The sequence below is a fragment of the Rhinopithecus roxellana genome, chromosome 4 (assembly GCF_007565055.1).
Source record: "Rhinopithecus roxellana isolate Shanxi Qingling chromosome 4, ASM756505v1, whole genome shotgun sequence".
Classification (NCBI taxonomy): domain Eukaryota; kingdom Metazoa; phylum Chordata; class Mammalia; order Primates; family Cercopithecidae; genus Rhinopithecus; species Rhinopithecus roxellana.
In genome coordinates, this window is record NC_044552.1 from 39,540,997 (window position 1) to 39,685,175 (window position 144,179).

General features: G+C 43.9%; 1 protein-coding gene and 4 pseudogenes across 3 annotated transcripts; all 5 read right to left on the reverse strand.

The window, feature by feature from the left end:
• Window positions 1–10,043: 10,043 nt before the first annotated feature.
• LOC104677653 lies at window positions 10,044–13,367 on the reverse strand (annotated as a pseudogene). The gene is made up of 8 exons (XR_004056710.1): window positions 13,237–13,367; window positions 12,838–13,107; window positions 12,317–12,592; window positions 11,467–11,742; window positions 11,246–11,362; window positions 10,779–10,811; window positions 10,625–10,672; window positions 10,044–10,461 (listed from the first exon to the last, which is right to left on the reverse strand). The product of XR_004056710.1 is annotated as a class I histocompatibility antigen, Gogo-B*0101 alpha chain-like (transcript).
• Window positions 10,044–86,570, reverse strand: LOC104663249 (annotated as a pseudogene). Its single transcript, XR_004056712.1, has 8 exons — window positions 86,443–86,570; window positions 86,044–86,313; window positions 85,525–85,797; window positions 84,674–84,949; window positions 84,453–84,569; window positions 83,979–84,011; window positions 83,825–83,872; window positions 10,044–10,461 (listed from the first exon to the last, which is right to left on the reverse strand). The product of XR_004056712.1 is annotated as an HLA class I histocompatibility antigen, B-67 alpha chain-like (transcript).
• Window positions 28,619–29,182, reverse strand: LOC104669243 (annotated as a pseudogene).
• Window positions 86,571–91,852: 5,282 nt separating the features above from the next.
• On the reverse strand, window positions 91,853–92,415 carry LOC104672272 (annotated as a pseudogene).
• Window positions 92,416–102,471: 10,056 nt separating this feature from the next.
• On the reverse strand, window positions 102,472–105,873 carry LOC104673193 (HLA class I histocompatibility antigen, B-14 alpha chain). Its single transcript, XM_030928260.1, is given in 12 exon segments — window positions 102,472–102,839; window positions 102,842–102,891; window positions 103,052–103,071; window positions 103,074–103,099; window positions 103,206–103,238; window positions 103,680–103,796; window positions 103,901–104,176; window positions 104,752–105,057; window positions 105,060–105,179; window positions 105,182–105,257; window positions 105,259–105,542; window positions 105,672–105,873. Coding segments are annotated over 12 exon segments (1,548 nt in total). The 5' UTR covers window positions 105,835–105,873; the 3' UTR covers window positions 102,472–102,762.
• Between the last annotated feature and the right edge of the window lie 38,306 nt (window positions 105,874–144,179).

Below are 144,179 nucleotides of genomic sequence, written 5' to 3' on the forward strand. Positions count from 1 at the left end.
CATCAGTCAGCTGACCCACAAACCGCTGGTTGGTTGTGTAGTGCATTTGCAAGATGAACGGACAACATCCTGTTTGGAAGTGCACCTCTTTTATCACAGAAGGTAAAACAGAAGAGCTCTTGTGGACTTCATTGCATGGTGTTTTCTTAGCAGTGGTGGAAGAATTGAACAATAATAAAGCTCCTACGTTTTAGTTTTTACTGACTTACAGGGAGTGACTAATGGCCTGGCTGTATAATTAATCAAGAGAGCAATGAGAAAGTTACCTATGAAAAGAATGCCCATATGAGGCAAGTCCTGTGGAAATCACTATGGTAATTTCAGGGGTTCATTAATGTAAGATCTGTTGATTCCTGATAAAGATTGGATGTTGTTCTTTTGCAGATCTCATGTCGAGATGTGATCCCCAGCATTATAGGTGGGGCCTGGAGGGAGGGAGGTGGTTGGAACATGAGGTCAGTTTCTCATGAATCATTTAACACCGTCCCCTCAGTGCTGTTCAGGGCCCCTCAGAACAAATCCCTTCCAGGTTTGGAAGGTGATTGAAATCAACAAGAATTTATCTCCAAGTGGTTGCCAGGTACACCTGAAATTCCAGCTATGAGAGCGGCTGAGGCAGAAGGATATCTTGAGTCCAGGAGTTAGATTTTAGCCTGAGCAACATTTAAGACCAATCGGGGAAACATATCAAGATTACATCTCAAAAACAACAACAACAAAAAATCCACGTTTGCTTGTGGTGATCGCCTGAGTCCATGAAATAAGTAGACATTAGGGCCTTAGCAATGCAGAGATAGGTGGAATCAAGACATATTCCTCTTGCATTCCACACATCACAGGCACAAAATACACATAAGAAGTGCTTTCTTTAACAAAAAAGAGAGAGAGCATATGGCTATGTAGCAGATTCTTTTATGGGAAGGCCTTGAAAATACATAGCTGGTAACTTAGACTGATACCATTATCCCCAGGAAGCAGCAAATGGGTGTTGACAGGAATAGATCCTCACCCTGGAGTGGGCTTTGTTCAGCTGGTGGTAGGTGTGTTACCAAACTAAACTGGGGTCCACTCACCTGGGGCAGTAAAAACAAACATCCACACTGAGATTGTAGTGGGAGAAAGGAGGGCATTTATGTGTAGGGAGCCAAACAAGGAGAATCGGGCAGCTCACGCTTAAGACCCAACCTTTTTGATGGCTCACAAGCAAGGATTTTTAAAGGCAGGGGCAAATTTCGGGAAAGCAGAGTTTCAGGCAACATCATAAATCAATGCATAGAAGTGACACACTGCTTCGGCCTTAAAAGGTGGAATATCCTCATGAGGGAGCTTACAGGTCTCAGATAGATTTAAAGATTCTCTGATTTGTGATAGATAAGGAAGCAAAGCTTCCTTACACAGCTTCCTTACACAGCTGAGGGGAGTAGAGAGGAATGTTCAGGCCTGGCCTGTGGCCTTGACTCTCTCCAGTCCCCTCAGAAAGAAATTTAGAACAAAGAACGGCGGTCAGAGTTCAGTCCTCAGTTTCCCCTTTATAAGGTCTCCCTGTCAGTGGATCTATTAGGTGGGAATCTATATTTCTGAAAAACAACTCAGGGACATATGTTAAGATGTTATTTTTAGTTTCTGTAGAGAATCAAAGATGTTGTGACTCTAACTTCCTTGGCTATTGTTTTAAGCTATCATTACCTTCTTGTTTATAAGGTCACTCACTTGCTTTCTAGGGCTGGCTAGGTGCCTGGAATTTCTCTTGAAGGAACTGAAGGCTTTTCTTTGTTTCCAGGTTGGGAGGCCCTGGCAGTCTTCTAAGAGTGGTCCCTGCTGTATCTCAGATGCAAATGCTCGGAATGCTACAAAGAACTTGAATGGGAGGTACTGCAACCATGTAGACCACTGAGTCACATTTCTTTGCACCGGAAAATGCACCTGCTCAAAATGTCCAGCAATGGTCAGAGAGACATCCTCCTCAAGGAAGAGTTCCATAGAGAATTAAAATAGCCAATTGAAACATTGGGTGTATAAAGCAAGAGTGGGGAAACAAGCACGAAGGGTGGGCTTATACACCTTCATGAGCATGCTCACACTTGACATGAGAGTATCCTCTCTTTTCCTGGTGGATCAGGGGAAGGTTCTGGTGTGATCTACATATATTCCTTCCCATGGTGGGAGGACACTGGAATAATGACTGTAATTCACCTCAACTTACTTTTCTCATACCTGATGCAGTGGTCCCAGGACTGGGGATGCAAATAGAGTCTAGAAACAGGAATTATTCCTAAGCAAGAAACTGTAAATATAGTTTATGTCCTTTATGTAATAATTCCTAAGGGCCTGGAGAAGTAGGTTGTGCCTTCACTGCATCTGGCAAAGTTGGGGCTAACACTGAATGCAGCTGTATTGCCTGGGGTCAGATAGTCACCCAGTTCTCTACCTGCATAACCCTACCCTCTATGAACTGGAATGGATGATGGGAAACACTTGCTAGAACAGTGTTGGTTCCTTCAGTCTAAGCCAGCACAGCAGCAGAGCCTAGTGTTCCTTCCGAAATGATAAATGTTTAGTATAAATGAAGAGAAGGAGAAATAGTAGCTGAGGGTAAATGAATGAATAAATGGGTTATGTAGTGAGGAAAATCCAATGTTACATGAACTACTCGAAAGAGGTATAAACAAGAGATGGTATTGTCTCTTAGCTCGATTTCACCACATGGCTGAAAGGGTGCAGCCATATGTTGCTGAGACTATTCCTGTTTTTGGGACTGCACTGCGATAATTGTTAATGACCAAAGAGGATTCTGGTAATGTGCCAGGGTCTTTTCACTGTTATGATTCTTCTGGTGTAGGAAATCTGTGATTGGCCAGGCACAGTGGCTCATGCTTTTAATTTCATCAGATTGGGAAGCAATGGTAGAAACATTGTTTAAGGCCAGGAGTTTGAGACCAGCCTGGGCAAAATAGTGAGACCCATTCCTACAAAATATTTAAAAATTAGTTGGACATGGTGGTGTGCACCTGTAATGCCAAGGCAGAAGGGTCACTTGAGTCCAGGAATTTGAGGTTACAGTGAGCTATGATTGTGCCACTGCATTCTACCCTGGGCAACAGAGCAAGAGATTATCTCTAAAATAAAATAATAAATATTATAAAAAGAGATAATGTGGTCAAACCAGGGGTGATCTGTGTCCAACAAAAATATTTGATCTTTGTCCCTGTTTCCTGACAACTGGGTTCTAGAGCATTTGCAATCTCCTCAGTGATAAACATGACTTCAGTATGGCAATGAGATGACTGTGGGGTGAGGGGCTCCTAGATAGCTTCAGCATGGGGGCTGATTGCCAAAAACACGAAGCTGTGATTAGAGAATTGAAACTTTTAGCCCCATCCCTAAAGTCTGGGAAGGAAAGAGAGGCTCAAGGTTGAGTTCAGTCACACAATGGCCAGTGATTTAATTAATCTTGCCAAACAATGAAATTTACATAGAAACCTCTAGAGATTGGGTTTCAGAGAGCTTCCCAGTTGGTAAGCACATCCGTGTGTCCACATGCTGGGAGGGTGGTGAACTCCATCTCCATGGGGACAGAGGCTCCTGTGCTCAGAGCCCTTCCAGAACTTACCCTGTGCACCTCTTCATCTGGCTGCTTATTTGTATCCTTAACTGCTGTGGTTTGAATGTTTCCCCAAAAAAGCATCTGTTGGATATTTCATCCCGAATGCAACATTTTTAAGAAATGGGACCTTTGAGAGGTCATTGGACTATCAGAGCTCTGCCTTCATTAATGGATTAAGTCTCATCATAAAAGGACCTGAGGCTGTGAGTTTGACCTCCTTTTCCCCCTACCTCTCATCCTCTCTTGCCCTTGTTTTCTACCAGATACAGTCCCTTGATCTGGGAATTCCCATCCTTGACACCATGAATGAAACAAATTTCTGTTTGTTATAAGTGATCCAGTCTCAGGTGTTCTGCTATAGTGGCATAATTTAAACCAGGGGTCCCTTAACCCCGGGCTGCGGACTGGTGAAAGTTCCTGGCCTGGTAGGAACCAGACCCCACAGCAGGAGTTGATCGGTGGGCGAGAGAACGTGAGCATGACCACGACCACTGGAGTTCCGCCTCCTGTCAGATCAGTGGCCGAATTAGATTCTCATAGAAGCACGAACCCTATTGTGAGCTCTACATGCGAGAGATCTAGGTCGCATGCTCCTTATGAAACACTAATGCCTGATCATCTGAGGTGCAACAGTTTCATCCAAAAACATTTCCCTCTGCCCTCCGCCACCTCCACTGGTCCATGGAAAAACTGTCTTCCGTGAAACCGGTCCCGGGTGCCAAAAAGGTGGGGATTTAAGCTATAAAATAAAAAAAAACTGCAATACTGAGTGTGAAAGGAAAGTAATATTTCAGGACTCCAAATTCACTATACCAAAGGAAAAGTTAAGTTTGGAGACTGAGTGATGGAAAAACTGCCTTTCTTTTGTTCCTAAACAATAACTGCGAAGATAGAAGACCCCATATCTCCCTCCCAGGTGGCCTCCCTCACAAACTACTCACAAGATAATTCCTTGTGGGCCCCAACATCTTTACTCTAAAATGCAGTTTTGTTGACTTTCCCCCAACAATGTAAATTAGCAGCTTATCTTCACAGGCACAAGACAAAGACAAGACTAGACATCATCCCTTCACCCACACGGTGACTTTTCTACCCAACGTTTACTTTATGCTATGTAAAATGCAGATTTACTGAGCACGAGATGAATGCATAGTTGACTGTTTTTTTCCTCTCCTTGCTGCTCTTTCCCCTATAAATATTGCAGTCCTCAAAACCCTGTTAGGAAAAAGCACGGGCCACAGATGCGACAATGATTTGTGTCTCTGTTTCCAAGGTGCATCTTCAGCTCGGCAAAATAAACTTCTAAACTGACTGAGACCTGTCTCAGATGTTTTTTGGTTTACATGACTATAGCAACGTCCTGAGTCCTTTGAGTTAGTTTAAGAATTATCAGTCCTTGGGAGGTGAGAGACCCCTGACTTTGCAGCCATGATAGACAGAAGTGCAGGTAACCTGGGACCTGATACTTGTGACTTGCATCTGAAGTGAGGACAGTCTTGTGGGACTGAGCCCTTGAATCTGTGGAGCCTGAGGTGAACTCCAGGTAGTTAGTGTCAGAATTGAGTCAAATTGTAGGACTCCCAGCTGCTGTTGGAGAATCAGAAAGTTATTTGGTTGGAGAAAAACCCCATCACCATCCCACAGAGAGAAACTTAGAGTAAGAGTAAGCAAGCACACCTCTATCTTTTTGGTCCCAGATGAAAAGATAAACAAAATGTAAGCATTTATTTCATGTCCCTAATCTATTAAACACAGGTTACTACCAGCTGTTCGTTGTCCAGACGTGGAGTGGCCCTACCTCTAACCTAGAAGTTAGGATTTTTTAGGCCTTTGAGGGTGTCACATAAAAACTAATAAACGTTAGAGATTCTCTCCCCAGAAATATTTCCACACACAAGAAAATATAAATATTAATATAAAACATCGGTGTGGACCCAGATCCTCGGAGATCTTACAATCCTGGGTGTTTTAATCCTAGTAAGAGACAAAGCCGAGGGATGATGTTTGAATAATCATTTCACTATCACACAATGCCACTCCAATAATCTAGAGTATGAACTGGATAGACCAAAACTTGATGTAATAACCTATCCTCAACGGAATGGGTGGAAACATGTTATTTATTAGTCACTGGTTCATTCAGACACTCTGCGTGCCTGCCAGGTACCAGATAAAGTTCTCGTCCTGGATCACTGCTCCAAGAATTAAAATTTGTCACTTTCCCACCCCTCACACTCCAGCACTTGAACCCTCTTATTACATCAGAATTCCACACTGTCGATGAAAAGAGTCAAACTCGGTAACATATTGAAGAGATTAATTCTGAGCCAAAAATGAGTGACCACCGCCCATGACGTAGCCCTCAGGAGAACATGTGCTCAAGGTGATTGTGGCAAAGGTTGGTTTTATACATTTTAGGAAGATAGGTGACATCAGTGAAATACATTTAAGCTATACATTGGCTCAGTTCAGAAAGTTGGAACAATTTGAAGCAGGCAAGGGTTGCGGGGTAGTGCTTCTGGGTTATAAGTAGATTTTTAATTTTTCTGATTGGCAATTGGTTGAGTTACTATCAATAGAAAGGAACGTCTGGGTTATGATAAGAGGTTGTGGAGTCCAAAATTTCTCATGCAGATGACACCTCCAGGTGCCAGGCTTCAGAGAGAATAGATTGTAAATGTTTCTGATCAGATTTAAGGTCTGTGTTGATGGTAAATGCCGGTCAGCTTTTCCTGAACTCCAAAGGGAAGACGGCATAATCATGGTGGCTTAAGCCAGTCTTTCAGGTTAACTTTTGAGCACACTGGCTGAAGGTGTCCATTAAGATGGTTAGGAGTGGGTGGCTTTGATGTTTATTTTTGGTTTACAACATGTAAAATGTTGAGAGGAGACAGAAACCACCTCCCTCCCTGGAAGAGGACAACACTCCAGTCACCCTGCAGTTGATCATGGACATGAGTCTTAAGCTCCACCAGTCTGATGACCACCTGCTGAAGAGGTTCATTGTCTCAGGTAAATACTAAGGGTTTGTCATCTCATGCCAAGAAGATGAAGGACACTGATATATGAGGAGTGAGTTTAGGAGCAAAGGGTTGAATAGGCAAAAGAAAGACAAAGGGGAACAGCTCTCTTCTTGTGAGAGAGAGGGGCACCCAAAAGGGAATTCTGGCCTGGAATGGGAGTGCATCGGATTTTACAGGCAGGCTTGAGGAGATGGTGTCTGATTTATGTAGGGCCCACAGGTTGGTTGGACCAGGTGTGATATTTACACAGTGCATGTGTAAGGCTGTTTGCCCCACCCTAATCCTATTATGCAAATGGGCTTTCCACTTGGCCAGTGCCATGTTGTCTGCTCCTTACTGTAAACGTGCCTGGCAAAGAGAAGGGAAGATGGAGTTGCCATTGTGAACATGCCCAGTCCCAGGTGTCCTATTCCTATTGGCACAGCTGCCAGCATTCACCCGTGCTAGCTTCCAGCTTACTTCTCTATGTCTGAAGCTTGATGTTACAGGCTGCTCCTTGTTGAAAAGAAAATAATTTGGAGCATGCTTTTCATTAAAAGCCTTCCGTGCCCTCACTACCTGTCTAAATAATTTCTTCTTAACTGCAATATCACTGCCAGACTCTGAGCCAGAATGAGGTGACAGAGAGGCTGGGACTGTGCAGAACACATTTTAGTAAAGATGGCTGAGTGACAGTAGTGATGTCCAGTTTCCAGGTGCAGCAGTGACATCTGTCCTGGCCTCAGGGTCCAGTGTCCAGCACCAGGGTGTCAGAAGTGTGAGCAGTGGCGTCTGTGCTCAGCAGCAGGGGCGGTTGTTCCTAGGAGGGACCTGATCCAGGGTGGGCTGTGGATTCTGTTCCTGGATGTGTAGTTTCCAGCCTGCTTCTGTGGCCTTCCCCACAATAAAACTAGCCCCCAATACCAGATATACGACTTTATGTGTATATTACAGAAATTTGTTTTCCATAGTTTGCTCCAAGAAGTGAGTGGGAAATGAGTCTGTGGGCGGGTGTCAGAGAGCGGCATTCACAGGTGTTCCTTGTGTGAGAGCCACATCCTGAATTGTCTACCTGGCGTCTACCCTACTGTGGAGAGAACGGCAGGGAATATCATATCTCATAACTGATGATACACATCCTCCCTTTTCTTTCTGTGAGAAAAATCCTCTTTTAAACAGGGTTTGAAAACCCACCCCACCCACCCACCCTGGGCACTCTTTGATCTCTGATCTCAGTGGTTCCCGATCTGGATGAGCAATAGGATTGCTGGCGGGGGCTTAGAAAATACTCAGGCCACTCCCCAGAACCCCTGTCTCAGAGTATTACGCACAAGACCAAGGATTCGTTTATATAACAAGCCCTAGAGGTGAGGCTGATGCTCAGACATGTAGGATTCTCGTGTTCTTGCTACTCCAAGTGTGATCTGGAGAACAGCAACATGAGCTCCAGCCTTGTCATAAATACAGAATCTGTGGCTCGACTCCAGACTTCCTGGATCTCAGCACCACGTCTGGGTGATCCCTGTGCACACGGGAGTTCCTTGTCTAAGTGTCCTCTAGACTTGAGATCAGAACTGTGCAGTCTGCTCTGGGTGTGGTCTGATCACATCCATTAGAACTGGAGGTTCAGGGTTCAGTCCTTGCCCTCATTCTTTTCCACAGTCAATCACTCCCTTGGTGCCCTCATCCATGCTTGACGTTTTAAGTATCATTTATATGGTATGACCTCCTAAATCTATTTCTGCTGCCCAGTCTATTTCTCCTTTCCTTTAAAGTCTGGAGTTGTCTGTCCAAATTCCACCCGAGCTCCCCAACCTGCATTCCTAGTAGACATCTCCACTGAGTGCCTGTGATGCCCCCTCCTCAGTATGCTCCTGCCAGAGTCTCCCCGTCTCCACTGACAGCAGCTCCATCCTTCTACTCACTCATTTTACAACTATGGGTGTCTTTGACTCATCTTTCTCACACCACAGATACAATCCATTGACAAATGCTGTGAGTCCATCTTCAAATGCATCCAGAATCCCCTCACGTCCCACTATTTCCCCGGCTCACAGCCCAGTCAAGGTAACCGACATCTCCAGCCTGGAATACTGTACTCGCTTCCTACTGTTTTCCCTTCTGCCTCCCTGGTCCCTCACCTCTCAATTCTGTTCTCAGCACAGCAGTCAGAGAGATCCTTTTAAAAGAGAAGCTATATCATGGCCCTCTTCTGCTCAAAACTGTCCTCAAACTCTTCATCCCACTCAGAGCAAAGGTCAGATCCAACCCCATTCCCCTCAAGCCCACCTGCTCTGGCCGCACCTCTGACCTCACCTCAGTTTCTCTCTGTCCAGCCCTCCTGGCCTCCTTGTTCTTCTGGGAACACAGACACCTTCCTGCCATAGTGCATTTGGACTGGAGGTTCCTCTGCCTGGAAAGAACTTCCCCAGACATCCTCACGTCCCTCAAATCCTTCCTCAGAGGTCACCTTTGCAACAAGGCACACACTGACTACCCAGCACAACAGCCACCTTCCCTGTCCCCACTGCCCACATCCTGGATCACCTGCCTCACAGCACTTACCACCTTCTAGCACTTTCCTTCCTTACTCTGGTTATAGTGTATCTAATGTCTGCCTCTTTCCACTGGAACATACGCTACAAAAGGCCAGAGATTTTTCTGATTTTACTTCAATGATGTTCCCCAGATGCAGAACAATTCTGTCCCATGTCTGGCCAATGACAAAGGTCAGTTGAATGAATGATCACTGTAGAGCACCTCCCTATTCTAAAGGCAGTATCTTTATTAACATAGCCTCAGGACAAATGCCGTTTTGTGGCAGCTACAGCACAAGGTCCCTTCACAATGAGATAGAGGCCGCCTATGTTTTTCTCAGCAGTGCTGCTTGTGTGCCCTCCCTCCCCCATCCCTCTTTCTACAGCAACGCCCCCCGCACCCCCACCCCAGCACACTGCAGCACACAACCAGGTTCTCTCTTCAGGGAAGAACAGTCCTTGAAGATGGGTCCAATTTCACAGACAAATGTAAGTCTAAATTAGACTCTGCTTTATAGATTCATGAGTTGGGATTGGATTCAGCACCAAGATCACTAGAACCAGGGCAGGGAGTGAGGGCAGGACAGCAGAGCAGAACAGAAGCTCTAGAAGCAGGGCAGGAGGTGAATGGCTCTGAAAATTTGTCTCAGAATGCAGAGACCCCATGTGCAGGGACTGCCCTCAGCAATGTCTGAGCCTCTGTGGTCACAGCTCCCGCTGGACAAGTTTCCACTGAAGGGACAAGGACGATGGAGCAGTGAAGGTGACCCAGCTGAGGACTGACCACATAAAGCCCATGAAGAACTGAACAGCAACTAGGCACAGGCCCAGTCCACACTGGGCTCCTCACAGCCTTCTCCACCCCCACCAGCAACAGACTCAGCACAGTGATCATGTGGATTCTGGAAGGTTCTCAGGTCTTTATTTGCTCTCTGAAATTCTAGGAATTGACTTATTTAATTAATCCATCAACCTCTCATAGCAGATATTTGAGAAAACAAATTTATATTCAGATTCTTATTTTCAGTAGGGAAGTAAGAAGTTGCAGCTTAGTGCACATAAAGTTGAGACTGAGATGGAGACATCCAGCCCCACCTTTCTGGAACAGGAAAGATGACTGGGGAGGAAACACTGGTCAGCGCGGGAACAGGGATCACGGTGGACACGGAGGTGGGCTGTCTCTCCACCTCCTCACATTATGCTAACAGGGACACAGACACATTCAGATGCCTTTGCAGAAAGAGATGCCCGAGTGTCTTCAAAAGGGAGACGTGAAGAAATCCTGCTTCTCAGTTCTACACAAGACAGCTGTCTCAGGCTACAGAAAACAAGTCATGAACAAAATATTCAAGTCAGTCATGGTAAGTGATGGCACTCTGAACAGGCCACTACACACTCGAAATGTTACAATCAAAGAATCTCCATTACCCAGGCCTTTCCCTCTGTCCCCGCTCCCCCACTCTAGACCCCAATAATCTCACCTTTTCAAGCCGTGAGAGACACATTAGAGCCCTGGGCACTGTCATTGACTGGGATAGAATAAAAACAGGACCTGGTTAGAGCCCGCAGGAGACGTGGGACAGGAGGAATTATGGGATGGGTGAGCTCCTCCACACCCCCACCCCCACCACTTACACGCAGCCTGAGAGTAGCTCCCTCCTTTTCCACCTGTGGGAAGAAAATGTCCTGTGAGGGGACTGGGAGGAAGCAGGGCCATAAGATCTTAGAGGAACCTCCTAGTCTTGGACCCAAGAGAAATTTCCAGAACTATGACTACAGACCCAGGGCAGGATCAGGGATCAGGAGGAAAGCAGTTGTGTGTCCTGGACAAACTGCCCTCCCAAGGTCTATCCTTAGCAGGGACTTTCCCCTGACTCGTGAATGCTGGAATCAGGACCCAATACCATAATCATCAAGGTGATACATCCATCCTTCATTGTCACATTGCTACACAAAAGAGTAAGTGCTGGCACACAGGGTCCCAGGCTGGGTTAGCCCCTGTGTGGATGCTGCAAGGATGAGGCAGGGAACACTTCTACCCGGGGTTTGAAACCCCCAGTGGGACAAGAAAACCCAGACCCCACCCCTCACCCCTTCCCTACCTGAGCTCTTCCTCCTCCACATCACAGCAGCGACCACAGCTCCAGTGAACACAGCTGCTAGGATAGCCAGGCCAGCAACAATGCCCACGATGGGGATGGTGGACTGGGAAGATGGCTCTGGGAAAGGAGGGAAGGATGAGGGGCCCTGACTCTGCTGAAGGGCTCCAGAAGGGCTCCTGCTTTCCCTGAGAAGAGACATGACCCCTCATCCCCCTCCTTACCCCATCTCAGGGTGAGGGGCTCCGGCAGCCCCTCATGCTGCACATGGCACATGTATCTCTGCTCTTCTCCAGAAGGCACCACCACAGCTGCCCACTTCTGGAAGGTTCCATCTCCTCCTGGTCTGGTCTCCACAAGCTCTGTGTCCTGAGTTTGGTCCTCCCCATCCCGCTGCCAGGTCAGTGTGATCTCCGCAGGGTAGAAGCCCAGGGCCCAGCACCTCAGGGTGGCCTCATGGTCAGAGATGGGGTGGTGGGTCACGTGTGTCTTTGGGGGATCTGATGGGAAGAGTCAGAAAATTCACGTGCTTTGCATCTCTCATGGGACACTACAGCAGCACCCATGTGACCATCCTGAGAATGAACAGGACACCTGGAGTGGGGAAGGAAGCACAGAAGCCAGACACCAGCCTAGACACAAGCATCTGGGATAATCTCGTATTCCTTGGAGAGTTCTAGTCTCTGAGGGAGGAACAGCGACTTCTGGTCCTGACCTGAGTGGAGGCCGAGGGACTCAGAAAAGCTGGAATCAGACCTTCAAACGCATTTAGTGTGAGGCAGAGAACAAGGCCTGAGAGAAAAATACACGGTGCCCAAGGCTGCTGCAGGGGTCAAAGGGGACCCCTGATCAGTATTCTAGGGACTGTCTTCTCCTCCATGTCCTCAGAGACGTCATCCCTTAATTGTCCTAGAGAGCAGAGGGGGCCCTCAGAGGAAATCAGGGAAACTCATGCCATTCTCCATTCAAGGGAGAGGACATTCTAGCACTGATTCCATTTTCCACTCCTCCTCATGGGAGGCCATCCCGGGCGATCTAGAGGTGATGGGGAAGTCTCCCCACTGCCCCTGGTACCCGCGCGCTGCAGCGTCTCCTTCCCGTTCTCCAGGTATCTGCGGAGCCACTCCACACACGTCCCCTCCAGGTAGGCTCTCAGTTGCTCCGCCGCACGGGCCGCCTCCCACTTGCGCTGGGTGTTCTGAGCCGCCATGTCCGCGGCGGTCCAGGAGCGCAGGTCCTCGTTCAGGGCGATGTAATCCTTGCCGTCGTAGGCGTCCTGCCGGTACCCGCGGAGGAGGCGCCCGTCGGGTCCCAGGTCGCAGCCGTACATCTTCTGGATGGTGTGAGACCCTGGCCCCGCCCCCGCGGTCAGTACAGTCCCCCGAGCCCCGCCCCGCCCCGACCAACCCGCGAGGATTTTGGCCTCAACTGAAAATGAAACCGAGTAAAGGCGCCTGGGGCTCTCTCCGGTCGAGGGTCTGGGCGGGTCCCGCGGCCTCGGGGCAGATCTCGGACCCAGAGACTCGGGGAGAAACGGGCCGTCCGTGGGGGATGGGGAGGGGTCGTGACCTGCGCCCCGGGCCGGGGTCACTCACCGGCCTCGCTCTGGTTGTAGTAGCGGAGCAGGGTCCGCAGGTTCCCTCGGTCAGTCTGTGCGTTGTCCTTGGCTCTCCGTGTCTGCTCTTCCCAATACTCCGGGCCCTCCTGCTCCACCCACGGCGCCCGCGGCTCCATCCTCGGACTCTCGGCGTCGCTGTCGAACCGCACGAACTGCGTGTCGTCCACGTAGCCGACTTCGAGATACCAGGGCTCCCCGCGGCCGGGCCGGGACACGGCGGTGCTGAAATACCTCATGGAGTGCGAGCCTGCGGGGGAAGAGAGGCTGACACCCGCCCGACCCTCCTCCCCGCGCGGCTCCCCGGGCCCTGTGCCCCCGCCTGCGGTCCCCTCGCTCCTCTCCGCAGAGGCCATTTCCCTCCGGACCCCGCACTCACCGGCCCAGGTCTCGGTCAGGGCCAGGGCCCCCGAGAGCAGCAGAAAGAGGGTTCGGGGCGCCATGATCGGCATCTCGGCGTCTGAGGAGACTCTGAGCCCGGATGGGTCCGTGGGGACTTTGGAACTGAGACCGCGGCGACGCTGATTGGCTTCTCTAGACATCCAACACCCAATGAGAGTGGGAACTGGGACGCGTCACGAGTATCCTGGAGGAAGGACCCGACACAGGTTGGGAGAAGAAGTGAAACTTGGGGAGTGGGGAATCCCCAACTCTGCGCCTCCCCAATGCAGACAAGGCTCTCGGAGCCTGTGACCCTAAGAGCCACGCCCGGGACCTGGGACTTCGTCTTGATCCCTCTTCTCCTACACCAAGCCTCTTTGTCACACTGTCTGCCTGAGTCCTGGACAAGGATTTGTCTGTGGAAACCAGGCAGAGACCCCCACCCCAGGCTACGCGCAGCCCCTTCCCCTTCCCTACTCGTCCTGGAATCCCCGACCCTGAACTGGACTCCCTGCCTCCCACTCCTTACCTCTCCCTTTGGACCTTTGTACAGGGAAACTGACCACGGGGAACTTCATGCCAGAGAGTGAGCTCGCCCTGGGAATGGAGGTGTAGAGACAGGGGTTTTCTTTCTAAACCTGGTGAAGTTTTGTCTGAATCCACCACATAGAGATTCTCATAGAGACGAAGTTTCCTTTTTGTTTATTAATACAGTAGGTAGCACAATATTGGTAATCCCTGAATGATTAGAATTCCAATCTGTAAAAGACTTGTGCCAAAACAGCATTACAAAGCTCTTAAGTTTTACTTTCCCGGACTATGGATCTGTGGCTCTGGGTTGTTGCATTTAAAATTACCTGCATTCCCTAGTCCGAGTTTCCCTGTGTGAGCCCAGAACGTCTCCTGAATACAAAGAAGCAGGGTTTGTTATTGTCTATTGCAACCGGGAGCCTGCAGTCATCACCTCAAAGTGCTCCATGCAGACCCAATGCTCTTCACCCACGCTCAAGCACTGCCTGTTTTCTTGAACTATGCACATCTAAGCAGTGTGCATATTTTATCTGGACACTTGGTATTTTTGTAATTCTTTTTTTTTTTATCATAAGGAGCCAATTAGCTTTTAGGAAGTCCAACAAAATGTATTGAATACCGAATGCAAAGAACCCCCTGCTAGGCTCTTCCACTGCTTTAGGATTCTTTCCTCTCTCCTTTTCCTCACCTCCTGCTTCTCCAGCCCTTCACTCTGCCCCTCTCATCCCTCACACCCCCCCTTCCCCTAAGTCCTTCTACCGTGTCACTCCTGAATTGTGGCAGTAACACTGTCCCTCACCTCCTGCCCATGTCTGTTCTCCCCACAGTGCTCAGCGGTCCTGCTAATGTGAGCAAAGTCCTGTCATTTCTTCACTTACTATGGCTGGATTCTGGTCTACAATTTACTATATGTTTTCAATTCGTCTCATCTCTTTTTGTTTCTGCTCCTCCTCTACTACTTCCTTATGTGTCAAATAAACATTTTGTAGTTTATGATTTTAATTCTCCTAGTGGCTTTCGGCTATATTTCTTTACGCTAATTTTTTACTGTTGTAAGAATGGAACCCGATTCCTTGGCTTTTCACAGTGAAGTTCAGGTTCTATTAAACGACACCCGGCAAAATAGAGGACACTTGTAACAGGGTAGCTTCATTTAACCTACCATTATGCTATTATTGTTTTATATATTACATCAATCTATATTATAAACTCAATGATACAGTGTAATACTTTTTGTTTTAGACAAGCAACCACATGTCTTCAGGAAATTAAGAAAATGAGTGTGAATGTGACATGTGTATGTGCATCATTCCTGTTGTTAATTGTTCCTTTCTGTGTATCTGGGTCACTATCTAGTATCATTTCTCTTCAGCCTGAAGAATTTCCTTTAAAATTACATGTGGTACAGGAGCCCCAGGAAATGAATTTTATGGCTTCGATGATCTAAAAATGTCTTTATTTTTGCCTCCCCTCCCCCCCCTTTTTTTTGCTAATTGGGGCATTTATGTGTAATAAAATTCACCAGTTTTAGCTGTGCTTCTTGGTGAATAATGGTAATTATTTATAGTCGTGTAACTACCACACTGCCCAGTAGAGAAACACCGCAAGCAGAGAAGCCCCTGCCAGGCTCCTCCACTGCTTTGGAGTCCTTTCCCCTGCTCCTTGTCCTCACCTCCTGCTTCCCCAGCCCTTCTCTCTGCCCTCATCCCTCACACCCTCCTCTCCTCTTAGTTTAATCTTGCCTCCCACCCTCACCCTTTCCCTTCACTCAACCACCGCTCTGCTTTCTGTCACTGCAATAGTGAAATTTCTAGAATTTAATGGACATGCAATCGTATGTTATGTAGTCCTTCGTTTGGTCTCTCACTTAGCATAACGATGTTTGAGATGATGCCATTCACTCATTTCTGTTGCTGAGCGGCTGCTGAGTATTGCTGGAATCCCAGTTTATTCATTGCTTTATCTATTCACTAGTTGATTGACATGTGGATTCCTCCAGCTAGGGTTTGTTATTAATGAAGCCACTAGAAATAACTGCTTACAAGTGTGACCTTACATTTTTATTTCTTTTGGATAAATACATATTTGTGGAATTGCTGGGTCATGTGGTAGTGGATGGGTAGCTGTATAAGAAATTGCCATACTGCTTTACAAGTTGACTGCCACATTTTTTGCATTCCTACCAGCAATATCAGACATTCCTTTTTTTTCCATATTCTTGATAGTATTTAGACTTATCAAATGTCTTTTTAACTTTACCTATTCTAGGTGACCTGTGATGGCTTCTCATTGTGGTTTTAACTTTCACTTCTTAGATGACTAGTATTGTTTACTATCTTTTCATGTTCGTCTGAGTGACTTATTACATATATTTTATGAATTATTTTGCAAATTCAATGATTAATTCCAGAGACTTTTTCAGAATCTCTTAGTGTTTTCTACATATGCAATGAAGCTGGTGACAAAGAAAGACTTTTGTTTCTTCCTTTCCTATCTATTGATCTTTTTTCTTTTAAAATTATTTTTATTTGGTAGACATGAGGTCTCACTATCAGGCTGGTCTCCAACTCCTGAACTCAAGTGATCCTCCCACCTCAGCCTCCCAAAATGCAGGGATTACAGGCATGAGCCACCATGCCCTGTCCTTCTATTGGTCTCATTTCATTTTCTTGCCATGTTGCACTGGTTAGGATGGCTGTTAGGTGTTTAAACAAGAACGATGAGAGCTCACATGTTTGTTTACGAGGAACTTAAACAAATTTACAAGACAAAAAAACCCCAGCTCCATCAAAAATTGGCAAAGGATATGAACAGACACTTCTCAGAAGAAGAAACATGTGAAAACAAACTCAGTATCAATGATCATTAGAGAAAAGCAAATCAAAACCACAATGATGTACTATCTCCTGCCAGTCAGAATGGCAATTATTAAAAGTGAAGCAAGACTGTGGAGAAATAGGAATGCTTTTCCACTGTTGGTGGGAATGTAAAATAGTTCAACCATCGTGGAGGATGGTGTGACCATTCCTCAAAGATCTAGAACCAGAAATACTATTTGATCCAGCAACCCCATTACTGGGTATACACCCAAAGGAATATGAATCATTCTCCTGTAAAGACACATGTACATGTATATTTATTGAAGCACTATATCCAATAGCAAAGACATGGAACCAACCCACATGCCCATCAGTGATAGTCTGGGTAAAGAAAATGTGGTAGATATACACCATGGAATACTACACAGCCATAAAAAGGAATGAGTTCACGTCCTTTGCAGAAACATGGATGAAGCTGGAAGTCATCATCCTCAGCAGACTAACATGGGAACAGAAAACCTAACACCGCATGTTCTCACTCCTGAGTGGGAGCTGAACAATGAGAACACATGGACACAGTGAGAGGAACGACACACACCAAGGCCTGTTGGGGAGTCGGCGGTGAGGGGAGGGAACTTAGAGGACGGGTGAATGGGTGCAGCAAACCACCATGGCAGACTACACATATGTAACAAACCTGCACATTCTGCACATGTATCCTGGAACTTAAAGTAAAATAAAATAAGTTAAATAAAAAAAGAAAGTGCATGTCTTATATGTGCACATATGTTTATTGAAGCACTATTCACAATAGCAAAGACTTGGAATCAACCTAAATGCCCATCAGTGGTAGACTGTATAAAGAAAATGTGGCACATACACACCATAGAATACTATACAGCCATAAAAAGAGTATGTCCTTTGCAGGAACATGGATGGATTTGGAGGCCATTATTCTTAGCAAACTAATGCAGGAACAGAAAACTATATACCACATGTTCTCACTTATAAGTGGGAGCTAAATGATCATGGTCATGTAGAGGGGAACAACACACACTGGGGTCCACTTGAGGGTGGAGGGTGGGAGGAGGGAGAGGATCAGGAAAAATAGCTAATGGGTACTAAGGCTTAATACTTGGGTGGATACTAATGGGTATAGAAATAATCTGTACAACAAAACCCCATGACACAAGTTTACCTATATAACAAACCTGCCATGTGCCCCTTCACTAAAAAGAAAAGTTAAATTAAAACAAACCAACAAAGAAAGTGCATGTCTGGAAAGAGTATATGGTTGGGTTCCATCTTTTTTTAAACCAAGTCACACAATCTTTGCCCTTCATTAGAGTGTTGATTCATATAGGTTTTTGTCATTATTGATATGACAAGTTTTAGGTCTACCATGTTATTTTCCCAGTTTTTGTTTCTCTGTTCCTCTTGTCCTGACCCATGTCTTCTTATTAGAAACCACAGAAACAAAAGAAAGTAGAATAACGTCTTTAAAGTGCTGGAGGACAAAAAGGTTAACTAAGAATTCTATATCCAGCATAGATGTCCTTCAAGGATAGGCAAATAAAGAGATATTTCAGGTAAAAGAAAATTAAGAGAATTTCTGGCCAGCAGATCTGTACAATAACAACTGGTAAAGAAAATTCTTCAGACTAGAGACAAATGATACCAGGTAGAAAATGAGATGATCAGAAAAGATGAAGATGATCAAAAATGGTAAATACTGAGCTAAGTGCAAAAGGCTATCTTGCTCCCCTCATTTATTCTTACTTTATATACACAGAACTGTTTAAAGATAAGAAAAAGTTTTTATCGTGGGACTTACAACCTATATAGATATATTCCATATAATATCTATACCATAAAAGATGGACATTTTGCAGAGGATAAATGATTGCAATACTTCTATATTTATGGGTACTAGTACATTATTAACTGAAAGTAGACTGTGAAATGTTAAGAATGAGTTAAGTTCGGAAGGAAATTGTAACACTACAAACCATTCAAAAGATCAACAAATCTTGGAGATGGTTTTTTGAAAACAAATCCCAGCCAGTCTTGAGTCTCATCATCTTAAGATTTCAGAACTATTGTGAATACAAAAGTAATCACAGAACACTGCCCAGAAAGAGGAGTTATCCCTAAACATGGTGGCCCTGGGACAGTTGGCCCTTCCTGCTGGACCTCTTCCGCATGGGCACTTTCTGCAGTGACTTTGTTGTCCTGCTATTCCACTCTACCCAGTGTCCTGACCCAAGAGACAAGGGGCGTCTGCTGCTGTGTCCACACTTGGAGAAGGAAACCTTGATGGTGTCAATTACAAGCCAGGCATGACAGCTCACCCCTGTAATCCCAGCAGTTCAGGATGCTAAGGCAAGAGGATTGCTTGAGATCAGAAGATGGAGACCAGCTTGGACAACATTGTGACATGCTCATCTCTAAAAGATATAAAAATAAGTAAACTTAGCTGGGCCTGGTGGTGGGCGCTTGTATTCGCAGGTATTGGGAAGGCTGAGATGGGAAGATCCCTTGAGCTTATGGGTTCAAAGCTGCAGTGAGCTATGATTGCACCACTGGTCTCCAGTCCAGGCCACAGAATGAGATCTTGACTCCAAAAAATACATTGTAAATTTTGCTCACTATGGGTTATTTTATTTATTATTTATTCAACATGTATTTTGATTTTATTTTACTGGCAGCACAATAAATCAGGACATGCAGAAACTAGAAATCACATCCACTTTCCAGTGGTAAAAGTCCAGTCCAGGGAGGTGAGAAGGAGACAGTCCTCATTAGCGCTGAGGATTCAGGGAGAATGAGCTGGGTTGGGCAGGAAAGGTTTTTGTTTGTTTGTTTGTTTTCTGTGAATGAATGTAACTTTTTATTATGATAGAACTGTTTTATTAAAGAAATAGATGAAGATGGTTAAGTAAAATCAAATGGCTCTAAAAGTCTTACAATGAAAGCAACAGTCCTGCCATTGGTTCTTTCCAGAGACAAGCACTTTTCATTCTCTCAGTTTTTCCTTCTGGTAGTTGCCTTCATGGGTTTTTCCAAATTATTATTTTTTCAGTTTTTCAAGTGGGTGCATATATTAATACATGTAGTTTTTAAAAGCCTCTTCAGTTTATGATGCATCCTAACCGTCCCCTGCCCCATCCCTCCCAATCCTCCAGAGCAATGACTTTCAACTCTTTTAGCAATGTCTTCTGTTTTTCTCCTCACATAACTACTTAGTCATTTCTTGATTATTTTATACATTTTAAGTGATTTCTTGAATGACAGATGAGGATTTAGCTCTTACACCATCACTATCTTCACTTTTCCTCCCATATTGTCCCAATGTAGTTACCAGAGTTAGGACCTAAGCAGTCACCGTATCATTATGACTAAGTACATATTGCTCATTGTTGAGAAGAGCAGAGTACTGTGCTCTTACTTCCTCTCCGGTACTTCCTTCTGCCCTAGAATTAATGATTGCCTAACCACCCTTCCCCCTTGCTTTTTTACTTTTGGTTTATCTTCAAGGAACTTCTTTCCAAATGCCCCAAATCTGGTAATAACCTATTATTATTTTTAAGAGAAGGGAATCTCACTATGGTGGCCAGGCTGGTCTGGAAATGTTGGACTCAAGCCAACCTCTTGCTTTTAGCCTCCTAAGTAGCTAGGACTGCGGGCATGAGCCATTCCACCCAGCTAGCCTATTAATATTTCTACTGTTTTTGTTTGTTTGTTTGTTTGTTTGTTTTTAAGCCAGCTCCCTAGCTGGAATATTGCCTGTGTTGGATCCTATTTGCTGGATCCATGTCATTCTCTGGTTTGTCTCCTCCTTCATTTTGCTGGAGTATTTTCTCCAATAGCTTCCCAAGAAAGGGCACATGGAGGTAACCCCTGAGTCTTTGCTTGCCTAAAAATGTATTATTTTACCTTCACCCTTGATTATTTGGCTGAATATAGATTTATACATTGAAAATCACTTTCTTTCTAGAATTCTGAAGGCATGCTTCCATTATTTTCAGCTTATTTTTCGAGGCAGGGTGTCTTCTGTCACCCAGGCTGGAGTGCAGTGGCACAATCACAACTCCTTGCAGCCGTGACCGCGCGGGCTCAATTCATCCACCTCAGCCCCTGAGCAGATGGGACTACAGGTGGACGCCACAATGCCCAGCTAACTTTTGTAGTTTTTGTAGAGATGGGACCTCACCATGTTGCCCAAGTTGGTCTCAAGGGATCTGTCTGTCTCTGCCTCCCAAAACGCTGAGCCAATATGTTACAGGCATGAGCCACTGTGCCTGGCCAGTTTTTCTTTTATTCTCTCTCTTCTTCCTTCATTTCTCAAAGGCATCTCAAACTCAATGGGCCCCAAACCAAAGTCAAACTCCATCAGGATATCCTGCTACTTCCAACTTTAAAATATATGTTAAATCACAGTGTCTTACTACATGCAACCTTCTGGTTCAAACTACCACGATCCCTCACTTGAACTTAGAATTGGTTTTCCTGTTCCTTATTTTTTTAAATCATAAAATATTTCAAATAAACCATGTGTGGCTTTATACTTTTTACTACATAAAAAGAATACAGATCTGGAGGGGCGGAGCAAGATGGCCGAATAGGAACAACTCCAGTCTCCAACTCCCAGCGCGAGCGACACAGAAGACCGGTGATTTCTGCATTTTCAACTGAGGTACTGGGGTCATCTCACTAGGGAGTGCCGGACAATCGGTGCTGGTCAGCTGCTGCAGCCTGACCAGCGAGAGCTGAAGCAGGGCGAGGCATCGCCTCACCTGGAAGCGCAAGGGGGAAGGGGATCCGTTTTCCTAGCCAGGGGAACTGAGACACACAACACCTGGAAAATCGGGTAACTCCCACCCCAATACTGCGCTGTAAGCATACAGGCATTCCAGGAGAATATATCCCACACCTGGCCGGGAGGGTCCCACGCCCACGAAGCCTCCCTCACTGCTAACACAGCAGTCTGCCGCGATCTATCCGCAAGGCAGCAGCGAGGCTGGGGGAGGGGCGCCCGCCATTGCTGAGGCTTAAGTAGGTAAACAAAGCCGCTGGGAAGCTCGAACTGGGTGGAGCTCACAGCAGCTCAAGGAAGCCGGCCTGTCTCTGTAGTCTCCACCTCTGGGGACAGCGCACAGCTGAAGACCAACAGGGGAAGTAGCGGGAGCCGGTGCAGACGCGAACGACTCTGTCTGACAGCTTTGGGGAGAGCCGCGGATCTCCCAACGCGGAGGTTGAGATCTGAGAACGGACAGACTGCCTGCTCAGGTGTGTCCCTGACCCCTGAGTAGCCTAGCTGGGAGAAATCCCCCACTAGGGGCAGTCTGACACCCCACACCTCACAGGGTGGAGTACACCCCTGAGAGGACACTTCCAAAGGAAGAATCAGACAGGTACACTCGCTGTTCAGCAATATTCTATCTTCGGCAACCTCTGCTGCTGATACCCAGGCAAACAGGGTCTGGAGTGGACCTCAAGCAATCTCCAACAGACCAACAGAGAGTCCTTCTGACTGTCAGAAGGAAAACTATCAAACAGGAAGGACACCTATACCAAAACCCCATCAGTTCGTCACCACCATCAAAGACCAGAGACAGATAAAACCACAAAGATGGGGAAGAAGCAGGGCAGAAAAGCTGGAAATTCAAAAAATAAGAGCGCATCTCCCCCTGCAAAGGAGCGCAGCCCATCACCAGCAACGGATCAAAGCTGGTCAGAGAATGACTTGGACGAGAGGAGAGAAGAAGGCTTCAGTCCATCAAACTTCTCAGAGCTAAAGGAGGAATTACGTACCCAGCGCAAAGAAACTAAAAATCTTGAAAAAAGAGTGGAAGAATTGACAGCTAGACTCATTAATGCAGAGAAGATCATAAACGAAATGACAGAGATGAAAACCATGACACGAGAAATACGTGACAAATGCACAAGCTTCAGTAACCGACTCGATCAACTGGAAGAAAGAGTATCAGCGATTGAAGATCAAATGAATGAAATGAAGCGAGAAGAGAAACCAAAAGAAAAAAGAAGAAAAAGAAATGAGCAAAGCCTGCAAGAAGTATGGGATTACGTAAAAAGACCAAATCTACGTCTGATTGGGGTGCCTGAAAGTGAGGGGGAAAATGGAACCAAGTTGGAAAACACTCTTCAGGATATCATCCAGGAGAACTTCCCCAACCTAGTAGGGCAGGCCAACATTCAAATTCAGGAAATACAGAGAACGCCACAAAGATACTCCTCCAGAAGAGCAACTCCAAGACACATAATTGCCAGATTCACCAAAGTTGAAATGAAGGAAAAAATCTTAAGGGCAGCCAGAGAGAAAGGTCGGGTCACCCACAAAGGGAAGCCCATCAGACTAACAGCAGATCTCTCGGCAGAAACTCTACAAGCCAGAAGAGAGTGGGGGCCAATATTCAACGTTCTTAAAGAAAAGAATTTTAAACCCAGAATTTCATATCCAGCCAAACTAAGTTTCATAAGTGAAGGAGAAATAAAATCCTTTACAGATAAGCAAATGCTTAGAGATTTTGTCACCACCAGGCCTGCCTTACAAGAGACCCTGAAGGAAGCCCTAAACATGGAAAGGAACAACCGGTACCAGCCATCGCAAAAACTTGGCAAAATGTAAAGACCATCGAGGCTAGGAAGAAACTGCATCAACTAACGAGCAAAATAACCAGTTAATATCATAATGGCAGGATCAAGTTCACACATAACAATATTAACCTTAAATGTTAATGGACTAAATGCTCCAATTAAAAGACACAGACTGGCAAACTGGATAAAGAGTCAAGACCCATCAGTCTGCTGTATTCAGGAGACCCATCTCACATGCAGAGACATACATAGGCTCAAAATAAAGGGATGGAGGAAGATCTACCAAGCAAATGGAGAACAAAAAAAAGCAGGGGTTGCAATCCTAGTCTCTGATAAAACAGACTTTAAACCATCAAAGATCAAAAGAGACAAAGAAGGCCATTACATAATGGTAAAGGGATCAATTCAACAGGAAGAGCTAACTCTCCTAAATATATATGCACCCAATACAGGAGCACCCAGATTCATAAAGCAAGTCCTTAGAGACTTACAAAGAGACTTAGACTCCCATACAATAATAATGGGAGACTTCAACACTCCGCTGTCAACATTAGACAGATCAACGAGACAGAAAGTTAACAAGGATATCCAGGAATTGAACTCATCTCTGCACCAAGCGGACCTAATAGACATCTATAGAACTCTCCACCCCAAATCAACAGAATATACATTCTTCTCAGCACCACATCGCACTTATTCCAAAATTGACCACATAATTGGAAGTAAAGTACTCCTCAGCAAATGTAAAAGAACAGAAATTATAACAAACTGTCTCTCAGACCACAGTGCAATCAAACTAGAACTCAGGACTAAGAAACTCAATCAAAACCGCTCAACTACATGGAAACTGAACAACCTGCTCCTGAATGACTACTGGGTACATAACGAAATGAAAGCGGAAATAAAGATGTTCTTTGAAACCAATGAGAACAAAGATACAACATACCAGAATCTCTGGGACACATTTAAAGCAGTGTGTAGAGGGAAATTTATAGCACTAAATGCCCACAAGAGAAAGCAGGAAAGATCTAAAATTGACACTCTAACATCACAATTAAAAGAACTAGAGAGGCAAGAGCAATCACATTCAAAAGCTAGCAGAAGGCAAGAAATAACTAAGATCAGAGCAGAACTGAAGGAGATAGAGACACAAAAAACCCTCCAAAAAATCAATGAATCCAGGAGTTGGTTTTTTGAAAAGATCAACAAAATTGACAGACCGCTAGCAAGGCTAATAAAGAAAAAAAGAGAGAGGAATCAAATAGACGCAATAAAAAATGATAAAGGGGATATCACCACTGACCCCACAGAAATACAAACTACCATCAGAGAATACTATAAACGCCTCTACGCAAATCAACTAGAAAATCTAGAAGAAATGGATAATTTCCTGGACACTTACACTCTCCCAAGGCTAAACCAGGAAGAAGTTGAATCCCTGAATAGACCAATAGCAGGCTCTGAAATTGAGGCAACAATTAATAGCCTACCCACCAAAAAAAGTCCAGGACCAGATGGATTCACAGCTGAATTCTACCAGAGGTACAAGGAGGAGCTGGTACCATTCCTTCTGAAACTATTCCAATCAATAGAAAAAGAGGGAATCCTCCCTAACTCATTTTATGAGGCCAACATCATCCTGATACCAAAGCCTGGCAGAGACACAACAAAAAAAGAGAATTTTAGACCAATATCCCTGATGAACATTGATGCAAAAATCCTCAATAAAATACTGGCAAACCGGATTCAGCAGCACATCAAAAAGCTTATCCACCATGATCAAGTGGGCTTCATCCCTGGGATGCAAGGCTGGTTCAACATTCGCAAATCAATAAACGTAATCCAGCATATAAACAGAACCAAAGACAAGAACCACATGATTGTCTCAATAGATGCAGAAAAGGCTTTTGACAAAATTCAACAGCCCTTCATGCTAAAAACGCTCAATAAATTCGGTATTGATGGAACGTACCTCAAAATAATAAGAGCTATTTATGACAAACCCACAGCTAATATCATACTGAATGGGCAAAAACTGGAAAAATTCCCTTTGAAAACTGGCACAAGACAGGGATGCCCTCTCTCACCACTCCTATTCAACATAGTGTTGGAAGTTCTGGCTAGGGCAATCAGGCAAGAGAAAGAAATCAAGGGTATCCAGTTAGGAAAAGAAGAAGTCAAATTGTCCCTGTTTGCAGATGACATGATTGTATATTTAGAAAACCCCATTGTCTCAGCCCAAAATCTCCTTAAGCTGATAAGCAACTTCAGCAAAGTCTCAGGATACAAAATTAATGTGCAAAAATCACAAGCATTCTTATACACCAGCAACAGACAAGCAGAGAGCCAAATCAGGAATGAACTTCCATTCACAATTGCTTCAAAGAGAATAAAATACCTAGGAATCCAGCTTACAAGGGATGTAAAGGACCTCTTCAAGGAGAACTACAAACCACTGCTCAGTGAAATCAAAGAGGACACAAACAAATGGAAGAACATACCATGCTCATGGATAGGAAGAATCAATATCGTGAAAATGGCCATACTCCCCAAGGTTATTTATAGATTCAATGCCATCCCCATCAAGCTACCAATGACTTTCTTCACAGAATTGGAAAAAACTGCTTTAAAGTTCATATGGAACCAAAAAAGAGCCCGCATTGCCAAGACAATCCTAAGTCAAAAGGACAAAGCTGGAGGCGTCACGTTACCTGACTTCAAACTATACTACAAGGCTACAGTAACCAAAACAGCATGGTACTGGTACCAAAACAGAGATATAGACCAATGGAACAGAACAGAGTCCTCAGAAATAATACCGCACATCTACAGCCATCTGATCTTTGACAAACCTGAGAGAAACAAGAAATGGGGAAAGGATTCCCTATTTAATAAATGGTGCTGGGAAAATTGGCTAGCCATAAGTAGAAAGCTGAAACTGGATCCTTTCCTTACCCCTTATACGAAGATTAATTCAAGATGGATTAGAGACTTAAATGTTAGACCTAATACCATAAAAACCCTAGAAGAAAATCTAGGTAGTACCATTCAGGACATAGGCATGGGCAAGGACTTCATGTCTAAAACACCAAAAGCAACGGCAGCAAAAGCCAAAATTGACAAATGGGATCTAATTAAACTAAAGAGCTTTTGCACAGCAAAAGAAACTACCATCAGAGTGAACAGGCAACCTATAGAATGGGAGAAAATTTTTGCAACCTACTCATCTGACAAAGGGCTAATATCCAGAATCTACAAAGAACTCAAACAAATATACGAGAAAAAAACAAACAACCCCATCAAAAAGTGGGGAAAGGATATGAACAGACATTTCTCAAAAGAAGATATTCATACAGCCAACAGACACATGAAAAAATGCTCATCATCACTGGCCATCAGAGAAATGCAAATCAAAACCACAATGAGATACCATCTCACACCAGTTAGAATGGCAATCATTAAGAAGTCAGGAAACAACAGGTGTTGGAGAGGATGTGGAGAAATAGGAACACTTTTACACTGTTGGTGGGATTGTAAACTAGTTCAACCATTATGGAAAACAGTATGGCAATTCCTCAAGGATCTAGAACTAGATGTACCATATGACCCAGCCATCCCACTACTGGGTATATACCCAAAGGATTATAAATTAGTCTACTACAAAGACACATGTACACGTATGTTTATTGCGGCACTATTCACAATAGCAAAGACTTGGAATCAACCCAAATGTCCATCTGTGACAGACTGGATTAAGAAAATGTGGCACATATACACCATGGAATACTATGCAGCCATAAAAAAGGATGAGTTTGCGTCCTTTGTAGGGACATGGATGCAGCTGGAAACCATCATTCTTAGCAAACTATCACAAGAAGAGAAAACCAAACACCGCATGTTCTCACTCATAGGTGGGAACTGAACAATGAGATCACTTGGACTCGGGAAGGGGAACATCACACACTGGGGTATATCATGGGGAGGGGGGAGGGGGGAGGAGGGAGGGATTGCATTGGGGAGTTATACATGATATAAATGATGAATTGATGGGTGCTGACGAGTTGATGGGTGCAGCACACCAACATGGCATAAGTTTACATATGTAACAAACCTGCACGTTATGCACATGTACCCTAGAACTTAAAGTATAATAAAAAAAAAAAAAAAATGCACAAAAAAAAAAAAAAAAAAAAAAAAAAAAAAAAAAAAAAAAGAATACAGATCTGCCAGGTGCGGTGGCTCACGCCTGTAATCCCAGCACTTTGGGAGGCCGAGGCAGGCGTATCACTTGAGATCAGGAGTTCGAGACCAGCCTGACCAACATGGAGAAACCTCGTCTCCACCAAAAACACAAAATTAGCTGGGTGTGGTGGCGCGCGCCTGTAGTCCCAGCTACTTGGGAGCCTGAGGCAGGAGAATCGCTTGAACCCGGGAAGTCGGAGTTTGCAGTGAGCTGAGGTCGTGCCATTGCATTACTCCATCTGGGTAATAAGAGTGAAACTCTATCAAAAAAAAAAAAAAAAAAAAAAAAAACGATATGAAGAGGTTATATACTTAAACATGGAATTGCTTTAAGTGTTTGCCATTCACATTTCCCATGCATGCCAGCAGCTTCTTACTGCAAACACCTGGGGCTTGCTGTAGAGCAGCTGGAGTACGTTCCACCCACACACAGGACAGGGAGCTGACAACCAAGGAGTGGAGGATCAATACTCCAGCTTTCTCCCCTCCGTTTCCCTGTATCTCAGCAGTATGGAGCTTGTTACCGATGAGAACCTGCTCACTGACTTTAAACTGCTTTTCTTACCTTCTCAGTTCCATTTCTCCATACCTCAATTGATGCTTTCTGGTAAGACCTAGAAAATAAACTGTTTTCACTGAAATTTCAGTCTTGGAATCTGCTTTGGCTTCCCCAATCTAAGACAGAAATATATTCATTTTCCCATCACTGGACTTCCAGGTTGGTTTTAATTTTTCACTGCTACAAACAAGGCTGCAACATATGTCTACAAACCTCTAGATATACACGTAGGAAGCTTTCGGTATTTCCTACTAGTGAAACTGCTCAGTTGAGGGTATGTGCATCTTCATCTTTAATAAATACTACCAACATCTGAAAAGCCCGACAATGTCAAGGACTGGCCAGAGTGCCATGTGCGATGGGTGTGGAATGGCAGTTCACTGTAGCAGGTGCGGGGACTCAGTTGGGGTATTGGAGAGGCACTTAGTTACAGCAAGAATGTTTCATAAATGGTATCTGATATATTCAAGATTAGTGCGGGATAAAAACACGTTGCTTAGAAATAATTATTCATAGATCTAAAGTCAACAAGTCTTTTTCTTCTCATGTAAACATATATAATTTTTTTTCCAGAGGGAAGGGAACAACTTAAACCAGAAAACACCTTCATATTAATCATTCTTCTCATATACGTCAAATTTGAACTTAATGTCTTTCTCCTCCTGGACATCAGAGAGAACACCTGGGTATTCTGGCAGATGTTTATATTTCTCCAAATCAATTTCTGGGAAAAAAAAGTGTCATTTTCAAAGTCCCGCGTGATCCTTGTCACAAATAGTTTAAGATGCTTTGGGTGATTCATGGCTTCCTTATAAACAAAACTGCCACCAACTATCCAAATCATCTCTACTTTATTTGCTAATTCTGGTTGTTCAGTAAGTTTTAAGATATCATCCAGAATTCTGGCAAGAGAATGAGCTCCTTGTGGAGGTCCCTTGAGTTCTCTGCTGAGAACTAAATTAATTCTATCCTTTAAAGGTCGATTCTTCTCAGGAATGGAGAACCGGATCTTCCTACACATAACAGCAGATTCTGTTTACCTTCTAGTGAAGAGTTTGTGTCATTTTCTGGAAATATCTAAATTCATTCCTGAGTGGCGACCAGGGCAGGTGCCCGTTCTCGCCAATGCCCATATTCTGGGGCACAGCGACGATGCAGTTTAGCAAATGAACCATGACAGCAGCGGTGAGCACCTCTGAGCCCGCTCGCTACACCAGAACGCGCGGCCAAGATTGGCCGGAAGGTTTTTACTTTGAACCTGGAGGATGAGCAATGACATCCCTCTCTCCACCTCAAAGCTCCTTCTGAGCATTCACCTCCTGGGAGCAGGAGCAGCGCAGCAGCGCCACCTGGTGGTCCATGCGCTTCTTTTTGCAGATCACTCACAGCCCTGAGGTCCTCCTCTCCTTTCCATGCACCTGGGATTTCTTCACTGGACACCAGCCTGCGTCAACTTTCCTGTAAAGCAAAAGAAGCGCACAGGGCTTGCTCATGGAGTCCCTGCACAAAGTGGCCGTGGGGGCTGTGATGGACACTGCATGGGCACAGCAACTGAGTCGCCGCTCACCAAGGCTGACCTGGCAGCTGCCACTGCTGAGGGCCCAGCCAACCAAAAACAGGCCAATTGAAATTGCCCATTTGAGGAGCAGAAGGGAAAAAGTATGAAGAAAAATGAACAGAAGAGATCTGAGAGACAGCATCAAGTATATGCATTTTGGGAGTCCCCAAAAGAGAGAAGGAAGAAGAGAGGAGAAAGAGTATTTGAAGAAATCATGACCCCAAACTTCTGAAATTTTATTAAAAACATGAATCTGGGTATCCAACACACTGAAACATTTAAAGTAGCAGTAATTCAAAGATGTCCACACTGAGAGACATTATAATGAAATTGTCAAAAGTCAAAGACAAACAGAGCATCTTGAAAATAACAAGAGAAGGGACTCATACAGTACAAGGATCCTCCATGAGATTAACCACCAAATCTTCTTCAGCAACCACGGAGTTCAGAAGACATTGGCATGACAAACTTAAAGTTCAGAAAGAAAAAAACAACATGTCTCAACTGACAGTTGCATATTTGGCAAAACTCTCTGTCAGAAATGATGGAGAAATTCAGACATGCACAGGTAAATAAAAGCTGATGGCATTTGTCTCTGGTAAACCTATTCTTCAGTTAATGCTAAAAGGAATGCTTCACACTGAAATAAAAGGACATTAGATAGCAACTTGAAGCGATATGAAGCAATGAAGTACACAGCTAAAAGTAACTTCACAGGTAAATAGAAAAGCAAGTATTTTTTGGGGGGTGATAATTTGTAACTCCTCTTTTGTTTTTCTCTATTTAATTTAAAAGAAAATGCCTATCAACTGATGAATGGATAAACAACATGTAATCTATTCTGCAATGGAATATTATTTGACCGTAAAAGGAATAATGTACTGATACATGCTACAACTTGGATGAACCTTGAAAACATGTCAAATGAAAGAAGCCAGTCACAAAAGGCCATATATTGTATGATTCCATTTTAATAAAATATTCAGAAGAAGCAAATCTAGAGAGACAGGAACCGGTTTAATGGTGCCAGGGGCTGGTGGCAGGGGAGAGTGGAAGGTAACTGCTTAGCAGGTACAGAGTTTCCTTCTAGGGTGGTGAAAATGCTCTGGAACTTGATAGTGATGATGGCTGCATAATGTTGTGCACCTACTAAATGTTACTGCATTGTACACTTAAATGGTTACAATGGCAAATTTTGTGTTGATGTGTATTTTATCACAACTGAAAAGAGGCTGGCAAATATATTCCAAGTTTGCTTGGGAATCTGCCCATCTGTCTTTTCCCCTCATGATTTCATCTCCTATTCAGAGCTCACCCTTGCTCTTCTGCAAGTAGAACGCTTCCTTTTCAGAACACGGTCCAAGATCAGCCAGGTCCAAACCCCAAAATGACTTTCTATCTTGGATCCAAATGCTCAGATGCAACTCTGGGGCTAACTTCAGGGGAAGTTAGGATATTATCCAAATAAGATGATTCACTGGGAGAAAGAATGTTTGACTTTAGTGTTAGGGAAGTTATGTTTGCATTTCTAAAAGGGATCCTGCTACCAGTGAATATACGGTTTTTGTCTGTGCAGGATGGAGCTCTCAGCAGAGGAATGAAAGACAGCCCTAGGAACATGATACACCTCATGGGTAGCTGACTGACCCACCCATCTGCCACTCCCAGCTGAAGGAAACAGCTAGACTCTACCCTCCGCCCATCCTTCAGTTGTATTCCACTAGACATGGACCCTCTACAAGTGTGGACATTCCTGGATCTCAGTTGCCCTTCCTGCTGCTGAGGAGTCTCCACAGGTTTGGCTTACGCCTAGGTGGGCTCTGCAGAAGGCTGAATGTCTCCCAATTCTCAAGGTTTACATTCGGTGAACCCAGAACAAGCCTCAAAGTTCACAGGGACTCAGATTTTCATCTATGAAATGGAAGAATCCATCTCCCTCTTTCAGGGGTACACATTTATACACGAACACATACATGACAATCAATAATCTATATATTGATGGTGTTCTTAGTGTTGCCTTTATTGCTCAGCTGAACTCTATAACCAAAAATTGGATCATGGATTGTGAAGGAAGAACTCATTTCTTTTCTCGGGTGGAGCACTTAGTAGGCATTTCTGCCCTTTGGGTTCAAATGAGAAAGTAGATTTAGCTTGAGGCAGAAAGAAGATTGTGAATATTGTTGTTATTATTATTATTATTATTATTATTATAGAGATAAGGTCTTGATATGTTGCCCAGGCTGGAGTGCAGTGACTATTCACAGCTGTGATCATAGTGTCCTACATCCTTGAACTTCTGGGTTCTATCAATGTTCCTGCCTCAGCCTCCTGATAAGCTGGGACTACAGGTGCATGCCTGGCCTCATTTCATTGTTGTTTTACTTCAAATGCTTTATTTTAACTGTTAAAATATATGCTTTTATATTAGAAAATTGAAACCCTATTTGGTCACAGAAGACTTTAAAATGCACAGACAGAAACATCACCTAGGCCTTTCTTTAAAAAAAATCACTGCTATTATATTGTTGAATCTTTGTAGACTGCAGTGCAAATGGTAGTCCCCGGAGCTGTCTTGTGCAGTGGTGCTCATTTTCATTTTGTTATTTTCTATATATATATATATATTTGTATATGCTGTCATTTTACAAAGTTGCATTCGTATGTTATGGGTTATCTTGGATGTTGCTTTTTGAATGTATTATTATACAAGTAGTTTTCCATGTTATAAACTTTGCATAAAGTTTATACACTTTTACAAGCTGCATCCCACTTCAGATAAGAAGATGTAACCCAACTTCTTTGGAATCCATCTGCTTTCATTTTGTCTTGTTGTAAATAATGTTTTGACAAGCATCTTTATATAGAGAGAATCTTCTATGCTTAGAATTTTAGAAAATTCATAGGCTACTCAAAGGATAAATATTAAGACACAGACTTTTAAACATTTTTAATTATTTTCATCACATTGTCACATTGCTTCTCTAAATCATCTTACTGACACATTCCACCACACCTTTCAGGACATGCTAGGACTCAAGGCTATTTACGGATCTGGAATCAGAGAGGGGTGTTGGGGGTAAATGTGGAGTGGAATCACAGGGTCTTGAGGGCAACTACCTCAAAGAAGACCAGTACTTTTCCGTTAGGGAAAACTGGATTAATTTCACCAAATGTGGTTGAATGTAACCGGCAAATAATTTTCAGAGGGGAATTCAGTGTCTTTAGTTTCATCAGGATCTGCCCAGATGTCCCCATTCTGATTTTCAGGATCCCATTTATTCCCAATCAATGACTTCACTTAAATAGCAGATATTCTTTGAGTCTGGGATTTGTTTTGTGTTGTAATTTGGCCACCCACAGAATGAGACTCTGTGGTTATTTTTCAGAAAGTTCAGCCCTGCAGCTACAGGAGATTAGGATTTCATTCAAAGGAAACAGAAACTTTTAGGTGACTTACGTGGCTCAGGAGCTAGAAGTTTGCAGCCCTGAGCTCATCTTTTTTCCCCCCATTTTGCCCAGTACAACTGGCAAAAATCAGCCAATCACCTTATACTTGCTAGTTTAACAAAGTCTTCTAAGGTGTCAAATACATGGTCACCCAGATCTTTTAACTATTTGATTAGGTCTATCCAGTGGTGATATTCTGAGTATTCACACTCTCTGTACTAGTGGAAATAGAGTCATTTGTGCCTTTAAATCCAAATAGATTAGAGAAACAGTTCAAGAAATCCCCCCACCAAATTCAGTGAACTCATTCTTAAAATTCTGTTCCAGTGTCCCTGTGCCCCAGTAAGCTGGGCTGGTCATGGTCTGAGGCCTGGTGGTCAAGGACAGCTGGCTCAGCTGGGTGCACTATGCCCTGGTGGGTCAGCAGCCCACAATGATGCTGGGTTTATGGGCACCAAGCCCATTTGGGAGTTGCACACACTGAGTTGGGCTCCAGTGGCCCCCAGGCTTCTAAGGGACACTGTCCTCCTGCTAGCGCCAAGCGAAGCTGTGGGGAGCAGCATGCCTGTTCACGTTGCCTGACAAACTGCAGCCCCAGCCCCTGCCACAGACACCCTGGCCTGTACCCTAGTGCTTTGCATGGCTGTGGCCATTCAGGCACTACTTCAGAACCCCTAGGACTGGGAGCAGCCTGTCTGGGGGAGACCAGCAGGATGTCTATGGAAGCCTGCTTCATGCTGCAAGGGCGGAGTTAAGTCTTTGGTACAGAGACTGGTTGGCAAAGTTGAAAATGTTGCCTCGGGTCCTTTGGGGGATTATTTACCAGCCCCTGGTTTGAGTGTTGTCTGGCAGGACCCCAGGCTCTGGGAGCCGATCCTCCCTCACTCAAGGCCTGCTGCAGCCTCCCACTGAGGTCTTGAAACCAGCAGGAGCAGTTGTTCTTTGGCATTGGGGACACTGCAGGGCTGAGTTGCTCCCTGCCTGGAGGTAGTCCCATGGGGCCCACTGTCTGGGTCAAGGATGGTGTAGAGCTGGTGTCCTCAAAATGCATCCTGGTGGAACCCCAGCAGCTGCAGGTGCTGACTGCCTCTCACGAGGACCCTGGGGGCCTGCAGCTGCAGCAACTCACCCAGCAGGAGTGGTGCCACTCAGTGTGCACATGACAGATGCTCCATCCTCAGGAGATGACAAAGATGGGGAGGACAAGGCTGAAGACACAGTTGTATAATCTCTTACTCACCTCATCTGGCACATTAGAAACCTGTCCTCAGCTCATGCACAAATCCACCTTTGGTGGCCACAGGCTCCAGCTTACTACAAAGACCAAGTGTACTCCATGTAATCCACACACCCCACCTTCTTCCCACCTTCAGTCATCTCACTGTATGTGACATGATGCCAGCACTGAGGGCCTGAGCCCTTGAGCAGACTGTCTCAGTTCAAATTCCAGCTCCACTACTTACTGCTGTGTGACCTTGGCCAAGTCACTTAACCTCTCTGTGCTTCACGAGCTTCCATTGTAAATGTGTGTGTTCACATATGCCAAGTACCCAGAAAGATGCCTGGCACATGGCAGCACCCACCACAGAAGTGGTAGCTGCGATTATTGCCTTATTAAAACAGTGGAGATGTCACCCATCAGGGCTAGAGATAATTTGGGAAATCCTGATCTGTTTCTGGTTTCAGGTGGCAAATCCTGTAGGACCAGCAGGCACACGGCTGCCTCAGTGCAGCTGGCACAGGGCACCGCCAGCCCAGAGCAACTCAGAGCTCAGAGCACTCTGGGATCCGAAGTTCAAGCTGTTGTGGCTCAACTGTGGCGTCAGTCATAGAGTGTGGACCCCTCCCTATGGAGTCTCCCAGGCTCAGAGTCTTCCCTTAATTCTGGAAATGCAAATCCAGTATGGACCTCACGGAGAGGTTCTGAAGGTTAAGGAAGAGACACGTGAAAAGTGCCTGGTGGACACCAGGGATGCCAGTGTGGCTGGGGGACAATGGTGAGGCAGAGTGGAGGGGCAGGTGCCCCCTCCTCAGTATGTCTCCCCCAGGTCCTGTGAGGACAGGTGGACGCTCTCTCCAGGCTCTCACCCGGCCCCACCCCAGCATGTCTCCAGGTTCCTCTCAGCCCTGGTTACCACCAGCCCTGCAGTCAATCCCTGAGCTGGGAAGGGGCCCTTGAATCCACCCTGTCCTGCATCACAGTGTCGTCCACTCGGGCTCACATTGCCACTAGGCTGCCTGGCAGCCACTTGGCAGCCAAGAGGTGGATGGGGCCACGTTTTGTACTTTCTGAAACACAGCTTCCCCTTCAAGTGTGGGTGATGACAGTGCCACACAGAACAAATGTTACTGCCTATCCTCATCGAGTGTAATTTTCCAGTTTTCCAACCCTCAATGAGCAAGAGAGCATGGCGTCCACCAGAGGGCATGAGGTCAGCAGTCACAGGGGCAACCAACAGGCAAAGACACCAGAGAATAGACCCAGCAGGGAAGAACAAGTCTTCACTGAGGTTGGAACCCCACAGATCTGACCGTCTTCAAGCACATTAGAGAGATTGCCATGAGTAGCAGCTGAGCCAGAGAGACTTATTTGCCTCCTCAGAAGCGTAAAATTATGTTACATAACACTTAAAAATTTTCTACCAACACAAAACTAATCTGGGTGCCGTGACTTCTGGTGAGTCACTGGGACAGACGGCATTGACAGGAAGGCTGGCTCTGTTGTGCCCCAACCTGCCAGAGCCCAGGCTGGTGGCGGCCTCCCCAGAAGCACCTGGCAACTCACCTGCACAGGGCCAGAGTCCCAGCTCCCCACACCCCAGCCACCACACCTTCTCCTGCTTTTCTTCCTCCCTCCCTCCTTTCTTCCTTTCTTCCTTTCTTTCTTTTCTCTCTTTCTCTCTTTCTCTCTTTCTTTCTTTTTCTTTCTTTCTTTCTTTGTCACATCTTAAGGAGAAATACACAGTTGCCAGAGGGTTCGGAAGGTCCTGTTCATTCGCATTGACAAGCTCAGGTATTTCTATTAGAATCACATGTTTTACTTTAGGATGCTGACTCCTGTGTCCATCTCAGCCTGGGCGTTGTGCTGCCATCTTCCAGAAGAGAAAAACTAGGTAGTGCTTGTGAAGGGGCAGCATTTCTCATTTCCGACAATGTCGGCCCCATAGCCATCCAGATGAGAGATGGGGGACACAGGTGAGGACCCAGACCTGGTCTCCTACCACAAGACTCCTTGGAAAGAGTTGTGAAAATGCCACAGGTACAAACACCTGCGGGCCTCTGTCACAGGGACAGCTCCATGAGGCACTGCCGCTCATTCCCAGAACCTCCTGCCACGGGCAGCACTTAGATGGTGACCCAAAGCCAACCAGGGAGGATGCCAGCCAGGATGTGTCATCCTCAGCTCTTCAGGACATAATGCCAGCAGGGGCAAAGTTATCCCCAGCAACAAGACAGAGGAAGAAAGGAAAATAGAAGAAAGGACAATGTCACAGAAGCCACCATGACCAAGAGAGACGGTTCCAGAAGTGCAGGACGGCTTCCCATGCAGCTGCTGTGGCTGTGCAATTACACTCCGAGAGGGGAGTCCAGGCCACTCTCAGGGTGCTCGCTGCCCTCAGCTGGGGCCTGCAGGACATCAAGTCCTGAGAACACCATGTTCTAGTGGAGTAGAATGAACTGACAGATACACAGCAAAGTTCCACACAGTTTTCCTTTTCTTTGTGCCTTCAAAGTTCTTCTTCAGTGTCCTCTCTCTTTTCAGCTACTACCGCTGTGTTGGTTCCAAAAAACAGGACAATAGTAAAAATTGGAGACAAGTGTTTGGCCATGAAGAGAAATACTGGCTACCTCCCGTATTTTCAAGCGTGGGTGATGGTTGCAGTTTTCCAGCTCACCTTGTAGGTGATGAATCCAGAAAAAGCTTCTGTTACAAATCAAAATGGACATGCCAGAAGTATTAGTGCAAATCAACCTTGTCCTGTCAAACCACCTAGTGACTCAAAAGACCACCTGGACTGTTAATTTCAGTGGCCAGAGAGTGGAGCTGGAGAAGGAGTTGTTAGATCAGGGACAAATAACCATGTTCTAGTGGCAACAGAATATGGAACAAATGGTTGTGTGTTCATAACCATCTGAATCACAGCAAGGTGTATAAACATATTACTGAGCGATAGTTTCAGTTCTATGCCCAAGAAAATGATCAGTGGAGTGAAGTGATTGAAGTATCACAGAAGATATATTTGTATTTTTTCTTTTTTCAACTTTCAGTTTCAGGGGGTGTGTATATGTATAATATTTGTGTATATTTTAATTATATATAATTATAGAAATATTTTAATTATATATAATTAAAGAAAGCCTTTGCACAGTTTGCTGGAGCCACATAAGCACCGCTCCAGAGCAGAACAATGCCTTATATCTTCAGTGTTCATTTGTACAACATTCACTAGCAGCTACAAAAGTGACTTAATTTTCCTCTGGAAATAATGTTTGCCTGTTGTGAGATGTTGGAATATATGTGAACCATCATCACATGTTAACACGTCATAAGGCGTTTTTGATACCTGATTCACATTGTTAGAGTTGCTTCTTAGTATCCACGTGACTTTTCACTCCAAAAACACAAGCCAGAAACTTAAGCGAAGGACACCTGGGGCAAACGGTGGCTGAAAGTGAGGAAGGTCCGGATTACTGTTGCTTGTCCTGTATAAGGAAAAGAAAACAATTCTTTTCTTATTCACCAATTTAATTCTTAATTTGCTAATTATAATTATGGTTATAACATTGCAACATTTTAATAAAGTATTTTTTATGGTTAGCTATAACATTTTTAGAAGGATTCTGTTCCTCTAGAACCACTCTTTATACCACAGTCTCTATCAGTCTGGATTCTTCAGAGAAGCTTAACCAATAGGGTGTGTGTGTGTGTGTGTGTATTTGTATTCATATGATGCTATTTATTCATGTGATTATTAGGGAGGTAAGTCTGAAAATCTGTAGGATAAGCTAGCAGACTGAAAACGCAGAAAGAAGATGTTCCAATTCTGAGGCAGAATTTCTTCTCTGGGAAACCTCAGTTTCTGGCTTCCAGAGTCTTCTACTGATTGGATGAGGTGCATTCACATTATTGATGGTCATTTTCTTTTTGTAAAGTCAGCTAATTCAGCATGGGGAAGGGGGTCATGGTGGACACGGGGGAGGGCTGGTCTCCCCAGCTCCTCACATTAGGCTAACAGGGACGCAGACACATTCAGATGCCTTTGCAGAAAGAGAAGCCAGAGGCTCTTGAAGTCACAAAGGGGAAGCGTGAAGAAATCCTGCATCTCAGTCCCTCACAAGACAGCTGTCTCACGCTGCAGGAAACAATAGTCATGAACAAATTCAGGTCAGTGGCTATAAAGGGTAATGCTCTGAACTCCCCACTACACACTCAACATGTCCCAAAGAATCACCATAATCCAGTCTTGTCCCCTCTACCCCATCCCCCTTCCACATAAGGCCCTCCAGGACATCACCTTTACAAGCATGAGAGACACATCACAGCCCTGGCCACTGTCAGGGCTGCCTGGGGTAGAACGAAAACAGGACCTGGTCAGAGCCTGCAGGAGATGTGGGAGAGGCGGGGTTACGGCATAGGTGAGCTCCTCCATACCTATCTCCCATACTTAACACAGCCTGAGCACCTCCTTCTCTACCTCTGGGAAGAAATCATCCTGTGAGGAGCCAGGGAAGAGACAGGGCCATGAGGTCCTAGAGGAACCCCCTAGTCTTGGACCCCAGGGAAGTTTCCAAAACTGTGACTGTAGACGCAGGGCAGGAAACATGAGGAAAGCAGGTGTGGGAACTGAACCAACTGCACAGTATATAAAGACATATTTGGCATAGAATAGACACAGAGTTAGGTTTCGTCTTTGGTGAATTCATGAATATGATTGTATTAAAATGTAATTGCATTGCATAAAAATTATAAAATGAAGAATACCAAAAAAATGAGGAAAGATTTTATTTTATGCAAGGAGTGTACATTTCAATTCATTAATTTGTTCCAATAGAGAAAATGTTATATGCTTATCTGTTGAGCCTATGTATTAATTTTCTCTTACAGCATAACACATGACCACTAACTCAGTGACTTTATACGGCACCCATTTATTTCTCTACATTTCCTTAATAAGAAATCCAGACCTGGTGTAAATCATTCTCAGTTCAGGATTTCACAAAGCTGTGTCCTCATCTTGAGGTTGGGGTCGTCCTTCAAGTTTACATGGAGCTTGGTGGCAGAATTCAGTTTCAGGCAGTTGTAGGATTATAGTCCTTGTTCCTTGCAGCTGTCAGGTGGAGGTGGGGTGGAGCTGCTCTCAGTTCCTGGAGCCCACCAGCATCCTTTGCCACATGGCCCCTCCACTTTCAAAGCTCGCAGTGGAGGAAGCCCCTCACATGGAATCTCGCTCACACTGTGAATCTCTTTGCTGAGGAAGAAACAGGTTGTTTTAAGACCTCACCTGATTAGAACAGTCCAAGCCAGGATAATCATGGCCTTAAAGTCAACTGATTTGGGACCTTCCTTATATCTGCAGAACCTTTCACAGTAGCACCTACAGTAGTGCTGATTGAGTAACGGGGGAAGGTGAATAACCAGGGGCGGTTATTTGGAGGCCATCACAGAATCATCCTCGCATAGCCAGGATCTTCCTTTTGTGTTTAATTGGGTCACAGTAGGAAACTGAAGTTCAAATAAATAGATTCCTGTGAATGTTAATAAAATACATCCTATTGACACGTGGAAATACTGAAATCTTAAAACCGAATAACAGTGAATATCTTTTAGTTAATTTAGAGTAAATAAAAATTAAAGTGTGGTAATTCTTTTTCTCTTTCAAAGCTCTTTTAGTTGTCTATTGCTGTATAATAAATAACATAAAGATCGACAGCCCAAAACAACAAATACTTAGCATATCCCACAGTTTCCAGTGGTCAGGAATCTGGGAGAGATTTCCTTGAGTGCTTCTGGCTCAGGGCCTCTTACAAGGTTTATTGGGGGACACACCTTTCATAGAAAATGGGGAGGGAGCCAGAGAACCCTGATAAAAGTGGCAGGCCCAGATGCAAGGCTGACTCCAGTGCTGGACAAAAGGAGAGAAGGTTTGTTGGACGCATCCTAGACCACAGGCAATCTACGGAGAGTTGAGTAAGGCCATGGAGGAGTCCTCCGGCCACAGATGGCCAATAGAGGAGTCCCCTGTTGCCCAGGAATGGCCTGCCTTAGTGTCCGTGCTGTTACCTGTCAGTGGCTGGGAACAGCCTATGAGAAGCAGGGCCTCTGCACCAATGCTGCTGAGGATGTCGGAGCACAAGAGCGAGGCCTTGGGAAATTACCTGGGAGAGTGGCTCAAACCTTCCTCCTGAGGGGTCTGGGCCTTTGGAAATCAAACTCTCTCAGACTGGGTTGTTGGACGATTCTGTTCACATTTGCAATGGAACAAGGGGAACAAGGAGGCGCCCAAGTGAATCTGTGGGTTCCACACAAACTCCTCCTGCCCCATATTGTGTAACAGCAGCCCTGCCTCGTCCTGGGGATCTGGGTCCAGCACCTCTGCCTGGAGAGGAGAGGGGTGCTCTTCTCCTCTGCTTCTCTCTGGGCCCATACTGTCCAGACTTCCCTGGAAGCAACTACAATGTGTAGCTCAATGGGCTCTTGTTTGTCCCCTTGTCCGAGTGCCTCCCTGTGGAAAACCAGGACCTCCTATACTACAATGCCCAGACTTGGGAGATGAGAAGTGCAAATTCCACAGTGGGTGAATATAAGGGATGGGACATGGAGCCACGCCCTCTTCCATCCCTTGGTTTCTGAACCCAAGTTTCTTCCTACTGAGAATACAGCACCATAGTGATGTCTCTGATTCAATAAATTCACTGTGTCCTAAAAGATGGCACCCATTCCTCAATGTTTCCTCCAAGCTGGTTCTGAGTTGTGCCTGTTGAAGGACTGTCCATGGTTCTGTGTGGCCTGCAGCCCCTGCATGGTGCAGATGCTGATAGGATCAGTGGATCCCCTGGTCATGGCCCATGCTGCACCTACTTCCATTTCCCTGTGAGGTGGGTCCCCCAGGAAGACACTGTGCTGAGAGTAATTCCAAACCTGTGGATCAGGAATGTCAGCAGCTCCTGGATACTGGTGCTGGCGGAGAGTCTGAGAATAGGGAAAACAAGCCTACCCATGGAGGAAGCGTCTATCCCTGTGAGGACGAACCCCTGGCCCTTCCATGATGAGGCTCAATGTGGTCAGTGTGTCACTTAGTGGCTGTTTGATCACCTAAAGAAATAGCGCCCTAGCAGGGCTCATCAGGGCCTGTCATGGCCCTTTAATCCTGACAAGCTGGATTTTCAGAGGCAGCAGCAGTTAGATCAGCCTTGGTTGGTGGGAGTCAGTGCAGTGCTGGGCCCACTGTAGCCTCCAAATATGAGGCTACCTATGGGTCCAGCAACACTGACTTGCATCTGCCAAGGCAGTCGAATGACCTGGCAGGATGGGCACGTGAAGGGAGCTAGTGTGGTTCCTGCATGCATGCCCCCATCCTGCCAGGTCTGAGTTACCCACAGTGAAGGCTGGCTAACTTGCATTTGTCAGCTTGGTTGTTCACTGACACCTCATGGGCAGGTATTTTCTGCGTGGATGGGGTGTTAACTTGGGGTTCAGGGTCAATCCACATGGACCATTTCCATCTCATGATGGACACTGTTGGGCCCATCCAATCTACGACTCTGTAAATCACACAGAAGCCAATTCATATAAGCAGTTGGAATCACATGGTTCTCAGTGTCCCATGGTCAAGAATTCTATCTGATCAGGGCCAGTAACACTAATGTTGCTTCTAGAAGGGGGCATATGTCTCTGCTGTGGATGACATGATCTTACTCCAAGGCCCTCCACCGTGACTTTCCCCCGATGCTTGGTTCAGCTCCATCCTGCATCTTTCCCCACCCCTGAGACCTCCAGTACTAGGGGGACTGAGGGCCAGTGGCTGCCTGCGCCACAGCCTGGATCTGCCGCAGGGTCCTTTCCTGTGTGGGCCCTACTTGAAGCTGGCATCCTCGTATGTCACCAAAAATGTGGCCAAAATGATATACCTCGATATGGAATGTAGTGTTGTCAGAACCCGAAGAGATTCACCAGGCAGTGTGCTTCTCTCTCTTTTTTTTTTTTTTCAGTGAAGATGAAAGATGCAACGGGTTTTTTTTTTTTTTTTTTTTTTTTTCTGTTTTGTTTTGTTTTCACTTGGAAGAAATATCCCTGCATGCCCCTAGCCACCACACCCATAAAATTTCACTGCAGTGGCCACTCCTGAAGTTCTGTCAGATTTGTCCTCCTCTTTCTGGGGTGCATGTGTTTTACCAAGGCCTCCAGCATACTTTCCACCTTCTTTCTCATCCATCCCAATCTATGATGTTGCCAATGAAATGAACAGATTGAATATTCTGTAGAACGTTCGGAATCTCTTAAGACTCTGTTATAGATGGCAGGGGAGTTCCAATAGCTCTCAGGGAAACTGCAAATAACTATGATATGAATGTGAATAACTCCATATCCACTTTCTAATTGGAAAGGAAAGCACTCAGCAAATCCCCGGCTGCACACCATTGGCCTGCAGCCTGGTTAACCTCCGCTAGCAGTGATATCCGGCCAGCATGGCGGCTGCAATCAAGACTGCTACTAGGTCTAGTCTGAAGTAATCCTGTTCATTCTTTAGACCCCATCAGGCTTCAGCAAGGACAGAATACACAGAGATAACAGGCAACCCCAACACCACCCCACTTCCTACAGCTCTCTAATGGTGGTGCTACCCGCACAATACCTGCAGTAACCTCCACAAGACCTGCCCTGGGATGTGATAGCACTTCCAATTCAGTTGAGAAGGGGGCAGTTTCAGAGGCTTCCCTTTGGCCTTCAGCCTAATAAGAGTCCTTACTCCATAGGCGAGGGATCCAGTGTGGGGGTGACTCCAGCTGCCAGTGCATCAAGACCAATTATGCACTCAGGAAATAAGGAAATAAACAGGACTGGGACTACGGGATTATGAGCTATAATGTGTCTCGCCTCTGGAAGCCCCTCTGTGATGGGACGTGATGGTGCTGTGGGAATCTGGGCATCAATGTCAGCTCACACCCAATGTCAATCCTCCCCTAAATTCTGCCTATTTCCCTTGCCCAGTGTACAGTCTCCTGAGTAAATGGCTGCAGGTTCCTTTGCAGAAGAGCTCAGGGAATTGAGCCAGCATACACTTCCATGCTGTTCCAGGGTCTTCCTCCTACGGATATGGACTCCTCCTCTGTCACTGGGATCTGAATCTGAAAGTTGGCTGAGGTCTGGGCATTGAGAATGGATTATGATTTTGTATTGTGTCAACCACCTTCAGGCTCCTGCTTCTCAATTCTTGCTTTCTTTCCATAGATATCAAGCAGCGCCCTTGCTGGCTGTGCTTCTGTTCTGAACCTGAGACACTGCCCTCTATTAACCTTCTCCACACTCCCTGCAGGTCAAGCACAACCTTGGCTCTGTTGGAGTTGTCATGGTAACTGTGCCCTCTGACTTTTGCAGGTCACTGCCACCACTTGATCTCTATCTTTTCAGGGCCACATCCTCAAACAGATAGTAACTAGCCTAACTCTGGGGCCACGTTTCCTATCATCATCCCCATCCTATAGAGGACAGGACCCCAACACTTCTTAGTGATGCAGGTCTCTCTCACCAGCACGTTCATGAGGGTTCTGGTACAAGGGTGTGCCCTCTGGGCCTTCTGATGGGACATGACCCTGATGGGCTTCTGGCCTCACATAATGGCTTCATCCACACTCCACTTTCCTCAGGCTTCTTATTTCATCCTCTGCATGTTCCAGAGCAACTAAGTCATGGCTAACTTGTTGAGAGTTGGGCATTATTTTTTCCCGTCTACATAGCGCCACCCAGCAGTGAGTGTGCCTCATGCCCTGGAGTCCCTGATAAACCCATGTCCTGAGAAACTGACCTCAAGCCAAAGGATTTTTATTCATCCAGCCTGGCATTCTGATGCTTTGATCAAACACCCTCACATTCCAATCCCGGAAGTGCTCCGTGGGCTCCTACAAGGACATGCCGGCTGGTTCCTGCAAAGCTCCTGAGAGGAATTCCCGCAGCATCACAGGGGTGAGGCTTCTGCAGCATCTTTCAGTATAGGAAGTGGGAATGATTACCAGAGAGAGGCGAGCCTCCCCTGCATACCCAGAGGGTCCTGGAGGGCACCCATCAGATAACTCTGTTCCAGTTTGCAGAATCTCAGGTTTCCCCATCAGGGCCCTGACTTTCCCACAACAGGTGTGCCTTGGCTGAGTGTCAAACATCTCTGGAGTGCTGTGACCCTCACAATGATGTCTTCAGCTGCTATTCCATGCTACCTGCCCTTCCTCTAGAGGAGATAAAGGACTGTCCATGAGACACTGCAGAGGCACCCACACATAGCCACCGACTGCTGTTAACAATCCTCAGATTCTCATTCTCCTTTTATAGGACATCAACACAGCCGAGTAGTATTCAGCCAACTCCACTGTCTCTGTAGGTTTCCCTCTCACCCTGTCATTATTGTGCAGAGGCTTCTATCATCACACCCACCAGAGCTTCCCCTGACCAGGGCATCTTCTCAGGTCAGCACTGGGCAGATCCACAGTTACTTGGCAGCACCTTGTGCTATGCACTTTCTGTGTCCTCCACCAACCTAGATGGCATCCTCTTGGCCAGCCAGGCACTGGGTGAGCTCATCCCAAACCCCCATGCTTTTGCCTGTGTTCTTGGAACACTGCTGATACCACTCTTGTTAGCATCCCCGGAGAAGACCCTAATATAGTATTAGATGTGTAAGAATTTATTAAGGAAATGCTTGTGACAGAAATTAGGGAGGAAGATAGAAAACGCTGGGAGAGCCATCAAAGGGTGACTCAAGTCTAAACTCCAGTGAAGGAGAGAGGGAGGGAGAGTCAGCTGGAAGCGCCCTAGACCCACTGCAGGCTAAGGGAAGTTCAGTAAGGGGATCAGGGAGTCCTGGAACTCAGTCGGCCTTCAGTGGAGGAAAGGTCCTGCTTTAATTTCCCTGCTGTTCTCAACCTTGTCTGGAGGAAGCCTATGGGAACATGGTTTCTGAGCAAATGTGGCAATAGGCTTCAGGCTAGAATAGCTGGGACCATCATCAGTTACACTTCCTCTAGCTGATGTCCTCAGATGTGCATTCCTGTGACTGCCACAGTGGTCCAGTGGAGAGAGAAAAAATGATGATGATGAAAGAGAAAAAGAATGGACTGATGAATTACTATCTTTAAGTAGATGAGATAGGATGCGGTTTGGACACCGGCAGGGGAACTGGCTCTGGCTGGGACTAGGTTAACCTACAACAACCGTCTATGTGGTGAAAAGCCGATCAAGTGGTACAGCTGCAAATGCATGAGCTGATGGTGGTGAAATTGTCTTCTAATGTGTTCACTTCTCTCAGTGAGGTAGGAAGCAAGGTCATCAGCGGAAGTAAGAATGGGGAAGGAGGGTTGGATGTGTGAGCACAGAGAGAAGGTGTGTAAGAGTCACCCAGGCCAGGAGGAGGCTGACGGTGAGCTATGCAGGGAGAGGGTGATTGCTGAACGTGGTAGGGGCTCCCCAAGAGGTTTGGGTAGTGAAGGTAGAGAGAACAGTCAGTGTGCTGTGTGCTGCTCTCCAGCCTCCTGCATCTCATGGGGGCAGGTGAATGTAGGCAGAGGTAGAATTCACCAGCTGTGTAGTTTTGCCAAGCAAGTGTGACAGTGCAAGGGAGAGACAAGGGAGGAATGGAAATTATCTACCATAGAATTCAAAATGGGTGAGGAGGGAGGAGAGGACACCCAAGGCTCAGGGACAATGGGTAGATGGCAGGATCACTAGATTGAGAATCCCGTGGTGGGGGGTTCCAGGGCGGTAAAAGGATTGCTGAAATGGATGTACTATAGGGTAGACACCAAGCCTGAAAAACAGGTACATATAGAATGAATTATTTGCTGATATCAAATTACAACATATGATAAAATGATAGTATCTGTGTCCTCAGAGCCTGTGGCCACCCTGCAAGGGGATGAGTGGGAAGACAGTCAGAGAGTGGGAAGTGTGAGATTGAGAGTATTTAAATGCTGGGGTTTTTGGCCATGATGAGGCCTAGATGACAAGGGCACAGGGCCCAGGCACAGCAGAGGAGAAGGTCATGGAGGAGAGGACATTTAGGATCTCAGATGCCAGGGAGTGAGGGCATCCTCTCTGCTGTATGGGTATCTATTGCTGTCATAAAATTACCACAAGCCAAGTGGCTTTAAGCAACGCCTCTTTGTCACGTCACAGATGTGTGGGTTGCAAGTCCAGTCTCATGGGGCTAAGATCAAGGTATGGGCAGGTCTGTGTTCCTTCCTGAAGACTCTGGGGAAAATCCACTCCCAAGTTTATTCAGGTTGTTATCTGAATTCAGTTCCTTGCAGATAGGACTGAGGTCACTGTTTCTTTTCTGACTGTCATTTGAGAACAACACTTAGCTCTTAGCGCCTTGTCTTGTGTCCTTACACGTGGCCCCTGTGCCACATCCAATGCCCCTGCTTGGAACCTCTGGCTTCCTCTCCTGTGTCTCCTCTTCCTCCCTCCATCTCTGACTCCAGCCAGACTCTGTGCTTTTAATGGCTCATGTGATTTGATTGGACCCATGCAAGTAGTCCAGGAGACTCTCCCTATTTTAAGGTCCTTAATCTTCATTACATGAGTAATGTCCCTTTTGTCATGTAACGCAAGCTGTTCACAGGTTCTAAGGATTGAGGCTGGACTACTTTGGGGACCATTACCCAGCCTACCGCATCTGCATATGTTGAAGTCATCAATATCAAGGAGACAGCACTGCTGGAGAGGGAGCCAGGGAACCAGGAGCTACAAGTCAGGATTGAGAGGAACAGCCTGGGGCCCACAGGGAATGGTTACAATGAAGGGAGTGGGGCCCTAATCTGATGGCAGCTTAGGGAGGTTTGGGAGGAGGGAGGCAGAAAGGTCTCAAAACCACAATGAGAAATGGGTCCAAAGGTACAGGCTGCTGTCAGAGGGGATGGGAGATGCCACATGAAGTGGGCAGTACAGGGACGGGTTGTGGTGGGAATGAGGAGAATGTCAGGGTGGAAGGGAGCCCTGGAGATGAGCTTCCAGGGAGGGGAGCAGCTGTGCAGAGTTTCTGAGGTGTGGACACCTGGGTGTGCTGGATGAACGACGCCGTGGAGGGCCTCAATCTGGCCCCGTTGCACAGCGACATCTGGGTAAACTGGGCGGTCACTGGAAAGGGCCTTGCCAATGAGAGGGATTTTTCATGTAACATGTTTTGAAAAGATTCTTCAAAACATTCCAAAGGTATTACAGTGAAAATTTTCCTCCATTCCCAGACCCCAGGTCCTCTGCCAGAAACGAGCTCGTGACCATGTCTCATGCATCCTTCCTGGAAAGCAGCTATGCACCTGTTATTATTGTTACATGAAGAAGGAGCACTGAAAAGAAAGAAGCAGAGGAAGAAAATGCTTCTTCTTTTCGGTTTTCCAGAATGTTGTTATGAAGGACTGGAGAGAGGGTTTGCAGGGAGGAGACAGAAACCTCAGGGACGGCACAAGGCTCCAGAGCTTCCCTCTCCTCTCATCATTGTGGAGTCCCTTGCTGCTCAGAGGCTCCTTCACCCCCACTGATGCTCAGCCCCGGGTCAGTCATCTCTGCCTGACTTACAGCCCACTCCCCTCTTCTGCTCAGAGAATCTGAGAGCAGCGCGGCGGCATCCCCGGTGTGGTCACAGAGGTAAGGATGGTGGCCCTGAGGTCCGACCTCACCTGCTCAGCCAAGACCTCTGGGTCTCCCTGGGCTCCAGGCAGCAGGACAGGGGTCTGAACACAAGAGGACGTGCCTACCCTAGGTCAGGGTTGGGATCAGCCAGGGTCTGTGTGGTTCTATTCATGTACGCTTTATTGTATTCCATTGATTTATGCCAATATCACACTGCTTTTTATTACTAGAATTTATAGTAAATATTGAAATCACCCACTATGCATCCTCCAAATTTCTTCATTTTAAAAATTATTTTGGCTATTCAAAGTTATTTTTATTTCTGTTGAATAGGTAGCTTCAGCTTGCCAATTTCTTTAAACATTTCTTTTAAAGCTCACCAGTGTTTTAATTCAAATTGCACTTAATTTAATAGTTCAATCTTGGAGAATTAATAACATTGGAGATCCCAGTTCTGGAATACACTACTTCTCTGTTATTTCGATCATCTTGACTTTCTGTCGGTGCTCCCATGTAGATCTTAGTGTACAAATCACAAACACTATTAAAAAATTAATGTCTGAACATGGTATTACTTTAATAAATGTTTTATAAGTGGATTTTTAAATTTTTCGTTATTCTGATTTTACATTACTTATAGAGACTTGACTTTTGTGTAGGAGTTGTACCCTACAATTTTGATAAATTGACTTCTTACTTCTAGAAGTTGTATTTGCCTTAATATTTTCCACTTGCATAATATTGTCACTTGTGAACTAGGACATTTTACTTCTCTTTCATTTGTAAGTCTTTCATTTATTTTTCTTGGCTTAATGCTCTGGCCAGGACCTCCAGGACAATATCTTTGCCGTTTTCTTGATCTTAGGTAGAGAGTAATCGATTTTCATCATAAAATATGATATGAGTTGTGGGTTTTACATAGAAGCCCTTCACCGAACTGAAGAACTTGACTACAATTCCTATTTATTGACAAATTTTGTCACAAATGAGTGTTACATTCTGTTTTTCATTATTATTTTTTAACTTTTAGGTTCTGTGGTACATGTGCAGGCCTGTTATATATTTAAATTGCATGTCATGGGGGTTTGGTGTACAGATTATTTCACAATGCAGGTTAGAAGCATGGGACTTGATTGGAAGTTTTTAATCTTCACTCTTCTCCCATCCTCCACCCTCCAGTAGGCCCCGGTGTCTACTGTTCCCTTCTCTGAGTCCCTGGGTACTCACTGTGGAGCTCTCACTTATCAGCGAGAACTGGTGGTGCTTGGTTTTCTGTTCCTGTGGTAGTTCTCAGGATAACGGCCTCTAGCTCCATCCATGTTGCTGCAAAGGACATGACCTTGTTCTTTTTTATGGATGTGTAGTATTCCATGGTGTGTACGTACCACATTTTCCTTATCCAGTCTGCCATTGATGGGCATTTAGGTTGACTCCATGTCTTTGCTGTTCTGAATAGTCCTGCAATGAACATACACATGCATGTGTCCTTAGGATAGAATGATTTATATTCCTTTGGGGATATACCCAATAAAGGGATTGCTGGGTCAAATGGTCATTCTAAGTCCTTTGAAAAACCACCAAACTGCTTTCCATACTGGCCGCACTAATTAATTTACATTCCCACCGGCAGTGTATAAGCGTTCCCTGTTCCCTGCAACCTTGCCAGCATCTGTAACTTTTTGGCTTTGTGATAATATCCATTCTGACCGTGTGAGATGGTATCTCACTGTGGTTTGGGTTCATATTTCTGTAGTGATTAGTGATGTCGATCATCCTCTCATATGCTTGCTGGCCTGTGTATGTCTTCTTTTGAAAAGTGTTTGTCCATGTTTTTTGCCTACTTTTTTAACGCGATTGCTTGTTTTCTGCTAGTTAATGTCTTTACATTCCTCATAGGTTCTGGGTATTAGACCTTTGTCAGATGCATAGTTTGTGATATTTTCTCCCATTCTGTAGGCTGACTGTTTATTCTGTTGACAGTTTACTTTGCTGTGCAGAAGCTCTTTAATTAGGTCCCGTTTGTCAATTTTTGTTTTTGCTGCACTTGACTTTTGGCATCTTTGTTTGATACCTTTAAAAAAAGTTTTAATGGTATTTTTTTTTTTTACTGTTTATTTTAGTTTCAGGTGTTAACATGTCAGCAGCTGAGGCAGCACAGCGGAGTGCAGGCACATCGGCTGGTGTGGGGTACCGCTGGGAGTGGGGCTGTGGTGTTCCTGTGCAACGCTTGTGCTAGCAGTGATGGTGACGTGGCAGAGGCGGAGCTGCTAGTGTCTGCTCTGGCACTCACGCAGACAGCTGTGACAGCCAGAAAGATTGCTTGAATCTGAGAGTTCAAGGCTGCAGTTAGCTATGATCGTGCCATTGCACTCGGCCTTGGTAACAGAGTGAGACCTTGTCTCAAAACAAAAAAGGTTTTTTTGAGACAGGGTCTCAGTGTGTCACCCAGACTGGAGTGCAGTGGTGTGATGTTGGCTCACTGCAACCTCCGCCTCCTGGATTCAAGAGATTCTCCTGCCTCACCCTTCTGAGTAGCTAGGATTATAGGCGTCCACCACCATGTCGGGCTAATTTTGTATTTTTAGTAGAGATGGAGTTTCGCCATGTTGGCCAGGCTGGTCTGGAACTCCTGACCTCAAGTGACCCGCTGACCTCGGCCTCCCAAAGTGCTGGGATTACAGGCGTGAGCCACTGCACCCAGCCTGTTTTTTATTGTGTTAATTGAGTGAGTTGTGTTATTTAATTTGCAGGTGTTGAACCAAACACTTCCCCATAAAAAAACCAATCTGGCATGACACATTGTTCTTTTTATGTGTATTTGAATTTAACAACTTTTTGCACAGAATTTGGGGTCTGTGCTCAAGAGAAATAGTTGTTCTTGATTCTTTTTTCTTGTGATTTTTGTTGTCTGGGTTTTCTTCTTTTTTAAATCTGAGTAATGTTTCCCTCATAAATTCACTTGAAAATGGTTGCCTCCTCTAATTTCTAAAAGGGTGTTTGAAAAATTGATGTTATTTCTCAACTATATGTTCCATATAATTCATCATTGAAGCCTTCTGGACCTGGAATTTCCTCTATGGGAAGGATTTCAATTACAAATTCAATTTCTGATATTTACATATAGCTGGTCACATTTTGTATTTCTTCTTGGGTCAATTTTCCTGAGTTTTCTCTCTCAAGGAAATTGTTCACTTGGTTGTCAAATGTATTGGCATGAAATTATTAATATTTCTTTTCAGGACCTGAAGACTGTGCACTGATATTCTTTTCTTCCTGATATTGTTAATTTGTGTCTTTTTGCCTTGATCAATCTAGCTAGGGGTTTATAAAATTTACTGATTATTTTCCCATACAACCAACTTTTGGATTTATTAATTTTTTTATCTTTCTGATTCATTGACTTCTGTTTCATTATTATTTCCTTCCTCTGCATGCTTTGGTTTCGTTTATTCTTTTTTTGTTTTTTTATGGCAGAAGCCAAGTTGCTCATTTGAGACCTTCTTTTTTAATACAGGCACTTAAAAATACCGATTTTTCTCTAGTACTGCAGCTACATCCCACAGATTTTGATTTATTGTGCTTTCATATCCTTCAGTTTAGAAGACGTCCTAATTTCTCTTGTGATTTCTTCATTGACAAAATTGTTGATCAGAATTTTGATGTTTAATTTCCAGATATTTGGTATTTTTTATGATCACATATCTTAGCCCATTTGGGCTGTTGAAACAGAACACCGTAGCCAGTGTGGCTTATAAACAACAGAAATCTATTTCTCACAATTCTCACAATTCTCACAATTCCTACAATTCCAGAGCCTGGGAAGTCCAAGGTCAAGACAATGGCAGAGAGAGTGTGTGATGAAGGGTGCGTCCTGATTCACAGATGGTGTCTTTTCTTGGTGTCCTTACATGGTGGAAGGAGCAAAGGAGCTCAATGAGGTCCCTTTTATAAGGGGACTAATCTCACTAATAAGGGCTCTGCCCTCAGGACTTAATCACCTCCTGAAGGCCCCACCTCCAAACACCATCACATTAGGGATTAGGTTTCAATATGTGAATTTAGGGAATGACAAAATCATTCAGTCCACAGGATCATCTTATTGTTACTGATTTCTAATGTGTTTCCATACGGTCAGAAAATATATCTTGTATGATTTCAATATTTTCAAATGTATTGTTTTATGGCCTGAAATATAGTTTCTCTTGGTAAATGTATCATTTGCACTTGAGACAATATGTATTTTTTCACTGATGTTCATATGTATATAAATCAATAAAGACTGTGTGGCTAATGCTTTTAGGTTTTCTAGGTCTTTGCTGGAATTTTCCATAGTTTTAAAATTTATTGTTAAAGAGAAAGTTTTAACATGCCTAGTGTTTAACATGTTTAACATGTCTAACCCCTGACTCCCTGGTTCCAGCAGTTCTCCTGCCTTAGCCTTCCTTGTAACTGAGAATACAGGCACCTGCCACTACATCCGGCTAATTTTTTTGTATTTTTAGTAGAGACGGGGTTTCATCTTGTTGGCCAGGCTGATCTTGAACTCCTGACCTTGTGATCCACCAGCCTCAGGCTCCCAAAGTGCTGGGATTACAAGTTCGAGCCACCGGGCCCAGCCAGATTCTTTTTATTCTATCCATTGTGATAATCGCTGAATTCTGATTGGGGAGTTTAATCCATTTACAGTTAAAGTAATTACTGATAAGGAAGGATTTAGCTCTGTAATTGTGATGCTGGTTTTATGCATGTCTTATAGCTGTTTTGTCCCTCATCTCCTTCATTCCAACCTTCCTTTGTTTTTAGTGGATTTTTTTCTAGTGATATGTTTTAATTGCCTTCTCATTTTCTTTTGTGTATATTTTATGTCTATTTCTTTGTGATTACTATGGTATTGCATATATAACAATACAGTTACAACAATCTTGAATGGAAACCAACATGAAACTCTGCTTCTTTACGTCTTTTCCCACCCCTCATTTTACCTTATCCATGTCACAAGTTACACCTCCGCAGGCTGGCGGACTGGAAAGTCACAATGTTGCAGGCTTCAGTCTAAAATTTGTAGACCAGGCTGGCAGACTGGAAACATAAACTGTAGCTGCTACTGTCATCTTCATGCCGAACTTTTTCTCCTCTGGGAAGCCTCATATTTTGCCCAAAGGCCTTCAACTGATTCAGAAAGTTCCACGCAGATTTTTGAGGGTAATTTCCTTTTCATAAAATCAACTGATACCAGATTTTAATCACAACTGCAATACATCATCATAGCAACATATAAATTTAGTGTTTGATTAAATAACTAGGTACTGTGGTTTAGTCAAATTGACACATAAGACCCACCCTCCCAGTCCATGCTTGTCAACTTGGCACCCATTAACATTTTCTTAAATCTTACTTCGTCTCCAAATAAAAACAATTATAAAGGCATACTTTTGCCAAAGATGATACAATTAGCTTGCATCCAACTAAAAACACACTAACCCTTTCCTCAGAAAAAGATTCAAACTGAATGCATGATATGCACTCTTCTCTTTGATGTACTGTAACCTAAATACCATGTGTAATAAAAGTTACACCATCATTAATAAAAGGGAACTACTGTTAACACATCTTATGTTTTAGTACAAGATGATCAGGAAAAGATGAAAAGAAAGGTATTTGCTCAAAACATGTATGGATACATACACACAGACAGAAATATCACTATAAAAACATAAGGAATTAATGCTGATAACATTTGCTGTCTTTATTTCTGTAAGTGCTCACAAGGTTATAGCTGGTTATTTATTTATTTATTTATTTACTTACTTACTTATTTATTTGAGACAGTGTCTTGTTCTCTTGCCCTGGCTGGAGTGCAGTGGCATTACCTCGGCTCACTGCAACTTCCACCTCCTGGGCACAAGTGGTCCTCCTACCACAATCTCCTAAGTAGCTGAGACTACAAGCACATCACCAAGTCTGATAATTTTTTGTATTTATTTTCAGTAGAGATGGAGTTTCAGCATTTTGCTCAGGTTGGTCTCACATTCCTAGACTTAAGCAATCCACCTGCCTCAGCCTCCCAAAGTGCTGGGATTACAGGCATGAGCCACTGTGCCGGCCACAACTAGTATTTATAAATATTTTTTTGTTGTTTTTTACTAACCATCCCATATTCCCACTGCTTTCAGCAAGTCTGTCAGCTGATCAGGTTTCTTTTCCTGCTTGGGTGACTCAAACCTTCATTTCTGAAGGGAATGGGTCATTAGAAGTCCTGCCTGACTTGGGTTGTTGTAGTTTTTATTGACTTTCATTACAGGGCAGAGTATTACTAAGAGATGCTCTAAAACATCTCCTGTGTTTCAGACAAAGTCTTATTACTGCCATTGTGTAGTAGCAGACCAATTCCCTGTGATGACCAGGACCAATCACCCCAGACGGTGCAGTCACTCCTTCCTTTGTTGATTCAGAATCATGAGGAGCTGAAGGCCCGGGTGACTGTCTTAGCTTCCAGCTCAACGGTTCATTTCTGTGTCTCCTGAGGGAGCTCAATGGTTCATTTCTGTGTCTCCTCCTTTTGTAAACCTCTAGATCCTGATCCTGTTCCTCTTGACTGGGCAAGACCTCACAACCAGGGTCTCCAGCATCTCCTAAAGGTGTTTTCAGGCTGGCAACAGGTCTGTACTTTCCTGGAACAGACCTCCCAGAGGAAGGGGCAGACTGTCATCTTTGCTGTTACATAGCCTTCACTGGTGATACTTTCAGGTGCCGGAAAATCTGAGGCAACTAGGGACTGCAGCAGCCCCCAGCAAACTGTACAGCCCTACAGAAAAGTGGCCAGACTGTTAAAAGAGAAAACAAAAGAAAAGGAGAAAAAAAACCACTCGAAGATCAGCAACCTCAAAGATTGAGGGTAGGTAAACCCACAAAGATGAGAAGAAATCAGTAAAAGAATCTGATAACCAACCTGACAGAGCTGAAAAAAACACTATAAGAATTTCACAGTGTACTCACAAGTATTAATAGCAGAATAGAGCAAGTGAAGAAAAGAACCTCAGTGCTTGAAGACTGCCTTTCTGAAATAAGACAAGAAGACGAGACTAGAGAAAAAAGAATGAAAAGGAATGAACAAAACGTCTGAAAAACATGGAATTATGTAAAGAAACTGAATGTATGAATGATTGGTGTACCTGAAAGAGATGGGGAGAATGGAACCAATTTGGAAAACATTTCAGGATATCATCCATGAAAACCTCTCCAACCTAGCTAGACAGGGCAACATTCAAATTCAGAAATGCAGAGGATCCCAGTAAGTTGCTCCACGAGAAGATCATCCATCATCCCCAAGACAAATAATCATCAGATGCTCCAAGGTTAAAATGAAAGCAAAAGGTCAAGCGTAGCCAGAGAGAAAGGCCAGATCACCTACAAAGGGAAGCCCATCAGACTAACAGTGGATCTCTCAGTGGAAATCCTACAAGTCAGAAGAGATTGAGGGCCAATATTCAACATCTTAAAGAAAAGAGTTTCCAACCCAGAATTTCATATCCAACCAAACTAAGCTTCATAAGCAAAGGAGAAATCAGATTCTTGTCAGGCAAACAAATGCCAAGGGAATTCATTACTACCAGACCTGCATTATAAGAACTCCTGAAGGAAGCACTAAACATGGAAAGACAGTTCCCAGCCACTACAAAAACACAATGAAGTACACAGACTAGTGACACAATAAAGCAACCACATAAGCAAGTCTGCAAAGTAACTAGCTAACATTATGATGATAGGATAAAATTCATACATACCAAGACTAACCTTAAATGTAAATGGGCTAAATGCCCCATTTAAAAGACAAAGAGTGGCAAGCTGGATAAAGAACCAAGGTCTATCAGTATGCTGTGTTCAATACACCCATTTCACATGCAATGACACACATAGTCTCAAAATAAAAAGAAGGAAGAAAATTTACCGAGCAAATGGAAAGCAGAAAAAAAGCCAGGGTTGCAACCCTTGTTTCTGACAAAACAGGTGTTAAACCAACAAAGATGAAAAAAGACAAAGAAGGGCATTACATAATGGTAAAGGGTTCAATTCAACAAGGAGATCTAACTGTCTGAAATATACACGCATCCAACACAGGAACACCCAGATTCATAAAGTAGGTTCCTAGAGACCTTCAAAGAGACTTAGAATCTCACACAATAATAGGAAGAGATTTTAATACTCCACTGACAACATTAGACAGATCAAGACAGAAAATTAACAAAGGTATTCAGGACCTGAACTCAGCCCTGGATCAAATGGACCTGATAAATACCTACAGAAGTCTTTTTTTTTTTTTTTTTTTTTTTTTGAGACAGAGTCTCGCTCTGTCACCCAGGCTGGAGTGCAGTGGCCAGATCTCAGCTCACTGCAAGCTCTGCCTCCGGGGTTTATGCCATTCCCCTGCCTCAGCCTCCCGAGTAGCTGGGACTACAGGCGCCCGCCACCTTGCCCGGCTAGTTTTTTTGTATTTTTTTAGTAGAGACGGGGTTTCACCATGTTAGCCAGGATGGTCTGGATCTCCTGACCTCGTGATCCGCCCGTCTCGGCCTCCCAAAGTGCTGGGATTACAGGCTTGAGCCACCGCGCCCGGCCAAGAAGTCTTTACCCCAAAGCAACAGAATGTATATTTTTCGCTTTGCCACGCAAAGCGAAATCGATCACACAATTGGAAGTAAAACACTCCTCAGCAAATGCAAAAGAACTGAAATCACAACAAATAGTCTCTTGGACCACAGTGCAATGAAATTCAAAATGAAGACTAAGAAATTCACTTAAACCATACAATTACATAGAAATTGAATTATCTGTTCTTGAACGACTTTTGGGTGAATAATGAAATTAAGGCACAAATCAGGAAGTTCTTTGAAGATAATGAGAACAAAGATACAGTGTATCAGAATCTCTGGGAAACAGCTAAGGCAGTGTTCAGAGAGAAATTTATAGCATTAAATGCCCACATCAAAAAGTTAGAAAGATTTCAAGTTAACAACCTAAAATCACAACCAAAAGAATTTGAGAACAAAGAGCAAACATATCCCAAAGCTAGCAGAAGACAAGACATAATAAAAAAAATTAACAAAGGCATTGTCTCCTGAAGGAGGCAGAGACACGAAAAACCACTCAAAAGATCAACGAATTCAGGAGTTTTTTTTTTTTTTTTTTTTTTTTTTTTTTTTTTTTTGAGATGGAGTTTCACTCTTGTTACCCAGGCTGAAGTGCAGTAGTGTGATCTCAGCTCACTGCAACCGCTGCCTCCCGGGTTCAAGCGATTCTCCTGCCTCAGTCTTTCAAGTAGCTGGGATTATAGGCATGTGTCACCATGCCTCGTTAATGTTTTGTATTTTTAAGAGAGATGGGGTTTATCCATGTTGGTCAGGCTGGTCTTGAACTCCTGACCTCAGGTGATCTACCTGCTTCAGCCTCCCAAAGTGCTGGGATTACAGGGGGGAGGCCATCGCTCCTGGCCAAGCTGTTTTTTTTTTTTTTAATTAATAAGATCAATAGACCCCTAGCTAGGCTAGTAAAGAAGAAAAGAGAAGATTCCAATAAACACAATTAGAAACAATAAGAGGGACAGTACCATTGACCACACAGAAATTCAAGCAACCACCAGAAAATATTATGACACCTCTATGCAAATAAACTAGAAAATCTAGAAGACAAAGATCAATTTCCTATACACATACACCTGCCCCCTCCCAGACTGAACCAGGAAGAAATTGGATCACTGAACAGGCTAAAAATGAGTTCTGAAATTAAGGCAGTAATAAACAGCCTACCAACCAAAAACACCCAGGACCAGATGATTGACAGGCAAATTCTATTAGATGTACAAAGAAGAGCTGGTACTATTACTACTGAAACTACTCCAAAAAAAAAAAAAAAAAAAAAAATGAGGAGGAGAGACTTCTCCCTAACTCATTCTATTAGGCCAGCATCATCCTGATACCAAAATGTGGCAGAGATACAACAACAACAAAAAAGAAAACTTCAAGCCAATATTCTTGATGAACATTGATGCAAAAATCTTCAACAACATGCTGGCAAGCCGAATCCAGCAGCACATCAAAAAGCTTATCCACCACAATCAAGTAGACTCCATCCCCAGTATGCAACATTTGCTAAACATATGTAAATTAATAAATGTGCCTCGTTATATAAACAGAACTAAAGACAAAAAACCACATGATTATCTCAGTAGATGCAGAAAGGGCTTTTGTTTTTTGTTTTTGTTTTTTTTTTTTGAGACAGAGTCTTGCTCTGTCGCCCAGGCTGGAGTGCAGTGGCCCGATCTCAGCTCACTGCAAGCTCTGCCTCCTGGGTTTACGCCATTCTCCTGCCTCTGCCTCCTGAGCAGCTGGGACTACAGGCGCCCGCCACCTCGCCAAGCTAGTTTTTTGTATTTTTTAGTAGAGACGGGGTTTCACCGTGTTTGCCAGGATGGCCTCGATCTCCTGACCTCGTGATCCACCCGTCTCAGCCTCCCAAAGTGCTGGGGTTACAGGCTTGAGCCACCGCGCCCGGCCAGAAAGGGCTTTTGATAAAATTCAACATCTATTCATGTTTAAAACTCTCAATAATAGTTTAGTGAAGGAATAGACTCCCAAAGTGCTGGGATTACAGGTGTGAGCCACCACGCCCAGCCACTACCACTGACATTCTTCACAGAACTAGAAAAAACTATTTTAAAATTCGCCTGGAACCAAAAAAGAGCCTGAATAGCCAACGCAATCCTAAACACAAGGAACAAAGCTGGAGGCATTACACTACCTGAATTTTTTTTCTTTTTTTTTTTTTTTGAGACAGAGTCTCACCCTCTCGTCCAGGCTGGGGTGCAATGGTGAGATCTCGGCTCACTGCAACCTCTGCCTCCTGAGTTCAAGTGATTCTCCTTTTCTCAGTCTCCTAAGTAGCTGGGATTACAGGCATGTGCCACCACACCCAGCTAATTTTTTGTATCTTTAGTAGAGACAGGGTTTCACCTTGTTGACCAGACTGGTCTCAAACTCCTGACCTCGTGATCCACCTGCCTCTGCCTCCCAAAGTGCTGGGATTACAGGTGTGAGCCACCATGTCCAGCATATGCTAACTGATTTCAACTACATTTCAAATCTACAGTAACCAAAACAGCATGGTACTGGTACAAAAACAGACATAAAGACCAATGGGACAGAATAGAGAACCCAGAAATAAGACCACACACCTACAACTATGATCGTTGACAAACCTGACAAAAACAAGCAATGGGGAAAGGATTCCCTATTCATAAATGGTGCTGGGATAACTGGCTAGCCATATGCAGAAGATGAAAACTGAACCCCTTTCTTACACCATGTACTAAAATCACCTCAAAGACTTAAATGTAAGATCCAAAACTGTAAAAACCCTAACACAACCTAGGCAATACCATTTAGGACATTGGCATGGACAACGATTTCACGACAAAGATGCCAAAAGCAAGTGCAACAAAAGCAAAAGTTGTCAAATGGGATCTAATTCAACTAAAGAGCTCTGCACAGCAAAATAAACTATCAACAGAGTAAACAACCTACAGAATGGGGGAAGATTTTTTGCAAACTATGCATCCGACAAAAGTGTAATATATATAAGGAAGTTAAACAAATTTATAAGAAAAAAAATCCCATTAAAAAGTGGGAAAAGCATATGAACAGACACTTCTCAAAAGAAGGCATACAGACAGCTAACAAACATGAAAAAATGCTCAACATCACTGATCATTAGAGAAATGCAAATCAAAACCACAGTGAGATGCCATTTCACACCAGTCAGAATGGCCATTATGAAAAAGTCAAAAAAAAGATGCTGGCAAAGTTGTAGAGAAAAAGGAATACTTATACACTGTTGGTGGGAGTGCAAATTAGGTCAGCCATTGTGGAAGACAGTGTGATGATTTCTCGAAGACCTACAGACAGAAATACCATTATACCTAAAGGAATATACATCATTCTATTACACAGACAAAGGCACACATATGTTCATTGTAGCACTATTCACAATAGCAAAGACATGGAATCAACTTAAATGCCCATCAATTATAGACTGGATAAAAAAATGTCATACATAGATACCATGGAATACTATGCAGCCAGACAAAGGAACACGATCATGTCCTTTGCAGAGACATGGATGGAGCTGGAAGCCATTATCCTTAGCAAACTAATGCAAAAACAGAAAACCAAATAGTGCATGTTCTCACTTGTAAGTGGTAGCTAAATGATGAGAATGCATACAGACATAGAGGGGAATAGCATACACTGGGGCCTTTCAGAAAGTGGAAGGGGGGAGGAAGGAGAGGATCAGGGAAAATAACTAATGCATACTAGGCTTAAAATCTGGGTGGTTAAATAATCTGTGCACCAAACTCCCACAATGCAAGTTTACCTGTAAAACAGCCTGCACTTGTACCCCTGAACTGAAAATAAAAGTTAAAAAAAGGAACTGATCTGTGGATTTTGCCTGTTGCTGAGCAGGTCTATTTTGATTATGCAAACCAGCAGTGAGGAAATAATCACAGGGTGGTCAGGGGCCCACTGGACCCGCTGTGAGAATGGCTCATGGATGTTAGGGCTTCAGGTTTTCTATTCTTCCTAATTTAATCTTGGTAGGTTGTTTGTTTCCAGGAATTTATCCATTAACTCCAGGTTTTCCAGTTTGTCAGTACGGAATTGTTCCTAATAGTCTCTGATGGTCTTTTGTATTTTTGCAATATCAGTTGTAATGTTTCTCTTTTCTTTCCTGATTTTGTTTGAGTCTGTTAGAAATAAAGCTCGAAGTCGCAAAGAAAACGAGCACTTGAACAAAGGATTTCTCAGCAAGGCAATTTTTACTTCTGCAGAAGGGTGCTACCCGTAAGCCTGATTGCCACGAGAGCACCGAGAACAAGGGAAAGCAGGGGTTTTTATTCCTAATGGAAGTTGTTTCTACTATTGTGTCCTGTCTCCATTGACTGGAGCTGGGCCACACAATCTAAACCGATCCCAACTGGCTAAAAACGTTAACTTTCCTAAATAAGGTAAAGGTGCAATGGGGAACAAAGGAATTGAGGGAGTCACTTATGGGAAACCAGGAAGACAATAATATTTCCTAATAAGGCAACAGCATAGGCTGCAAGCTGGAACATGTATGGGCATGTCTGGTCAGATCCAGGCAGATTAGGAGTTAGGCCTTAGTTCAAGTACAAGAACATAGAATGTGTTTGTTTCTTTACTGTATGTAACAACTACTTGGAGCGTAATAAAGAGTCATTAGTAAATTAGAAGATTTGTTACTATGAAGAGTGAAGGAAACTTAAAGAAAGCTTTTAAGGGGCACTATCTTCTTAACACTGATCATGCTAAACCAAAAAGGAAAACTTTGGAGAGGAACTTTTATTCTTTACAGTTTCCCCCTCTTGATTTTACAGTTTTTCCTCTTCAAATCTCCTTAACATATCTTGACTTTGTTGCTTTTCTTGATCAGTTAGAAGGAACAACTTATCCGAGTAAGGGGGAAGAGAATTGAAAGGGGTTGTGGTAAGAGCCTTTTCTATAAGCCTTTGCACTAATCCACGAATGCAAGGTATCATACAACATTCTACAAGGATAAGTACACTGATTATGAGAGTCAGTGAGGTGAGAATTGAGGACATGAGTCCTTTCCACTTACCAAACCACCTTTCCATTAAGCTAGTGAAAGGATCTTCTATTCCAGACTTTTTAACTAGTTCATTTGATAAAGCAGTAAGACCTTGTAGTGCTTTTGTTATAGTTCCATCAGGGGCAGTATTATTAGGGATAAAAGTACAGCATTGAGTTCCAATCATAACACAAACTCTGCCTTTTTCTGCTAGTATCATGTCTAGTGCTACTCTGTTTTCCGAAGTCATCTGACTGGTGGGTCCTAGTTGCACAGCTATTCACTAATAGTATCCCTTGTGCAATTAATGAATCATTGCTGATTGTAGTAAATATAATTTATCCAATCTACATTTTTTTTCAAGATGGAGTCTCAGTCTGTCACCCAGGATGGAGTGCAGTGGTATGATCTTGGCTCACTGCCACCTCTGCCTCCCAGGTTCAAGTAACTCTCTCCTGAGTAGCTGGGATTACAGGTGCATGCCACCATGCCCAGCTAATTTTTGTATTTTTAGTAGAGACAGGGTTTCACTATGTTGGTCAAGCTGGTCTCAAACTCCTGACCTCGTGATCTGCCCGCCTTGGCCTCCTTAAGTGCTGGGATTACAGACGTGAGGCACTGTGCCCGGCTATCCAATCTACATCTATGTTGATAGTCACCCACCTGAATAATGACTTAAATCCTGCCGTTATTTGGTTTCAAGCTTTAAATTCATCTGGTACTCCAGTAGCATATGTATAAATGTTGGGATCAAAAGACTCACAGCAACACTTTTTGTGCTACGATGCCTTTTTTAAATTTTAACGAAAATGCCATTTTTGTTAATTATTTTTTGGTGAATGAAATGCCAGTGTGAAAGAGCTAGCCATTTGAATTACAGCACAAGTACCACTTCTTTTATTTGGCAGAGTATCCCACAAAGGTCCACCACAATGCCACCATACATCTGCTTGGGGATGGATAAGGGCGGACTGATGGGTTAGCTCTTGGAAGTGCTTGACCTCACTGCCTCCCGTCAGGTTTCTAAGGAAAGCCAAATTTTCTCCCTGTTGTGAGAGACACGAAGCAAATTTGGTCCCGGAAGATGGAGGCTGAATGGCCTTTAGAGGTTGACCTGCAGGGTGCTGGACCTCAGGGAATAGCAAAGAAAGTGTTTGACATGATTTATTGCCCCAGGCTGTGGGGTCTTGGAGCAGAGCTACCATGCAGTCCATTTCTGTTCTATTACAAGACCATTTGAATGGAAAGGGGACAATTTGGGCCTCTGGTCTGCCGTGCGCCCAAGTATAACTATCATTCTTATTTTGATGGTGGATGGAATATTTAATCCATTCCAGCCAGGCATTTGCATCCTGACACCCTGTTTCAATGACTAGAGTTTGCCTCAGGTCTTTTACTTCTATTATTGCTACTTTGGTTTTGTCACTGGGTATAGGTGGGGTGATGGTTTGAGGAAGATGTGATAGAGAGATGGAAGGGGCAATAAAGCAGATTTCAAAAATTCCCCCAGGATCCTTTCCTGAGATGTTGGCCCATATGTCATAAATACGACTTAATGAATGGGAAGAGTTTTGGGATGTTGCAATAGTAATAGTAAGCTGAATAGGGTTACATTGGTTATATGGACAATTAGAAGAGGCATTCCCTTTTGTCAAATGGATGTATGGCTTTAAGGACTGGCAGACTGGTTCCCACCACTCCCAGGCAGTCCAGCCTGGAGCTTTGGTGTTCCACAGGACATCAGATCAAATATAGCATAGGGACTCTGTTTTAAGGGGACAAGAGTCCCATTCCCACCAGTTAATACAACTACTATTTTTGGGGTTGTCATGATCTTTATAAGAATTTGCTATATCTTTCCAATCTGAGGAAGTCCAAGAGGGACAAAGATATTTATCTGAGGCAGTCAGCTGTCTTTGGTCCTGTAAATTTCCACAAGACATGACTAGACAAGCATCAAAGGTAATAATTTTGGGCAAACTTGATCTAGTTACATTAATGATGAGATGGGGGCAGTTAAGGGAAAAAGAAGAAGAAAAAGAGACATAGATTATGTTTTTCTTTTTATCGTTACACTGGTGGGAGTCGACAGAATAATGGTCCATGTCTCCGGAGAAGGTGACGCTTTCTTGACTCGAGTATAATGGGTCCACCCTTTCTCAGTGGTCTGAACTGCTGTTTCAGTCGTTGTGAGCACCAGATAGGGTCCTTCCCAGGTAGGCCTGAGCTTTCCCTCTTTTCAGCCTTTGATAAGGACATGATCTCTGGATTGATGCTGGTGGGCCAGGAATTCAAGGGGTGGAGTCTGTGCTAGGAGACCTTGAGTCCTGAGGGATGAAAGAGTGGAAGACAGACCAAATACATACTTTCTAAGGAACTGATCTTTTGTTTTGTTCGTAGGAAGGTCAGTAGTAGTGTTTAGATAAGGTAACCCATAAAGCATTTCATAAGGAGACAGGCCAAGATCCCTCTGAGGGGCAGTTTGGATTCTTAGTAAAGCAATGGGATGACATTTTGTCCATGGTAACCGAATTTCTAAAATTAATTTGGTTAGATGTTTCTTTAAAGTTTGATTCATTCTTTCTACTCTCCCTGACGAAGGTGGAGGCCAGGAAGTATGATATTCCCATTTTATCCCTTATACTTGGATTAGTCCTTTAATAATGTGTGCGGTAAAGTGGGTCCCATTATCTGAATCAATATTCTCTATTATTCCAAACCTGGGTATGATATGTACTAACAGGGCTTTGACCACATTACTGGCTGTTGCACTTGGGAAAGGGATGGCTTCTATCCAGTGGGTGGATAGATGGGTAGGTAAGATGATCTACTATTACCAGTAAATACTTAAGGTGGCCTACTGGGGGCATTTCAGTATAGTCGACTTGGACACTTTGAAATGGCCTTAACCCAGGATTTCTCCCTCTGGGAGGTTGTCTTTTTAGGGTCTGCTTATGAGATTTTCTGCACACTATACAACTTTCCACTATTTGCTTGGCCAGGGTGTATATTCCTATGCACCCATAAACCCTAAGGACTACCTCACACATGGTTTGAGGACCCCAGTGAGATCCTTGATGAAACTGTGACAATATTTCCCTCATAAGAGGTTTGGATAGCATTTCCCTTCCATCTGGTAATAACCACTTTCCTTTTGAGTTTCCTCAGCTCCTATTTTTTTTTAGTTTTTTCTGATCTACTTGAGAGAATATAGGGAGTGCAGTTGGAGATGGAAGACAAGGGGTTAGTCGAAAAATGGGTTCAGCTGGAGAAGAGGCAGCTTACTTAGCTATTTGGTCAGTGAGGTTATTTCCGTGGTCTTCAAATGGAGGATTCCTTTGATGTCTTGGGACATGTACAACAGCTATTGCTTTTGACAATTGTAAATTTTCCAGTACTTGTATTGTTAGGTCCCTATGGAGTAAATTTTGACCTTTGCTGTTAATGAGGCCCCGCTCAGTCCAAATTTTTCCAAAAGTATGGACTACTGCAAATGCATAGTTGGAGTCTGTATAGATTGTTCCTTCTTGATTTGCAGAAATTTGAAGGCCTGATTATTTTTTTTTTTTTTTTTTTTTTTTTTTTGAGATGAAGTTTCACTCTGTTACCCTGGCTGGAGTGCAGTGGTACCATCTCGGCTCACTGCCAGCTCCTCCTCCCAGGTTCCTGCCATTCTCTTGCCTCAGCCTCCGGAGTAGCTGGGACTACAGGCGCCTGGCTAATTTTTTTTTGTATTTTTAGGGCAGATTGGGTTTCACCATGTTAGCCAGGATGGTCTCGATCTCCTGACCTCGTGATCCGCCCCCCTTAGCCTCCCAAAGTGCTGGGATTACAGGTGTGAGCCACTGCGCCCGGCCTAAGGCCTGATTTAATGTGAACAACTCACATGTTTGTGCAGACTAGTCATTTGGTAACCTTTCAGACTCTGTTTCTGTGAGAGTATTCCCATCTATCATTGAATACTCGTTATGCCTTTTTCCTTTGAGTACTTGGGAGGAACCATCTACAAACACGTGTTTCCCAGTCTGAAAGGGTGTTTCCTTTAGATCAGGTCTGACTTTTGTTTGATAATTAATAAAATGTAAACATCTGTGTTCCGGGCAAAGGTCAGGGGTCTGTTGATTGGGGTTTCCTGTTAAGAAAGCAGCTGGATTAATTGAGTCATCAGTGGTTAAGGTTAGATCATCTCTTTCTAACAAGGTGGCTTCATACTTTAAAATTCTTGGATCAGTAAGCCACCTTCCCGCCTTCTGATCGGGAATTGTTCTCACTTGGTGAGCAGGACTAATGATAAGATTTCCCCAGAGGTTAATTTTCTGCTCTCCTCTGTGACCAAGGCTGTTGCTGCCACTGGTTGGACACACTCAGGCCATCCGTGGGCTCCTGGGTCAAGAATTTTTGACAAGAAGCTATGGGTTGCCAGTGGCCTCCATGTGTTTGAGTAAGTACCCCTAAGCCTACTTCATTACCTACATTAGCAAAAAGATGAAAGGGCAATTCTAAAGAGGGTAAGGCTAGAACATGGGCTGTCACTAGTAACTCTTTTAATTTTTTTGTCTGCTGTTTTTCTGGTAAAAACCATATAAGGGGGTCCGATTCATCCTGTGTACGTTTTTTTTGAGACGGAGTCTCGCTCTGTCGCCCAGGCTGGAGTGCAGTGGCCGGATCTCAGCTCACTGCAAGCTCCGCCTCCCGGGTTCATGCCATTCTCCTGCCTCAGCCTCCCGAGTAGCTGGGACTACAGGCGCCCGCCCCTCGCCCGGCTAGTTTTTTGTATTTTTTAGCAGAGACGGGGTTTCACTGTGTTAGCCACGATGGTCTCAATCTCCTGACCTCGTGATCCACCCGTCTCGGCCTCCCAAAGTGCTGGGATTACAGGCTTGAGCCACTGCACCCGGCCGTAATTTTTTTATATAGAGGTTTGGTTACTAAAGCATGAGTCTATCCATAAGTGACAATACCCTCCTAACCCTAAAAATTTTCTAAGTTCCTTCTTTGTCTCAGGCAGAGGTAAGGATATGATGCCTTCAATCTATTCAAATCCAATTCTCCGTATGCCCTTACTGATTAAGTGCCCTAAATACTTGACTTCAGGTTCTACAAACCAGAGTTTGCTTTTTGACACTCGTAATCCCTCCAGTTGTAAATTACTTTAAAAACCTATTGAAAATCCTTCTACTTTTTGTCTATCCTCCCCTGAAATAAGGATATTATCCATGTATTGGAGCAGGCATATATATGGCAGTGTGTAAAACTTTTCTATGATCTGTTCTAATCTTTGACCAAACAAATTTGGAGATTCTGTAAATCCCTGGGGGAAAACTGTCAATCATACTGTTATTTTCTACTGGAGTGAGGGTCCTCCCATTCAAAGGCAAACAGGTCTCGGCTATCTTCTGCTAGTGGTCAAGCCCGGAAGGCATCCTTTAGATCTATTACTGTGAACCACTCATGGTTGTATGCAATTTTACTAACAATAGTATAAAGATTAGGAACAACAGGGTGAGTTGTTTGAACTATTTGGTTAATAGATCAAAGATCTTGCACTAGCCGACATGGCCCATCTGGCTTTTTCACAGGTAGTATGGGAGTGTTATAAGGAGACATACAGGGTTCACTGAATCTATCACGGAGAAGGCTTTCTATTATAGGCTTTAAATTGATCTTAGCTTCTAAGGGAATTGGATATTGTTTCCTTTTTACCTCTTCCCCCGGGTTTTTCAGTTTAACTTGGATTGGGGAAATTTGCATTTTCTTTGGTTTCCTTCCTTTGACCATACATCTGGATGGATGTGTCCCTCATTTAGAGTAGCGAGGAAATTTAAGGAGGGGAGGAGTTTTCCTTGATTAACATAAAGGCCTAGGTTTAATTTTAGCATTAAATCTCTTCCTAGTAGGTTTGTTCCTGCCTCCGGGATTAACAGAAGTTTAATATTTACTGAGTGGTTCTGATATTTAATTTTTGTTTCCTCTAAGACTTTTGCTTTAAATCACTCCCCTTTTGCTCCCAAAATAAAAAGTTCTTCTTGTGACCAAGTTACACCAGGGGGAAGATAACAAACTGAGGAATGAGCAGCTCCTGAGTCAATTAAAAAGGTGATATTCTCAGGTTTGGGTCCCACCTCTAAATTTATCAGGGGCTCTTGGTGGGACTCAAAGTAAAAAGAGTAGAGCCCCTGGCCCCCTATTCCTCCTCAAAGGTCATAAGTGAGGTGATTTCTTTTTCTTTTTTCCATTCAGGGCATTCCCTTATAAAGTGACCTTCCTTCCCACACTTGAAGCATTTCTTTTGCCCTACTTCTCTTTTTATTCCCTTGTTCCCTGGTTTGATTGCTTTACCTCTGTTCTAGGGTCTGGCAGTCGGGTACATAAAAGATTTACCAGCGACATCTCTTTGAGCTGCCTGTTGGGGAGTTCCCTGCTGTAAGGACAGCAGAATCTTTGCTTTGTGCTTTTGCTTTTCTTCATCCATTCTTACATACACCATTTGGGCTTCCCTTAAGAGTTCCCCTATGGGATGGTCCTTCCAATTTTCTATCTTTTGTAATTTCTTGGTAACGTCTGGCCAGCTATTTGTGACAAAGTGAAGCTTTAACATTCCTTGTCCAAGTGGGTCTCCTCCATCCAAACCAGCATATTTCTTCTTTTTTTTTTTTTTTTTTTTTGAAACAGAGTCTCACTGTGCTGCCCAGGCTGGAGGTGCAGTGGTGTGATCTCAGCTCACTGCAAGCTCTGCCTCCCGGGTTCACACCATTCTCCTGCCTCAGCCTCCCAAATAGCTGGGACTACAGGAAACCACCACCATGCCCGGCTAATTTTTTGTGTTTTATTTTAGTAGAGATGGGGTTTCTCCATGTTAGCCAGGATGGTCTCCATCTCCTGACCTCATGATCCGCCCACCTTGGCCTCCCAAAGTGCTGGGATTACAGGTGTGAGCCACCGCACCCAGCCTCTGCATTTGTTCCTTAAGCCTATTAAAACATTCCATAGGCCCTTCATCCTTTTCTTGTTGTATATTAAAAGCTTTGGTCATATTTTGGGTGTGGGGTACCGATTCTCTAATTCCTTTTATTATCATTTCTTGCAGGTCTCTCATATTCCTCCTATGAGCTATGTTGTTATTATCCCACTGGGGATCTTGAGCAGGAAATTTCTGTTTGGCTGCAGGGACGTTTTGACCAGGAGGATGCTCACGCTCCCAAATGGTCATAGCGGCCCTATGCATCCTGCTCCTTTCTTCCCCTGAAAAAAGGATGCCTATGATGGACATTAACTCAGCCCCAGTATACAACTGGGGTCCTAAAAATTGATCAGTTTGATCTGCCACTCCATAGGGATCGTCTACGAGTGGCTTGAGTTCCCTCTTCAAGCTCCAGACTTCTGAACTGGTCAGGGGAGCATTTACAAAGCCAATGCCCCCACCTCCTAGATGCATTTCCCTCAGTGGGAAGAGGTTTGTAGCCGAATCCCTAGAGGAAGGGGGAAAAGGGAAGTTTTGAATATCCTTTTTACATTGTTCTAACTCACGTTGAAGTCTTCCTGAGGGAGGGCATTCAAGCTGGGGATGACCCCAAGAATCATGGTTATAAGGAGGGAAAAAAATCTGAGTAGGGGAAAGTTCTGGGACTGTTATATCTACTGGAGGGAGAGGTGGGGTATGTTGGTCTACTGGGTGGGGGGAAGAAGGTTTGGTGGGGGAAGATGGTCTAAGGCATCCCACGTGTTGGTGGGGTTCTTGGAGTAAGGGGTATTAATTTCATGAGAAGTAGTTTCTGGCTTGTCTCCTTTAGTTTTCAGATGACAAAGGAGGATGGGCTCTTGCCATCAACACAGAACATAATGTATTTCCTCCTGGGAAACAGGACTCTTATCATTTACATATTCTATTAAAAGCTGGCAAGTCCAATCCTCATTTGACCTGAATTTTGTCCAGAAAGCTGAAGGCTTTAGAATAGGTTCCTTGGACCAAATGAAACAGTAATACTTTGTCATCTGTTGCTTTTTCTTATGTTTAGTCCTCTTGTATCCTTCCAGTATTTTAACATGAGTCCTAAAGGACTATCAGAAGTGATTTCACTGTCTATCTTTTCCTTTTTACCTTCTATCTTACTCAGGGTATTTCCCATGTTGAATACTGGTTAGGCTCAGTCCCTTGAACTAGTGATTTCTCACCTATCCTTCCCTGGAGGTTTAACCCCTACCCTGGAGGTTCCTTGCACTCTTCTCCTTTTGCTTTGTCCACTATGGCTGCTTTCCCAGAGGAAATTAGGCTCCCCTTAGCATCAGCGGGACTGTATAAACCCCAACATCAGGATCCCTACCAGAGAGCCATCATAAGTCGTATGAGTTGACCATGGAACTGCAGATTGGACTCACTTTGCACAGAAGTAGTGCTTGTTACCTTTCATGCCCTTTAACCTCCAGAATATCCCCACCACAAAGAAAATTCTGTTGCCCTTGTGACTTTTTTTTAACCTTGGTCTGTGCACAGAGTTACCTGGTCGTTGCGGTACTTGCAGGCCTTCTCCTTCCACATTGCTGAGAGCCTGGATTTATTTGTCACGATGGGTAGTCTCAATCTCCCATCCCTGGGGCTACTGCAGTGGGGCGGTGGGGTGTACCAAAGACCCCTTCCCAAAGGAGAATGGGGATCCTGGATGAGTCCCTGTAAAATTGTTAGAAATAAAGCTCGGAGTCACATAGAAATTGAACACTTGAACAAAGGATTTCTCAGCAAGGCAATTTTTACACCTGCAGAAAGGTGCTACCCATAAGCCTGATTGCCATGAGAGCACCCAGAACAAAGGAAAGCAGGGGTTTTTATTCCTAATGCAAGTTGTTTCTACTATTGTGTCCTGTCTCCATTGGCTGGAACTGGACCATACAATCTAAACTGATCCCAGTTGGCTATAAAATTAAACTTTCCCAAATAAGGTAAAGGCACAATGGGGAACAAAGGAAAGGAGGGGGTCGCTTATGGGAAACCAGGAAGACAATAATATTTCCAAATAAGGAAAGAGCATAGGCTGCAAGCTGGGACACGTCTGGGCATGTCCAGGCAGATCCAGGCAGACAAAGGAACAAAGGAGTTAAGTCTTGGTTCAAGTACAAGAATATAAAATGTGTTTATTTCTTTACTGTATGTAACAACTACTTGGGGGCACAATAAGGAGTCATTAGTAAAATAGACGATTTGTTAGTATGAAGAGTCAGGGAAACTTAAAGGAAGCTTTTAAGAGGAACTATCTTCTTAACACTTATCATTCTAAACCAAAAAGGAAAACTTTGAAGAGGAACTTTTATTCTTAACAAATTTTCCTCTTTTTTTCCAGGTTTGTTTAGCTAGTGGTTTATCAATTTTGTTTACGCTTTTGAAGAACAAATTTTCACTTTGTTGATCATTTACATGGTTTTTAAAAGTTTTTATTTAGTTCTACTATGGTCTTCATATTTCTTTTCTGCTAATTTTGGGTGAGTTTTTTTCTTGCTTTTCTAGTTCCTTGAGTTTCATTGTTATATTGTTAATTTATAATGTTTCTACTTTTCTTAGGTGGGTATTCATTGCTATAAACCTCCCTTTTAGCCCTGTCTACCTGTATCCCACAGGTTTTGGTATGTTGTGTTTCCATTTTCATTTGTTTCAAGAAACTTTTTGATTTACATCTTAATTTGTCTGTTTACTCAATTGTAATTCAGGAGTATGTTGTTTAGTTTCCATGTATCGGTCTAGTTGCCAACATTTCTCTTGGTGTATATTTCTAGTTTTATTCCATTGCGACCAGAGAAGATACTTAATATGATTTCAATTTTTGAAAATTTGTTGAGACTTGTTTTGTGGCTTAACATAGGCTCTCTCCCAGAAAATGTTCCATGTGTTCCTGAAAAGAGTGTATATTCTGTAGTGTTAGATAGAATGCTCTGTAAATATCTGTTAGCTTTATTTGGTGTAAAATTCAGTTTAAATCCAGTGTTTCTTTCTTCATTTTCTATGTAGATGATCTGTCTCATGCTGAGGTTGGGATGTTAAAACTCCCCTCTCTTATTGTATTGGAGTCTATGTCTCTTGTTAGATGTAGTAATATTTGTTTTATGAATCTAGATGCTCCAGTGTTTAGTGCATATATATTTAGAATTGTTCTATTCTCTTCTTGGATGGATCTCTTTATGATTATGTGGGATAGTCTTCCTTATCTTTAAAAAAATTGTTCTTTACTTACAGTTTATTTTATCTGCTGTAAGTATAGCTACTCCTGCTCACTTTTGGTTTCCATTTGCATAGATAACCTCTTGCCATTCTTTTATCTTCTGTCTCTATGAATTGCGGTGAGGTGGTGTTACCGGTGAGTTATTTTGTAAGCAGAATATAGTTAAATCATGTCTTCTACCCATTCAGTCATTCTGAATCTTATACGTAGAGAATTTAATCTGTTTACATTCCAGATTTTTATTAATCTGTGAGGCTTTGTGCCAAGACCAGCTTGGTCAGGGAGACCCTAACCCAGTGGCACTAGAGGAATTAAAGACACACACACAGAAATATAGAGGTGTGAAGTGGGAAATCAGGGGTCTCACAGCCTTCAGAGCAGACAGCCTCAAACAGAGATTTACCCACATATTTATTAACCCAAGCCAGTGATAAGCATTGTTTCTATAGATTATAGATTAACTAAAAGTATTCCTTACAGGAAACAAAGGGATGGGCCAAAATAAAAGGATGCGTTTGGCTAGTTATCTGCAGCAGGGGCATGTCCTTAAGGCACAGATCGCTCATGCTATTGTTTGTGGTTTAAGAATGACTTTAAGCAGTTTTCTACCCTGGGTGGCCAGCCAGGTGTTCCTTGCCCTCATTCCGGTAAACCCACAACCTTCCAGCGTGGGCGTCATGGCCATCATGAACATGTCACAGTGCTGCGAGATTTTGTTTATGGCCAGTTTTGGGGCCAGTTTATGGCCAGATTTTGTGGGGCCTGTTCCCAACAGCTTTGTTTCTGCCCCATTGTTGTTTTCTGGTTGTTTTATATGTCCTTTGTTGCTGTCTTTTTCTCTTATTGCTTGTCATTATGGTTTGGTGGATTTCTGTAGTAGGACCATTTGAGACCTTTCTTTTCCTCTTTTCTGTGATTGCTTTACCAGTGAGTTTTATACTTGTGTATGTTTTCTTGGTGATAATGTGGAAATGTTGAAAATGTTGTCCTTTCAATTCCAGGTTTAGGACTTTCTTGAGCATTTCCTGTAGGCCCCGTCTAGTGGTAATGAAGCCTTTCAGCATTTGCTTGTCTTGGAAAGATAATTTCTTTTTCAATTATGAAAAATAATTATGCTTGGTTTATTACTCTTGGCTTGGCAGTTCTTTTCTTTCAGGACTTTGATTATACTATCTTATTCTCTTCTGGCCTGTAAGATTTCTGCTAAGAAATTTGCTGTTAGAACTGAGCATGGTGGCTCACACCTGTAATCCCAGCACTTTGGGAGGCTGAGGTGGGCGGATCATAAGGTCAAGAGTTTGAGACCATCCTGGTCAACATGGTGAAATCCCATCTCTACTAAAAATACACACACACACAAAATTAGCTGGGTGTGGTGGCATGTGCCTGTCATCCCAGCTACCTGGGAGGCTGAGGCAGGAGAATCACCTGAGCCCAGCAGGCGGAGGTTACAGTGAACCAAGATTGTGCCACTGCACTCCAGCCTGGCAACTTAGCAAGACTCTGTCAAAAAAGAAAAAAAAAAAAAAAAAAGAAAGAAAGAAAGAAAGAAAGAAAGAAAGAAAGAAAGAAAGAAAGAAAGAAAGAAAGAAAGAAAGAAAAGAAAAGAAAAGAAAAAAGAAAAAAAATCTGCTGTTAGTCTAATGGGGTTTACTTTATAGGTAACTAAATGCTTTTCTCTTGCTATTTTTAGGATTTACATTTTACCTTAGACTATAGAAAGTCTGATTACATGCCATGGAGAAGAACTTTTTGCATTGTATTTTTCTCAGAATTGTTGAACGTTTTGTATCTGAATGTCTAAATCACTTGCTAGAGTTGGGAATTATTCATCTATTCTTTCATTAAATAGGTTTTCTAATCTATTCTTTCCCTCTTTTCTCTTGAGGATACCAATAATTTGAATATTTGGTTGTTTATATTGAAACAAATGTCACAAAGGCTTTGCTCATTCATTTTTTGTGTGTGTGTTTTTGTCTTATTGAATTATTTCACAATGTACATCTTCAACTTTTAGAATTCTTCCTTCTGCCTGACCTAGTATATTGTTGAGGCTTTCAAATGTATTTGAAATTTCATGTCATGTATTCTTCAACTCCAGAATTTCTGGTTTTTTTTTTTTTTTTTTTGTGAAATCTGTATCTTTTGTAAACTTCTTATTCATATCCTGAATTACTTTTATGTTTTCTTTGTATTTTTTTTTCAGAATTCTTTAGTATCTCACTGAACTTCTGTAAAATAAATGTTTTGAATGCTTTATCTGGAATCTTGAAAATTTCTTTTTGATTAAGATCTATTGTGTTTCTTTGGGGCTTTTTACTTCTTTTTTGCTTTTTCGTGTTTCTGTGTCCTAATGTAAATATTTTTGAATCTGATATAACAGTCAGTTCTTCCTATTTTTGAATTTTGTTTCATAGTGGAGAACTTTTTCCTGAAGATGAGTCTATAGTGTTGGTTGTGTGGGGTACTTTGGATTTGATTCTGGGTGTAGTACATAGTAGAGTACTATGGTCTCTGTGTAATTTCTTTGGCTGTAGACAGTGTTAATGGTATCTGTGATTTCTTCTGTGCATTAGGGTGTGGTTATTAGTGAGACTGTGGTGAAGATGTGCTGGGGGCTGGGATGCCACATGAAACAGTCTTCAGTCTCCACTGGTGGCAGTGGTGTGCTGAGTGTTCCTATCTTTGTGACCCAAGGTGGTGTATACTGGCATTTGTGTTGGTGGTTACTGGTGGGCTGATTCCAGGGCCTCCAGGTGGTTTGCTTGGATGCCAGTAGTGGCAGTGGTTGACTGGGTGGGTGGGTGGGTGGTGTGTTTGCCTCCTGGGCAGCTAGCTTGGCAGTGGCAATGGTGGGCTGATTCTCTGGGTCCCAAGCAGTGTGCATTGTTAGTGGCAGCTGTGATAGGCTGGGTGGGATGCCCATAGGTGGTGTTTGCAGATAGGTGACAGCTAAGGTGATTGCACCCAACCTCATGTACCCAGGAGGAGTGTGCAGGTGCCCAAAGTGGTGGATTGGGTTGAGGAATTCCCAGGCCCCAGGGCAGCATTCTCTGTCTCAGTGGGAGGGGTCAATGAAGCTGTCTCTTCATCGTTAAATGCTTTGCCAACTAGTCCCTTAATTTTCTTTTTGACTAGAGGAGTGAAACATTTATTATAGCTTAGATCTGCTGGTTATTTTTTCACTCCCTATATTTCTAAAATCCCTTCGTTTGTTTGTTTGTTTATTTCTGAGACAGAGTCTCACTCTATTGCCCAGGCTGGAGTGCAATGGTGTGATCTTGGCTCTCTGCAACCTCTGCCTCCCGTGTTCAAGTGATTCTTCTTCCTCAGCCTCCTGAGTAGCTGGAATTACAGGTGCGTTCCACTATGCCTAGCTAATTTTTGTATTTTTAGTACAGACGAGGTTTCACCATGTTGGTCAGGCTGGTCTTGAACTCCTGAGTTCGTGATCTGCCCACCTCAGTCTCCTAAAGTGTTGGGACGACAGGCATGAGCCACCGCACCTGGCCTAAAACCCCTTTATTTTTTGATAGATACAGTCAAGGTGTGTTAGCTTAATTTAATCATCACACAAGGTATACACATATCAATACATCTAACAATATCTTACGAATGTATTATACTTTGTCAATTAAAATTATACATATATATTTGAAAAAGGTATTTTTTTCTGGAAATAGAATCTAGTTTCACAGCATTTTCCTTTTAGGGATCTAAAGATGTTGCTCATCTGTCTCCTCATTTGCATTGTTTCCAATGAAATATCTGCTGTCATCTTTATTATTCTTATTTTTTTCACTTTCTGCTTTTTCAATTTTCTCTTCTTCTGTGGTTTTCAACGAATACATGTCTTTTGTTTTTTTTTAATCCAGAAATATAGAGTGAACTTGAGAAACAATCTGTAGGGAGGGCTTTTTGACTATTGGTTGTAAATTTTTAGAAACAGTTGTTTGCTACTTGTTTTATTCGGTCACAGGCTAATTTCCTCAGAGTATTCTTATATTGAAGAATATCATAATTCATTTTTTTGGTCCTCCCTAAAACCAAAAAAACCCTAAAAGAAAACCTAGACGATACCATTCAGGCCATAGGCATGGGCAAGGACTTCATGGCTAAAACACCAAAAGCGATGGCAACAAAAGCCAAAATACACAAATGGGATCTAATTAAACTAAAGAGCTTCTGCACCACAAAAGAAACCACCATCAGAGTGAACAGGCAACCTACAGAATGGGAGAAAATTTTTACAATCTACTCATCTGACAAAGGACTAATATCCAGAATCGACAAAGAACTTAAACAAATTTACAAGAAAAAATCAAACAAAAAGTGGGCAAAGGATATGAACAGACACTTCTCAAAAGAAAACATTTATGTAGCCAACAGACACATGAAAAAATGCTCATCATCACTGGCCATCAGAGAAATGCAAATCAAAACCACAGTGAGATACCATCTCACATCAGTTAGAATGGCGATCATTAAAAAGTCAGGAAACAACAGGTGCTGGAGAGGATGTGGAGAAATAGGAACACTTTTACTCTGTTGATGGGACTGTAAACTAGTTCAACCATTGTGGAAGACAGTGTGGCAATTCCTCAAGGATCTAGAACAGAAATACCATTTGACATAGTGATCCCATTACTGGGTATATACCCAAAGGATTATAAATCATGCTGCTATAAAGACACATGCAAATGTATGCTTATTGCAGCAGTATTCACAATAGCAAGGACTTGGAAGCAACCCAAATGTCTTTTGTAGGGACATGGATGAAGCTGGAAATCATCATTCTCAGCAAACTATCGCAAGGACAGAAAACCAAACACTGCATGTTCTCACTCATAGGTGGGAATTGAACAATGAGAACACTTGGACACAGGGTGGGGAACATCACACACCAGGGCCTATCATGGGGTGGGGTCAGTGGGGAGGGATAGCATTAGGATATATACCTAATGTAAATGACGAGTTAATGGGTTCAGCATACCAACATGGCACATGTATACATATGTAACAAACCTGCACCTTGTGCACATGTACCCTAGAACTTAAAGTATAATTATAATAAAAAAAATTATTGGTCATCTTGGCAAAAGCATGGTGCCTAGATAGGTAGTCAAGCATTATTCTGGATGATTTGTGAGGATGTTTGTTGGATGAGATTAACATACAAACAGCTAGACTTTGAATAAAGTAGATTGATGTCTATAATGTCGGTGGGCTTCATTCCATTCATTGAAGGTGTAAATTAAACAAAACACTGACTTTCCTCGAGGAAGAGGGAACTCTGCAGCAGACAGCGCTGGGATTTGAACTGCAGTATCAGTCAACTGACCCACAAACAGCTGGTTGGTTTGTGTAGTGCATTTGCAAGATGAATGGACAACATCCTGTTTGGAAGTGCACCTCTTTTATCACAGAAGGTAAAAACAGAAGAGCTCTTGTGGACTTAATTGCATGGTGTTTTCTTAGCAGTGGTGGAAGAATTGAACAATGATAAAGCTCCTATGTTTTAGTTTTTACTGATTTACAGGGAGTGACTAATGGCCTGGCTGTATAATTAATCAGGAGAGCAATGGGAAAGTTACCTATGAAAAGAATGCCCATATGAGGCAAGTCCTATGGAAATCACTACGGTAATTTGAGGGGTTCATTAATGTAAGATCTGTTGATTCATGATATAGATTGGATGTTGTTCTTTTGCAGATCTCATGTCAAGATGTGATCCCAGCATTATAGGTGGGGCCTGGAGGGAGGGAGGTGGTTGGATCATGAGGTCAGTTTCTCATGAATCATTTAGCACCGTGCCCTCGGTGCTGTTCAATGCCCCTGCGAATGCCTCCTTTCCAGGTTTGGAAGGTGATTGAAATCAACAGGAATTTATCTCCAAGTGTTTGCCAGGTGCACCTGAAATTCCAGCTATGAAAGTGGCTGAGGCAGAAGGATATCTTGAGTCCAGGAGTTAGATTTTAGCCTGAGCAACATTTGAGGGCAGCTAGGGAAACATCAAGACCACATCTCAAAAGCGACAATAACAAAAAACCCACGTTTGCTTGTGGTGATCACCTGAGTCCATGAAATAAGTAAACATTGGGGCCTTAGCAATGCAGAGATAGGTGGAATCAAGAAATACTCCTCTTGCATTCCACACATCACAGGCACAAAACACACATAAGAAGTGCTTTAACAAAAAAAAAAAAAAGAGAGAGAGAGAGATAGTATATGGCTATGTGGCAGAATCTTTTATGGGAAGGCCTTGAAAATACATAGCTGGCAAGTTAGACTGATACCATTAGCCCCAGGAAGCAGCAAATGGGTCTTGACAGGAATAGATCCTCACCCTGGAGTGGCCTTTGTTCAGCTGGTGGTAGGTGTGTTACCAAACTAAACTGGGGTCCATTCACCTGGGGCAGTAAAAGCAAACATCCACACTGAGTTTGTAGTGGGAGAAAGGAGGGCATTTATGCGCAGGGCGCCAAACAAGGAGAATGGGGCAACTCACACTTAAGTCCCACCCTTTCCTTTTTGATGGCTCACAAACAAGGATTTTTAAAGGCGAGGGCAAATTTCGGGAAAGCAGAGTTACAGGCAACATCATAAATCAATGCCTAGAAGTGATACACTGCTTCGGCCTTAAAAGGTGGAAAATCCTCATGAGGGAGCTTACAGGTCTTAAGTAGATTTAAAGATTCTCTGATTTATGATAGATAAGGAAGCAAAGGTTCCTTACACAGCTTCCTTACACAGCTGGAGGCAGTAGAGAGGAATGTTCAGGCCTGGCCTATAGCGTTGACTCTCTCTGGTCCTCTCAGGAAGAAATTTAGAACAAAGAACAGCGGTCAGATTTCAGTCCTCAGTTTCCCCTTATCTGTGGTCTCCCTATCAGTGGATCTATTAGGTGGGATTCCATGTTTCTGAAAAACAACTCAGGGACATATGTTAAGATGTTGCTTTTAGTTTCTATAGAGAATCAAACAACTTGTGACTCTAACTTTCTTAGCTATTGTTTTAAGCTATCATTACCTTCTTGTTTATAAGGTCACTCACTTCCTTTTTAGGACCGGCTAGGTGCCTGGAATTTCTCTTGAAGAAACTGAAGGTTTTTCTTTATTTCCAGATTGGGAGGCCCTGGCAGGCTTCTAAGAGAGGTCCCTGCTTTGTCTCAGATGCAAATGCTCAGAGTACTACAAAGAACTTGAATGGGAGGTACAGCAACCATGTGGACCACGGAGTCATATTTCTTTACACCGGAAAATGCACCTGCTCAAAATGTCCAACAATAGTCAGAGAGACATCCTCCTCAAAGGAAGAGTTCCATAGAGAATTAAAATAGCCAGTTGAAACATTGGGTGTATAAAGCAAGAGTGGGGAAACAAGCACGAAGGGTGGGCTTATACACCTTCATGAGTGTGCTCACACTTGACATGAGAGTATCCTCTCTTTTCCTGGTGGATCAGGGGAAGGTGCTGGTGTGATCTACAGATATTCCTTCCCATGGTGGGAGGACACTGGAATGATGACTGTAATTCACCTCAACTTGCTTTTCTCATCCCTGATACAGTGGTCCCAGGATTAGGGATGCAAATAGAGTCCAGCAACAGGAATTATTCCTAAGCAAGAAACTGTAAGTATATTTTATGTCCTTTATGTAATAATTCCTAAGGGCCTGGAGAAGTAGGTTGTGCCTTCACTGCACCTGGCAAAGTTGGGGCTAACACTGAATGCAGCTGTATTGCCTGGGGTCAGGTAGCCACCCAGTTCTCTACCTGCATAACCCTACCCTCCATGAACTGGAATGGATGATGGGAGACACTTGCTAGAACAGTATTGGTCCCCGAAGTCTAAGCCAGCACAGCAGCAGAATGTAGTGTTCCTTCCAAAATTATAAATGTTCAGTATAAATGAAGAGAAGGAGAAATAGTAGCTGAGGGTAAATGAATGAATAAATGGGTTATGTAATAAGGAAAATCCAATGTTACATGAACTACTCGAAAGCAGTATAAGCAAGAGATGGTATTGTCTCTTAACTCAATTTCACCAGATACCTGAAAGGGTGCAGTCATATTTTGCTGAGACTATGCCTGTTTTGGGACTGCACTGGGAAAATTGTTAATCACCAAAGAGGATTCTGGCAATGTACCAGGATCTTTTCACTGTTATGATTCTTCTGGTATAGGAGATATGTGATTGGCCAGGCACAGTGGCTCATGCTTGTGATTCCATCAGTTGGGGAACCAATGGTAGGAACATTGTTTAACGCCAGGAGTATGAGACCAGCCTGGGCAAAATGGTGAGATCCATTCCTACAAAGTATTTAAAAATTAGTTGGATATGGTGGTGTGCACCTGTAATGCTATCTACTCAGGAGGCCGAGGCAGAAGGATCACTTGAGTCCAGGAATTCGAGGTTACAGTGAGCTATGATTGTGCCACTGCATTCTACCCTGGGCAACAGAGCAAGAGATTAACTCTAAAATAAAATAATAAATATTATAAAAAGAGATAATGTGGTCAAAACCGGGGTGTGATCTGTGGTCCAATAACAATATTTGGTCTTTGTCCCTGTTTCCTGACAACCAGGTTCTAAAACATTTGCAATCTCCTCAGTGATAAACATGACTTCAATATGGCAGGGGGCTTAGAAAATACTCACGCCACTCCCCAGAAACCCTGTCTCAGAGTATTGTGCACAAGACCAAGGAATCGTTTACATAACAAGCCCTAGAGGTAAGGCTGATGCTCAGACATATGAGATCCTGGTGTTCTTGCTACGCCAAGTGTGATCTGGAGAACAGCAACATGAACTCCAGCCTTGTCATAAATACAGAATCTCTTGCTAGACTCCAGACTTCCTGGATCTCAGCACCACGTCTGGGTGATCCCTGTGCACACGGGAGTTCCTTGTCTAAGTGTCCTCTAGACTTGGGGTCAGAACTGTGCAGTCTGCTCTGGGTGTGGTCTGATCACATCCCTTAGAACTGGAGGTTCAGGGTTCAGTCCGTGTCCTCATTCTTTTCCACAGTCAATCACTCCCTTGGTTCCCTCATCCATGCTTAAGGTTTTAAGTATCGTTCATATGGTGTGACCTCCTAAATCTATTTCTCCTGCCCAGTCTATTTCTCCTTTCCTCTAATCTCTGGAGTTGTCTGTCCAAATTCCACCCCAGGTCCCCTACCTGCATTCCTAGTAGACATCTCCACTGCGTGCCTGTGATGCCCCCTCCTCAGTATGCTCCTGCCAGAGTCTCCCCATCTCCACTGACAGCAGCTCCACCCTTCCTTCTACTCACTCATTTACAACTATGGGTGTCCTTGATTCGTCTTTCTCACACCACAGATACAATCCATTGACAAATGCTGTGAGTTCATCTTCAAATGCATCCAGAATCCCCTCACATCCCACTATTTCCCCTGCTCACAGCCCAGTCAAGATAACTGACATCTCCAGCCTGAAACACTGCACTGGCTTCCTACTGTTTTCCCCTCTGCCTCCCTCGTCCCTCACCTCTCAATTCTGTTGTTAGCACAGCAGTCAGAGAGATCCTTTTAAAACATAAGTTATATCATGGCCCTCTTCTGCTCAAAACTGTCCTTTAACTCTTCATCCCACTCAGAGTAAAGGTCAGATCCGACCCTATTCCCCTCAAGCCCACCTGTGAAGGCGTGGCCTGCCCCTCCACACTTGTGGGTGTTTCTCGTTAGGTGGAACGAGAGACTTGAGAAAAGAAATAAGACACAGAGACAAAGTATAGAGAAAGAAAAGCGGGGCCCAGGGGACCCGTGCTCAGCTTACAGAGGACCCACGCTGGCACCGGTCTCTGAGTTCCCTTAGTATTTATTGATAATTATCTTTACCATCAAAAAGATAAGGGAGTAAATCAGCAGTAAGACATATAGATAAATATCTTTGTGACCTGAATAAGTTCAAGGAAAATGCTGTGCCTTGAGATGCATATGCGAACATCTCCATATACCTTTTAGCAGTATTGCTCCAGCAAATCCCACCTTATTCCTAAAAGCAGTTTTCTCTTTGCTCAGTAAACAAAGCACACAATGGGTTTTACACAGAGATGTTCCATTGCCCAGGGACGGGCAGGAGACAAATGTTTTTCTCTTACTTGAGATTAAGAGAATGGTGATGACCTTTAACCACAAGCAGCTTTTAGGCACTTGTTTAACAAAGCACATTCTGTACAGCCCAAAATCCTTTAAACCTTAAGTCACCACAGCACATGTCTCTTGCAAGGACAAGGTTGGGGGTAGGGTCACAGATTAACAGCATCTCCAATACAGAACCAAATGGAGTCTCTTAAATCTACTTCTTTCTATATAGACACAGTAACAGGCTGACCTCTCTTTTCCCCACACACCTGCTCTGGCCACACCTCTGACCTCACCCCAGTTTCTCTCTGTCCAGCCTTCCTGGCCTCCTTGTTCTTCTGGGAACACAGACACCTTCCTGCCATAGTGCATTTCGACTGGAGGTTCCTCTACCTGGAAAGAACTTCCCCAGACATCCTCATGTCCCTCAAATCCTTCCTCAAAGATCACCTTTGCAACAAGGCACACACTGACTACCCAGCACAACAGCCACCTTCCCTGTCCCCACTGCCCACATCCTGGATCACCTGCCTCACAGCACTTACCACCTTCTAGCACTTTCCTTCCTTACTCTGGTTATAGTGTATCTATCATCTGCCTCTTCCCACTAGAACATACGCTACAAAAGACCAGAGACTTTTCTGATTTTACTTCAATGGTGTTCCCAGATGCAGGACCATTCTGTCCCACGTCTGGCCAATGACAAAGTTCAGTTGAATGAATGATCACTGTAGAGCACCTCCCTATTCTAAAGGCAGCATCTTTATTAACATAGCCTTAGGCCAAATGCTGCTTTGTGGCAGGTACAGCACAAGGTCCCCTCACACTGAGATAGAGGCCACCTATGTTTTTCTCAGCAGTGCTGCTTGTGTGTCCTCCCTCCCCCATCCCTCTTTCTACAGCAATGCCCCCAGTGCCCCCACCCCCACCCCAGCACACTGCAGCTCACAAGCAGGTTCTCTCTTCAGGAACGAACAGTCCTTGATGATGGGTCCAATTTCACAGACAAACATAAGTCTAAATTAGACTCTGCTTTATAGACTCATGAGTTGGGATTGGATTCAGCACCAAGATCACAAGAACCAAGGCAGGGAGAGAGGGCAGGAGAGCAGAGCAGAACAGAAGCTCTAGAAGCAGGGCAGGAGGTGAATGGCTCTGAAAATTTGTCTCAGAATACACAGAGACCCCCGTGTGCAGGGGCTGCCCTGGGCAATGTCTGAGCCTCTGTGGTCACAGTTCCCGCTGGACAAGTTTCCACCTAAGGGACAAGGACGACGGAGCAGTGAAGGTGACCCGGCTGAGGACTGACCACATAAAGTCCATGAAGAACTGAACAGCAACCAGGCACAGGCCCAGTCCACACTGGGCTCCTCACTGCCTTCTCCACCCTCACCCGCAACAGACTCAGCACAGGGAACATGCGGATTCTGGAAGGTTCTCAGGTCTTTATTTGCTCTCTGAAATTCTAGGAATTGACTTATTTAATTCATCCATCAACCTCTCATAGCAGATATTTGAGAAATCAAATTTATATTCAGATTCTTATTTTCAGTAGGGAAGTAAGAAGTTGCAGCTCAGTGCACATAAAGTTGAGACTGAGATGGAGACATCCAGCCCCACCTCTCTGGAACAGGAAAGATGACTGGGGAGGAAACACTGGTCAGCGTGGGAACAGGGGTCATGGTGGACACGGGGGTGAGCTGTCTCTCCACCTCCTCACATTATGCTAACAGGGACGCAGACACATTCAGATGCCTTTGCAGAAAGAGATGCCAGAGTGTCTTCAAAAGGGAGATGTGAAGAAATCCTGCTTCTCAGTTCCACACAAGACAGCTGTCTCAGGCTACAGAAAACAAGTCATGAACAAAATATTCAAGTCAGTCATGGTAAGTGATGGCACTCTGAACAGGCCACTGCACACTCGAAATGTTACAATCAAAGAATCTCCATTACCCAGGCCCTTCCCCTCTGCCCCCGCTCCCCAACTCTAGACCCCATGAATCTCACCTTTTCAAGCCGTGAGAGACACATCAGAGCCCTGGGCACTGTCATTGGCTGGGATAGAATAAAAACAGGACACGGTCAGAGCCCGCAGGAGACACAGGACAGGAGGAATTATGGGATGGGTGAGCTCCTCCACACTCCCACCCCCACCACTTACACGCAGCCTGAGAGTAGCTCCCTCCTTTTCCACCTGTGGGAAGAAAATGTCCTGTGAGGAGGACTGGGAGGAAGTAGGGCCATAAGATCTTAGAGGAACCTCCTAGTCTTGGACCCAAGAGAAATTTTCAGAACTATGACTACAGACCCAGGGCAGGATCAGGGAACAGGAGGAAAGCAGCTGTGTGTCCTGGACAAACTGCCCTCCCAAGGTCTGTCCTTAGCAGGGACTTTCCCCTGACTCGTGAATACTGGAATCAGGACCCAATACCATAATCATCAAGGTGATACATCCGTCCTTCATTGTCACATGTGCTACACAACAGAGTAAGTGCTGGCACACAGGGCCCTAGGCTGGGTTAGCCCCTGTGTGGATGCTGCTTCCCAGTAATGAGGCAGGAAACACTTCTACCTGGGGCTTGAAACCCCCAGTGGGACAAGAAAACCCAGACCCCACCCCTCACCCCTTCCCTACCTGAGCACTTCCTCCTCCACATCACAGCAGCGACCACAGCTCCGGTGAACACAGCTCCTAGGACAGCCAGGCCAGCAACAATGCCCACTATGGGGATGGTGGACTGGGAAGATGGCTCTGGGAAAGGAGGGGAAGGTGAGGGGCCCTGACTCTGCTGAAGGGCTCCAGAAGGGCTCCTGCTTTCCCTGAGAAGAGACATGACCCTCCATCCCCCTCCTTACCCCATCTCAGGGTGAGGGGCTCCGGTAGCCCCTCGTGCTGCACATGGCACGTGTATCTCTGCTCTTCTCCGGAAGGCACCACCACAGCTCCCCACTTCTGGAAGGTTCCATCTCCTCCTGGCCTGGTCTCCACAAGCTCGGTGTCCTGAGTTTGGTCCTCCCCATCCCGCTGCCAGGTCAGTGTGATCTCCGCAGGGTAGAAGCCCAGGGCCCAGCACCTCAGGGTGGCCTCATGGTCAGAGACGGGGTGATGGGTCACGTGTGTCTTTGGGGGTTCTGATGGGAAGAGTCAGAAAATTCAGGCGCTTTGCATCTCTCATGGGACACCCCAGCAGCACCCATGTGACCACCCTGAGAATGAACAGGACACCTGGGGTGGGGGAGGGAGCACAGAAGCCAGACACCAGCCTGGACACAGGCATCTGGGATAATCTCCTATTCTTTGGAGAGTTCTAGTCTCTGAGGGAGGAACAGGGACTTCTGGTCCTGACCTGAGTGGAGGCCGAGGGACTCAGAATAGCTGGAATCAGACCTTCAAACACATTGAGTGTGAGGCAGAGAACAAGGCCTGACAGAAAAATTCACGGTGCCCAATGTTGCTGCAGGGGTCAAAGGGGACCTCTGATCACTATTCCAGGGGCTGTCTTCCCTTCCATTTCCTCAGAGACGTCATCCCTTAATTGTCCTAGAGAGCAGAGGGGGCCCTCAGAGGAAATCAGGGAAGCTCATGCCATTCTCCATTCAAGGGAGGGCGACATTCTAGCGCTGATGCCATTTTCCTCCCATCCTCATGGGAGGCCATTCCGGGCGATCTAGAGGTGATGGGGACGTCTCCCCACTGCCCCTGGTACCCGCGCGCTGCAGCGTCTCCTTCCCGTTCTCCAGGTATCTGCGGAGCCACTCCACGCACGTCCCCTCCAGGTAGGCTCTGTGCTGCTCCGCCGCACGGGCCGCCTCCCACTTGCGCTGGGTGTTCTGAGCTGCCATGTCCGCGGCGGTCCAGGAGCGCAGGTCCTCGTTCAGGGCGATGTAATCCCTGCCGTCGTAGGCGAACTGTTCATACCCGCGGAGGCGCCCGTCGGGTCCCAGGTCGCAGCCGTCCATCTTCTGGAGGGTGTGAGACCCTGGCCCCGCCCCCGCCGTCAGCCCCGCCCACCGAGCCCCGCCCCGTCCCGACCAACCCCCGGGGATTTTGGCCTCAACTGAAAATGAAACCCAGTAAAGGCGCCTGGGGCTCTCTCTGGTGGAGGGTCTGGGCGGGTCCCGCGGCCTCGGGGCGAATCTCGGACCCGGAGACTCGGGGAGACCCGGGCCGTCCGTGGGGGGATAGGGAGGGGTCGTGACCTGCGCCCCGGGCCGGGGTCACTCACCGGCCTCGCTCTGGTTGTAGTAGCCGCGCAGGTTCCGCAGGCCCACTCGGTGAGCCTGTGCGTTGGCCTTGGCGATCCGTGTGTTCTGGTCCCACTACTCCGGCCCCTCCTGCTCCACCTACAGCGCCCGCGGCTCCATCCTCGGACTCTCAGCGTCGCTGTCGAACCGCACGAACTGCGTGTCGTCCACGTAGCCCACGGAGATGAAGTGGGGCTCCCCGCGGCCGGGCCGGGACACGGCGGTGTGGAAATACCTCATGGAGTGGGAGCCTGGGGGCGAGGAGAGGCTGAGACCCGCCCGACCCTCCTCCCCGCGCGGCTCCCCGGGTCCTGTGCCCCCGCCTGCGGTCCCCTCGCTCCTCCCCGCAGAGGCCATTTCCCTCCCGACCCCGCACTCACCGGCCCAGGTCTCGGTCAGGGCCAGGGCCCCCGAGAGCAGCAGAAGGAGGGTTCGGGGCGCCATGACCCGCATCTCGGCGTCTGAGGAGACTCTGAGCCTGGGTGGGCGCGTGGGGACTGTAGAACTGAAACTGCGGTGAAGCTGATTGGCTTCTCTAGACATCCGACACCCAATGAGAGTGGGAACTGGGACACGTCACGAGTATCCTGGAGGAAGGACCCGAAACAGGTTGGGAGAAGAAGTGAAACTAGGGGAGTGGGGAATCCCCAACTCTGCGCCTCCCCAATGCAGACAAGGCTCTCGGAGCCTGAGACCCTAAGAGCCACGCCCGGGACCTGGGACTTCGTCCTGATCGCTCTCCTACAAGCCTCTTTGTCACACTGTCTGCCTGAGTCCTGGAAAAGGATCTGTCTGTGGAAACCAGGGAGAGACCCCCTAGGTTGCGCCCAGCCCCTTCCCTACTCGTCCTGGAATCCCCGACCCTGAACTGGACTCCCTGCCTCCCACTCCATACCTCTCCCCTTGGACCTTTGTGCAGGGAAACTCACCACGGGGAACTTGATGCCAGAGAGTGAGCTCGCCCTGGGAATGGAGGTGTAGAGACAGGGGTTTTCTCTCTAAACCTGGTGAAGTTTTGTCTGAAGGCACCACATAGAGATTCTCATAGAGACCAGTTTCTTTTTGTTTATTAATACAGTAGGTAGCACAATGTTGGTAATCCCTGAATGATTAGAATTCCAATTTGTAACAGACCTGTGTCAAAACAGCATTACAATTAAACCCTCAAAGCTCCTAAGTTTTACTTTCCCAGACTATGGATCTGTGAATCTGGGTTGTTGCATTTAAAATTACCTTCATTCCTTAGCCCAAGTTTTCCTGTGTAAGTCCAGAACATCTCCTGAATCCAAAGAAGCAGGGTTTGTTACTGTCTCTTGCAACCGGGAGCCTGTAGTCATCACCTCAAAGTTGCGAGTGCTCCATGCAGACCCAATGGGTCTTTACCGACGCTCAAGCACTACCTGTTTTCCTGAACTCTGCACATCTAAGCAGTGTGCATATTTTATCTGGACACTTGGCATTTTTGTAACTCTTTTTTTTTTTTTTTTTTAATCATAAGGAGCCAATTAGTTTTTAGGAAGTCCAACAAAATGTATTGAATACCGAATGCAAAGAACCCCCTGCTAGGCTCTTCCACTGCTTTAGAATTATTTCCTCTCTCCTTTTCCTCACCTCCTGCTTCTCCAGCCCTTCTCTCTGCCCCTCTCATCCCTCACACCCCCCCCTTCCCCTAAGTCCCCGCTACCCTGTCACTCCTGAATTGTGGCACTAACACTGTCCCTCACCTCCTGCCCATGTCTGTTCTCCCCACAGTGCTCAGCAGTCCTGCTAACGTGAGCAAGGTCGTGTCATTTCTTCACTTACAATGGTTGGATTTTGGTCTACAATTTTGCTAAATGTTTTCAATTTGTCTCGTATCTTTTTGTTTCTGTTCCTCCTTTGCTACTTTCTTATGTGTCAAATAAACAGTTTTTAGTTTATAGTTTTACTTCTCCTAGTGGCTTTTAGCTATATTTCTTTTTTTTTTTTTTTTTTTTTTTTTTTTTTGGACGGAGTCTCGCTCTGTCACCCAGGCTGGAGTGCAGTGGCCAGATCTCAGCTCACTGCAAGCTCCGCCTCCCGGGTTCACGCCATTCTCCTGCCTCAGCCTCCCGAGTAGCTGGGACTACAGGCGCCGCCACCACGCCCGGCTAGTTTTGTATTTTTAGTAGAGACGTTCTTACACTAGTTTTTTATTGTTGTAAGAATGGAAACCCGATTCCTTGACTTCTCACAGTGAAGTTCAGGTTCTATTAAACTACATCCAGCAAAATAAAGGATACTTGTAACAGTGTAGTTTCATTTAACCTACCATTATGCTATTACTGCTTTATATATTACATCAATCTATATTATAAACTCAATGATACAGTGTAATACTTTTTGTTTTAGACAAGCAGCCATATGTCTTCAGGAAATTAAGAAAATGAGTGTGAATGTGACATGTGTATGTGCATCATTCCTGTTGTTAATTGTTCCTTTCTGTATATCTGGGTCACCATCTAGTATCATTTCCCTTTACCCTGAAGAACTTTCTTTAAAATTAAATATAGTACAGGATCCCTAGGAAATGAATTTATGGTTTTGATAATCTAAAAAATGTCTTTATTTTTGCCTCCCCCTTACCCCCCCCTTTTTATTTTTTATTTTTTGCTTTTAGGGCATTTACGTGTAATAAAATTCACCAGTTTTAGCTGCGCTTTTTGGTGAATTTTGGTAATTATTTATAGTCGTGTAACTACCACACTGCCCAGTACAGAAACACCAAATGCAGAGAACCCCCTGCTAGGCTCTTCCACTGCTTTGGAGTCCTTTCCCCTGCTCCTTGTCCTCACCTCCTGCTTCCCCAGCCCTCCCCTCTGCCCTCATCCCTCACACCCTCCAAGAATGAGATGGGCTGGGCACGAAGGGTTTTTGTTTGTTTGTTTGTTTTCTGTGAATGAATGTAACTTTTTATTATGATAGAGTTGTTTTATTAAAGAAATAGATGAAAATGGTTAAGTAAAATCAAATGGCTCTAAAAGTCTTACAATGAAAACAACAGTCCTGCCAGTTGTTCTTTCCAGAGACAAGCACTTTTCATTCTCTCAGTTTTTCCTTCTGGTAGCTGCCTTCATGGGTTTTTCCAAATTATTATTTTTTCAGTTTTTCAAGTGGGTGCATATATTAATACAGGTAATTTTTAAAAGCCTCTTCTGTTTATAATGCATCCTAACAGTTTCCTGCCCCGTCCCTCCTAATCCTTCAAAGCAATGACTTTTAACTCTTTTAGCAATGTCTTCTTTCTCCTCATATAACTACTTAGTCATTTCTTGATTATTTTATACATTTTATAGTGATTTCTTGAATGACAGATGAGGATTTAGCTCTTACACCATCACTACCTTTACTTTTCCTCCCGTATTGTCCCAAAGTAGTTACCAGAGTTAGGGGCTAAGCAGTCACCGCATCATTATGACTATGTACATATTGCTCATTGTTGAGAAAAACAGAGTATTATGCTCTTACTTCCTATCGGGTACTTCCTTCTGCCCTAGAATTAATGATTGCCTAACCACCCTTCCCCTTGTTTTTTTCACTTTTGCTTTATCTTCAATGAACTTCTTTCCAAATGCCCCAAATCTGGCAATAACCTATTATTATTTTTAAGAGAAGGGACCTCACTATGGTGGCCAGGCTGGTCTGGAAATGTTGGACTCAAGCCAACCTCTTGCTTTTAGCCTCCTGAGTAGCTGGGACTGTAGGCATGAGCCATTCCACCCAGCTAACCTATTAATATTTTTACTTTTTTTTTTTTTTTTTTAAGCCAGCTCCATAGCTGGAATATTTCCTGTGTTGGATCCTATTTGCTGGATCCGTGTCATTCTCTGGTTTGTCTACTTCATTTTGCTGGAGTATTTTCTCCAATAGCTTCCCAAGAAAGGGTCCATGGAGGTAACCCCTGAGTCTTTGCTTGCCTAAAAATGTATTATTTTACCTTCACCCTTGATTATTTGGCTGAATATAGATTTATCTGTTGAAAATAACTTTCTTTCTAGAATTCTGAAGGCATGCTTCCATTGTTTTCAGCTTCTTTTTCGAAGCAGGGTCTCTTCTGTCACCCAGGCTGCAGTGCAGTGGCGCAATCACAACTCACTGCAGCCGTGACCGCGCGGGCTCAATTCATCCACCTCAGCCCCTGAGCAGATGGGACTACAGGTGGGCGCCACAGTCCCCAGCTACCTTTTGTATTTTTTGTAGAGATGGGGCTTCACCATGTTGCCCAAGCTGGTCTCAAGGGATCTGCCTATCTCTGCCTCCCAAAATGCTAAGCCAATGTGTTACAGGCGTGAGCCACTGTGCCTGGCCAGTTTTTCTTTTATTCTCTCTCTTTTTCCTTCATTTCTCAAAGGCATCTCTAACTCAATAGGCCCAAAACCAAAGTCAAACTCCATCAGAATATCCTGCTACTTCCAACCTTAAAATATATCTTAAATCACAGTGTCTTACTACATGCAACCTTCTGGTTCAAACTACCACGATCCCTCACTTGAACTTAGAATTGGTTTTCCTGCTTCTGTATTTTTTTAAATCATAAAATATTTCAAGTAAACCATGTGTGGCTTTATACTTTTTATTACACAAAAAGAATAAAGATCTGCCAGGTGCGGTGGCTCATGCTATAATCCCAGCACTTTGGGTGGCCGAGGCGGGCGTATCACTTGAGGTCAGGAATTCGAGACCAGCCTGACCAACATAGTGAAACTTCGTCTCCACCAAAACCACAAAATTAGCTGGGTGTCGTGGTGCGTGCCTGTAGTCCCAGCTACTTGGGAGCCTGAGGCAGGAGAATCGCTTGAACCCGGGAAGTCGGAGGTTGCAGTGAGCCGAGGTCACGCCATTGCACTCTGTCTGGGTAACAAGAGTGAAACTCTGCCAAAAAAAAAAAAAAAAATGAAGAGGTTATATACTTAAACATGGAATTGCTTTAAGTGTTTGCCATTCACTGTTCCCATGCATGCCAGCAGCTTCTTACTGCAAACACCTGGGACTTGCTATAGGGCAGCTGGAGTACGTTCCACCCACACACAGGACAGGGAGCTGACAACCAAGGAGTGGAGGATCAATACTGCAGCTTTCTCCCCTCTGTTTCCCTGTATCTCAGCAGTATGGAGCTTGTTACCAATGAGAACCTGCTCACTGACTTTAAACTGCTTTTCTTACCTTCTCAGTTCCATTTCTCCATACCTCAATTGATGATTTCTGGTAAGACCTAGCAAATAAACTGCTTTCACTGAAATTTCAGTCTTGGAACCTACTCTGGGTTCCCCAAAAGACCGAAATATATTCATTTTCCCATCACTGGACTTCCAGGTTGCTTTCAATTTTTCACTGTTACAAACAGGGCTGCAACATTTGCCTACAAACCTCTAGATATACACGTAGGAAGATTTCGGTATTTTCCACTAGTGAAACTGCTCAGTTGGAGGGTATGTGCATCTTCATCTTTAATAAATACTACCGACATTTGAAAAGCCCGACAATGTCAAGGACTGGCCAGAGTCCCATGTGCGATGGGTGTGGAATGGCAGTTCACTGTAGCAGGTGCAGGGACTCAGTTGGGGTCTTGGAGAGGCACTTAGTTATAGCAAGAATGTTTCATAAATGGTATCTGATATATTCAAGACTAGTGCGGGATAAAAACATGTTGCTTAGAAATAATTATTCATAGATCCAAAGTCAACAAAAGTCTTTTCCTTCTCATGTAAAAATATGTGTTTTTTTCCAGAGGGAGGGGAAACAACTTAAAATAAACCAGAAAACACCTTCATATTAATCATTCTTCTCATATACTTCAAATTTGAACTTAATTTCTTTCTCCTCCTGGACATCAGAGAGAACACCTGGGTATTCTGACAGAAGTTTATATTTTTTCCAAATCAATTTCTGGAAAAACTGTGTCACTTTCAAAGTCCCGCATGATCCTTGTCACAAATAGTTTAACATGGCCTGGGTTATTCATGGCTTCCTTATAAACAGAACTGCCACCAGCTATCCAAATTATCTCTACTTTATTTGCTAATTCTGGTTGTTCAGTAAGTTTTAAGATATTATCCAGACTTCTGGCAAGAAAATGAGTTCCTTGTGGAGGTTCCTTGAGTTCTCTGCTGAGAACTAAATTAATTGTATCCTTTAAAGGTCGATTCTTCTCAGGAATGGAGAACCAGATCTTCCTACACGTAACACCAGATTCTGTTTACCTTCTCCTGAAGAATCTGTGTCATTCTCTGGAAATACCTAAACTGATTCCATAGCGGCGGCCAGGGCAGGTCCCCGTTCTTGCTAATGCCCATGTTCTGGGACACAGCGACGATGCAGTTTAGCAAACAAACCATGACAGCAGCGGTGAGCACCTCCGAGCCCGCTCGCTATACCAGAACTCGTGGCCAAGATTGGCCGGAAGGTTTTTACTCTGAACCTGGAGGATGAGCAATGACATCTCTCTCTTCACCTCAGCTCTTCCTGAGCATTCACCTCCTGGGAGAAGGGGCAGCGCAGCAGCGCCCCCTGGTGGTCCATGCGCTTCCTTTTGCAGATCACTCACAGCCCTGAGACCCTCCTCTCCTTTCCATACACCTGGGATTTCTTCCCTGGACACCAGCCTGAGTCAAGTTTCCTGTAAAGGAAGAAAAGCGCACAGGGCTTGCTCATGGAGTCCCTGCACAAAGTGGCCGTGGTGGCCGCGATGGACACTGCATGGGTACGGCAATTGAGTCGCCACTCACCAAGGCTGACCTGACAGTGCCACTGCTGAGGGTCCAGCCAACCAAAAGCAGCTGTTTTATTTTGGACGGAGAAATAAAACAGGGAATGGTAATTAAGAATAAAATAACATTATGATAGATAAATATACCACTCAAGATATAGTAACAGTTTAAATAATTTTGAGACTATGAACAAGATTATGCCAATGGAGAGAACTTATTACAAGTAGAGAAAGCTGGAGTATTGCTCCTCCCCTCCTTGGTTGTCAGCTCCCTGTCCTGTGGGTGGGTGGAACGTACTCCAGCTGCTCTATAGCAAAAGGTGGGGGGGGGGGGGGGGGAATGGTGTCATCTCCACCTTTGGCGAGATCCATGTCACCGTGTTCAGGGGAAGGGCCATGAACTCCCCATGCAGAGAGGAGGCTGTGGCCATGAAGGCGCCTGTGGGAGAGGTGAGGAGCCGCTCCCTCTACACTGATGGCCAAGAGCCTGCAGACGGCGGGGAAGGCTTCCCCTCAGCTGTGTCCTATCAGGCTTTTCCAAGAGTCAAGGTGCAGACCTGCATATTGCCTCTGCTGATGTGAGCTGCATGCACACCTAGAAGTGAGGGCACCCCTGCTGGGGGTCCTGGGTCTGCTGGTTGTTCTGGGTGCTCAGAGGGAAGATGGGGAGGGGGCTTTGTGCAAAACAGTAACCATACTCTATATATTACTTTTTCCTTAACCTTTGTGTCATAAAATAAAATGTAGGACTCCAGAAGGAAAAAGAAACGGTCTAAAATTTGTGTCCTTGAATAAAAAGTGAACACCCATTAACCACCAGGGATAGACGTTTGTGGAGCAAACCAGAAGCCCCATCATTTGCCCCAGCTCAGCATTAAACTCTTTCCTCCCGCAAATGAAAATACATCCTGACTTTCATGATCATCACTTCTTTGTTCTATTTTATATTTTTATCATCCAAAATTATAATTTAGTTTTACCTCTAGAAATATGCTTTTGTTCTCTTTTATTCTATAGATTATTTCTTGAAATTTATATTGTGTGGTGCAGCTTCCCATAGTGTGCATTTCGCTGATTGCTCCCCAAGCCATTGTTTAATATGTGTTTTTATTATCTGTATTGCCTCCAAATGGGTAATTGGCTATGGAGGTTAGCTTATATTCAGGCTTAGTTTCTTTGTCACTTGTACTTGTTTGATGGTACTGTACTGTGTTCTTCCATCAAGAGGAAGAACCTGACATTAGTTTTTTGTTTTATTGTGTTGTTAATTGCCATTGCTGTTCAATGGTTAAATTCGTTAACTCATGATGGTTTGCAAAAGAGTTATTATAGTCTTGGTCTCTCATTCCTTCCTTATTTATTATCCGAATAATTTCTAAGTAAGAGATTCACGCTCCTCTACTGTTTGTTTACTTCTAGAAATTTGTTAACCAGAGACTAAACCAAGCATCTACTCACCTCTGACCCAGCAATAGCACTCTTAGTTATCAACCAGTAGAAATGCTTGTATGTGTGTGCCAAAATATATGAAAATATTATTCATAGCAGCACGACTTGTAAACTCTGGATACAACACAATTGTCTATCAATAGTGAAGGGACAGGAAATATGAGCTATTTATAAAGTGGAAAACGTATCAAGACCACATCTCAAAAGCAACAACAACAAAAAAATCCATGTTTGCTTGTGGTGATCGCCTGAGTCCATGAAATAAGTAGACATTGGGGCCTTAGCAATGCAGAGATAGGTGGAATCAAGACATATTCCTCTGGCATTCCAAATATCACAGGCACAAAATACACATAAGAAGGGCTTTCTTTAACAAAAGAAAAAAAAAGAGAGATAGCATATGGCTATGTGGCAGATTCCTTTATGAGAAGACCTTGAAAATACATAGCTGGCAAGTTAGACTGATACCATTAGCCCCAGGAAGCAGCAAATGGGTCTTGGCAGGAATAGATCCTCACCCTGGAGAGGGCTTTGTTCAGCCGGTGGTAGGTGTGTTACCAGACTAAACTGGGGTCCACTCACCTGCGATGTTGCAGTAAAAGCAAACATCCACACTGAGACTGTAGCGGGAGAAAGGAGGGCATTTATGTGCAGGGCGCCAAACAAGGAGAATCGGGCAACTCACACTTAAGTCCCAACCTTTTTGATGGCTCACAAACAAGGATTTTCAAAGGCAGGGGCAAATTTCAGGAAAGCAGAGTTACAGGCAACATCATAAATCAATGCATAGAAGTGACACACTGCTTCGGCCTTAAAAGGTAGAAAATCCTCATGAGGGAGCTTACAGGTCTTAAGTAGATTTAAAGATTCTCTGATTTGTGATAGATAAGGAAGCAAAGCTTCCTTACACAGCTAGGGGAGTAGAGAGGAATATTCAGGTCTGGCCTGTGGCCTTGACTCTCTCTAGTCCCCTCAGGAAGAAATTTAGAACAAAGAACGGCGGTCAGAGTTCAGTCCTCAGTTTCCCCTTTATAAGGTCTCCCTGTCAGTGGATCTATTAGGTGGGATCCCGTGTTTCTGAAAAGCAACTCAGGGACACATGTTAAGATGTTTTTAGTTGCTGTAGAGAATCAAACATCCTGTGACTCTAACTTCCTTGGCTATTGTTTTAAGCTTTCATTACCTTCTTGTTTATAAGGTCACTCACTTGCTTTTTCAGGCTGGCTAGGTGCCTGGAATTTCTCTTGAAGGAACTGAAGGTTTTTCTTTATTTCCAGGTTGGGAGGCCCTGGCAGGCTTCTAAGAGAGTTTCCTCCTTTATCTCAGATGCAAATGCTCGGAGTACTACAAAGAACTTGAATGGGAGGTACTGCAACCATGTGGACCACTGAGTCACATTTCTTTACACCGGAAAATGCACCTGCTCAAAATGTCCAACAATGGTCAGAGAGACATCCTCCTCAAAGGAAGTGTTCCATAGAAAATTAAAATAGCCAGTTGAAACATTGGGTGTATAAAGCAAGAGTGGGGAAACAAGCATGAAGGGTGGGCTTATACACCTTCATGAGTGTGCTCACACTTGACATGAGAGTATCCTCTCTTTTCCTGGTGGATCAGGGAAGGTGCTGGTGTGATCTACAGATATTCCTTCCCATGGTGGGAGGACACTGGAATAATGACTGTAATTCACCTCAACTTGCTTTTCTCATCCCTGATGCAGTGGTCCCAGGACTAGGGATGCAAATAGAGTCCAGAAACAGAAATTATTCCTAAGCAAGAAACTGTAAGTATATTTTATGTCCTTTATGTAATAATTCCTAAGGGCCTGGAGAAGTAGGTTGTGCCTTCACTGCACCTGGCAAAGTTGGGGCTAACACTGAATACAGCTGTATTGCCTGGGGTCAGATAGCCACCCAGTTCTCTACCTGCATAACCCTCCCCTCTATGAACTGGAATGGATGATGCAAGACAATTGCTAGAACAGTATTGGTCCCTGCAGTCCAAGCCAGCACAGCAGCAAAGCCTAGTGTTCCTTCCGAAATTGTAAATGTTTAGTATAAATGAAGAGAAGGAGAAATAGTAGCTGAGGGTAAATAAATGAATAAATGGGTTATGTAATGAGGAAAATCCAATGTTACATGAACTACTCGAAAGAGGTATAAGTAAGAGAGAGTATTGTCTCTTAGCTTGATTTCACCAGATGCCTGAAAGGGTGCAGCCATATGTTGCTGAGACTATTCCTCTTTTTGGACTGCACTGGGATAATTGTTAATGACCAAAGAGGATTCTGGCAATGTACCAGGATCTTTTCACTGTTATCATTCTTCTGGTATAGGAGATCTGTGATTGGCCAGGCACAGTGGCTCATGCTTGTAATTCCATCAGTTTGGGAGGCAATGGTAGGAACATCGTTTAAGGTCAGGATTTGAGACCAGCCTCTGCAAAATAGTGAGACCCATTCCTATAAAATATTTAAAAATTACTTGGGCATGGTGGTGTGCACCTGTAATGCTATCTACTCAGGTGGCTGAGGCAGAAGGATCACTTGAGTCCAGGAATTCGAGGTTACAGTGAGCTATGATTGTGCCACTGCATTCTACCCTGGGCAACAGAGCAAGAGATTAACTCTAAAATAAAATAACAAATATTATAAGAAGAGATAATGTGGTCAAAACCAGGGTGTGATCTGGGGTCCAATAAACATATTTGGTCTTTGTCCCTGTTTCCTGACAACCAGGTTCTAAAACATTTGCAATCACCTCAGTGATAAACGTGACTTCAGTATGGCAATGAGATGACTGTGGGGTGAGGGGCTCCTATCAGAATGGGGGCCAGTTGCCAGAAACACGAAGCTGCAATTAAAAGATTGGAACTTTTAGCCCCATCCCTAAAGTCTGAGAATGAAAGAGAGGCTCGAGGTTGAGTTCAGTCACACAATGACCGGTGATTTAATTAATCTTGCCAAACAATGAAATTTACATAGAAACCTCTTCTCCATGGGGACAGAGGCTCCTGTGCTCAGAGCCCTTCCAGACCTCACCCTGTGCACCTCTTCCTCTGGTTGTTCATTTGTATCCTTTATAACTGCTATGGTTTGAATGTTTCCCCAAAAAAGCATCTGTTGGATATTTCTTCCCAAATGCAACATTTTTAAGAAATGGACCTTTGAGAGGTGATTGAACCATCAGAGCTCTGCCTTCATTAACAGATTAAGGCTCATGATAAAAGGATCTGAGGCTGTCAGTTTGACCTCCTTTTCCCCCTACCTCTCACCCTCTCTTGCCCTTTTGTTTTCTACCGGATACAGTTCCTTGATCTGGGAATTCCCATCCTTGACACCATGAATGAAACAAATTTCTGTTTGTTATAAGTTTTCCAGTCTCAGGTGTTCTGCTATAGTGGCATAATTTAAACCAGGGGTCCCTAACCCCCAGGCGGCGGACTGGTACAAGTTTCTGGCCTGGTAGGAACCAGACCGCACAGCACGAGGTGATCGATGGGGGAGAGAGCATGAGCATGACCACCAGAGTTCCGCCTCCTGTCAGATCAGTGGCCGAATCAGATTCTCATAGAAGCACGAACCCTATTGTGAGCTCTGCATGCGAGAGATGTAGGTTGCATGCTCCTTATGAAACCCTAATGCCTGATCATCTGAGGTGCAACAGTTTCATCCAAAACCATTTCCCTCTGCCTTCTGCCACCTCCACTGGTCCATGGAAAAACTGTCTTCCATGAAACTGGTCCCGGGTGCCAAAAAAGTGGGGATTTAAGCTACAACAATAAAATAAACTGCAATACTAAATGTGAACGGAAAATAAATTTCAGGACTCCAAATTCACTATACCAAAGGGAAAAGTTAAGTTTGGAGACTGAGTGATGGAAAAACTGCCTTTCTTTTGTTCCTAAACAAATAACTGTGAAGATAGAAGACCCCATATTTCCCCAGGTGGCCTCCCTCACAAACTGCTCACAAGATAATTCCTTGTGGGCCCCAACATCTTTACTCTAAAATGAAGTTTTGTTGAATTTCCCCCTGACAATGTAAATTAACAGCTTATCTTCACAGGTACAGGACAAAGACAAGACTAGACATCATCCCTTCACCACCCGGTGACTTTTCTACCCAACGTTTACTTTATCTTATGTAAAATGCAGATTTACTGAGCACGAGATGAATGCATCGTTGACTGTTTTTTTCCTCTCCTGGCTGCTCTTTCCCCTATAAATATTGCAGTCCTCAAAACCCTGTTAGGAAAAAGCATGGGCCACAGATGCTACAATGATTTGTGTCTCTGTTTCCAAGGTGCATCTTCGCCTCGGCAAAATAAACTTCTAAACTGACTGAGACCTGTCTCAGATGCTTTTTGGTTTACATGACTATAGCAACGTCCCGAGTGCTTTGAATTAGTTTAAGAATTATCAGTCCTTGGGAGGTGAGAGACCCCTGACTTTGCAGCCATGACAGACAGAAGTGCAGGTAACCTGGGACCCGATACTTGGGACTTGCATCTGAAGTGAGGACAGACTTGTGGGACTGAGCCCTTAAACCTGTGGAGCCCGAGGTGAACTCCAGGTAGTTAGTGTCAGAATAGAGTCGAACTCTAGGACTCCCAGCTGCTGTTGGAGAATCAGAAATTTGGGTGGAGGAAAACCCCATTACCATCCCACAGAGAGAAACTTAGAGTAAGAGTAAGCAAGTACACCTCTATCTTTTTGGTCCCAGAGGAAAAGATAAACCAAATGTAAGCATTTACTTCACGTCCCTAATCTATTAAACACAGGTTACTACCAGCTGTTCATTGTTCGGACGTGGAGTGGTCTTACCTCTAACCTAGAAGTTAGGATTTTTTAGGCCTTTGAGGGTGTCATATAAAAACTAATAAATGTTAGAGATTCCCCAGAAATATTTCCACACGTAAGAAAATATAGATATTAATATAAAACATTGGTGTGGACCCAGAATCTCTGAGGTCTTACAAACCTGGGTGTTTTAATCCTAGTAAGAGACAATGCTGGGGAAAGCTGTTTGAATAATCATTTCATCATCACACAATGCCACTGCAATTATCTAGACTATAAACTGGGATAGACAAAAACTTGATGTAATAATCTATCCTCAAGGGAATGAGTGGAAATATGTTATTTATTAGTCTTGGCTCATTCAGCCACTCTGCATGCCTACCAGGTACCAGATAAAGTTCTCTTCCTGGATCACTGCTCCAATAATTAAAATTTGTCACTTTTTCCCACCCCTCACACTCTAGCACTTGAACCCTCTTACTACACCAGAATTCCACACTGTCAATGAACAGAGTCAAACTCGGTAACATATTTGAAAAGATTAATTCTCAGCCAAAAATGAGGGACCACAGCCCATGAGGCAGTCCTCAGGAGACTCTGAGAACATGTGCTCAAGGTGGTTGGGGCACAGGTTGGTTTTATACATTTTAGGAAACTATGAGACATCAGTAAGCCATACATTGTTTCGATCCATAAAGTTGGGACAATTTGAAGCAAGCAAGGGTTGCGGGGTAGTGCTTCTGGGTTATAATTAGATTTTTAATTTTTCTGATTGGCAATTGGTTGAGTTACTATCAATAGAAAGGAACGTCTGGGTTATGATAAGAGGTTGTGGAGTCCAAAATTTTCTCATGCAGATGACGCCTCCAGGTGCCAGGCTTCAGAGAGAATAGATTGTAAATGTTTCTGATCAGATTGAAGGTCTGTGTTGGTGGCAAATGCTGGTCAGCTTTTCCTGAATTCCAAAAGGGAAGACGGCATAATGAGGCATGTTCAACACCTGCTTCCCATAGTGGCCTCAGCCAGTCTTTCAGGTTAACTTTTGAGCATCCTGGCTGAGGGTGTCAATTGAGCTGGTTAGGAGGGGGTGGCTTTGATGTTTATTTTTGGTTTACAACATGCAAGATGTTGAGAGGAATCAGACACCACCTCCCTCCCTGGAAGAGGACAACACTCCAGTCACCCCTGCAGTTGATCATGGACATGCATCTTAAGCTCCATCAGTCCGATGACCACCTGCTGAAGAGGTGTCATTGTCCCAGGTAAATACTAAGGGTTTGTCATCTCACGCCAAGAAGATGAAGGACACTGACACACGAGGAGTGAGTTTAGGAGCAAAGGGTTTACTAGGCAAAAGAAAGACAAAGGGGAACAGCTCTCTTCTTGTGAGAGAGAGGGGCACCCAAAAGGGAATTCTGGCCTGGAATGGCAGTGCATTGGATTTTACAGGCAGGCTTGAGGAGATGGTGTCTGATTTATGTAGGGCCCACAGGTTGGTTGGACCAGGTGTGATATTTACATAGTGCAAGTGGAAGGCTGTTCACCCCACCCTCATCCTATTATGCAAATGGGCTTGCCACTTGGCCGACGCCATGTTGTCTGCTCCTTACTGTAAGGAAGGAGCCTGGCAAAGAGAAGGGAAGATGGAGTCATCATTGTAAACATGCTCAGTCCCAGGTGTCCGATTCCTATTGGCACAGGTGCCGGCATTCACCCGTGCAAGCTTCTAGCTTACTTGTCTATGTCTGAAGCTTGATATTACAGGCTGCTCCTTGTTAGAGAAGAAAATAATTTGGAGCCTGCTTTTCATTAAAAGCCTTCCATACCCTCACTACCTGTCTAAATAATTTCTTCTTAACTCCTATATCACTGCCAGGCTCTGAGCCAGACTGAGGTGACAGAGAGGCTGGGACTGTGCAGAACACATTTTAGTAAAGATGGCTGAGTGACAGTAGTGATGTCCAATTACCAGGGGCAGCAATGACATCTGTCCTGTCCTTGGGGTCCAGTGTCCAGCCCCAGGGTGTCAGAGGTGTGAGCAGTGGCATCTGTGCTCAGCAGCAGGGGCAGTTGTTCCTAGGAGGGACCTGATCCAGGGTGGGCTGTGGATTCTGTTCCTGGATGTGTAGTTTCCAGCCTGCTTCTGTGGCCTTCCCCACAATAAAACTAGTCCCCAATACCAGATATACGACTTTATGTGTACATTACAGAAATTTGGTTTCCATAGTTTGCTCCAAGAAGTGAGTGGGAAATGAGTCTGTGGGCGGGTGTCAGAGGGCGGCATTCACAGGTGCTCCTTGTGCGAGAGCCACATCCTGAACTGTCTACCTGGCCTCTACCCCATGGTGGAGAGAACAACAGGGAATGTCACATCTCATAACTGATGATACACAGCCTCCCTTTTCTTTCTGTAAGAAAAATCCTCTTTTAAACAGGTTTGAAAACCCACCCCACCCACCCACCCTGGCCACTCTCTGATCTCGGTGGTTCCCAATCTGGCTGAGCAACAGGATTGCTGGCGGGAGCTTAGAAAATACTCAGGCCACTCCCCAAAACCCCTGTCTCAGAGTGTTATGCACAAGACCAAGGAATCGTTTATATAACAAGCCCTAGAGGTGAGGCTGATGCTCAGACATGTGGGATCCTGGTGTTCTTGATACTCCATGTGTAATCTGGAGAACAGCAACATGAACTCCAGCCTTGTCACAAATACAGAATCTGTAGCTCGACTCCAGACTTCCTGGATCTCAGCACCACATCTGGGTGATCCCTGTGCACACGGAAGTTCCTTGTCTAAGTGTCCTCTAGACTTGGGGTCAGAACTGTGCAGTCTGCTCTGGGTGTGGTCTGATCACATCCCTTACAACTGGAGGTCCAGGGTTCAGTCCTTGCCCTCATTCTTTTCCACAGTCAATCACTCCCTTGGTGCCCACCCCCTACAGCACACTGCAGCTCACAACCATGTTCTCTCTTCACAAAAGAACAGTCCTTGATGAAGGGTCTAATTTCACAGACAAACATAAGTCTAAATTAGACTCTGCTTTATAGATTCATCAGTTCGAATTGGATTCAGCACCAAGATCACGAGAACCAGGGCAGGGAGAGAGGGCAGGAGAGCAGAGCAGAAGAGAAGCTCTAGAAGCAGGGCAGGAGGTGAATGGCTCTGAAAATTTGTCTCAGAATGCACAGAGGCCTCCGTGTGCAGGGGCCGCCCTTGGTGATGTCTGAGCCTCTGTGGTCACAGCTCCCGCTGGACAAGTTTCCACTGAAGGGAAAAGGACAGTGGAGCAGTGAAGGTTACCGAGCTCAGGACTGACCACATAAAGCCCATGAGAACTGAACAGCAACTGGGCACAGGCCCAGTCCACACTGGGCTCCTCACTGCCTTCTCCACCCCCACCTGGAACAGACTCAGCACAGCGAACATGCGGATTCTGGAAGGTTCTTAGGTCTTTATTTGCTCTCTCAAATTCTAGGGTTTACTTATTTAATTAATCCATCAACCTCTCATAGCAGATATTTGAGAAAACAAATTTATATTCAGATCCTTATTTTCAGTAGGGAAGTAAGAAGTTGCAGCTCAGTGCACATAAAGTTGAGACTGAGATGGAGACATCCAGCCCCACCTCTCTGGAACAGGAAAGATGACTGGGAAGGAAACACTGGTCAGCGTGGGAACAGAGGTCACGGTGGACAAAGGGGTGAGCTGTCTCTCCACCTACTCACATTATGCTAACAGGGATGCAGACACATTCAGATGCCTTTGCAGAAAGAGATGCCAGAGTCTCTTGAAGTCACAAAAAGGAGGAGTGAAGAAATCCTGCATCTCAGCCCCACACAAGACAGTTGTCTCAGGCTACAGAAAACAACAGTCATGAACAAATTCAAGTCAGTCATGGTAAGTGATGACACTCCAAACAGCTCACCACACACTTGAAAGAATCTCCATTACGCAGGCCTTTCCCCTCTGTCTCCCCCCGCCCCCACCGGCCGACTCTAGACCCCAAGAATCTCACCTTTTCAAGCCGTGAGAGACACAGCAGAGCCCTGGGCACTGTCGCTGGCTGGGGTAGAATAAAAACAGGACCTGGTCAGAGCCCGCAGGAGACGTGGGACAGGAGGAATTACGGGATGGGTGAGCTCCTCCACACTCCCACCCCCACCACTTACACGCAGCCTGAGAGTAGCTCCCTCCTTTTCCACCTGTAGCAAGAAAATGTCCTGTGAGGGGACTGGGAGGAAGCAGGGTCATGAGATCTTAGAGGAACCTCCTAGTCTTGGACCCAAAAGAAATTTCCAGAACTATGACTACAGACCCAGGGCAGGATCAGAAAACAGGAGGAAAGCAGGTGTGTGTCCTGGACCAACTGCCCTCCTAAGGTCTGTCCTTAGCAGGGACCTTCCCCTGACTCGTGAATGCTGGAATCAGGACCCCAACAGCACAACCATCAAGGTGATACATCCGTCCTTCATTGTCACATGTGCTACACAAAAGAGTAAGTGCTGGCACACAGGGCCCCAGGCTGGGTTAGCCCCTGTGTGGATGCTGCTTCCCAGGAATGAGGCAGGGAACACTTCTACCTGGGGTTTGAAACCCCCACCGGGACAAGAAAACCCAGACCCCACCCAACACCCCTTCCCTACCTGAGCTCTTCCTCCTCCACATCACAGCAGTGACCACAGCTCCAGTGACCACAACTGCTAGGACAGCCAGGCCAGCAACAATGCCCATGATGGGGATGGTGGACTGGGAAGATGGCTCTGGGAAAGGAGGGGCAAGTGAGGGGCCCTGACCCTGCTGAAGGGTTCCAGAAGGGCTCTTGCTTTCCCTGAGAAGAGACATGACCCCTCATCCCCCTTCTTACCCCATCTCAGGGTGAGGGGCTCCGGCAATCCCTCATGCTGCACATGGCACGTGTATCTCTACTCTTCTCCAGAACGCACCACCACAGCTCCCCACTTCTGGTAGATTCCATCTCCTGCTGGCCTGGTGTCCACAAGCTCGGTGTCCTGAGTTTGGTCCTCCCCATCCCGCTGCCAGGTCAGTGTGATCTCCGCAGGGTAGAAGCCCAGGGCCCAGCACCTCAGGATGGCCTCATGGTCAGAGACGGGGTGCTGGGTCACATGTGTCTCTGGGGGGTCTGATGGGAAGAGTCAGAAAATTCAGGCGCTTTGCATCTCTCATGGGACACTCGCAGCAGCACTCATGTGACCACCCTGAGAATGAACAGGACAGCTAGGGTGGGGGAGGGAGCACAGAAGCCAGACACCTAGCCTGGACACAGGCATCTGGGATAATCTCCTATTCTTGGAGAGTTCTAGTCTCTGAGGGAGGAACAGGGACTTCTGTTCCTGACCTGAGTGGAGGCCGAGGGACTCAGAATAGCTGGAATCAGACCTTCAGACACATTGAGTGTGAGGCAGAGAACAAGGCCTGAGAGAAAAATTCACCGTGCCCAATGTTGCTGCAGGGGTCAAAGGGGACCTCTGATCACTATTCCAGGGACTGTCTTCCCTCCATGTCCTCAGAGACGTCATCCCTTAATTGTCCTAGAGAGCAGAGGGGGCCCTCAGAGGAAATCAGGGAAGCTCATGCCATTCTCCATTCAAGGGAGGGCGACATTCTAGCGCTGATGCCATTTTCCTCCCCTCCTCATGGGAGGCCATCCCGGGCGATCTAGAGGTGATGGGGAAGGCTCCCCACTGCCCCTGGTACCTGCGCGCTGCAGTGTCTCCTTCCCGTTCTCCAGGTGTCTGCGGAGCCAATCCGGGCACGTCCCCTCCAGGTAAGCTCTCAGCTCCTCTGCCACACCGGCCGCCTCCCACTTGCGCTGGGTGATCTGAGCCGCCGTGTCTGCCGCGGTCCAGGAGCGCAGGTCCCCGTTCAAGGCGATGTAATCCTTGCCGTCGTAGGCGAACTGGTGATACCCGCGGAGGAGGTGCCCGTCGGGTCCCAGGTCGCAACCAGACATCCACCGGAGGGTGTGAGACCCTGGCCCCGCCCCCGCGGTCATCCCCGCGCACCGAGCCCCGCCCCGCCCGGACCAACCGGCGAGGACTTTGGCCTCAACTGAAAATGAAACCGGGTAAAGGCGCCTGGGGCTCTCCCCGGTCGAGGGTCTGGGCGGGCCCCGTGGCCTTGGAGCGGATCTCGGACCAGGAGACTCGGGGAGACCCGGACCGTCCGTCGGGGGTGGGGAGGGGTCGTGACCTGCGCCCCGGGCCGGGGTCACTCATCCGCCTCGCTCTGGTTGTAGTAGCCGCGCAGGGTCCCCAGGCTCACTCGGAAAGTCTATGCGACGTCCTTGGCGAGCCCTGTCTGCTCCTCCCAATACTCCGGCCCCTCCTGCTCCACCCACTGCGCCCGCGGCTCCATCCTTGGACTCGCGGCGTCGCTGTCGAACCGCAGGAACTGCGTGTCGTCCACGTAGCCCACGGAGATGAAGTGGGGCTCCCCGCGGCCGGGCCGGGACGTGCCGGCGCTGAAATACCTCAAGGAGTGCGAGCCTGGGGGCGAGGAGAGGCTGAGACCCGCCCCACCCTCCTCCCCGCGCGGCTCCCCGGGTCCTGCGACCCCGCCTGCGGTCCCCTCGCTCCTCCCCGCAGAGGCCATTTCCCTCCCGTCCCCGCACTCACCGGCCCAGGTCTCGGTCAGGGCCAGGGCCGCCAAGAGCAGCAGGAGAAAGGTTCGGGGCCCCATGACTCGCATTTCGGTGTCTGAGGAGACTCTGAGCCCGGGTGGGCGCGTGGGGACTTTAGAACTGAGACCGCGGCGACGCTGATTGGCTTTTCTAGACATCCGACACCCAATGAGAGTGGGAACTGGGGACGCGTGACGAGTATCCTCCAAGGACCCGACACCTGTTGGGAGAACCGAAGCTAGGGGAGTGGGGAATCCCCAACTCTGCGCCTCCCCAATGCAGATAAGGCCGGAGACCCTGACAGTCAAGCCCGGGACCTGGGACTTCCTCCTGATCCCTCTTTTCCTATACCAAGCCTCTTTGACACCCTGTCTGCCTGAGTCCTGGAAAAGGATCTGTCTGTGGAAATCAGGGAGAGACCCCGAGGCTGCACCCAGCCCCTTCCCCTTCCCTACTCCTCCTGGAATCCCCGACCCTGAAGTGGACTCCCTGCCTCCCACTCCATACCTCTCCCCTTGGACCTTTGTACAGGGAAACTGACCACGGGGAACTTGATGCCAGAGAGTGAGCTCCCCCTGGGAATGGAGGTGTAGAGACAGGGGTTTTCTCTCTAAACCTGGTGAAGTTTTGTCTGAGGGCACCACATAGAGATTCTCATAGAGACCAGTTTCCTTTTTGTTTATTAATACAGTAAGTAGCACAATATTGGTAATCCCTGAGTGATTAGAATTCCAATTTGTAAAAGACCTGTGTCAAAACAGCATTACAATTAAACCCTCAAAGCTCCTAAGTTTTACTTTCCCAGACTATGGATCTGTTAGTCTGAGTTGTTGCATTTAAAATTATCTTCATTCCCTAGCCCTAGTTTCCCTGCGTGAGTCCAGAACATCTCTTGCATACAAAGAAGCAGAGTTTGTTACTGTCTATTGCAACCGGGAGCCTGTAGTCATCACCTCAAATTTGGGAGTGCTCCATGCAGTCCCAATGCTCTTCATGGACGCTCAAGCACTGCCTGTTTTCCTGATCTATGCACAACTAAGCAGTGTGCATATTTTATCTGAACACTAAATGAGTTTAGCAACTACTAAACTACTAATACTAAATGAGTTTAGCACATTGGTAGGCTACAAGATCAAAACACAAAAATTGAGTGTGCTTCTATAGAGTATCAATGCATTAATACAAATGTTATTTAAAAATCCAACTTACAACAGCATTAAAAAGAATGAAGTCAGAACAAAATTGAGGGCCCAGCAACACTCTTCACTTCTATGGTTAATTGGTTTTTGAAAACGGTGCTAATATAATTCAGTGGGGGAAGAAATTATCTTTTCGTCAAGTGGTGCTGAGACAACAGGCTATCCATATGCAAAAGAATAAAGCTGGATCCCTACTTCACACTACATATAAAAATTACCTCAAAGTGTATCAAAGACCTAAATGTGAGACTTAACACTAGAAAACTCTTAGAAGAAAACATAGGTATATATCTTCATGACTTTGGATTAGGTAAAAATAACTGATCTTAAATGATACCAAAGGCACAAGCAAAAAGAGGAAATAAAAGATAAATCGAACATCATCAAAATTAAAAATGTGTGAGTCTAAGGACACCACCAAGAAAGTGAAAAGAAACTCATCGAATGGGAGAAAATTTTTGCAAATCTTACATCTGGCAAGGAAAGGACTTGTATTTAGAATATATAAAGAATGGTTGTAACTCAGTATAATAATATTAGTAATAATAAGATAATAATACACAATAAATAAAATAATAATAAGACAAATAATATACAAAAGGCTCATAAGCACATAGAAACGTGTTCAACATCATTAACCATCAGCGAAATGCACATCAACCCAAAATGAGATACTATTTCCCACCCACTAGAATGGCCATAATTAAAAAGGTAATAATTAGTGTTGATGAGAATGTGGAGATACCAGAACACTCACACATTGCTGGTGGGGATTTAAGAGACATAGCCCCTTTAGAAAGCAGGCTATCAGTAGCTCAAATTGTTGAACATTAAGTTATTACATGAACCAGCAATCCCTTCCTATGTATACAGTATACCCAAGAGAAATGAAAACATAAGTTCACATAAAAACTTATATACCATGTTTGTAGCAGCATTATTCATCATAATCCAAATGAGAAGGACCAAAATGTTGCCAACTAATAAATAAATTGTGATATATCCATACAATGGAATATAATTAAGCAATGAAAAAGATGTTAAGTACTGATACAAGCTACGACTCATTCAAACTTTGAATACGTTCTGGTAAGTAAAAGAAGACAGACACAAACGGCCACATGTTGTATAATTTCATTACATAAAATGTTCAGAATAGGTAAATCTGTAGAGCTAAAACATAGGTTGGTAGTTTCTTAGGCCTGGGGTTTGGATATGGATTTTTCTGCAGGGCTGGGAGGAGATAAAAGGATCTGTAATTGATTGTGGTACTGGAGGCACAATTGTGAATATTCTAAAAACCACCGAACTGTATATTTTGAATGTGTGGATTTTATACTATTTAAGTTATATCACAAGTTGTCTGGAAAATGATTAAATTACATATAAAATTTACAGTCATTGCAGTTCAACAAAAGCGACCAGATAAAAACACTCAATATGGTTTGCATGCAAGTGAAGAAAGTAGACATGCAGCGAGAAGGCTGATACAATAGTAATCACCTTAGTAAAGTGGGTTTGGATTTAGTGACAGGAGAGATTTAAAAGTATATTTATGCATATTTTGATTGTTTCATTTCCTATTGTGAGCATGAATTATTTTTACACTAAAAATTTAAAAATAAAATGTTACAAATCTTGAAAGCTCTGCAGTCAAATACAGTAACAAATGATAAAGAGCTGTCTGGAATGTCTTCCTAGAGAACTGGTTGAAGCACATGCATGTAAAAGGGAGGCAATGGCAGAAGAATCAAGGCAGAACTACAGTGGTAGAAGAGAAGAAAAATGTAAACATGGAGACATAAGACAAGAAGATGACTGATGAAGGAAGTGGGTATGAACACTGTTAAAACCTTTTGAGGAGTCAGAAATGACCGGGTCTATGTGGGAGGGAAACTGGCTTACAGCTCAAGACGGCCAGCCATCAGGGACAGGGGACAGAATCAGAAGGGCTGTCTAGTCATTCCCTTTCTTCTCCCTCCAACACCCCAGCAAGATTATTGCCTAATTTACAGCCATTGCACACTGAAGAATCAGTACAATTTGGAGACTGAGACAATAGACAGAAAATTTTTGAGCTCCTCTGGGCGTTAGGGAGCCGTTTTCAGAAAAACAGACTCACTCTGGTATTTCAGGAATAAATAGAAATAAGAGCATACACTAACGTTTTGAAACCACGGGTAACAAATATTGGTGAAGTCATGTGACAGGCAGAGTAGTGGTCTCCTAAATATGTCTGTGTTCTAATCCCTGGAACTTGTAAAAATGTCTCCTAATAGGGCAAAAGGAACTTTTCAGATGTGATTAAGCTGAGGCTCTTGAGATGGGAAGATTATCCTGGATTATCTGGGTAGGTTCAATGTAATCACAATAGTCCTTATAAGTGAAAGGAGTAGAGAGCAGCATCAGAGTTAGAGCTATGGCAACAGAATCAGAGGTCAAAGTGATGTGACTGCTGACTTGGAAGAGGGAGGAAGAGACCACAAGCCAAAGAATGCAGGCAGCCCCAAGAAGCTGGAAAGGGTGAGGAAACAGATTTTCCTTTAGAGCCTCAAAAGAAATGCAGCTCTGATGACATGTTACTTTTAGCCCATAGTGACCCATTTTTTACTTCTTACCTCCAGAACTGTAAGAGAATACACTTGTGTTGTTTTAAGCCACTTAGTTGTGGTAACTTATTATATAGCAGCAGCAGGATACTGTAATAATACCAGTCACCATTGGAGCTCCTGAAAGCTGCAGTTGGAAGGTCAGGGAAGCATATACTGAAGACTTCAGCTTGAAGCATGGATGGGAGGTTCTCAGAATCCTGCTGCAAGATTGTTATATTCTCCAGAACCTGTGAGAAAGCTCTTATCACTCATCTTAGTCTGCACAGGCAAAACAGGTGGGTCTCTAGCCCAGCAGGGAAGCCACTGAGAACCTGACATCTGCCTGCTCCTCTACCTGCAGCCACCACTGATGGTTACAGGCCTGTTCCGCCATCTCTCCGGCCCCATTTCTCATGCAAGTCTCTCTCACTGGAAAATGTAAACTGGAACTATACAGGGAAGGGGATCCTGGGAGATATAGTGCCTGGATTCTCCTCTGCAGAGAAGACGCTAGAGGGGATATAAGGTGATACTGGGTTTTTAACAATGCAGCACATGAGTTACTAACAGTGAATGAAGGTGGACTGGCTGACCTCAGTTTGACAAGCAAATGTGCCATTAGATGATGTAAACCATTGATATATCTATGAGATTTAATCATTTTAGCAAGTTATTTATTGGAGCTAGAATGTATCAAAAACTATGAAAAGTGCAGTTTTTAAAAATGTGCAAAAATTTTAATGGACTGTACAAATGAAATAAATTATTTTTATTATACTTTAAGTTCTGGGATACATGTGCAGAATGTGCAGCTTCGTTATATAGGTATGCATGTGCCATGGTGCTTTGCTGCATCCATCAACCTGTCATCTAGGTTTTAAGCCCCACATGCATTACGTATTTCTCCTAATGCTATCCCTCCTCTTGCCCCCATCCCCCGACAGGCCCGGGTATGTGATGTTTCCCTCCCTGGGTCCATGTGTTCTCATTGTTCCACTACCGTTATGAGTGAGAACATGTAGTGTTTGGTTTTCTGTTTCTGTGTTAGTCTGCTGAGAATGATTGTTTCCAGCTTCATCCATGTCTCTGCAAAGGACATGAACTCATTCTTTTTTATGGCTGCATAATATTCCATGGTGTATATGTGCCACATTTTCTTAATCCAGTCTTTCATTGATGGGCATTTGGGTTGGTTCCAAGTCTTTACTATTGTAAATAGTGCTGCAATGAACATATGTGTGCATGTGTCTTTATAGTATAGTAGAATGATTTATAATCCTTCAGGTACATACCCAGTAACAGGATAAATAAATTCTTAACTATGCTGCTATTTTATTTATTTAAAAAATGTGAATTCGTGGGCTGGGCGTGGTGGCTTACGCCTGCAATCCCAGCACTTTGGAGGCTGAGGCGGGCGGATCACGAGGTCAGGAGACTGAGACCATCTTGGCTAACACAGTGAAACCCCGTCTTTACTAAAAATACAAAAAAATTAGCCAGGTGTGGTGGCGGGTGCCTGTAGTCCCAGCTACTCAGGAGGCTGAGGCAGGAGAATGGCATGAATCTGGGAGGCGGAGCTTGCAGTGAGCCAAGATCACGCCACTGCACTCCAGCCTGGGTGACAGAGTGAGGCTCCGTCTAAAAAAAAAAAAAGAACAAAAGAAAATAAAAATGTCAGTTCGTGGTCTGAGTAATTTACCTCAGTATATTCAGGAAGGGCACTGGAAGGCCACTGATCTGACCAGAACAGAACCACATATATGAATGGAAAAAGTGGTCTTCTGTCCACCAATCCCAGGGGCTTACAGGATGCTGCCTAGAATGGGCTGGCTACAGCAACTCCTAGTTAATCCAGAAGTTTGAATGAGTTCAATTTTGGGGGATTAAATTCTAATGAGAGGCAGAGAACAGGAAGGTTTATGCTTTTCCATGCGAATCAATTGGCCCCATAAACATTTTCTTGTGCATGTTTTTGTAATTTCAAAAAAAACTCAGTTGTTTTATCAGTAATGTCTTAGAGGTGCACACAGAGAGAGATGAGTATAATTGTGAAGCTAAGTTTTGTGAAGCACAAGGATGGCTAAAAAAGGGAAGGAACTGACCCCAGAATCCCACAGAGTAAGCCAGTACCTTCAAGCCAAGAACGTGATGGCCACTGTTGTGCTTCAAAGGAAAAGCAGCCATCGGGGGAGCAAACAGAATTGCGTGAAGAGTAAGAGTGCAGATGGTGTCCCAAACACAGTGCTGAGATTCATGGAGAAGCACAGGAGGAAGCAACTGTGTAAGTATCCAGAGTCCTACGAAGGAGGGATTTCAATCCTCAAAGCCACCCTCTCCCATCTGCTAACAAGGATCAAGGCTTTTGTGGATGTAACTGGCTGTGGTTGATGGGAACCTCTGTGATCCCTGTGGGGTTACACATAGCTTCGGGGAGGGGAATGAACACACATACAGTGAAGGGAAACCATTTGGGCATTTACTGAAACCAATGGCTGACCCTTGGGTGAAAGTATGCATGTTCTGAGTACTGATGTTAATTACATAAAGACCTTGCTCAGACTTCATGTCACCTCGCACTGCTGGACTTTTGCCTTGACGTCGACTCTCACCAATGACCTTATGGGTAGTTTCTATGACCAGCTGACTTAAAAGGAAAATTCTGAGCTTCTTCATAAACATGCCAGCTTAGTGCATTGGTATGAGGCAGCAGTAGAGTGTGCCTGCAGTGTGGGCAACTCGGCAATGAGCAGAGACAGCGTTGAAGAGGGTCCTGCCAATAGGCAGGTGGGGCTCTGATTCGCCCACTTTGTGTAGACAGAAGTGGCCTGAGGTGAGAATATGCACAGACTCATAGGCAACGGCAAATGGCTTAAACAGCGGGTCAGGGGCCCAGAAGGAGCAAGATTGGAAGATCAGGAACAGGAATATCTGGAAAGACGCATACAGTACACACAAAGTGCTAGGATCTTTTGTATGAGATGTTAATGCTCAGCGAAAATTAGCCTCTCTACAAATAGTCTGAACAACCACGTGTACAGGATGAATCATTCAGCACACATCAGCCAGCCTCTGTCCTTAACCATCCCAGTGCTCATGAAACAGGATCTTGAAAGTAGTATCTATGGTGGCAGAGATACACCCAAGGTTTGAGCTCCCTTCAGCATGACTGACATGGTTATTGTCACAACCTACCTTCCAGCAATAAACAAACTCCAACAGATTACCTTCACTTATGGAGGTCAATGAGCAATTTGGTGGCAAATTGATTATATTTTTACTTTTTCACAATGAAAAAGTCAGGGGTTCTTTCAGATTTAGGTGACCTTGTATTAGGGGTATGAGTTTGTTCTTTCTTTCCACAGTGCCACACTCAGAACCATTATTCAAGGGCTCACATAAGTATGATCTTCTAATAGGGGACCCATATAACATTGCCCCAGACTAAGGGACCTACTTTACAGCAAAGGCCATCTGGCAGTGGACACATGACCATGAGACCTTCTGGTTCTACCCCATACTGCACCACACATGCTGCCAGCTGATAGAGCAGTGGAATGTTCTCTTGAGGGTGCAACTGGGTTTTATCTTCAAGATCACATCCTATCAGGATGCGTAATGTCCTTCAGGATGAAGCATACACTAAGGTTATGCCAGCAGCTGTTACATGGTGCCAAGTCTCCAACAAGTAGAGTAAGTCTCTAACAACCAGTGGTGGAAGAATGAGTGACTATACTCACCAGCACTTCTGGTAATACACGTGGGGTGTTGGTGCTTCCCATCCCCTCGACATACTCAGCTTGTCTAGGAGTTTGGGATCCCAGAGAAGGAAGTTCCTACCAGGGAACAGAGCACAAGTTACATTACGTTTAGGGGTATGTTTTTTACCTGTTCAGTTTGGGTTCCTCAGGCTAGGAGGCTGTTGGGAAAAGGAGGGGTTACTATATAAGCAGGGATAATTGATCCTGATTATTATGAGGAACAGAACTTTAATTTCTGTCTTAATTTCTTGCTGAAACTGGTAACAGTGGTTGTGTCCAGGCAAGGAATTTGGAAGAAATGTGGATGAGGTGGATGAGGAAATTTGCTTTTCACTCTATACACATTTTTATTATTATAATCTTTTAAATCTTTTTATTGTAGTAGCCATTCAAAATAAATTTAAAATTACAAATCAACCTCACATTTATTAAAAAATTTTTTTATTTCAATAGCGTTTGGGGGAAAGGTAGTTTTTGGTTATGTGTGTGAGTTCTTTAGTAGTGAATTCTGAGATTTTGGTGCACCATCACCCAAGCAGTGTACTCTGTACCCATTGTTGTCTTTTATACCTCACCCTATTCCCAAACTTCACCAACAAGCCCCTAGAGTCCATTAAGTCATTTTGTATGTTTTTGTGATTTTTGCAAATTGATTTTGTATCCTGAGACTTACTGAAGTTGCTTATCAGCTTAAGGAGATTTTGAGCTGAGATGATCAGGTTTTCTAAATGTACAAAACTCACAAGCATTCTTATACACCAATAACAGACACAGAGTCAAATCATGAGTGAACTCCCATTCACAATTGCTTCAAATAGAATAAAATACCTAGGAATCCAGCTTACAAGGGATGTGAACCTTTTCAAGGAGAACTACAAACCACTGCTCAATGATGTACAAGAGGACACAAACAAATGGAAGAACATTCCATGCTCATGGATAGGAAGAATCAATATTGTGAAAATGACCATACTGCCCAAGGTAATTTATAGATTCAATGCCATCCCCATCAAGCTACCAATGACTTTCTTCACAGAATTGGAAAAAACTACTTTAAAGTTCATATGGAACCATAAATAGCCTGCATTGCCAAGACAATCCTAAGCCAAAAGAACAAAGCTGGAGGCATCACGCTACCTGACTTCAAACTATACTACAAGGATACAGTAACCAAAACAGCATGGTACTGGTTCCAAAACAGAGATATAGACCAATGGAACAGAATAGAGCCCTCAGAAATAATACCACACATCTACAACCATCTGATCTCTGACAAACCTGACAAAAACAAGAAATGGGGAAAGGATTTCCTCTTTAATAAATGAGGCTGGGAAAACTGGCTCACCATATGTAGAAAGCTGAAACTGGATCCCTTCCTTACACTTATACAAAAATTAATTGGAGGTGGATTAAAGACTTAAATGTTAGACCTAAAACCATAAAAACCCTAGAAGAAAACCTAGGCAATACCATTCAGGCCATAGGCATGGGCAAGGACTACATGACTAAAAAACCAGAAAGCAATAGCAACAAAAGCCAAACTTGACAAATGGGATCTAATTAAACTAAAGAGTTTCTGCACTGCAAAAGAAACTACCATCAGAGTGAACAGGCAACCTACAGAATGGGAGAAAATTTTTACAATCTACTCATCTGACAAAGAGCTAATATCCAGAATCTACAAAGAACTTAAACAAATTTACTAGAAAAAAATCAAACAACCCCATCAAAAAGTGGGCAAAGGATATGAACAGACACTTCTCAAAAGAAGACATTTATGCAGCCAACAGACACATGAAAAAAATGCTCATGATCACTGGCCATCAGAGAAATGCAAATAAAACCACACGAGATACCATTTCATACCAGTTAGAATGGCGATCATTAAGAAGTCAGGAAACAACAGGTGCTGGAGAGGATGTGGAGAAATAGGAACACATTTACACTGTTGGTGGGACTGTAAACTAGTTCAACCATTGTGGAAGACAGTGTGGCAATTCCTCAAGGATCTACAACTAGAAATATCACTTGACCCAACCATTCCATTACTGGGTATATACCCAAAGGATTATAAATCATGCTGCTATAAAGACACATGCACATGTGTGTTTAACGCAGCACTGTTCACAATAGCAAAGACTTGGAACCAACCCAAATGTCCATCAATGATAGACTGGATTAAGAAAATGTGGCACATACACACCATGGAATACTACACAACTATAAAAAAGGATGAGTTCATGTCCTCTGTAGGGACATGGATGAAGCTAGAAACCATCATTCTGAGCAAACTATCGCAAGGACAGAAAACCAAACACCGCATGTTCTCACTCACAGGTGGGAATTGAACAACAAGAACACTTGGACACAGGGTGGGCAACATCACACACCTGTCATGGGGTCGGGGTGGGGAGGGATAGCATTAGGAGATATACCTAATATAAATGATGAGTTAATGGGTGCAGCACACCAACATGGCACATGTATACATATGTAACAAACCTGCATGTTGTGCACATGTACCCTAGAACTTAAAGTATAATAAAAACAAAATTTAAAAAGTCTCCCATTATTATTATGTGGGAGTCTAAGTCTCTTTGTAGGTCTCTAAGGACTTGCTTTATGAATCTGGCTGCTCCTATATTGGGTGCATATATATTTAGGATAGTTAGCTCTTCTTATTGAAATCATCCCTTTACCATTATGTAATGGCCTTCTTTGTCTCTTTAGATCTTTGTTGGTTTAAAGCCTATTTTATCAAAGACTAGGATTGCAACCCCTGCTTTTTTATGTTTTCCATTTGCTTGGTAGATCTTCCTCCATCCCTTTATTTTGAGCCTATGTGTGTCTCTGCACATGATATGGGTCTCCTGAATACAGCACACCGATGGGTCTTGACTCTTCATCCAATTTGCCAGTCTGTGTCTTTTAATTGGAGCATTTAGCCCATTTACATTTAAGGTTAATATTGTTATGTGTGAATCTGATCCTGTCATTTTGATGTTAGCTGGTTATTTTGTTCATTAGTTGATGCAGTTTCTTCCTAGCATTGATGGTCTTTACAATTTGCCATGTTTTTGCAGTGGCTGGTACTGGTTGTTCCTTTCCATGTTTAGTGCTTCCTTCAGGAGCTCTTATAAAGCAGGCCTGGTGGTGACAAAAGCTCTCAGCATTTGTTTTTCTGTAAAGGCTTTTATGTCTCCTTCACTTATGAAACTTACTTTGGCTGGATATGAAATTCTGGGTTGAAAATTCTTCTCTTTAAGAATGTTGAATATTGGTCCCTACTCTCTTCTGGCTTGCAGAGTTCCTGCTGAGAGATCCGCTGTTAGTCTGATGGGCTTCCCTTTGTGGGTAACCCAACCTTTTTCTCTGGCTGCCCTTAACTTTTTTTCCTTCATTTCAACTTTGGTGAATCTGACAATTATGTGTCTTGGAGTTGCTCTTCTCGAGGAGTATCTTTGTGGCATTCTCTGTATTTCCTGAATTTCAATGTTGGCCTACCTCGCTAGATTGGGGAAGTTCTCCTGGATAATATTCCAAAGAGTGTTTTCCGACTTGGTTCCATTCTCCCCATCACTTTCAGGTACACCAATCAGACGTAGATTTGGTCTTTTCACATAGTTCCATATTTCTTGGAAGCTTTGTTTGTTTCTTTTTACTCTTCTTTCTCTAAACTTCTCTTCTCACTTCTTTTCATTCATTTGATTTTCAATCACTGATACCCTTTCTTCTACTTGATCAAATCAGCTAATGAAGCTTGTGCATGCATCACGTAGTTCTTGTGCCATGGTTTTCAGCTCCATCAGGTCATTTAAGGACTTCTCTACACTGTTTATTCTAGTTAGCCATTTATCTAATCTTTTTTAAGGTCCTTAGCTTCTTTGCTATGGGTTCGAGCATCCTCTTTTAGCTCAGAGAAGTTTGTTATTACTCACCGTCTGAAGCCTTCTTCTCTCAACTCGTCAAAGTCATTCTCTATACAGCTTTGTTACGTTGCTGGCGAGGAGTTGCATTCCTCTGAAGGAGAAGAGGTGCTCTGATTTTTAGAATTTTCAGCTTTTCTGCTCTGGTTTCTCCCCATCTTTGTGGTTTTATATACCTTTGGTCTTTGATGATGGTGACATACAGATCAGGTTTTAGTGTGGATGTCCTTTCTGTTTGTTAGTTTTCCTTCTAACAGTCAGGACCTTCAGCTGCAGCTCTGTTGGAGTTTGCTCAAGGTCCACTCCAGACCCTGTTTGCCTGGATATCACCAGCAGAAGCTGCAGAACAGCAAATATTGCAGAATGGCAGATGTTGCTGCCTGATCCTTCCTCTGGAAGCTTCATCTCAGAGGGGCACCCGGTTGTATGAGGTGTAAATCGGCCCCCTACTGGGAGGTGTCTCCCAGTTAGGCTACTTGGGGGTCAGGGACCTACTTGAGGAGCCAGTCTGTCAGTTCTTAGATCTCAAACTCCATGCTGGGAGAACCACTACTCTCTTCAAAGCTGTCAGACAGGGACGTTTAAGTCTGCAGAAGTTTCTGCTGCCTTTTGTTCAGCTATGCCCTGCCCCCAGAGGTGGGGTCTACAGAGACACACAGACCTCCTTGAGCTGCAGTGGGCTCCACCCAGTTGGAGCTTCCCAGCTGCTTTGTTTACCTACTCAAGCCTCAGCAATGGCGGACTCCCCTCCGCCAGCCTTACTGCCACCTTGCGGTTCAATCTCAGACTGCTGTGCTAGCAGTGAGCGAGGATCTGTGGGTGTGAGACCCTCCGAGCCAGGCACGGGATATAATCTCCTGGTGCGCCATTCACTAAGGCCATTGGAAAAGTACGGTATTAGTGTGGGAGTGTCCCGATTTTCCAGATACTGTCTGTCATGGCTTCCTTTGGCTAAGAAAGGGAATTCTCCAACCCCTTGCCCTTCCCGGGTGAGGCAATGCCCCGCCCTACTCCATGGGCTGCACCTACTGTCTGACAAGCCCCAGTGAGATGAACCCAGTACCTCAGTTGCAAATGCAGAAATCACCCATCTTCTGCATCACTCACACTCGGAGCTGCAGACAGGAGCTGTTCCTATTTGGCCATCTTAACCTCCTACATCACACTTTCTTTAGCCACTGCTTGGGCACTTAGGTTCGTTCCATATCCTTGCAATTGTGAATTGGAATTGTGTTGCTATAAACGTGCGTGTGCATGTGTCTTTTCCATATAATTACTTATTTTCCTTTGGGTAGATACCCAGTAGTGGGATTGCTGGGTCAAATAGTAGATCTAGTTTTAGTTCTTTAAGGAATCACCATACTGCTTTCCATAGTGGTTGTACTAATTTACATTCTCACCACCAGCAGTGTAAAAGTGTTCTCTCTTCACCACATCCATGCCAACATGTATTGTTTTCTGACTTTATAATTAATGCCATTTTTTTCTTTTTCTTTTGTTTTTCTTTTTTTTTTGAGACAGAGTCTTGCTCTGTCTCAAAAAATTCCCCACACCTGGATAATTTTTTGTATTTTGGTAGAGACAAGGTTTCACCATGTTAGCCAGGGTGGTCTCAATCTCCTGACCTTGTGATCTGCCTGCCTTGGCCTCCCAAAAGGCTAGGATTACAGGCTTGAGCCACCACTCAGTCAAATTAATGCCATTCTTGCATGTATAAGGTGGTATCTCATGGTGAACCCCACATTTATTTAGCAAACATTTATTAGGCAGTTACTATGTGTCAGGCTCTTCTAGGCCTCAGTGAGTGAAACATCAAAGATTCCACAAGGGGACTCAAAAAACAGGTAAATGCAGGCTACTATAATAAGCGTGGAAAAACTGCTTCCAGGAGGATGCAATGTCTACACAGTTAATCCAGGTGAATGGCAGGAGAAATCTTTTAGGGAATCAGTATCACAAACAAAGGCTCAGAAGACAGAGCACACAGGAAGTCTGGGGGAACTGCCAGCAGTTCAGGGTGGAGATTAGAGAGAAAGGAGCGCAGGGGCCAAAAGCAAGCTTGGAGCAGTGAGCAGGTTCAATGACTAAGGCTTGTGGGGTTGGGGAGAACCTTGGCTTTTATTCGAGGACAATGTGCAGCATTGGCAACACTGAAGCCAGGAAGAACCTTGATCAGATCTGCATTCCAGAAGAATCACTCTGGGTTAAGTGTGAAGAGTGAACTGAGAGATGCTAGACTGGATACATGGAGAAGAGGTTGGGGGAAACCCTGGCGGGAACTGTAGGGAGAATATTAGGATGGAGGGAAGGGCAGAAAGGACCCTGAGAGATCTGAGTGATCAAGACCCATGGTTTCACACACGGAAAATAAGGTGGAAAAGGAGAAAGGTCCCCATGTGAACAGCACCCCATCTGGAAAAATGACATAAAACAAGGGAATTTGGCCCATGACATAAAAGGTGCTTGGGCTCACATGGTATTGAGTGATCAGGGAGGAGTTCAGTTGAGTTCACCTCTACAGACAGGTATTGAGTGCCAGGTATGCTGTCATCAGGGACATAAGGAAATCAAAGGTATCTGCCTTATATCTTTGTGACCTACATGTCTGGTCCTGCTTAAGAACTATGCCAATCCCCGACTTCCCAGGGCCCCGACTAATTTTGTCTTGTGTCCATGTGGGAAGGGAGCTGAGGCTTGGCAAGAGGATCTTAGCCCATATGGTCCAAATAATAGTAGAAAGGTTTCTTTAGAAGACACAAATTCCCTAATTAAATTGACTAATTTATCCATACAAGAGAAGTAAAATCACTAAAAAATAAACTGAGTGAAGGAAAAGAAATCAACAAAGTATAATTACCAGAAGTTTGTGGGATTCTGCATGAAAACAAGCTTGAATATTGAAAGCAGAAGATTTGCCCAACAGTATGACACTCGAATGAAAAAAAAAACGGATAGGTTTAGTGGTGTTGCTTCTTTACAGATGCAGGAGGTTTGAAAACTAACAGAGAAAAATATTTGGAGAGAACGCCATCTTAGTTTTCACACCGAATGCAAGACCAGTCTTTCCAGTGGGCATCTCTTGATTTTTGTTTCCAGGGCTTTGATTTCATAAACACAGCTCAGCTCTACAGATCATCTGGCCCAGTCCGCGACCCAGGTTTGTAATGATCTTGTTCAGTTATGGTCCAGCCTGTGCATAGAGATCCTAAGATGATGCCCGGTGATCCTGTCTCGTGGCATCTCATTCAGCTGAGAACCGGTGGGACCTAAACTTGCTTCTAAGCAACAGAATGTGGCAAAAATGATACCACTTCTGTGATGAGGTCATAACAGCCCCACTCCTGTATTACTAGATGACTCTGTCTTCTGCCTTCTTTGTTTGCAAGTTTTGATGAAGCAGAAAGGCCTGTGTGGCAAGGAACTGAAGTCAGCCTCTGGCCACCAGCCAGTAAGGAACTGAGGCTGTCAGTCTAACAGGCATGGAGGAATGAATCCTGCCAACAATTGCTGGGGCTTGGAAGTGGATCCTTCCCCAGTTCAGCCTCCAGATAAGACCCAGCCATGGCATTCTGATGAAAATCATATGAGAAAGCTGCACAGCTGTGTCTGGATTCCTGACCCATAGAAATGTGGGATAATACATATGTGTTGCTGTAAGCTGCTAAGTTTATGGCAATTTCTTATATAGAAATAGATAGCTGAAAACACTTCCCATAGCTTTCATTGAGTTAAGTGACCCCTGGGGCCAGTTAGAACTTCTCTCATACCCTTCCTTGTGGCAGCCCTTATCTTTCTCCTAGGTTGACATCCCGCTTTCTCTTTACCAGTGTAAATGTCAAGTTCTCTTACTATCTCCATTGCTGTCCTCTCACACCATCCAGGAGGCCCCACTAGGGAGTGGCAGACAGAGAGGAGGAAGTGCCGTGGTCTGGGGTGTGGGTAGATTCCTCCTCATGGTTCAACCTTGAGTGCAGGTATTACCAGTTGGAAGAAGAGAGGTCAGGAATCATCAGGGATTGGAAGGAGATGAGTGAACACCCCACCGCTCTCAGGCCCAGGCAGGCTGTGAAACAAAACAGTGATGAATAGACTCTACATGGCCCCCGCTGGTCTTTACCCTTCAGCATTCTAGATAGTGCACCTCGTATGCCATGATGCAAACACCACTGACTCCCTCCAGGGCAGATATAAATCTCCCTTTCCCCTGCATCCAGCAAGCACATTCCATCAGCCTATGGGTCACTTCAACCCCATGACTCCCCCGTCGGGACTGTGGCAAATGCAATAGACTCTGGTCGAGTCTCCGTGCCTGGAGAAGAAAGAGAAGCTGGTGAGAGCCCACAGGCGGTGACCCACAGGGAGCCAGTAGATGGGTATGAGGGTGAGTGTGAAAGAGCGGTCACTTGGGCTCAGCAGTCAGACTGTCTCCTTCGAGTCATGAGTCACCCCATTGACAGTTACTAAACTTCCTAGTGACCTCAGTTTCCTTGTCTGAAAATGGGGCTGATAGCTGTCTCTAAGTCATAGGGCTCTTGTGAGATTTAAATGATTTAATTCATGTAAATCCCTTAGGAACGTGACTGACACTTTTTTAAAGGCACAATTCTGTAAAAGGGTGGGACCCATCCATTTATGTCCTGTTTCCTTATTCCAAGTGTGATGAAACGAGCTCTCCCCAACACTTCTCCTGATCCCCCTTCCGTGCCTGCAGGTGGAGAGCTGTTCTGTCCCTTACAACCTACAGTGTAGGGAGCAACCAGGTAAAGGCCAGGGTGATGCCAAGTATGAGGAAGTCACAGAGAAACACACACACACACATACATACATACCCATACCTGCTTATATACATAAATATGTACAGATACATACATATACGCACTTATAAACACACACATACCCACAGACGCCCATACCTGTTTATACATCCACATGTGCACAGATAGACACACGCACATTACACACTTCCAATTCATCAATTCAGTTTGGGGCCTGGGTAATTCCAAATCAATCTCTTTTAAGAAATTTAAGAATCTGAAAGACCTGAGAATTTTTGTCCCACAAGAGACAGACCCACTTCCCAGGCACTGTGGGACTTTCTGAGATCCATGTGGCTCTGCTCCTGGAAGCTCATGGAGAAGCGGGAAAACCTGACTTTAGATCAAGGTTCTGGAGCCCAAAGGCAGCCCCAGGAACTGGCCTTCCCCGGGTACCAGGCCTTCGGGAGTCCAGCAGGTCCCCTTCCTCCTATCTCACCGACGACGTCTCAGCCTGTCTTCCACAGCCAGGGGCCCCTGCCAGGCTTTGCTGCACAGCAGGAGTCTCCACGGGGCTCCAGAAGGAACAGGAACAGAGTTTAACTCAAGCCCCTCGGGTGAGACACCCTCAGGTCCAGTTTTTTGGTTCTAACATTGGTGATATCACTTTTCAGTCTTAAAATGTCTGTTTCTTTTCTGATTTGCAAAAAGGTTTATAACTTTTGATACATCTGCTACGTTCTATTAGAACCTAGCAGTCCTGCGTGGTACTTTCATCCACTGTGTCTCTGCTGATTCCGTTTCCTGGTGTTTTATCTTCCGGTTGAGTTAAAGACTATATGTAATTGTTGGGCACAGAGGACCAGGAAAGAAAAAGATTCCCGGTGAAGCTGGACCCATGTACATCACTGTTGACAAGAGTAACTACTGTCCTTTCCTGTTTACCTCCCTGCACTCCTTCTCTCTGTCCTCCCTCCCCACCCACCCTCCGGACAGCCTCAGTAGCCTGGGCCAGAATCCGCAACCCGGCAGTAGAAATGCTGAGGAGAAGGAGGAGGAGGAGGAGACTGTGTTCGTTCCCCTCGTTCCTCAAATTTGGATGCCTCCAAGGAACATAATTTCAGCTCCGAGAGGTTCTGACGTGCGGCCCGGAGGACCCCAGTACCTGTCGGTAGTAGCGTCTCCTTGCCATGCTCCAGGTATCTGAACAACCACCTAATGCAGTGACCTATCAGGGCTTCCCTTGTGGCCTCCGAGGTCCAGAACTTCTCCCAAGTGTGCTGGATCCTCCAAGCCGCTCTTTGAGCCGCTGTCCAGGTCTGCAGGTCCTCGTTCAGGGACATGAAATCTCCCTGTCGTAGGTGGACTGAAAGTGTCCCCCGAGGAAGCTCCTGTCCAGAGTCACCACCCAGCCAGGCAGTAGCATCTGCAGGTGCGGTGCCCTGGACCTGCCCCAGGGAGAGCCGGAGGCGGGGCCGGGGAGGGGAGAGAGGTCTCCCTGCCCACCCCAGCTCCTTCCTCCCTCTGTGATTGGTCACAGCATAAGTCAGTCATGATCCAGATGGAAAGAGAAACCTGGAGCAAAATGTCCCCAGCGCTTCCCCACCTTAGAGGGATCAGCTGAGGCCCCGCCCCCCATCCCTGGGAGATCCGGGCTCCTACCTCCGGGGTCGGGGGTGCGAGGGGCCAACACCTGTGCCCGGAGTCTGAGGTCACTCACCGGCTGACCCTGGTGGTGGTGCCGGCCCAGGAACCTCAGGCCCCTCAGTAACACATTCCCTGCGGTCTTCGAGAACTTTCCTCAGGGCGCCCACAGCCCTGTCCCGTCTTCTCCACCCGCGGCGCCCGCGGCTTCACGCTCTGATTCTCTGTAGCTCAGGAGCCGCGTGTCGCCCACGAAGGCGCCGCTTGGGAGCTCAGGGCCCACATGGTGAAGGCGCAGCCCGACCGCCTTCAGGTACCCGGGGTGCGGGCCTGGGCTCCGGGAACCGACACGTTGCAGGCGGCAGAGGCGCAGGGAGCCTGGGACGCCGCCCCGCTCCCCTCGGGTCCCCACCCGCCCCCTGTCTCTGGGACGCCCTCGCTCCGCCTCCCCGCGGGGACCCAGCCTCCCGAGCTCCCTCCCACGTCCCCGCCCGGCACCGGAGCCCCTCACTTGGGAGCTTCTTACTGTGTCGGGGAAGGTGGGAAGGGGACAGAGGGACGGGAACCAGGGGAGAGTGGCGTGGGGCGGCGGCTCTGGGACAGACGACCTGAGGAGTCTGCAGACCCCAGCCCGGGGCGGAGGCGTCGCGAGAGGAGCTGCTGAGCCCTCCAAGTCGCACTTTCCCTCTTGCCTCCCCAGCCCAGTTCATCCTGATCCTCTCCTCACCAGCCCAGGTCTCCCCAAGGTCAGGGTCCACAGAGGAGCAGGAAGGGAGTTCCGGGACACAGGACCCGGCTTCTCCGGGTATCTTGGATCCAGGGAGGATCCTGGAGATCTCTCACTTTATGAAGCTCATCCTCCACTCACTCTGATGGCTTCTCTAGAACCCAGGACCCAGTGGAAACCAGATAGGACGCCCTCCTCAGTCCTGGGGGAAAATCAAGAGCAAAGGGTGAGAGGTGGCCATGGGGTCAGGGAAACTCCTGCACAGTTCTCAGGAGAGGGAAATCTTCAGAGCTGCGGCTTTGGCTTAGTTTGTCTTCCCCGCCAGCTGCTTGTCCTAGAGCTGGAGATGCTTAAGTTTAAACCAGAGACTTTGGATATTTTTCCTGAGTGACATAATCCTTGTCTTTCTCTCCTGGAATCGTGGGTCCAGACCACCACAGTGATCCAGTGGGCCCACTCTCCTTCTTCTCTCACTTCCGTCTCTCTCCCTGAGCTGGACTCTCCGCCCACCCTCACATTCTGGAAAAGTGCAGTGATGGAGCATGGCCCTGGGGCAGGATTGTCTGGGTGCAAACCCACTTCCATCCCTACTTGTGTGTGATCTTCATTCCTATGGCATTAACTGTAAAAGGGAAAAATAACAGGCACAAACCATAGATGTGTAGTCACAATAAAATGAATTGGCATTTTTTAAAGTGCTAAGACCACTATTTGACACATAGCACAATAAAAGTGTAAAATGTTATCATTCTTGTCATTTCTTTAGGCACTTTTTCTTGAGCTCTTCCTCTTCTCTTTGGGTTCCCATGAAAATTTACCCTGTCGGAAGCTGATGTCAGCAAGAGAACTCCTCTTGGGAAATGCTGGCTCAGGATGGGGCCTCCCTTTTAGTAAAGGGAAAAACTGATGGTGGACCAGTAGCTAGTGAGTCAGAGTCCATTTTATTTAATCAAGATCACCTACCTAGAATTAACTCCATTTTGATAAGGACATGCATCTTACAGATAAGCCCAATGTAATTTATGAGGAGATTGCTTTGATTTATTTGTGTAGAACTTACTCTAGTGCCTTTCACAGAGTCTTGCAACACATTTCAAATCCCTGGGTCTCATTTCACACTATCTGCCTCATAGAGTGAAGATGATGAGAAGTATCTTCATACTATATTCCCACGTTTGTCTATCAGAGTCACAGTCATGTATTACATATGCAGATATTTTCCCTAGAAGTTTGAGTTTATTGATATATATTTTAATCTGGAATAGATAGATATTATCTAATATTTTTGTTTTTATTACCTCTAAGTTACACATGTTTAAGTAGTCACTACTGATACCTATGCATTTTCTCTCTCAGCATGTGACAATGACATAAAAATTGTACATTCTACTTTAGTTTTCAGCAATTATTAATTATGTAATTTGGATCATCCCTCCCATTGAGTACTACTGGGCAAGTGGGAAAAGAGTACATATTTGAAAAATCTGATGGAAAGTATGGAGGGGCTAACCAAGCAGTAAAGATTTGCCAGGCCGGGAACCAGCAGAAGGCAGAAATCTAGAAGAGCAAGTTGAGCTGCGGGGCCGCTTTTGTCTTGGGTGATGTTGGCTGCTCTGGGCAGTGTCTGAGGCCTTCGAGGGCTAGGTGGATAAAGGCTACATCTAAAGGCTGCAGGGTGCATTTGTGGCACTGTAAATCCCTGGGTTTAGGATGGGTCCCAAAGGACTGACGCATAAGAGCAACACAGTCAGTTCTCAGGAGTTGCAGCTCAACTTTTGTTTGGGTGGGCCAGCAGTTTTCACTGCTCTTACTGAAAATTGTAATTGAGGATCTTCCCAGTGTTGTAAAGAAGAAAAGAAATACACATAAAAAGGTTTGAAAAGAAGGCACAGAACTCTTATAATTTGCAAATGGTAATATGCTGAATGCAGAAAATACAAATGATTAGAACACGCTTGAAGCTAATAAGATATTTTTGCATGGTAGGTAGAAGAAATTATAGAGCTGTTTTGCACAGATAGAAAATGAAAATTTTTAAAAAATTGATACAGTAAAAGTGCATACATATAAACTTCTAAAACTAAACCTAACAAATTCTATACAATGTATCAACTGGGATATTTAAAACACTCTACTGAGTAATAATAGAAGACAGTAATTAAAGAAGACAATGTATTAACTGAATCAATTTACCAAGATCCTGGCTTGGATGATTCAATATAATAATGACATTAATGGCCGGGTGCGGTGGCTCACGCCTGTAATCCCAGCACTTTGGGAGGCCGATGCGGGTGAATCACAAGGTCAGGAGATCGAGACCATCCTGGCTAACATGGTGAAACCCCATCTCTACTAAAAATACAAAAAATTAGCCGGACGTTGTGGTGGGCACCTGTAGTCCCAGCTGCTCTGGAGGCTGAGGTAGGAGAATAGCATGAACCCAGGAGGCGGAGGTTGCAGTGAGATGAGATCGCCCTACTGCACTCCAGCCTGGGCCACAGAGCGAGACTCCGTCACACACACAAAAAAATGACATTAATTTCCTACGGTGCTCTAAGAACTCAAATACATCTTAAGCAAACGTTTATCAAGCATTTTTGTGACACATAGCCAATTTTAAGCCTTATATCAAAATATGAAAGATGAAAAGTAACTGTGACACTCTAAATAAGAATACGCAGAGAGAATTTCCTTAGCAGATATTAAGACTTATATTAGAGTTATTTTAATTGAGAGAGTCGGGATGTTGAGACAGGGGTAGTAAACTACAACTTTGGAACAGAATAGAAAGCCCTGAACGTATATACGGCAGAGGCAACATTACAGATCAGTGGGTAAAGGAAAACGATTTAGAAAATAATTTAAGAACAATGGGTTATCTGTAAGGAAAAAATGCAATTGTACTCATCTCTTGTAAAAAAAAAAATGCTATTGTACTCATCTCTTTAAAATAATATAGTAGAATATCTTCACTACATTTAGTGTAGGGAAAGATTTTTATACAGGTTACAACAAAGTACTAAACCCAGGGTAACCTTTGACAGGATTAAAGACATTAAAGTTGAGCTCCCAGATTATTTGGGGTGTTCCATTCCCCAGTGGACAGCGATAAATGACTAAACGTTCCTCTGGGAAAAGTCTATAAAAGAATGTATCTCGGAGTGAATTACAGGGTCTTTTCTCAAAGGCACCAGCCTTCTGCTTATTTGAGGGGCTCTGACATATCAATTGGCTTTGGTGTAGCTACTGGATAAGAATTTCTGAATACCCAAGACTTGAGATTGGTGACCGCTCAGGAGACCTAGCAGTCTGCAAGCTCCGCCCCCCGGGTTTACGCCATTCTCCTGCCTCAGCCTCCCGAGTAGCTGGGACTACAGGCACCCGCAACCTTGCCCGGTTAGTTTTTTGTATTTTTTAGTAGAGACGGGGTTTCACCGTGTTAGCCAGGATGGTCTCGATCTCCTGACCTCGTGATCCGCCCGTCTCGGCCTCCCGAAGTGCTGGGATTACAGGCTTGAGCCACCACGCCCGGCCGACCTAGCAGTTTTTATGCCTATATGCGTCGTGTGGCACCTTAATGCCTTGGTGAGGGGGGCATCCTCTCAGCCCTTCAGAGAGATGTGGTTAGGAGATGTTAGGTAGGTTGCACGTAATGGATACATTCCCACTTTACCGTTTCTCTGAGCTGTGTTCAGACACTTTCCTCTGCAGTATGCCTGTGATAGGGATTCTGTTGATATAGGCTAGTCTTTTTCACCAATTGTTGCATATAGCAAAATCTGGAGAGATGATTTCTTTTAATAAACTCAAGGCTCTAGCCTGTTAAATTAGAATAATATCTGGGCCTGTGTAGTTTTGCTACAATTCCCAGATGATTTTGATACATACGAAATATTGAGAACCACTGCTTTCAGCCACTAGTTTTTAACTTGTCTGCTGATTGGAGTCAAACCTGGAGAGTTTTCGGAACAATACTGTTTCCAGGATCCTACTTTTGAAGGAATTAGATTTAATTGGTTTTGTGTGTTGATCTAGACCTGGGGCTATTTAAAATCTCCCATGTGATTGAAAGCGTAGTCAAATTTGAGAAACACTGTGCTAGGCCACAGTTGAATTCGGGTTTTAATTAAGCTAACCCGGCTGACTATTAGCATCACTCTGAGGTTTTCAAAATAACACATTTAATCTAAGATACTGGGTGAAGATCCCATATTAATGAATCCAGGTCAATCATGTCTCATTTCTCCCTGTGTCATACTGAAAGCCATGGGGAGAAATCCCTCCAACCAGTGCTCCTCTTCACTCTCCCCGTAATGATGCTCCCATTTAGCCGATCCCAAATAAAAGCCAGACAGCAAGGTTGCCTTTTGTGGTCCAGCAGGCCATGCAGCACAGTGTCCAGGACACAGAACAGGGAGAGTATATGGAGCGTGGATCAGGAGGGCACAGAGAAGATGCCAGCAGACCTGCCCTCTCCATTGAACTCAAAATTACACTGGATTTCCTAGCTAGTGCAATCAGGCAAGAGAATGTATAAACTACATGAATTAATAAAAGTTTTAAGCAAAGTCATTGAATTAAAACTATAAAAAATTATTTATATTTATACATACCACAACCGACACTGAAATTCAACAAAGAAAGAGATACTGTGAATTAGCACAATATTTCAAGATCTTTGGAATAAATCTACTAAAAGATGCACAAGTAAAAACAGCAGTACTTTATTTAAGAGTATTTAATAAATAAACATTCCATGTTCATGAATTATAAGTCTCAATGTGGCAAAACTTGTCAGTACTCTCCAAATCTGATTACTGAATGAAATCTCTATTAAAAATAGGATTTTTAAAGGTACTTGGAAAGGTGCTTGTCAAGCTAGGAAAGCTGCCAATGATAGAAAAAACACTCTTGAAGTGAAAACTCAAAATTTATGGATTTACTTCAATGTATAGAGAGACATATTATAAAGTCATGGATTATCTCAGGATGATGAAAATGTTCTAAAATTACATGTACAGATTTAAAACTGAATATGTGAAAAGTCATTGAATTGTATACTTTAGATGGGTGAATAGTATGTGATTTATATCTCAATAAAGTTTAATGAAGAAAACATAATGAGATATTTTGAAAAATCCACTAGAATTTCTATATTAAAATCAATGAATATTCCAAATGTTGGTGAGAATACAGACCATCAAGATCTACCACACACCGCTTGCCACAGCCACTTTATCTGGCAGCGTGGCATCATCTCTTTGGGTGGGATATCATACACATATACCAGTAAGTCCACTCCTAGGTGTATAATTTTGACAGATATGTGCTCATTGTGCCAACATACTAGTGCCAGAAGGCTTGTAATAGCGTTGCTTGCAATTTAAAAAATCTGACAACAAATGAAGTGACCATAAAAGAGAGAAGGGTTAATTTAATATATGATGTATTTATTCAATGAAATGTTACAAATAATAAACATGAACACTCTGCAGACACCTATAATAACTTAGCAAACATGCATTTCATCTAAAATGAGGCATTGTGAGAATATACACAGCATGATTCCATTTGTATGAAAAATTCAAAATTTATATAAAGTTTGAGATAGCCTATGTTGTTTTAGAAATGTATGCAAGGGATAAAGCTTTAAAGAAAGACATGAACAGGATTACTATGAAATCAGAATGAGGGTGAACTGTAATGACAGAAAAGGGATTGTTATTACTGTGGGAATTGGTATGAAAACTTCTGGGTTTTTTTCTGAGTTTTGTTTCTTTTTCACACAAATCTTCCCTTTAAAACCATATGTTAAAATGTAAATATAATTCATGCCCCGCACTCTTGGTTGTAACTTAACAGTGTAAAACTGGTTTTAAAAAAAGTAATGTTAACTACTTATCTGTAGTTGGAAAAATTAACCTTTATTCACAAAAGAGATGGGTTTCCCCCTACACCACTCATCAGAGAAGAGACCGTGAATTGGAATGGGAACTCGGAGTTGTCATCACCCTATAATTATACTCAGGATTCTGTCCTTAAAACATTGGAACACTGCTGTCCAGCTCCCTTCTGTGGTGATGGAATGACTATATCTGTGCTGTTCATTACGTCAGTCACCGGCCACCCATGAATTCTGAGCACTTGAAATGTGGCTAGTACAAGAGAGAACCTGGGAAAACCGACTTTTAAAATTAATGTAATTTTAATTGATTTAAGTGTAAATAGTGCCTTGTGGACAAGGCAACATTACAAAAACAAAATGCAGCATCCGCTGTCTCTGTCTTTTTGTTCAGCCATCCATCATGTGAATGACAGCTTCGCTGTTACTAACTTTGAAAAGACTCCATTTCAAAGAAAAGTGGAATTTCAGGTTCTTCAGGGGGGAGACTTTCTTGAACTCAGCATCTAATAAAATACCCAAACCACACAAAAGGACTCTGTTTATCTCTGTTCTCTCTGAGTATAGAAAACTATGCTGAATTCTTATTTGTATGTGAAATAAAGGGGTTTTCAATAAGAAATTTTTCTGTAAGGTGAGAAATTTATTCTAAATATAGTTCTCTAATTTCAAATGTTTTGTCCAAGTTGCTTATAATTATTACTGTTTGGCTACTATAGTGTAAATATTTTTCAAATAATCTGAAATTTTAAAACATAGCAATACAGTTCTATGCTGTGTGTGAAAAGGATTAAAAACAAGGTAAGCCTGTGTTAGCTTGGTAAATTATTACAATACAAGATTGTTGTACAATGTACCAAGTTTAATGTAAAAGATGATGAACACCTCACACAGCCCATTAAGTTAATCAGAAACATTTCACTGTGAATGTGGAAGAGAGGATGAACAGAATTTTAAACACATTGGGTGTGTGCAGAGGATCAGGACCTTGAATTTAGCATCACTTTTATATATTTTTTATTTACTTAGGGAGACTTTAGCACTCACTATGTCTCAGACACTTTTCTAGGTGCTTTTGATGCATCAAAACACATTTAATCCCCTAAGAAAATATGGCACATGTACACCATGGAATACTATGCAGCCATAAAAAAGGATGAGTTCATGTCCTTTGTAGGGACATGGATGAAGCTGGAAACCATCATTCTCAGCAAAGTATCGCAAGGACAGAAAACCAAACACTGCATGTTCTCACTCATAGGTAGGCATTGAACAATGAGAACACTTGGACACAGGAAGGGGAACATCACACACTGGGGCCTGTCATGGGGTTGGGGGAGGAGGAAGGGATAGCATTAGGAGATATACCTAATGTAAATGACGAGTTAATGGGTGCAGCACACCTACATGTCACGTGTATACATACGTAACAAACCTGCATATTGTGCACATGTACCCTAGAACTTAGAGTATCATAATTAAAAACACACACACACACATTTAGTCATTGTATCAACTTTAAGAAGTAGTCACCATGGGAATCCCAATTTACAGATGAGTAGTAACTTTATGTAACTCCAGCCAAGGGGGTGATAAGCTTTTACAGTTCTTTTATAGTTTTTATTCCTAAAACATGTTTTTCATTCATCTATTTTTCTAATTAATATTCAGATATATCTAGCAACTGGTTATGTTTTGTGGGATAATTTTTTTCATTCATTCTACAATGATTTAACTTAGCATTAAAAGTTCATGGAATTTCCTTTTAGTTTGTAAATTAGAAGCAATGTTGGCATTTACTTCTTGTTGATATTCCCCAAACCTCATTGTACACAACAGCTTCTCTCAACTAGAATCTCACAGAATCAGTTCAAGGTTGAACTCCTAACACTAAGATTTTACATTAACATTGTATTCTCTCTCTGTTGCACAGGCTGGAGTGCAGTGGCACCATCATAGCTTGCTGTAGCCTTGAACTCCTGAACTTAATGACTCCTCCTGCCTCAGACTCTTGAGTAGCTGGGACTACAAGGCACGCATCACCATGCCTGGCTTGACATTTTCTTTTATCAGATAGCAAAGTGAAACACTTGCATTACAAAAATAAAATACATAAAATTATGACGATTTTGCCAATCTAACATGTGACTTCAAATGGTAGTGATCAAATTAGGAGCTAGTCAGCCACTTTCAAACATGCTTTTCAAAATGAAATTTTAAAGGCAGCAGTGTCATTGTTTACTTCTACTACAGCTCATAGGTTTAGCTGTGGTCCTGCTATAGAGTTTGTTAAGAAAACTTCTCTGAGTCGTTTTAAATGGTCCTTTGAAAGCCAAACGCTGCAATCCTATAATCATTGGAATTGGGAACAAAAGACACATTTTTAGACTTTATTATAATTTAAAATCTTAGTGATGGTAGGATTATTCTTCCTTATTGTTTTTTCTAATGTATTTAAAGCATAGATAATTGTGTTCAATCAGTTGTATTTTATGCTGAATCATTTCACCATGTGAGGAAAGCAGATTTTTGGACTTTTAGCCCATCTTGACAAGAGGGATCAGTAAAAACCTGGAATGAAGAATTTCTTCCTGTGCACACCTTTTTTTCTTGTGTGCATTGCCCCTCATTCACACTTCTGTGCATTCACACATTTGTGATTGCACTTTTTTGTATTAATTTGGAATCATTTATTAATTCCACAGTCAGGTTAATAAAATGGTTAAAAACAAATTTTACATGAATTTTCTCAAAATCCATTACTTGATCCATTTATTCATTCTAAACCCATGTCAAATACCATTCTTTAAACCTCATCTTGTATTAAATTTGCTTTCATTTATTAATTCAATCAAATGGCATTGAAATTTACAGCAAGAGGCATCTAAGAAGGCAGAATGTTTCTGTCTGTTCTGGGATTAACGGGGGTAGAAAGATGTGAAAGGCAGAGGGAAAAGAGGCCTCACAGAGGCAGCCCAGATATAATGACACCTGCCTCTCTGGCCAGAAGCCAACTTCCAGGATTCAGGATTCAGGAGTAAAGTGTCCCAACATTCAGAATGTTTCCTGGTCTCTCTTGAATTCAGTGCTCATTTGGCTAGGGCTAAGACCCTCACACACTTTGGTTTGAGGATCCAAGCATAGAATGTGGCTGTCTCTGGGACATTTCATGCTAAAGAAGCCCAGCGCGTATAGTCAAAGGGTCTAGAGGGCACCAGCCACCCTTCCAGGGAACTCTATTCAAGGCACCTCCCCGTGCTCTATTACTTACTTTGGCCACGTCCCAAGGAGTTTAGAGAAATGGCCATGTGGTCTCTGAGTGGAAGTGAGGGGAGGTCACTAGAGTAGTCAGGATTTTGAATCCCTGTGTCCTTTCCCTCCATCTCTACCAGAGACCACTTGTGGAAGTCCAGGAAAAAAAAGACACGAATATCAGAGGTGAATCCAGGCCCATGGATCCATTGTGGTCAGGGGACTGAAGCCAAGTGGCCCAACAGTGATGAAGTCTATGAGGTCTTGGTCACCCCAAAGCTCCCCCCATTAGGAGCTGCCTCTCACTGCCATCAGGGACCCCAGGAGCTGGACATGCCATTCTTTGTCATTTCTCATGAGGAGCTGGAGAAGTCCCAGAGCATATGGACCTTGATCGAATTGGAGTCAGAGTGCAGTCAGGTAAAACTCTCCGTTGGGCAGTATAATATGTTTGTTTTAATCTGCTGGGCCTGCCATAACAAAGTACCACATGCTGGATGACTTAAACAACAGAAATTCATTGTCTCACAGTTCTGGAGGCTGGACGTTCAAGGTCACGGTGTTGGCAGTGCTGGTTTCTTCTGAGGCTTCTTTCCTTGGTTTGTGGATGTGTTCTCTCTATGTCTTCACATGGTCACTTCTCTGTATCTGTCTGTGTCTAATCTTCTCTTTTTATAAGGACATAGTCACATTGAATCAGGGCACACTCATATGACCTCATTTTACCTTAATGACCTCCTTAAAGACCTCTCCAAATGCAGTCACCTTTTCAGGTACTGGCGGTTAGGACATCAACATGCCAGTTTTGGGGGGATACAACTTAGCCCATTACAGTCTGGAGTATCCTTGATATTGCATTTTCTAAAGAATAAAATAGAGTAAATCTCTTTGGCTCTTGATACTCTGAAATTTTGTTTTTGCAATGAGAACAAAAAAACGGAGACCAAAGGTTGGTGTCACCCACAAGGTGAGCCCTCCCTAACTCTGGCTGCCCCAAGACCCAGTGCTGCGTCATACCAGAAAGCCTTGCTTCATTCTAGTGATTCCAGTTTCAGATTTTCAACTGGAAAGAGGATGATCTCCCAGAGGAACAACTTCTCCTGCTGGGCAGGCTTATTTTCCTCTATATTTGGAGGACAAATAGTTGGTGTAATAAAAAGAACGTATTTGTCAAGTTTTTTGGTAATCATTTTTATATCCCTATCAACACCCCATATTGTGATAAATATGTTAGCTTCATTTGGGCAGAAGGGGCATGACACTGGTCCTTTTGAGCAAGAATTTTCTGGGTCTTTCCATGGGATTCAGTTTCTGCCATTGTGGATAAGGGGAGAGCTGTTGGTGTAAGGTTTAGTCTTCATAATGAACCATGCTGTTTGGGCAGGAGTGTGATCCTCCTCCCCATTCAAAAGGTCAAGGTAGAGCAGGTTCTTGTTCAGGGTGCAGTGAATGAGAGAAGGGAAAGTAAGAGAACATTCTTTCACCTTTTTGTGACCTGCATGCATCTAAGTCTCTGATGTTTTAAATAACTGAAACTGAGACCTAGATCCACTTATCTGTAAAGTTGAACTGTGGAGGAGGAAGCATATCATCCCTGCCACTGGAGAGATCTCTGAAGAGCTTGTGAGCCCCTACTTTATCAAAAATGACACAAAATTTCATCAAAATAAAGTGAAATTATGACTGTAGATGGGGCTTTATTTAGAGCTTCGACTCCACACCTGCTTCCTAAGACATGATCTTCCCCAGGATACTATAGAATCACAGGACTTACACTGGAGGGGTAAGGAGTGATGGTGTTCTTCCTTTTTGGCCAATAGGATGTTTTGGATTGCATGTATTTTCCAAAACGGGCTACAAAAATATCTTCCATCACACTTGGTTTTCTTTAGTTTGGCCCACCACTCCCTCATCAGGAGGTAAGGTCTCTCCACCCCCTTAAACATGATCAGATCTGATAAATGTATTAGCCAATAAAATATGGCAGAACTGTGATTGTGTAAGTTCTGGACACTGCCATTAACCATCCTGCCTGCATCTGGTTCCTTCCGCTTCATTTCCTGAACGATATAAAACTCCCAGGCTATTATCTGAGCTCATAGAACCCTTTGAGAGATCATAAAAAATTCTTTGTTACTATTTTCATGAATGTCGTTTTCTATCCTTCCAGTTTCAACTAGTATATGTCCTTAGATGCAAAGTGAGTATCCTGTAGTCAGCATATGGTTAGATTCTTTTTATTCTATCCATTGTGATAATCTCTGAGTTCTGATTGGGCAGTTTAATCCATTTACCTTTAAAGTAATTACTGATAAGGAAGGACTTACTTCTGTAATTTTGATGTTGGTTTTATGCATGTCTTATAGCTGTTTCATCCCTCATGTTCTTCATTCCAACCTTCCTTTGTGTTAAGTCAATTTTTTTCTAGCAATGTATTTTAAATAACTTCTCATTTTCTTTCATGTATAGTTTATGTATGTTTTCTTTGTGATTACTATGGTATTACATGTAACAATACAGTGATAACAATCTCGAATTGAAACCAACTTCAATCATATATGAGAACTCTGCTTTTTTTTTGTTTTGTTTTGCTTTTTTTTTTTTTTTTTTTTTAAGAGAGAGAGAATCTCACTCTGTCACCCAGGCTGGATTGTAATGGCATGATCTCGGCTCACTGCAACCTCCACCTCCTGGGTTCCAGTGCTTCTCCTGCCTCAGCCTCCCGAGTAGCTGGGATTACAGGTGCCTGCCACCAAGCCATGCTAATTTTTTGTATTTTTAGTAGAGACGGAGTTTCGCCATGTTGGCCAGGCTGGTTTTGAACTCCCAAGCTCAGGCAATCCACCCGCCTTGGCCTCCCAAAGTGCTGGGATTTCAGACATAAGCCACCACACTTGGCTTGCTTCTTTACATCTTTTTCCAGCCCTCATTTTACGTTATTGATGTCACAAATTACACCTCGGCAGACTGGCAGGCTGGAGAGTCACAATGGTGCAGGCTTCAGTCTGAAATTTGTAGACCAGGCTGGCAGACTGGAAGCCTAAACTGTAGTTGCTATTGTCAACCTCAGGCAGAATTTTTTCTTCTCTGGGAAGCCTCATATTTTGCCCAAAGGCCTTCAACTGACTCAGAAAGTCCCACCCAGATTTTTGAGAGTAATTTCCTTTTCATAAAATCAACTGACATCAGATTTTAAGCACAACCGCAAAACACCATCATATCAACATATAAATTAGTGTCTGATTAAATAACTAGGTGCTATGGATTAGTCAAATTGACACATAAGACCCACCATCCCAGCCCATGCTTGTGAACTTGGCACCCATTAACGTTTTCTTAAACCATACTTAGTCTCCAAATAAAAACAACTATAAAGTCATACATTTGCCAAAGATGATACAACTAGTTTGCATCCAACTAAAAACACACTAACTCTTTCCTCAGAAAAAGAATCAAACTGAATGCATGCATGATATGCACTCTTCTCTTTGATATACTATAACCTCAATACCATGTTTAAAAAAAGTTTAAAAATCATTAATAAAAGGGAACTATTAGCACATCTTACGTTTTATTATAAGATGATCAGGAAAAGATGAAAACAAAGGTTTTTGCTTAATACATGTACAGATACATACACACAGACATAAATATCTTTATAAAATATAAGAAGGTAATACTCATAACGTTTGCCATCTTTATTTCTATAACAGGTCACATGGTTACAGCTGATTATTTATTTACTTACTTATTTATTTGAGACAGGGTCTTGTTCTGTTGCCCAGGCTGGAGTGCAGTGGCATTACCTCGGCTCACTGCAATCTCCACCTCCTGAGCACAAGTGATCCTCCTACCTCAACCTCCTAAGTAGCTGGGACTACAAGCACATTACCAAGCCTGACTAATTTTTTGTATTTATTTTCAGTAGAGATGGAGTTTCAGCATGTTGCCCAGGTTGGTCTCACATTCCTAGACTTAAGCAATCCACCCACCTCAGCCTCCCAAAGTGCTGGGATTACAGGCATAAGCCACTGTGCCGGCCAAAACTAATATTTATAAATACTTTTTTCTTTTTTTACTAAGCATCCCATATTCCCATGGCCTTCAGCAAGTTCCTCAGCTGATTAGGTTTCTTGTCCTGCTTGGATGACTTAAACCTTCATTCCTAAAGGGTATGTGTCATTAGTAGTCCTACTTGACTTGGGTTGTTTTAGTTTTTATTGACTTTAATTATGGCAGAGTATTAGTAAGAGATGCTCTAAAAGATCTTCTGTGTTCCAGACATGTCTTATTTGCTGCCATTGTGTAGTAGCAGACCAATTCCCCATGATGACCAGGATCAATCACCCCAGACAGTGCAGTCACTCCTTCCTTTTCTGTTGATTCAGAAGCATAAACAGCTGAAGGGGCCGGGTGGCTGTCTTAGCTTCCAGTTCAATGGAATCATTTCTGTGTCTCCTGAGGGCATATTCTTCCCTTTAGTAAACCTCTAGATCCTGATCTTGTTCCTCCTGATGGGGCAAGACCTCCCAACCAAGGTCTCTGGCACCTCCTACAGGTGGGTTTGGCCTGCAACAGGTCTGTACCTCCCTGAGACAGCTCCCAGAGGAAGGGGCAGACTGCCATCTTGGCTGTTACATAGCCTTCACTGGTGGTACTTCCAGGTACTAGAAAATCAGAGGCAACTAGGGACTGGAGCAGACCCCCAGCAAACTGCAGCAGCCCTACAGAAAAGTGGCCAGATTGTTAAAAGAGAAAACAAAAGAAGAGAAAAACAAAACCCATTCGAAGGTCAGCAACCTCAAAGATTGAAGGTAGATACGCCCAAAAACATGAGAAGGAATCAGTGCAAGAATGCTGAAAACTCAAAAAGCCAGCACGGGTTTGGAACCAGGCTAAGGCTGAGACGCCTGAAACAACAGAAGTAGAATGCAGAATATGGATAGGAATAAAGTTCACTGTGCTAAAGGAGCACACTGTAATCCAATGCAAGGAAGCTAAAAATCATGATAAAACATTGCTGCAGTGAATGACAAAATAGCCAGTATAAAGAAGAATGTAACCAATCTGATAGAGCCAAAAAACACACTACAGGAATTTCATAGCGTAGTCACAAGTATTAATAGCAGAATATGGCAAGTGGAGGAAAGAATCTCAGTGCTTGAAGACTGACTTTTTGAAATAAGACAGGAAGATAAGAATAGAGAAAAAAGAATTAAAAGGAATGAACAAAACCTCCCAGAAACATGGGATTATGTAAAGAAACTGAATCTGCAAATAATTGGTATACCTGTCATGGGGAGAATGGAACCAATCTGGAAAACATTTCAGGATATCATCCTTGAGAACTTCCCCAATCTAGTTAGACAGGCCAACACTCAAATTCAGAAATGCAGAGGTGGCGAGTAAGTTACTCCACGAGAAAATCATCCCCAAGACACGTAATCATCAGATTCTCCAAGATTGATATGAAGGAAAAAATGTTAAGGGCAGCAAGAGACAAAGGCCAGGTCACCTACAAAGGGAAGCCAGTTAGACTAACAGTGCACCTCTCAGTGGAAACCCTACAAGCCTGAAGAGATTGAGGGCCAATATTCAATATTCTTAAAGAAAAGAATTTCCAACCCAAAATTTCACATCCGGCCAAACTAAGCTTCATAAGCAAAGGAGAAATAAGATTATTTTCAGACAAACAAATGCCATGGGAATTCATTACCACCAGACTTGCATTACAAGAATTCCTAAAAGAAGCACTAAACATGGAAAGGAAAGACAGTTACCAGCCACTACAAAAACACACTGAAATACACAGACTAGTGACACAATAAAGTAACCGCATAAGCAAGTCTGCAAAGTAACCAGCTAACATCATGATGACAGGATCAAATCCATACATATCAAGACTAACTTTAATGTAAATAAGCTAAATGCCCCATTTAAAAGACACAGAGTGGCAAGCTGGATAAAGAACCAAGACCTATCAGTACGCTGTCTCCAATACACTCATCTCACATGCAATGACACACATAGGCTCAAAATAAAGGGATGAAGGAAAATTTACCAAGCAAATAGAAAGCAGAAAAAAGTCAGAGTTGTAATCTTAGTTTCTGACAAAACAGACTTTAAACCAACAAAGATGAAAAAAGATTTTTAAAAAGGGGTTTATGTATGGGTAAAGGGTTTAATTCAACAAGGAGATCTAACTATCCTAAATATATATGCACCCAATACAGGAGCACACAGATTCATAAGCAGGTTCTTAGAGACCTCCAAAGAGACTTAGAATCTCACACAATAATAATGGAAGACTTGAATTCCCCACTGACAATATTAGACAGATCATCAAAACAGAAAATTAACAAAGGTATTCAGGACCTGAACTCAGCCCTGGATCAAATGGACCTGAGAGATAACTACAGAACTCTCTACCCCAAAACAACAGAATATACATTTTTCTCATTGCCATATGGCACTTACTCTAAAATCGATCACACGATTGGAAGTAAAACACTCCTCAACAAATGCAAAAGAACTGAAATCGTAATAGTCTCTTGGACCATAGTGCAATCAAATTCAAAATCAAGAATAAGAAATTCACTCAACCGTACAATTAAAGAGAAATTGAATAACCTGTTCTTGAATGACTTTTGGGTAAATAATGAAATTAAGGCAGAGATTGAGAAGTTCTTTGAAACTAATAAGAACAAAGATACAATGTATCAGAATCTCTGGGAAACAGCTAAGGCAGTGTTAAGAGGGAAATTTATAGCTGTAAATGCCCACATCAAAAACTTAGAAAGCTCTCAAGTTAACAACCTAAAATCACAACTAAGAGAACTTGAGAACAAAGAGCAAATACATCCCTAAGCTAGCAGAGGACAAGAAATAACAACAACCACCAAAAAAATTAACGAAGGTATTGTCTCCTGAAGGAGACAGAAACACACAAAAGCATTCAAAAGATCAATGAAGTCAGGAGGTTTCTTTAAAAAATTACGAAAATATATAGACCACTAGCTGGACTAATAAAGAAGAAAAGGAAGAAAATTCAAATAAACGCAATCAGAAACAATAAAAACATTACCACTGACCCCACAGAAATGTAAGCAACTACCAGAAAATGTTATGAACACTTCTATGCACGTAAAAGAGAAAATCTAGAAGAAATAGATCAATTCCTGGACATATATACTGCCCCCAAGACTGAACCAAGAAGAAATTCAATCCCTGAACAAATAACGAGTTCTCAACTTAAGGCAGTAATAAACAGCCTACAAACCACAAAAAAGCCCAGGACCAGATGATTGACAGGTGAATAGGCTCAGCCCAAAAGCTTCTTAACCTGATAAGCAACATCAACAAAGTCTCAGGATACAAAATCAATGTGCAAAAATTACTAGCATTTCCACGCACCAACAACAGATAAACCAAGAGCCAAATCAGGAATGAACTCCCATTCATAACTGCCACAAAAAGAATAAAATACCTAGGAATACAGCTAACTTAGGAGGTAAAAGATCTCTGCAAGGAGAACTACAAACCACTGTTCAAAGAAATCAGAGATGATGCAAACAAATGAAAAAATTTCCTGTGCTTATGGATAGGAAAAATCCATATAGTGGAAATGGCCATACTTCCCAATGTAAAGTACAGATTCAATGCTATTCCTATCAAACTACCATTGACATTCTTCACAGAACTCGAGAAACATATTTTTAAATGCACATGGGACCAAAAAAGAGCCCAAATAGCCAAGGCAATCCTAGGCAAAAGGAACAAAACTGGAGGTATCCGGTACCTGATTTCAACTATACCTCAGGACTATACTTCAGGACTACTATAACCAAAACAGCATGGTACTGGTAGAAAAACAGACACATAGACCAATGGAACAGAATAGAGAATCCAGAAATAAGACCACACACCTACAACTATGATCTTGGACAAACCTGACAAAAACAAGCAATGGGGAAAGGATTCGCTATTTATAAATGGTGCTGGGATAACTGGCTAGCCATATGCAGAAGATTTAAACTGAACCTCTTCCTTACAACATATACAAAAATCACCTCAACATGGATTAAAGACTTAAACATAAAACCCAAAACTATAAAAACCCTGGAAGACAACGTAAGCAATACCATTCAGGACATAGGCATGGGCAACGATTTTATGACAAAGATGATAAAAGCAAGTGTAACAAAACAAAAATTGACAAATGGGATCTAATTAAACTAAAGAGCTTCTGCACAGCAAAAGAAATTATCAACAGAGTAAATAGACAACTTACAGAATGAGGAAAATTTTTTGCGAGCTATGCATCGGACAAAGGTCTAATATCTAGCGTCTATAAGGAACTCAAACAAATTTACAAGAAAAAACAAAACAACCCCTTTAAAAAGTGGGCAAAGCGTATAAACAGATGCTTCTCAAAAGAAGACATACATGCAGCCAACAAACATATGAAAAAAAACCTCAACATCACTGATCATTAGAGAAATGCGAACCAAAACCACAATGAGATAACATCTCACACCAGGCAGAATGGCGATTATTAAAAAGTCAAAAAATTAAAGATGCTGGCAAGGTTTTGGAGAAAAAGGAATATTTATACACTATTGGTGAGAGTGCAAATTAGATCAGCCATTGTGGAAGACTCTATAGTGATTTCTCAAAGACCTAAAGACAGAAATACCATTATACCCAAAGGAATACAAATCATTCTGTTACGAAGACATATGCACACATATGCTCATTGCAGCAACATTCACAATAGCAAAGACGTGGACTCAACTTAAATGCCCGTCAATGATAGACTGAATAAAGACAATGTGGTACACATATACCATGGAATACTAAGCAGCAGAAAAAGGAATGAGATCATTTCCTTTGCAGGGACATGGATGGAGCTAAAAGTCATTATCCTTAGCAAACTAATGCCGGGACAGAGAAGCAAACACTGCATGTTCTTACTTACAAGTGGGAGCTAAATGATGAGAACGCATGGAGACAGACAGGAGAATAACACACGCTGGGGCCTTTCAGAAGGTGGAGGGTGGAAGGAGGGAGAGGATCAGGAAAAATAATTAATGGGTACTAGGCTTAAAAACTGGGTGATTAATCTGTGCAACAAACTCCTACAACACAAGTTTACCTATATAACAGCCTGTACCTGTACCCCTGAACTGAAAATAAAATTTACAAAAGGAAGTGAACTGCGGATTCTGCCCGTTGCTGAACAGGTCTATTTCAATTATGCAAACCAGTGCTAAGGAAATAATCACAGGGTGGTCAGGGGCCCTCTGGACCCGCTATGAGAAGGGTTCACGGATATTAGGGCTTCAGGTTTTCTATTCTTCCTAATTTAGTCTTGCTAGGTTGTATGTTTCCAGGAATTTATCCATATACTTCACGTTTTCAAGTTTGTCAGTACAGAATTAATCATAATAGTCTCGGATAATCTTTTGTATTTTTGCAGTATCAGTTGTAATGTTTCTCTTTTTTTTTTTTTCTGATTTTGTCTGAGTCTTCTCTCTTTTTTTCTTGGTTTGTCCAGCTAGTTGTTTATCACTTTTGTTTATCTTTTTGTAGAACGATCTTTTCACTTTGTTGATCATTTACATGGTTTCTAGAAGTCTTTATTTACTTCTGTTCTGATTTTTATTATTTTTTCTGCTAATTTTGGAGGTGGTTTGTTGTTGCTTTTCTAGTTCCTTGAGGTTCATTGTTATATTGTTAATTTGCAGTGTTTTTACTTTTCTAAGGTAGGTATTTATTGCTATAAACGTCCCTTTTAGCCCTGTCTACCTGTATCCCACAGGTTTTGGTATGTTGTGTTTCCATTTTCATTTGCTTTAAGAAACTTTCTGATTTCCATTTTAGTTTCTCTACTGACTCAATGGTTATTCAGGAGCATGTTGTTTAATTTCCACATATTTGTCTAGTTGCCAAAGTTTCTCTTGGTGTATATTTCTAGTTTTATTCCATTGTGACTGGAGAAGATATTTGATATGGTTTCAACTTTCGAAAATTTGTTGAGACTTTTTTGTGGCTTAACATAGGCTCTCTCCCGGAAAATGTTCCATATGTTTATGGAAAGAGTGTAGTATATTCTGTAGTGTTACATAGAATGCTCCGTAAATGTCTGTTAGCTTTATTAGGTCTAAAGTTTAAATCCAGTGTTTCTTCTTGATTTCTGTGTAGACGATCTGCCTAATGCTGAGGGTTGGATGTTGAAGTCTCCACTATTATTATACTGGAGTCTATCTCTCTTATTAGATGTAGTAATTTTACAGGCTGCTCTTTGTTAGAAAAGAAAATGACTTCGGGGCTGCATTTCATTAAAAGGAAAACCTTACTGAGGACTTCCGTACCCTCACTATCTGCCTAAATAATGTCTTCTTAACTTCTATATCACTGCCAGCCTCTGAGCCAGAATGAGGTGACACAGAGAGGCTGGGACTGTGCAGAACACATTTTGGCAAAGATGGCTGAGTGACAGTAGTGATGTCCAGTTTCCAGGTGCAGCAGTGACGTCTGTCCTGGCCTCAGTGTCCAGCACCAGGGTGTCAGAGGTGTGAGCAGTGGCGTCTGTGCTCAGCAGCAGGGCCAGTTGTTCCTAGGAGGGACCTGATCCAGGGTGGGCTGTGGATTCTGTTCCTGGATGTGTAGCTTCCAGCCTGCTTCTGTGGCCATCCCCACGATAAAATTAGCCCCCAATATCATGTATGCTAATTTACATGTATGCTAA